This window comes from Salvelinus namaycush, chromosome 6 (genome assembly GCF_016432855.1).
Source record: "Salvelinus namaycush isolate Seneca chromosome 6, SaNama_1.0, whole genome shotgun sequence".
Classification (NCBI taxonomy): domain Eukaryota; kingdom Metazoa; phylum Chordata; class Actinopteri; order Salmoniformes; family Salmonidae; genus Salvelinus; species Salvelinus namaycush.
The window spans coordinates 52,260,836-52,405,014 of NC_052312.1; the positions used below are offsets into that span (position 1 = coordinate 52,260,836).

The following is a 144,179-nucleotide window of genomic DNA, read 5'->3' on the forward strand; positions in this document are numbered from 1 at the left end:
TTACTATTGTCATAGTCAAAGCAGAGGGACATTACTATTGTCATAGTCAAAGCAGAGGGACATTACTATTGTCATATTCAAAGCAGAGGGACATTACTGTCATAGTCAAAGCAGAGGGACATTACTGTCATAGTCAAAGCAGAGGGACATTACTGTCATAGTCAAAGCAGAGGGACATTACTGTCATAGTCAAAGCAGAGGGACATTACTATTGTCATAGTCAAAGCAGAGGGACATTACTATTGTCATAGTCAAAGCAGAGGGACATTACTATTGTCATAGTCAAAGCAGAGGGACATTACTATTGTCATAGTCAAAGCAGAGGGACATTACTATTGTCATAGTCAAAGCAGAGGGACATTACTGTCATAGTCAAAGCAGAGGGACATTACTATTGTCATAGTCAAAGCAGAGGGACATTACTATTGTCATATTCAAAGCAGAGGGACATTACTATTGTCATAGTCAAAGCAGAGGGACATTACTATTGTCATAGTCAAAGCAGAGGGACATTACTGTCATAGTCAAAGCAGAGGGACATTACTATTGTCATAGTCAAAGCAGAGGGACATTACTATTGTCATAGTCAAAGCAGAGGGACATTACTATTGTCATAGTCAAAGCAGAGGGACATTACTATTGTCATAGTCAAAGCAGAGGGACATTACTGTCATAGTCAAAGCAGAGGGACATTACTGTCATAGTCAAAGCGGAGGGACATTACTATTGTCATAGTCAAAGCGGAGGGACATTACTATTGTCATAGTCAAAGCAGAGGGACATTACTATTGTCATAGTCAAAGCAGAGGGACATTACTATTGTCATAGTCAAAGCAGAGGGACATTACTATTGTCATAGTCAAAGCAGAGGGACATTACTGTCATAGTCAAAGCAGAGGGACATTACTGTCATAGTCAAAGCAGAGGGACATTACTGTCATAGTCAAAGCAGAGGGACATTACTGTCATAGTCAAAGCAGAGGGACATTACTGTCATAGTCAAAGCAGAGGGACATTAGTGTCATAGTCAAAGCAGAGGGACATTACTGTCATAGTCAAAGCAGAGGGACATTAGTGTCATAGTCAAAGCAGAGGGACATTACTGTCATAGTCAAAGCAGAGGGACATTACTGTCATAGTCAAAGCAGAGGGACATTACTGTCATAGTCAAAGCAGAGGGACATTACTGTCATAGTCAAAGCAGAGGGACATTACTGTCATAGTCAAAGCAGAGGGACATTAGTGTCATAGTCAAAGCAGAGGGACATTAGTGTCATAGTCAAAGCAGAGGGACATTAGTGTCATAGTCAAAGCAGAGGGACATTAGTGTCATAGTCAAAGCAGAGGGACATTACTATTGTCATAGTCAAAGCAGAGGGACATTACTATTGTCATAGTCAAAGCAGAGGGACACTACTATTGCCATAGTCAAAGCAGAGGGACACTACTATTGCCATAGTCAAAGCAGAGGGACATTACTGTCATAGTCAAAGCAGAGGGACATTACTGTCATAGTCAAAGCAGAGGGACATTACTGTCATAGTCAAAGCAGAGGGACATTACTGTCATAGTCAAAGCAGAGGGACATTACTGTCATAGTCAAAGCAGAGGGACATTACTGTCATTCATTATTCAAATCGCTGTGGTGAGTATAACAACGCTCAGTAACATCATTTTTATTCACATTACAGAGACCAAGACCCCCCTTGTGAGCGAATAATTAAACAAATGTCCAGATCCATCTCTAGATCTCGGTACGAGGTTACGTAGAGAACAATATACAACAATACCTACAGTAGATGTCAAAAGTTTGGACACACCTACTCGTTTTTTTTCTACATTGTAGAATAATGGTGAAGACATATTTTATATTTGAGATTCTTCAAAGTAGCCACACCTTGCCTTGATGACAGCTTTGCACACTCTTGGCATTCTCTCAACCAGCTTCATGAGGTAGTCACCTGGATTGGAGGTGTGCTTTCTTTAAGGTTAATTTGTGGAATGTATTTCCTTCTTAATGCGTTTGAGCAAATCAGTTGTGTTGTGACATGGTAGGGTTGTTATACAGAATATAGCCCTATTTGGAAAATGACCAAGTCCATATTATAGCAAGGACAACTCAAATAAGCAAAGAGAAACGACAGTCCATCATTACTTTAAGACATGAAGGTCAGTCAATCCGGAAAATGTCAAGAACCTTGAAAGTGCAGTCGCAAAAAACATCAAGCGCTATGATGAAACTGTCTTTTATGAGGACCGCCAGAGGAAAGGATGACCCAGAGTTACCTCTGCTGCAGAGGATAAGATCATTAGAGTTACCAGCCTCAGAAACTGCAGGCCAAATAAATGCTTCACAGAGTTCAAGTAACAGACACATCTCAACTTCAACTGTTCAGAGGAGACTGTGTGAATCAGGTCTTCATGGTCGAATTGCTGCAAAGAAACCACTACTAAAGGACACCGATAAGAAGAAGACCCTTGATTGGCCAAGAAACATGAGCAATGGACATTAGACCGGTGGAAATCTCTCCTTTGGTCTGATGAGTCCAAATGTGAGATTTTTGGATCCAACCGCCGTGTCTTTGTGAGATGCAGAGTAGATGAACGGATGATCTCCTCATGTGTGGTTCCCACCGTGAAGCATGGAGGAGGAGGTAAGATGTTGTGGGGGTACTTTGCTGGTGTCTGATTTATTTACAATTCAAGGCACACTTAACCAGCATGGCTACCACAGCATTCTGCAGCGAAACGCCATCCCATCTGGTTTGCGCTTAGTGAGATTATCATTTGTTTTTCAACAGGACAATGACCCAACACACCTCCAGGCTGTGTAAGGGCTATTTGACCAAGAAATAGAGTGATAGAGTGCTGCATCAGATGACCTGGCCTCCACAATCACCTGACCTCAACCCAGTTGAGATGGTTTGGATTAGTTGGACCGCAGAGTTAAGGAAAAGCAGCCAAGAAATGCTGAGCATATTTGAGAACTCCTTCAAGACGGTTGGAAAAGCATTCCAGGTGAAGCTGGTTGAGAGAATGCCAAGAGTGTGCAAAGCTTTCATCAAGGAAAAGGGTGGCTGTTTTGAACAAGATAAAATCTAAAATATATTTTTATTTGTTTAACACTTGTTTGGTTACTACATGATTCCATATGTGTTATTTCATAGTTTTGATCTCTTCACTATTATTCTACAATGTAGAAAATAGTAAAAAATAAAAAATTACTTGAATGAGTAGGAATTCTAAAACGTTTGACCGGTAGTGTATATATATATATAATATTAGTATTTATTTAATACAGTCTAGCTAAAAGATAAGTGAAATTATGATAATTTTTGATCATGAAAATGTAAAAAACATAAGTTTGCCCCTCCCTTTTTTAAATTTGTTTCCATGGATCAGACGGCCAAGTGGACACAAGGCTGTTTTGGCTCATCTCATTTGCAAAGATAAATAACTTTACAGATATTTCTGACTGATAAACAATGACATACTGGTGGGTGGTAACATTAAAATAAAACCCAGCCTTGAAACCAAACGTAGGATGACAATAATCTGTATGTCATATCATAGGAAAAGACACCGTATTCACATGGATTTGCACGGAATGGACAGTTAGAATTTGTCACTGCAAGTCCATATATGTCACACTGCCTAAAAAGATGACTTATTGACATAAATCGTGGTGCAACATCATGGGTAAGTTGTGGCCGTTATCTTTCTGTTCAGAAAAAAGTGGATTTCTACTGGTGTGGGCATTTTTAAGGATTAGCTCACGAAAGCTTGAACATTGGAGATGTTGTCTCCAACATCATTGTGCCCCTCCTGAAGGTCTGAAAAATAAAGAAAAATAAGTCCCTATGGGACTCCCAAAATAAAGAAAAACCCTTGAATGAGTAGGGGTTCTAAAACGTTAACAGAGTAGCCCGCCTTGCCGCCGTTAGGACTAAACCAAGTCGTATAAAAACAGGGGAGGACTTCACTTTACCAGGTAACTAAATTACACACAATTAATACACAACATGAATAACCAACACTCAGGTACTGTGAGTATATCCAACATTATCGAAATACAATAACTACAATACAATACAAAACCCCTTTTAGTTTACATAACTAACACCAAAACAATTCAAATATTACTGTGTACATTGACGTTTTACACAGAACCTGACGAAGTCACGTTCCCTATAATCACTGCATCTAACTGGCGGCCCTCCGGTTAATATGCACAGTGGAGGTGAACCAGGAAGTGTATGTGTTTGTTTATGCAAGTACTTTGGCTGTAAACTTCCACAAAATAATAAATATGTCTGCGTGATTCTGTAACTGTGGTTAATCAATAGTTTGAGTAGGATGTAACAATGTTGACAAACTATGACTAACAAAGCTAGCATGGTTCATGTAAAATCTAGCAACGTTAACACAAGCAAACAGCATGGAGCAAGTTAACCCAGGAGATGAAGAGAGGGATGGAGTTGGTTAACCCAGGAGATGGAGAGAGGAATGGAGTTGGTTAACCCAGGAGATGGAGAGAGGAATGGAGTTGGTTAACCCAGGAGACGGAGAGAGGGATGGAGTTGGTTAACCCAGGAGATGGATGGAGTTGGTTAACCCAGGAGATGGAGAGAGGAATGGAGTTGGTTAACCCAGGAGATGGATGGAGTTGGTTAACCCAGGAGATGGAGAGAGGAATGGAGTTGGTTAACCCAGGAGACGGATGGAGTTGGTTAACCCAGGAGATGGAGAGAGGAATGGAGTTGGTTAACCCAGGAGACGGAGAGAGGAATGGAGTTGGTTAACCCAGGAGACGGAGAGAGGAATGGAGTTGGTTAACCCAGGAGATGAATGGAGTTGGTTAACCCAGGAGATGGAGAGAGGAATGGAGTTGGTTAACCCAGGAGATGGAGAGAGGAATGGAGTTGGTTAACCCAGGAGATGGAGAGAGAGGGATGGAGTTGGTTAACCCAGGAGATGGAGAGGGGAATGGAGTTGGTTAACCCAGGAGATGAATGGAGTTGGTTAACCCAGGAGATGGAGAGAGGGATGGAGTTGGTTAACCCAGGAGATGGATGGAGGGATGGAGTTGGTTAACCCAGGAGATGAATGGAGTTGGTTAACCCAGGAGATGGAGAGAGGGATGGAGTTGGTTAACCCAGGAGATGGAGAGAGGGATGGAGTTGGTTAACCCAGGAGAGGGATGGAGTTGGTTAACCCAGGAGATGGAGAGAGGAATGGAGTTGGTTAACCCAGGAGATGGAGAGAGGAATGGAGTTGGTTAACCCAGGAGATGGAGAGAGGAATGGAGTTGGTTAACCCAGGAGATGGAGAGAGGAATGGAGTTGGTTAACCCAGGAGATGGAGAGAGGAATGGAGTTGGTTAACCCAGGAGATGGAGAGAGGAATGGAGTTGGTTAACCCAGGAGATGGATGGAGTTGGTTAACCCAGGAGATGGAGAGGGGAATGGAGTTGGTTAACCCAGGAGATGGAGAGAGGAATGGAGTTGGTTAACCCAGGAGATGGAGAGGGGAATGGAGTTGGTTAACCCAGGAGATGGAGAGAGGAATGGAGTTGGTTAACCCAGGAGATGGAGAGAGTTGGTTAACCCAGGAGATGGAGAGGGGAATGGAGTTGGTTAACCCAGGAGATGGAGAGAGGAATGGAGTTGGTTAACCCAGGAGATGGAGAGGGTTGGTTAACCCAGGAGATGGATGGAGTTGGTTAACCCAGGAGATGGATGGAGTTGGTTAACCCAGGAGACGGATGGAGTTGGTTAACCCAGGAGATGGATGGAGTTGGTTAACCCAGGAGATGGAGAGAGGAATGGAGTTGGTTAACCCAGGAGACGGATGGAGTTGGTTAACCCAGGAGACGGATGGAGTTGGTTAACCCAGGAGACGGATGGAGTTGGTTAACCCAGGAGACGGAGAGAGTTGGTTAACCCAGGAGATGGAGAGAGTTGGTTAACCCAGGAGATGGAGAGAGTTGGTTAACCCAGGAGATGGAGAGAGTTGGTTAACCCAGGAGATGGAGAGAGTTGGTTAACCCAGGAGACGGATGGAGTTGGTTAACCCAGGAGATGGAGAGGGTTGGTTAACCCAGGAGATGGAGAGAGTTGGTTAACCCAGGAGATGGATGGAGTTGGTTAACCCAGGAGATGGAGAGAGTTGGTTAACCCAGGAGATGGAGAGGGTTGGTTAACCCAGGAGATGGAGAGGGTTGGTTAACCCAGGAGATGGAGAGGGTTGGTTAACCCAGGAGATGGAGAGAGTTGGTTAACCCAGGAGATGGATGGAGTTGGTTAACCCAGGAGAGGGATGGAGTTGGTTAACCCAGGAGAGGGATGGAGTTGGTTAACCCAGGAGATGGAGAGAGGAATGGAGTTGGTTAACCCAGGAGATGGATGGAGTTGGTTAACCCAGGAGATGGAGAGGGTTGGTTAACCCAGGAGACGGAGAGGGTTGGTTAACCCAGGAGACGGAGAGGGTTGGTTAACCCAGGAGACGGATGGAGTTGGTTAACCCAGGAGATGGAGAGGGTTGGTTAACCCAGGAGACGGAGAGGGTTGGTTAACCCAGGAGACGGATGGAGTTGGTTAACCCAGGAGACGGAGAGGGTTGGTTAACCCAGGAGACGGATGGAGTTGGTTAACCCAGGAGATGGAGAGATGGATGGAGTTGGTTAACCCAGGAGAGGGAGAGGGTTGGTTAACCCAGGAGAGGGAGAGGGTTGGTTAACCCAGGAGACGGATGGAGTTGGTTAACCCAGGAGATGGAGAGATGGATGGAGTTGGTTAACCCAGGAGAGGGAGAGGGTTGGTTAACCCAGGAGAGGGAGAGGGTTGGTTAACCCAGGAGACGGATGGAGTTGGTTAACCCAGGAGATGGAGAGATGGATGGAGTTGGTTAACCCAGGAGAGGGAGAGGGTTGGTTAACCCAGGAGAGGGAGAGGGTTGGTTAACCCAGGAGACGGATGGAGTTGGTTAACCCAAGAGACGGAGAGAGGGATGGAGTTGGTTAACCCAGGAGAGGGATGGAGTTGGTTAACCCAGGAGATGGAGAGATGGATGGAGTTGGTTAACCCAGGAGAGGGAGAGGGTTGGTTAACCCAGGAGAGGGAGAGGGTTGGTTAACCCAGGAGAGGGATGGAGTTGGTTAACCCAGGAGATGGAGAGATGGATGGAGTTGGTTAACCCAGGAGAGGGAGAGGGTTGGTTAACCCAGGAGAGGGAGAGGGTTGGTTAACCCAGGAGAGGGATGGAGTTGGTTAACCCAGGAGATGGAGAGATGGATGGAGTTGGTTAACCCAGGAGAGGGATGGAGTTGGTTAACCCAGGAGAGGGAGAGGGTTGGTTAACCCAGGAGAGGGATGGAGTTGGTTAACCCAGGAGACGGAGAGAGGGATGGAGTTGGTTAACCCAGGAGATGGAGAGGGTTGGTTAACCCAGGAGACGGAGAGGGTTGGTTAACCCAGGAGACGGAGAGAGGGATGGAGTTGGTTAACCCAGGAGATGGAGAGGGTTGGTTAACCCAGGAGAGGGAGAGGGTTGGTTAACCCAGGAGAGGGAGAGGGTTGGTTAACCCAGGAGATGGAGAGGGTTGGTTAACCCAGGAGAGGGAGAGGGTTGGTTAACCCAGGAGACGGAGAGGGTTGGTTAACCCAGGAGATGGAGAGAGTTGGTTAACCCAGGAGAGGGAGAGGGTTGGTTAACCCAGGAGAGGGAGAGGGTTGGTTAACCCAGGAGAGGGAGAGGGTTGGTTAACCCAGGAGATGGATGGAGTTGGTTAACCCAGGAGACGGAGAGGGTTGGTTAACCCAGGAGAGGGAGAGGGTTGGTTAACCCAGGAGAGGGAGAGGGTTGGTTAACCCAGGAGAGGGAGAGGGTTGGTTAACCCAGGAGACGGAGAGATGGATGGAGTTGGTTAACCCAGGAGAGGGAGAGGGTTGGTTAACCCAGGAGACGGATGGGGGGGAAATACAGTAAATCACCAACCGTGGCTTTGTACCTGTTCAAACAACAAGGTTAAATAACATGTAAATATCACATCATTTACCTGATGCATCTGTAGTACTGAAGTCATGGTGACTCAGTGGCACAATGAGAGTTCATCAGTGCAGCCAGAAGGCTCACTCTGTATCACTCTGACTGGTGTGTGCACCCTTAAATTATTATTATTATTACTGCTGTTGAACAAATGTCCAAGTTGTTTTGTCTTTGAGAGGTTAGGAGGGATGTTCATGTTAAATGGGAGTCTGCCCCTTTAAGAGCCCCTGAGACTGGGTTAAGGGAGAGTTGACTAGATAGAGACACTGCATTTGCAAACAAAGGACAGAATGTAAACTTGACATCTGACTTAAAACCAGAAGAACCAGTTTTAACTGACAACAAAAAAACTTTAACTGGGTCATAAGTTCTCACCAAGGATTTACTTACTGGTGAAATAGTTATTTAATATTATACTTGTGACCAATCAATGGGAGCGTCTGCTAAATGACTACATTGTAATGTAAATGTAGTGCCATGTATATGTATGTATGTTATGTATTTGTTGTGATGTTTCTTGTTAGCTCCCCAAGAAGAGTAGCTAATTAGGAATCCTAATTAATACTAAATCTGAAGCCTTATTTGACCTTATTTGGTCATATTTGACCTTATTTGACTACTTCCTTATTTGGATAGACACTACATGTACAACTGGTTAGGGTTGGTTGGTAAAGGACTCTATTTTCAGGTTACTTCTGGTTTGGGTGTGGGTTACCGTGGTGATGTGTGTATAAGTCCATGGAGGTACAGATCAAAGGGCTGAGGCTCCTCCTCCTCATTTGACTAGGCTTGCTGAAGAGTTCCACTGGTTTCATTGGAGAGATCTTCATTTGACTGGATATTGCTTCTAGTGTAGGATAAACTAAATATTTGCTGACACTATTGGAGGAACAATGCGTTTCAGTTCAAATGTAAAGCCGTTTGTTCTCCTTCTCATTGTTGGAATCTTCTTGCTTCTGGGGTATGTATGTTTCTATATTTCATGTAATTACTATGCATGTACTATGTGTGTATGTAAATGGTGTTATTTTGGAACAATTAAATCTGTACTAAATAAATTGAAGTTGAATTAAAGTGATGTTATAGTACTATTTCATGTCAACTAAGTGTACTAAGTAAAGTATACTGACCCACCTACAAGTGTTTGTAATACCCACCTTATCTACCCACCTTAAACTGTACTTGTCAGATTATATTTGAGTGTTCTCTATACACATTCAGTGTACTTGTAGTGACACTGAAAGATAATTGCAAATAGTAACGTCACTAGCATATCCCATGTACAATAAAGGTGCACTTTATTTAGCTTTGGTGTACTTTTTACATTTCACTCATTTAGCAGACACTCTTATCTAGAGAGACTTACAGTTATTACATTCATCTTCAGATAGCTAGGTGGGACAACTACATATCACAGTCAGTACATTCATCTTCAGATAGCTAGGTGAGACAACCACATATCATTGTAATAGTCAGTACATTCATCTTCAGATAGCTAGGTGGGACAACCACATATCACAGTCATAGTCAGTACATTCATCGTCAGATAGCTAGGTGGGACAACCTCATATCACAGTCAGTACATTCATCTTCAGATAGCTAGGTGGGACAACCACATATCATAGTCAGTACATTCATCTACAGATAGCTAGGTGGGACAACCACATATCATAGTCAGTATATTCATCTTCAGATAGCTAGGTGGGACAACCACATATCATAGTCAGTACATTAATCTTCAGATAGCGAGGTGAGACAACCACATATCATTGTAATAGTCAGTACATTCATCTTCAGATAGCTAGGTGGGACAACCACATATCACAGTCAGTACATTCATCTTCAGATAGCTAGGTGGGACAATCACATAGTCATAGTCAGTACATTCATCTTCAGATAGCTAGGTGGGACAACCTCACAGTCATAGTCAGTACATTCATCTTCAGATAGCTAGGTGGGACAACCACATATCATAGTCAGTACATTCATCTCCAGATAGCTAGGTGGGACAACCACATATCACAGTCATAGTCAGTACATTCATCTCCAGATAGCTAGGTGGGACAACCACATATCTCAGGCATAGAAAGTACATTGTTTCCTCAATAACGTAGCTGTTTGAAGAGGGAGGGTTTCAGATGTTTTCAGAAGATGGGCAGGGACTCTGTTGTCCTAGCTTCAGGGGGAAGATGGTTCCACCATTGGGGTGACAGGACAGAGAAGAGTTTGGACTGGGCTGAGAGGGAGGACCAAGAGACCTGAGGTGGTAGAATGGAGTACTTGTGTTGGAGTGTAGTGTTTGATCAGAGCCTGAAGGTAGGGAGGGGCAAGAGACCAGAGGTGGCAGAACGGAGTGCTCAGGTTGGGGTGTAGTGTTTGATCAGAGCCTGAAGGTAGGGAGGGGCAAGAGACCAGAGGTGGCAGAACGGAGTGCTCCGGTTGGGGTGTAGTGTTTGATCAGAGCCTGAAGGTAGGGAGGACCAAGAGACCAGAGGTGGCAGAACGGAGTGCTCAGGTTCGGGTGTAGTGTTTCATAGCCTGAAGGTAGGGAGGACCAAGAGACCAGAGGTGGCAGAACGGAGTGCTCCGGTTGGGGTGTAGTGTTTGAGCATTGCCTGAAGGTAGGGAGGACCAAGAGACCAGAGGTGGCAGAACGGAGTGCTCCGGTTGGGGTGTAGTGTTTGATCAGAGCCTGAAGGTAGGGAGGACCAAGAGACCAGAGGTGGCAGAACGGAGTGCTCAGGTTGGGGTTTAGTGTTTGAGCATTGCCTGAAGGTAGGGAGGACCAAGAGACCAGAGGTGGCAGAACGGAGTGCTCCGGTTGGGGTGTAGTGTTTGATCAGAGCCTGAGGGTAGGGAGGGGCATTTCCTCTTGCTGTTCCGTAGGTAAACACCACAGTCTTGTAGTGGAGCTTCAACTGGAAGCCAGTGGAATGTGTGGAGGAGCAGGGTGACATGAGAGAACTTGGGAAGGTTGGAAGCCAGTGGAGTGTGTGGAGGAGCAGGGTGACATGAGAGAACTTGGGAAGGTTGGAAGCCAGTGGAGTGTGTGGAGGAGCAGGGTGACATGAGAGAACTTGGGAAGGTTGGAAGCCAGTGGAGTGTGTGGAGGAGCAGGGTGACATGAGAGAACTTGGGAAGGTTGGAAGCCAGTGGAGTGTGTGGAGGAGCAGGGTGACATGAGAGAACTTGGAAAGGTTGGAAGCCAGTGGAGTGTGTGGAGGAGCGGGGTGACATGAGAGAACTTGGGAATGTTGAAAACCACGTGGGCTGCAGTGTTCTGGATTGCAAGGGGTTTGATGGCCCAAGCGGGGTGCCCAGCCAACAGCGAGTTACAGTAGTCCAGACGGGAGATGACAAGTGCCTGGATTAGGACCTGCGCCGCTTCCAGTGTGAGGGTCGTACTCTACGGGTGTTGTAGAGCAGGGCGGCCCAGACTTTAGTTACATACGATATACTTTTTCCACACTCTTCCTAATGCGGTGTACCCCTCCCCTCCTCCCCCCCCCCCCCCCCCCCCGCCAATATTAAATAAAATGTCACCCTATTGATTGTATTGTTTGCACTGCATGCTGTCAGCTAGCTTAGCATGGTCTGGGTTGTAGCTAGTGATTGCTAGCCTCAAGCAGGTGTCCAGGTGATCATCTGCTATTTTGACCTGATCTTCATGTCTGAAAGTGTTGACTCACAAAGCTAGTTAGATCCAAAATATGCTGTCAAATACATGGCAACTTTTCTCATGTTTGGATATTTCTCCTCCACGATAAGGTTCCAAAAGTGTTCCCCCTGATGGCCTCGATTTGATTTGGAGGTCGCTTTGCAGTGTCAAATTTTCACTCTCGACGGCTGATGTTTCCTAATGAAACAATTATGCAATTTTTTGTTGCAATTTCATCAACATCAACTTCCACACCAAACGGAAAGAACATAAATGTTGCCAGAGGTTCCAGGATCGCAAAGTCTTGAAAGCGTCAGTCAAAGTCTGTGATAATGTTGTTCACCTGTTCAATGTATCAACCACAGTCACAAATTGCAAGTGCTTTTCCCTGTCTTTCGAGCTCTGACATCATATATATTTTTTTAAATTCCTCAGTTCACATCGCTGCAATTGGGAGGGTGTGACACTGTGGCGTTGTCAACCATGATGGAGAGGTCTTTGAGAGTGCTATACCTCACCCTCGTCTAACTAGGACTCCCCTCCCCGAAGGCCCTACTTCCTGGGAGGAAGAGCTGCTCCGTCTTGCCAAGGTTGAGCTTGAGGTGGTGGGCCGACATCCAAGTTGAGATCAGATCCTCTCCAGGAAGTAGGGCCTTCGGGGAGGGGAGTCCTAGCTAGACGAGGGTGAGGTATAGTCTTTTGACCATACATACAGACATACATACAAACAGGTTATATTATGCATTTTTCACATCAATTAATCTGCTTTAAGTTGCATCATTTTTTGTTAGATAGAAGAAGAATTAACCTTTTTGTTGCACCATATCCCTGGATCTCATTGAATGTTTTGGCCGTTTGGGAACTTCGAATGTGGACCGTATGCGTCCGAAACAACCCCGCTTCAGGCTTGGGCAGTGGCTACGGTCAATTGGTAAGGAAGCCACTACAATCAAGTCAAAAGACTCCGTGAAGGATTACTATCGGAAGGAAAGCTCTGGGACGGACACACGCTGGATATTGTTCTATTTGTCACTGCATTCGGACCGCAAGGACAGCTCGCTTGGAAGGACTTGAAATCCTATAATTCGCCTGCCGTGTGTAACCACTGCGAATGAATGAGCAGCCTTGTTCTATGCAATCGTACGGAAGCGCAAATGTGCTTATAATTGTAACGTTTGATAAACTTGAGAATGGAATTCAAAACACAGCGCTGTGAAAACAATTAAGAAGTTTGAGTTTTGGAAACACTGAGATCCTTTGCACAATGTAGCCTAGTCAGATGTCTAATATTTGGCCTAATGTGGAAATGCAATGCATCAACACAACGAATGCAACTAAAGGATCTAAAGATACTGCGTGTTTAAACTTTATTAAAGGGGACAAAACTTAGAACGGGAAGAATTGTTTAAAACACATCTAAAATGCCAAACTTGCACATGTTCAATTCAAAATTGGGTCAATATGCTGAAATGGATGACTGTGTTTTAAAAGCATTAAAGGAGGTCTAAAGGGGCATTGCATTTAACAATCAAACCAACAACTGTGTCTTTGTAAATTGAGTGAACTAAAAGAGAATGATGGAGGATGAAATCCCAAATAAGACCCCACTGGAGAGGGCAGAGGAGCATCTAAATTCACTCTATGCAGCCCGGAGAGGCAAACTTGGAGAGTATACACACACAATCAATGAAATAATAGTCATTCTTGTTGATGGAGGAAATTTTGAAACTGTGAATGAGGGTCTTGAGGCATTTGATGTTGTTCTCAATGACTTTCAGAATGCTCAGGAATCTGTGCTAGAGCTGGTCACAGAGGAGGGACAGGAAAATGACTTTCAGAATGCTCAGGAATCAATGGAACGAATGCAACTAAAGGATCTGCGTGTTAAAGATACTGCGTGTTAAAACTTCATTAAAGGGGACAAAACTTAGAATGGGATGAAATGTTTAAAACGCATCTAAAATGCCAAACTTGCTCAATGACTATCAGAATGCTCATGAATCTGTACTAGAGCTGGTCACAGAGGAGGAAGAGGAAAATGACTTTCAGAATGCTCATGAATCTGTGCTAGAGCTGGTCACAGAGGAGGAACAGGAAAATGACTTTCAGAATGCTCATGAATCTGTACTAGAGCTGGTCACAGAGGAGGAACAGGAAAATGACTTTCAGAATGCTCATGAATCTGTACTAGAGCTGGTCACAGAGGAGAAACAGGAAAATGACTATCAGAATGCTCATGAATCTGTACTAGAGCTGGTCACAGAGGAGAAACAGGAAAATGACTTTCAGAATGCTCATGAATCTGTACTAGAGCTGGTCACAGAGGAGAAACAGGAAAATGACTTTCAGAATGCTCATGAATCTGTACTAGAGCTGGTCACAGAGGAGGAACAGGAAAATTACTTTCAGAATGCTCATGAATCTGTACTAGAGCTGGTCACAGAGGAGGAACAGGTACATTACTTTCAGAATGCTCATGAATCTGTACTAGAGCTGGTCACAGAGGAGGAACAGGTACATGACTTTCAGAATGCTCATGAATCTGTACTAGAGCTGGTCACAGAGGAGGAACAGGGAAATGACTTTCAGAATGCTCACTAATCTGTACTAGAGCTGGTCACAGAGGAGGACCAGGTACATGACTTTCCGAATGCTCATGAATCTGTACTAGAGCTGGTCACAGAGGAGGAACAGGGAAATTACTTTCAGAATGCTCATGAATCTGTACTAGAGCTGGTCACAGAGGAGGAACAGGAGAATGACTTTCAGAATGCTCATGAATCTGTACTAGAGCTGGTCACAGAGGAGGAACAGGAGAATGACTTTCAGAATGCTCATGAATCTGTACTAGAGCTGGTCACAGAGGAGGAACAGGGAAATGAGAGCATGAAATTCTGCTACGCACAATGGGGCAGGAGAGTCCTACCATGAGCTTTGAGATATCTGGATTAGAAATTGGCAACGTGGAAGGTGACACATTTCTTACATTACCAAGGGTCTACACCCAGAGTAACATCCCAGTGACAAGAGAGAAGGTAATGTAAGGATAGTGTAAGCAAACTTGTGCAGCCCATAATTTGTAACTCGACTCAACTACGCTGGATCATCATTTTCAGTAGCTAACTGCATTACTGCGTTGCCTAATTGTGTAGGGTATGAATTAGGCTTCAAAGACAAGCTGCAAATCTGATGTGGATGAAAAGCAGCATAAGCAGCACGTGTTGTGTAATAAATGAAATGTTTTCATGACAGACTTTAACTGATTCTCTCCTCTCTTCCGATAGGTATGTTCACTACAGCTTCTTCAATGAAAGGCTCAATGGGTAAGCCCAAGTTTCTGTTCATTTATTACACCTTAATGATGCTATACTGTGCTATGGATTTTCTGATTTGATTCATATTCACAGGGTTTGGTTTGAGGCTTCCAACAGAGATATCCCAGTTGATGAGGACCAGAGGAACACCAGGTTAGTTGATATAAACTGAGAAATTCTCACAACAAGTCATGATACTTGGTACTTCTAAACACTCTTTCCTATTTCCTTAATGTTTCCCGTTAAATAATTTACAGAGATGTACTGTACACAGTTACTAGTGGTTCTAATGGCCTATTATGGGATTACATTCAGTCATTCAACACCTTAATGCGCTCCTAAACACTATAGACCTGACAGGACAAGCTGAGAAACTAATATTTAGAACTTCACAGTCTAACCTATCATTTATCTCAAGGGTATTATTGGCTGTTGATAGATGGAGTCTAACATCTTCATGGCACCAATAAGGATGTGAACAAGTCATATTGTGATGTTGGTTCATCGTTGCTGTTACCCTACACTATTATTAAGAAGAGCATACGACAGTTCCTGGAGGATCAAAACCCTCTCGTAGACCTTCAACGTAGTAAACTTAACGGCCCGCTGATGGGCCATCAACAAGCTTCCCATTGTATTCAAACTGGTTCGGAGGAAAAATTAGATAAAACCAACTAATTATAGTCCCACTAAGAGCAAACCAACAACCTTCCGTTTTGGTTCCAACAAACCCAGACCCATCAGAAATACCTAACCCCAGACCCATCAGAAATACCCGACCCCATGACCCATCAGAAATACCCAACCCCATGACCCATCAGAAATACCCAACCCCATGACCCATCAGAAATACCCAACCCCATGACCCATCAGAAATACCCAACACCAGACCCATCAGAAATACCCGACCCCATGACCCATCAGAAATACCCGACCCCATGACCCATCAGAAATACCCAACCCCATGACCCATCAGAAATACCCAAGCCCATGACCCATCAGAAATACCCAACCCCATGACCCATCAGAAATACCCAACCCCATGACCCATCAGAAATACCCAAACCCATGACCCATCAGAAATACCCAAGCCCATGACCCATCAGAAATACCCAAGCCCATGACCCATCAGAAATACCCAAGCCCATGACCCATCAGAAATACCCAACCCCAAGACCCATCAGAAATACCCAACCCCAGACCCATCAGAAATACCCAACCCCATGACCCATCAGAAATACCCAACCCCATGACCCATCAGAAATACCCAACCCCAGACCCTTCAGAAATACCCAACCCCATGACCCATCAGAAATACCCGACCCCACGACCCGACTAGCAATGTAAATCAGTCTGATGTTGTCCCGATGGCATGCAAAGTGTCTGGGGGGCATTTTCTCTCAGATTGTTTGCTATAGTTGAATCAGGGTTTGATTATTTGTTACAATGTATTTTTTCCATTTGGTTGTTTTCACGTTGTCAAAAATTGTCAAACAAACTACAATACTTGAACAATACCATGTGTGTATCGGATGTCACACCGCTTGCTCAGTGAATACCAGTTCCTCCTAATTCGGCTCACACCGAGGCTGGAGCCTGTTGGACGTACTGCCAGATTCTCTAAAAGGACGTTGGAGGCGGCTTATGGTAGAGAAATTAACATTAAACTATCTGGCGGCAGCTCTTGTTGACATTGCTGCAGTCAGCATGTAAATTGCATGCTCCCTCAAAACTTGAGACCTCTGTGGTATTGTGTTGTGTGACAAAACTGCACATTTTAGGGTGGCCTTTTAGTGTCCCCAGCACAAGGTGCACCTGTGTAATGATCATGTTGTTTAATCAGCTTCTTGATATGCCACACCTGTCAAGTGGCTGGAATGTCTTGGCAAATGAGAAATGTTCACCAACAGGGATATAAATGCATTTGAAAGAAATACGCTTTTTGTGCGTATGGATCATTTCTGGGGGGAAAAAATCAGCTCTTGAAACATGGGACCAACACTTAACATGTTGCGTTTACACACTGAGTGTACAAAACATTAAGGACACCGTGTCTTTCCATCCATAACATAAACTGACAGGTGAATCCAGGTGAAAGCTATGATCCCTTATTGATGTCACTTGCTGAATCCACTTCAATCAATGTAAAAGAAGGAGAGGAGACGGGTTAAAGAAGGATTTTTAAGCCTTGAGACAATTGTACATGTATTGCATATGACAGCTTGATGAAAACCAGTCAATATTCAGGTCCCCAAGAAAGTAGATTCTCTGTTTACCGTCACGTATACTATCAAGCATTTCACACACATTGTCTAGATACTGACTGTTAGCACTTGGTGACCTATATAAATACCCCTAAAAGGCTTTAGATGAGGTAGGTAAACCTGCCACCTCTTCAATAACACTTGACATGAGATCTTATCTAAGCATTACAGGGAAATGACTCTGAATATATACAGCAACACCTCCCCCATAAGCATTCCTGTCTCTTCTGTAGATGTTATTTCCTTATTGCTACTGCTGTATCATTAAAGGAATTATCTTAGTGAGTCTCATAAATGGCTAATATACAGGATGTTATCTGATGTTGGCAAGTTATTGATTTAATAAATCTTATTTCTAAGGCTACATAAACAGTTCATTCAGGACGTATTCAGACCCTTTGACTTTTGACACATTTTATTACATTACAGCCTTATTCTAAAATGGAGTAAATGGTTTTCCCCCTCATCAATCTACACACAATACCCCATAATGACAAAGCAACAAAATGTTTTTTTTAGAAATTCAGTTGTCCTAATGGGGAATCAGTATACAGTTGTCCTAATGGGGAATCAGCATACAGTTGTCCTAATGGGGAATCAGTATACAGTTGTCCTAATGGGGAATCAGTATACAGTTGTCCTAATGGGGAATCAGCATACAGTTGTCCTAATGGGGAATCAGCATACATTTGTCCTAATGAGGAATCAGCATACAGTTGTCCTAATGGAGAATAAGCATACAGTTGTCCTAATGGGGAATCAGCATACAGTTGTCCTAATGGGGAATCAGTATACAGTTGTCCTAATGGGGAATCAGTATACAGTTGTCCTAATGGGGAATCAGTATACAGTTGTCCTAATGGGGAATCAGCATACAGTTGTCCTAATGAGGAATCAGCATACAGTTGTCCTAATGGGGAATCAGCATACAGTTGTCCTAATGAGGAATCAGTATACAGTTGTCCTAATGGGGAATCAGCATACAGTTGTCCTAATGGGGAATCAGCATACAGTTGTCCTAATGAGGAATCAGCATACAGTTGTCCTAATGGGGAATCAGCATACAGTTGTCCTAATGGAGAATAAGCATACAGTTGTCCTAATTGGGAATCAGCATACAGTTGTCCTAATGGGGAATCAGTATACAGTTGTCCTAATGGGGAATCAGCATACAGTTGTCCTAATGGGGAATCAGCATACAGTTGTCCTAATGGGGAATCAGTATACAGTTGTCCTAATGGGGAATCAGCATACAGTTGTCCTAATGGGGAATCAGCATACAGTTGTCCTAATGAGGAATCAGCATACAATTGTCCTAATGGGGAATCAGCATACAGTTGTCCTAATGGGGAATCAGCATACAGTTGTCCTAATGGGGAATCAGCATACAGTTGTCCTAATGGGGAATCAGCATTCAGTTGTCCTAATGGGGAATCAGCATACAGTTGTCCTAATGGGGAATCAGCATACAGTTGTCCTAATGGGGAATCAGCATACAGTTGTCCTAATGAGGAATCAGCATACAGTTGTCCTAATGGGGAATCAGCATACAGTTGTCCTAATGGGGAATCAGTATACAGTTGTCCTAATGGGGAATCAGTATACAGTTGTCCTAATGGGGAATCAGTATACAGTTGTCCTAATGGGGAATCAGCATACAGTTGTCCTAATGAGGAATCAGCATACAGTTGTCCTAATGGGGAATCAGCATACAGTTGTCCTAATGAGGAATCAGTATACAGTTGTCCTAATGGGGAATCAGCATACAGTTGTCCTAATGGGGAATCAGCATACAGTTGTCCTAATGAGGAATCAGCATACAGTTGTCCTAATGGGGAATCAGCATACAGTTGTCCTAATGGAGAATAAGCATACAGTTGTCCTAATGGGGAATCAGCATACAGTTGTCCTAATGGGGAATCAGTATAGAGTTGTCCTAATGGGGAATCAGCATACAGTTGTCCTAATGGGGAATCAGCATACAGTTGTCCTAATGGGGAATCAGCATACAGTTGTCCTAATGGGGAATCAGTATACAGTTGTCCTAATGGGGAATCAGCATACAGTTGTCCTAATGGGGAATCAGCATACAGTTGTCCTAATGAGGAATCAGCATACAATTGTCCTAATGGGGAATCAGCATACAGTTGTCCTAATGGGGAATCAGCATACAGTTGTCCTAATGGGGAATCAGCATACAGTTGTCCTAATGGGGAATCAGCATTCAGTTGTCCTAATGGGGAATCAGCATACAGTTGTCCTAATGGGGAATCAGCATACAGTTGTCCTAATGGGGAATCAGCATACAGTTGTCCTAATGGGGAATCAGCATACAGTTGTCCTAATGGGGAATCAGCATACAGTTGTCCTAATGGGGAATCAGCATTCAGTTGTCCTAATGGGTAATCAGCATTCAGTTGTCCTAATGGGGAATCAGCATACATTTGTCCTAATGGGGAATCAGCATACAGTTGTCCTAATGGGGAATCAGCATTCAGTTGTCCTAATGGGTAATCAGCATTCAGTTGTCCTAATGGGGAATCAGCATACATTTGTCCTAATGGGGAATCAGCATACAGTTGTCCTAATGGGGAATCAGCATTCAGTTGTCCTAATGGGTAATCAGCATTCTGTTGTCCTAATGGGGAATCAGCATACATTTGTCCTAATGGGGAATCAGCAGACAGTTGTCCTAATGGGGAATCAGCATACAGTTGTCCTAATGGGGAATCAGCATTCAGTTGTCCTAATGGAGAAAAAGCATACAGTTGTCCTAATGGGGAATCAGCATACAGTTGTCCTAATGGGGAATCAGTATACAGTTGTCCTAATGGGGAATCAGTATACAGTTGTCCTAATGGGGAATCAGTATACAGTTGTCCTAATGGGGAATCAGCATACAGTTGTCCTAATGAGGAATCAGCATACAGTTGTCCTAATGGGGAATCAGCATACAGTTGTCCTAATGAGGAATCAGTATACAGTTGTCCTAATGGGGAATCAGCATACAGTTGTCCTAATGGGGAATCAGCATACAGTTGTCCTAATGAGGAATCAGCATACAGTTGTCCTAATGGGGAATCAGCATACAGTTGTCCTAATGGAGAATAAGCATACAGTTGTCCTAATGGGGAATCAGCATACAGTTGTCCTAATGGGGAATCAGTATACAGTTGTCCTAATGGGGAATCAGCATACAGTTGTCCTAATGGGGAATCAGCATACAGTTGTCCTAATGGGGAATCAGCATACAGTTGTCCTAATGGGGAATCAGTATTAAGTTGTCCTAATGGGGAATCAGCATACAGTTGTCCTAATGGGGAATCAGCATATCGTTGTCCTAATGAGGAATCAGCATACAATTGTCCTAATGGGGAATCAGCATACAGTTGTCCTAATGGGGAATCAGCATACAGTTGTCCTAATGGGGAATCAGCATACAGTTGTCCTAATGGGGAATCAGCATACAGTTGTCCTAATGGGGAATCAGCATACAGTTGTCCTAATGGGGAATCAGCATACAGTTGTCCTAATGGGGAATCAGCATACAGTTGTCCTAATGGGGAATCAGCATACAGTTGTCCTAATGGGGAATCAGCATACAGTTGTCCTAATGGGGAATCAGCATACAGTTGTCCTAATGGGGAATCAGCATACAGTTGTCCTAATGGGGAATCAGCATACAGTTGTCCTAATGGGGAATCAGCATTCAGTTGTCCTAATGGGTAATCAGCATTCAGTTGTCCTAATGGGGAATCAGCATACATTTGTCCTAATGGGGAATCAGCATACAGTTGTCCTAATGGGGAATCAGCATTCAGTTGTCCTAATGGGTAATCAGCATTCAGTTGTCCTAATGGGGAATCAGCATACATTTGTCCTAATGGGGAATCAGCATACAGTTGTCCTAATGGGGAATCAGCATTCAGTTGTCCTAATGGGGAATCAGCATACAGTTGTCCTAATGGGGAATCAGCATACAGTTGTCCTAAATCAGCAGACAGTTGTCCTAATGGGGAATCAGCATACAGTTGTCCTAATGGGGAATCAGCATCCAGTTGTCCTAATGGGGAATCAGCAGGCAGTTGTCCTAATGGAGAATCAGCATACAGTTGTCCTAATGGGGAATCAGCATACAGTTGTCCTAATGAGGAATCAGCATACAGTTGTCCTAATGGGGAATCAGCATACAGTTGTCCTAATGGGGAATCAGCATACAGTTGTCCTAATGGGGAATCAGCATCCAGTTGTCCTAATGGGGAATCAGCAGGCAGTTGTCCTAATGGAGAATCAGCATACAGTTGTCCTAATGGGGAATCAGCATACTGTTGTCCTAATGGAGAATCAGCATACAGTTGTCCTAATGGGGAATCAGCATACAGTTGTCCTAATGAGGAATCAGCATACAGTTGTCCTAATGGAGAATCAGCATACAGTTATCCTAATGGGGAATCAGCATACAGTTGTCCTAATGGAGAATCAGTATACAGTTGTCCTAATGGGGAATCAGCATACAGTTGTCCTAATGGGGAATCAGCATACAGTTGTCCTAATGGGGAATCAGCAGACAGTTGTCCTAATGGGAAATCAGCATACAGTTGTCCTAATGGGGAATCAGCATACAGTTGTCCTAATGGGGAATCAGCATACAGTTGTCCTAATGGGGAATCAGCATACAGTTGTCCTAATGGGGAATCAGCATACAGTTGTCCTAATGGGGAATCAGCATTCAGTTGTCCTAATGGGTAATCAGCATTCAGTTGTCCTAATGGGGAATCAGCATACATTTGTCCTAATGGGGAATCAGCATACAGTTGTCCTAATGGGGAATCAGCATTCAGTTGTCCTAATGGGTAATCAGCATTCAGTTGTCCTAATGGGGAATCAGCATACATTTGTCCTAATGGGGAATCAGCATACAGTTGTCCTAATGGGGAATCAGCATTCAGTTGTCCTAATGGGTAATCAGCATTCAGTTGTCCTAATGGGGAATCAGCATACATTTGTCCTAATGGGGAATCAGCAGACAGTTGTCCTAATGGGGAATCAGCATACAGTTGTCCTAATGGGTAATCAGCATTCAGTTGTCCTAATGGGGAATCAGCATCCAGTTGTCCTAATGGGGAATCAGCAGGCAGTTGTCCTAATGGAGAATCAGCATACAGTTGTCCTAATGGGGAATCAGCATACAGTTGTCCTAATGATGAATCAGCATACAGTTGTCCTAATGGGGAATCAGCATACAGTTGTCCTAATGGGGAATCAGCATACAGTTGTCCTAATGGGGAATCAGCATCCAGTTGTCCTAATGGGGAATCAGCAGGCAGTTGTCCTAATGGAGAATCAGCATACAGTTGTCCTAATGGGGAATCAGCATACTGTTGTCCTAATGGAGAATCAGCATACAGTTGTCCTAATGGGGAATCAGCATACAGTTGTCCTAATGAGGAATCAGCATACAGTTGTCCTAATGGAGAATCAGCATACAGTTATCCTAATGGGGAATCAGCATACAGTTGTCCTAATGGAGAATCAGTATACAGTTGTCCTAATGGGGAATCAGCAGACAGTTGTCCTAATGGGGAATCAGCATACAGTTGTCCTAATGGGGAATCAGCATACAGTTGTCCTAATGGGGAATCAGTCCTAATGGGGAATCAGCATACAGTTGTCCTAATGGGGAATCAGTCCTAATGGGGAATCAGCATACAGTTGTCCTAATGGGGAATCAGTATACAGTTGTCCTAATGGGGAATCAGTCCTAATGGGGTATCAGCATACAGTTGTCCTAATGGGGAATCAGTATACAGTTGTCCTAATGGGGAATCAGTCCTAATGGGGAATCAGCATACAGTTGTCCTAATGGGGAATCAGCATACAGTTGTCCTAATGGGGAATCAGCATTCAGTTGTCCTAATGGGGAATCAGCATACAGTTGTCCTAATGGGGAATCAGCATACAGTTGTCCTAATGGGGAATCAGCATACAGTTGTCCTAATGAGGAATCAGCATACAGTTGTCCTAATGGAGAATAAGCATACAGTTGTCCTAATGGGGAATCAGCATACAGTTGTCCTAATGGGGAATCAGTATACAGTTGTCCTAATGGGGAATCAGTATACAGTTGTCCTAATGGGGAATCAGTATACAGTTGTCCTAATGGGGAATCAGCATACAGTTGTCCTAATGAGGAATCAGCATACAGTTGTCCTAATGGGGAATCAGCATACAGTTGTCCTAATGAGGAATCAGTATACAGTTGTCCTAATGGGGAATCAGCATACAGTTGTCCTAATGGGGAATCAGCATACAGTTGTCCTAATGAGGAATCAGCATACAGTTGTCCTAATGGAGAATAAGCATACATTTGTCCTAATGGGGAATCAGCATACAGTTGTCCTAATGGGGAATCAGTATACAGTTGTCCTAATGGGGAATCAGCATACAGTTGTCCTAATGGGGAATCAGTATACAGTTGTCCTAATGGGGAATCAGCATACAGTTGTCCTAATGGGGAATCAGCATACAGTTGTCCTAATGGGGAATCAGCATACAGTTGTCCTAATGGGGAATCAGTATACAGTTGTCCTAATGGGGAATCAGCATACAGTTGTCCTAATGGGGAATCAGCATACAGTTGTCCTAATGAGGAATCAGCATACAATTGTCCTAATGGGGAATCAGCATACAGTTGTCCTAATGGGGAATCAGCATACAGTTGTCCTAATGGGGAATCAGCATACAGTTGTCCTAATGGGGAATCAGCATTCAGTTGTCCTAATGGGGAATCAGCATACAGTTGTCCTAATGGGGAATCAGCATACAGTTGTCCTAATGGGGAATCAGCATACAGTTGTCCTAATGGGGAATCAGCATACAGTTGTCCTAATGGGGAATCAGCAGGCAGTTGTCCTAATGGAGAATCAGCATACAGTTGTCCTAATGGGGAATCAGCATACAGTTGTCCTAATGAGGAATCAGCATACAGTTGTCCTAATGGGGAATCAGCATACAGTTGTCCTAATGGGGAATCAGCATACAGTTGTCCTAATGGGGAATCAGCATCCAGTTGTCCTAATGGGGAATCAGCAGGCAGTTGTCCTAATGGAGAATCAGCATACAGTTGTCCTAATGGGGAATCAGCATACTGTTGTCCTAATGGAGAATCAGCATACAGTTGTCCTAATGGGGAATCAGCATACAGTTGTCCTAATGAGGAATCAGCATACAGTTGTCCTAATGGAGAATCAGCATACAGTTATCCTAATGGGGAATAAGCATACAGTTGTCCTAATGGAGAATCAGTATACAGTTGTCCTAATGGGGAATCAGCATACAGTTGTCCTAATGGGGAATCAGCATACAGTTGTCCTAATGGGGAATCAGCAGACAGTTGTCCTAATGGGAAATCAGCATACAGTTGTCCTAATGGGGAATCAGCATACAGTTGTCCTAATGGGGAATCAGCATACAGTTGTCCTAATGGGGAATCAGCATACAGTTGTCCTAATGGGGAATCAGCATTCAGTTGTCCTAATGGGTAATCAGCATTCAGTTGTCCTAATGGGGAATCAGCATACATTTGTCCTAATGGGGAATCAGCATACAGTTGTCCTAATGGGGAATCAGCATTCAGTTGTCCTAATGGGTAATCAGCATTCAGTTGTCCTAATGGGGAATCAGCATACATTTGTCCTAATGGGGAATCAGCATACAGTTGTCCTAATGGGGAATCAGCATTCAGTTGTCCTAATGGGTAATCAGCATTCAGTTGTCCTAATGGGGAATCAGCATACATTTGTCCTAATGGGGAATCAGCATACAGTTGTCCTAATGGGGAATCAGCATACAGTTGTCCTAATGGGTAATCAGCATTCAGTTGTCCTAATGGGGAATCAGCATCCAGTTGTCCTAATGGGGAATCAGCAGGCAGTTGTCCTAATGGAGAATCAGCATACAGTTGTCCTAATGGGGAATCAGCATACAGTTGTCCTAATGATGAATCAGCATACAGTTGTCCTAATGGGGAATCAGCATACAGTTGTCCTAATGGGGAATCAGCATACAGTTGTCCTAATGGGGAATCAGCATCCAGTTGTCCTAATGGGGAATCAGCAGGCAGTTGTCCTAATGGAGAATCAGCATACAGTTGTCCTAATGGGGAATCAGCATACTGTTGTCCTAATGGAGAATCAGCATACAGTTGTCCTAATGGGGAATCAGCATACAGTTGTCCTAATGAGGAATCAGCATACAGTTGTCCTAATGGAGAATCAGCATACAGTTATCCTAATGGGGAATCAGCATACAGTTGTCCTAATGGAGAATCAGTATACAGTTGTCCTAATGGGGAATCAGCATACAGTTGTCCTAATGGGGAATCAGCAGACAGTTGTCCTAATGGGGAATCAGCATACAGTTGTCCTAATGGGGAATCAGCATACAGTTGTCCTAATGGGGAATCAGCATACAGTTGTCCTAATGGGGAATCAGTCCTAATGGGGAATCAGCATACAGTTGTCCTAATGGGGAATCAGTCCTAATGGGGAATCAGCATACAGTTGTCCTAATGGGGAATCAGTATACAGTTGTCCTAATGGGGAATCAGTCCTAATGGGGAATCAGCATACAGTTGTCCTAATGGGGAATCAGTATACAGTTGTCCTAATGGGGAATCAGTCCTAATGGGGAATCAGCATACAGTTGTCCTAATGGGGAATCAGCATACAGTTGTCCTAATGGGGAATCAGCAGACAGTTGTCCTAATGGGGAATCAGCATACAGTTGTCCTAATGGGGAATCAGCATACAGTTGTCCTAATGGGGAATCAGCATACAGTTGTCCTAATGGGGAATCAGCATACAGTTGTCCTAATGGGGAATCAGCATACAGTTGTCCTAATGGGGAATCAGCATACAGTTGTCCTAATGGGGAATCAGCAGACAGTTGTCCTAATGGGGAATCAGCAGACAGTTGTCCTAATGGGGAATCAGCATACAGTTGTCCTAATGGGGAATCAGCATACAGTTGTCCTATTGGGGAATCAGCATACAGTTGTCCTAATGGGGAATCAGCAGACAGTTGTCCTAATGGGGAATCAACATACAGTTGTCCTAATGGGGAATCAGCATTCAGTTGTCCTAATGGGGAATCAGCATACAGTTGTCCTAATGGAGAATCAGTATACAGTTGTCCTAATGAAGAATAAGCATACAGTTGTCCTAATGGGGAATCAGCATACAGTTGTCCTAATGGGGAATCAGCATACAGTTGTCCTAATGAGGAATCAGCATACAGTTGTCCTAATGGGGAATCAGCATACAGTTGTCCTAATGGGGAATCAGCATACAGTTGTCCTAATGGGGAATCAGCATACAGTTGTCCTAATGGGGAATCCTAATGGTTAATCAGTATACAGTTGTCCTAATGGGGAATCAGCATACAGTTGTCCTAATGGGGAATCAGCATACAGTTGTCCTAATGGAGAATAAGCATACAGTTGTCCTAATGGGGAATCAGCATACAGTTGTCCTAATGGGGAATCAGCATACAGTTGTCCTAATGGGGAATCAGCATACAGTTGTCCTAATGGGGAATGAATAGGCAGTTGTCCTAATGGGGAATCAGCATACAGTTGTCCTAATGGGGAATCAGCATACAGTTGTCCTAATGGAGAATAAGCATACAGTTGTCCTAATGTGGAATCAGCAGACAGTTGTCCTAATGGGGAATCAGCATACAGTTGTCCTAATGGGGAATGAATAGGCAGTTGTCCTAATGGGGAATCAGCATACAGTTGTCCTAATGGGGAATCAGCATACAGTTGTCCTAATGGAGAATCAGCAGACAGTTGTCCTAATGGGGAATCAGTATACAGTTGTCCTAATGGGGAATCAGCATACAGTTGTCCTAATGGGGAATCAGCATACAGTTGTCCTAATGGGGAATCAGCATACAGTTGTCCTAATGGGGAATCAGCATACAGTTGTCCTAATGGGGAATCAGCATACAGTTGTCCTAATGGGGAATCAGCATACAGTTGTCCTAATGGGGAATCAGCATACAGTTGTCCTAATGGGGAATCAGCATACAGTTGTCCTAATGGGGAATCAGCATACAGTTGTCCTAATGGGGAATCAGTATACAGTTGTCCTAATGGGGAATCAGCATACAGTTGTCCTAATGGGGAATCAGCATACAGTTGTCCTAATGGGGAATCAGCATACAGTTGTCCTAATGGGGAATCAGTATACAGTTGTCCTAATGGGGAATCGGCATACAGTTGTCCTAATGGGGAATCAGCATACAGTTGTCCGGAGTTCACAAAGCCATGGAGGTGAACAGAAACAGAAAAAAAAGGAACAGTTGCAATGGATTGAATGGACCGAAAACCCCGGACTCCTCTTGCAAATCAAATCAAATCAAAGTTTATTTGTCACGTGCGCTGAATATAACAGGTGACCAGGGCCCATACAACTTTACAGTGAAATTCTTACTTACAGGCTCTAACCAACAGTGCAAAAAAGGTATTAGGTGAACAGCAGGTAAGAAAATAAATAAAAACAACAGTAAAAAGACAGTGAAAAATAACAGTAGAGAGGCTATATACAGTAGAGAGGCTATATACAGTAGAGAGGCTATATACAGTAGACAGGCTATATACAGTAGAGAGGCTATATACAGTAGACAGGCTATATACAGTAGAGAGGCTATATACAGTAGAGAAGCTATATACAGTAGAGAGGCTATATACAGTAGAGAGGCTATATACAGTAGACAGGCTATATACAGTAGACAGGCTATATACAGTAGAGAGGCTATATACAGTAGAGAGGCTATATACAGCAGAGAGGCTATATACAGTAGGGAGGCTATATACAGCAGAGAAACTATATACAGTAGAGAGGCTATATACAGTAGAGAGGCTATATACAGTAGAGAGGCTATATACAGTAGAGAGGCTCTATACAGTGGCGAGGCTATAAAAGTAGCGAGGCTACATACAGACACCGGTTAGTGAGGCTGATTGAGGTAGTATGTACATGTAGACATGGTTAAAGTGACTATGCATATATGATCAACAGAGAGTAGCAGTAGCGTAAAAGAGGTGTTGACGGGTGGTGGGTGGTGGGACACAATGCAGATAGACCGGTTAGACAATGTGCGGGGAAACTGGTTGGTCGGGCCAATTGTGGTAGTATGTACATGAATGTATAGTTAAAGTGACTATGCATATATGATAAACAGAGATTAGCAGCAGCGTAAAAAGAGGGTTTGGGGGGTGGCACACAATGCAAATAGTCTGTGTAGCCATTTGATTACCTGTTCAGGAGTCTTATGGCTTGGGGGTAAAAACTGTTGAGAAGCCTTTTTGTCCTAGACTTGGCACTCCGGTAGCGCTTGCCATGCGGTAGCAGAGAGAACAGTCTATGACTGGGGTGGCTGGGGTCTTTGACAATTTTTAGGGTCTTCCTCTGACATCGCCTTGTATAGAGGTTCTGGATGGCAGCCAGCTTAGCCTCAGAGATGTTCTGGGCCGTACGCACTACCCTCTGTAGTGCCTTGCGGTCGGAGACCGAGCAATTGCCGTACCAGGCAGGGATGCAACCAGTCAGGATGCTCTCGATGTTGCAGCTGTAGAACCTTTTGAGGATCCATCGGAAATACCCAACCCCATGACCCATCAGAAATACCCGACCCCATGACCCATCAGAAATACCCGACCCCATGACCCATCAGAAATACCCAACCCCATGACCCATCAGAAATATCCAACCCCATGACCCATCAGAAATACCCAACCCCATGACCCATCAGAAATACCCAACCCCCAGACCCATCAGAAATACACAACCCCAGACCCATCAGAAATACCCAACCCCAGACCCATCAGAAATTCCCAAGCCCATGACCTATCAGAAATACCCAACCCCATGACCCATCAGAAATACCCAACCCCATGACCCATCAGAAATACCCAACCCCAGACTCATCAGAAATATCCAACCCCATGACCCATCAGAAATACCCAACCCCAGACCCATCAGAAATACCCAACCCCATGACCCATCAGAAATACCCAACCCCATGACCCATCAGAAATACCCAACCCCCAGACCCATCAGTAATACCCAACCCCATGACCCGACTAGCAATGTAAATCAGTCTGATGTTGTCCCGATGGCAGGCAAAGGGTCTGGGGGGCATTTTCTCTCAGATTGTTTACTTTAGTTGAATCAAGGTTTGATTATTTGTTACAATGTAATTTTTCCGTTTGGTTGTTTTCTCATTGTAAAAAATTGTCAGACAAACGACAATACTTGAACAAAACCATGTGTGTATCGGATGTCACACCGCTTGCTCAGTGAGTACCAGCTCCTCCTAATTCGGCTCACACCGAGGCTGGAGCCTGTTGGACGTACTGCCAGATTCTCTAAAAGGACGTTGGAGGCGGCTTATGGTAGAGAAATTAACATTAAATTATCTGGCAGCAGCTCTGGTTGACATTCCTGCAGTCAGCATGTAAATTGTACACTCCCTCAAAACTTGAGACATCTGTGGTGTTGTGTGACAAAACTTCACATTTTAGGGTGGCCTTTTAGTGTCCCCAGCACAAGGTGCACCTGTGTAATGATCATGTTGTTTAATCAGCTTCTTGATATGCCACACCTGTCAGGTGGATGGAGTATATCTTGGCAAATGAGAAATGATCACCAACAGGGATATAAATGCATTTGAAATAAATAAGCTTTTTGTGAGTATGGATCATTTCTGGGGGGAAAAAATCAGCTCTTGAAACATGGGACCAACACTTAACATGTTGCATTTACACACTGAGTGTACAAAACATTAAGGACACCGTGTCTTTCCATCCATAACATAAACTGACAGGTGAATCCAGGTGGAACATATGATCCTTTATTGATGTCACTTGCTAAATCCACTTCAATCAATGTAGATGAAGGAGAGGAGACGGGTTAAAGAAGGATTTTTAAGCCTTGAGACAATTGTACATGTATTGCATATGACAGCTTGATGAAAACCAGTCAATATTCAGGTCCCCAAGAAAGTAGATTCTCTGTTTACCGTCACGTATACTATCAAGCATTTCACACACATTGTCTAGATACTGACTGTTAGCACTTGGTGACCTATATAAATACCCTTTAAAGGCTTTAGATGAGGCAGGTAAACCTGCCACCTCTTCAATAACACTTGACATGAGATCTTCTCTAAACATTACAGGGAAATGGCTCTGAATATATACAGCAACACCTCCCCCATAAGCATTCCTGTCTCTTCTGTAGCTTATAGCTACTGCTGTATCATTAAAGGAATTATCTTAGTGAGTCTCATAAATGGCTAACATACAGAATGTTATCTGATAAAAGTTATGCTGCCAGATAATTCACAGTTGTCCTAATGGGCAATCAGCAGGCAGTTGTCTGGACTTCCCAAAGCCATGGAGGTGAACAGACAACGAGTCATTGACACAGTTGCAATGTTATTCCCAACGGAACGAAAACATCGGACTCTTCTTTCTGGTGGCAAAACAAATTAAACTTCTGGATGTGTTTGGGATTCTCTACTTTATAATATATTTTCTCCCTCTGCTGCCGCTTCCCCCTCCTGTGTGTGTGTGAAGTTGGGAGAGTTAGCTAAGTGTTCAGGATTAATTTAGTTTTATAATTTTTTAGATACAATGTTATTACTATTATAATTATCAAAATGGCTGCTATTCTACTTGGAATGAGAAAAAAAAACTTGGAAGGAAAACATTTGGCAACGACAGTCTTTGATCTTGTCTCTGTAACATCATTTGTTGTTTAGCTCCAGGGAAAAGGCTTCCGATTCGCTATCCTCAGGTTATTCATAAAACCAATATGATATTTAAATAGGTTATTCATAAAACCAATATGATATATAAATTGGTTATTCATAAAATCAAACTTATATTTAAATTTGTTATTCATAAAACCAATATGATATTTCAACTGGTTATTCATAAAACTAATATGATATTTAAATTGGTTATTCATAAAACCAATATGATATTTCAATTGGTTATTCATAAAACCAATATGATATTTAAATTGGTTATTCATAAAACCAATATGATATATAAATTGGTTATTCATAAAACCAATATGATATTTAAATTGGTTATTCATAAAACCAATATGATATATAAATTGGTTATTCATAAAACCAATATGATATTTAAATTGGTTATTCATAAAACCAATATGATATATAAATTGGTTATTCATAAAACCAATATGATATTTAAATTGGTTATTCATAAAACCAATATGATATATAAATTGGTTATTCATAAAACCAATATGATATTTAAATTGGTTATTCATAAAACCAATATAATATATAAATTGGTTATTCATAAAACCAATATGATATTTAAATTGGTTATTCATAAAACCAATATAATATATAAATTGGTTATTCATAAAATCGATATGATATTTAAATTGGTTATTCATAAAACCAATATAATATATAAATTGGTTATTCATAAAATCGATATGGTATATAAATTGGTTATTCATAAAACCAATATAATATATAAATTGGTTATTCATAAAACCAATATGATATTTAAATTGGTTATTCATAAAATCGATATGGTATATAAATTGGTTATTCATAAAACCAATATGATATTTAAATTGGTTATTCATAAAACCAATATAATATATAAATTGGTTATTCATAAAACCAATATGATATATAAATTGGTTATTCATAAAACCAATATGATATATAAATTGGTTATTCATAAAACCAATATGATATTTAAATTGGTTATTCATAAAATCGATATGGTATTGATATCAGCTTGAAATAAATGTAGCTGACATCGATATAGAGTTTCCATATTGGTGCCCATCACTAATAATCAAATCAAATGTTATTGGTCACAAACACATATTTAGCAGATGGTATTGTGGGTGTAGTGAAATGCTTGTGTTCCTAGCTCCAACAGTACAGTAATATCTAACAATTCACAACAATACACAAATCTAAAAGTAAAAGAATGGAATTAACAAATATGTAATATTATAATTAGCATTGTTGGAGTGGCATTGATGAAAATACAGTAGAATAGAATACAGTATATACATATGAGACGAGTAAAGCAGAATGTTCCATTATTAAAGTGACCAGTTATTCCATGTATGTGTATATAGGGCAGCAGCCTCTAAGGTACAGGGTTGAGTAACCGGGTGGTAGCTGGCTAGTGATGGCTATTTAACAGTCTGATGGTCTATGTATATAGGGCAGCAGCCTCTAAGGTGCAGGGTTGAGTAACCGGGTGGTAGCTGGCTAGTGATGGCTATTTAACAGTCTGATGGTGTATGTATATAGGGCAGCAGCCTCTAAGGTGCAGGGTTGAGTAACCGGGTGGTAGCTGGCTAGTGATGGCTATTTAACAGTCTGATGGTGTATGTATATAGGGCAGCAGCCTCTAAGGTGCAGGGTTGAGTAACCGGGTGGTAGCTGGCTAGTGATGGCTATTTAACAGTCTGATGGTGTATGTATATAGGGCAGCAGCCTCTAAGGTACAGGGTTGAGTAACCGGGTGGTATCTGGCTAGTGATGGCTATTTAACAGTCTGATGGTCTATGTAGCTGGCATAGATAATAGTTACAATAGATACAGTATGTGTATTATGTATACTGTATAGCCATAGTTGTCATTAATCATTTTACTATGTCTTTCTATTCATACAGTCTGAGTCCATATTCAGGAGCAGAGTACAGAACATCGTCTCTCCAGAAAGGTGGGTATCTGTATTTTACTGTACCATCGTTCACTATTTTGGCTGGCTACCCAAACTCCATGCTCCTGTCCAAACTCCATGCTCCTGTCCAAACTCCATGCTCCTGGCCAAACTCCATGCTCCTGGCCAAACTCTACGCCACGCCCATGGACGTTAGTTTCTTCACCGGAATGCGTCTGAGTACGCCCGTGATGATTTCTCGAACAAAAACACATTTGAACTTTTTTAAATTAGTGGAATTTCCATGTCGTTTTTTCATCCACGTGGTTTAACACATAGATGTAAACATGAGGTTGGTGGAGAACTGATTTGGGGGGGGGTTGGTAATTAGGTAGGGGTGTGTCCTCCAGTGGCTGTGGGCTTTAGTTATGTAAATTAAGACTAAATTAGACAGATTTGATCTTATCACCGTAGATGTCTAATTACACATATGTAATGTTTATATTATTATTAAACCAGATGTTGTATAGATCATTGAAGATCTATTGCACGTATAAACATAATGATTTCCCCTGATGCTGCAGACATCAGTTTTGTAAAAATGGAAAATGTCTGATGAGCAACGATACATCACAAACACAATCCATTCTCATTGTGGTCAGTGAAGATTACAAAGAAAAAGCCATATCTCAGACTGGCCAATAAAAAGAAAAGATTAAGATGGGCAAAAGATCACAGACATTGGACAGAGGAACTCTGCCTAGAAGGCCAGCATCCTGGAGTCGCCTCTCCCGGAGTCTGGTCAATATGTTGTGAGGTTGCGTCAATTGTCGGATTCAAGTGATTTCGGGTTAATGAGAGACGAAATGATCAGAGACAGACTTGTGATTGGCTGTAAAGATGAACAGACTCAGATACAATTAAAAAAAGACGAACACTGTCCCTGAACAAGCAGAATCCGTCAATTATGCCACTCAGAACAAAGACAGAGACCATGTTCGATAGAAAACGGAAACTTAATTCATCAGAAAATAATCTAAGGCGGAGAAACACTAAAGAAGTGTCCATGTACTGTGGATCAACACACGCAAGAGCGAAATGTCCAGCATATGGGGTTATATGCGAATTCTGTGGGGGAAAAAATACAATTTTTTTTTTTATTTGGTGCAGGTTGTATTTGGTGCATGGTGTATTTGGTGCATGGTGTATTTGGTGCATGTTGTATTTGGTGCATGTTGTATTTGGTGCAGGTTGTATTTGGTGCAGGTTGTATTTGGTGCATGTTGTATTTGGTGCATGTTGTATTTGGTGCATGTTGTATTTGGTGCATGTTGTATTTGGTGCATGTTGTATTTGGTGCAGGTTGTATTTGGTGCATGTTGTATTTGGTGCAGGTTGTATTTGGTGCATGTTGTATTTGGTGCAGGTTGTATTTGGTGCATGTTGTATTTGGTGCAGGTTGTATTTGGTGCATGTGATAAATAAAATTTGATTTGATTTGACGCATATCCCACGGTAGTTATTGGGGTCAAATTTATCTCCACTTTTGTGGATTGGGGTGATCAGTCCTTCGTTCCAAATATTGGGGAAGAGGCCAGAGCTGATGATGATGTTAAAGAGTTTAAGGATTGCCAATTAGAATTTGTGATCTGTGGATTTTATCATTTCATTCAGGATACCATCAACACCAAAGGCCTTTTTGGGTTGGAGGGTTTGTATTTTGTCCTGTAGCCTGAAGTCCTTTTTTAATCCTAAAAAGTAATTTGTTTGGATGCAAATATGTTTTGCAACCAAGAGTAATACAGAGAGAGAGTGTGAGTGTGTTAGAGAGCAAGTGTGTGACCTTACATCAGGTTAGTGAGTGTCTGAGGGGTATGCTCCGTGTCTTCTGTCAGAGAAGGAGATGTGTTGTTGATGTGATTCTAGTCTGTCAGAACAGGAGATGTGTTGTTGATGTGATTCTAGTCTGTCAGAACAGGAGATGTGTTGTTGATGTGATTCTAGTCTGTCAGAACAGGAGATGTGTTGTTGATGTGATTCTAGTCTGTCAGAGCAGGAGATGTGTTGTTGATGTGATTCTAGTCTGTCGGAACAGGAGATGTGTTGTTGATGTGATTCTAGTCTGTCAGAGCAGGAGATGTGTTGTTGATGTGATTCTAGTCTGTCAGAACAGGAGATGTGTTGTTGATGTGATTCTAGTCTGTCAGAACAGGAGATGTGTTGTTGATGTGATTCTAGTCTGTCAGAGCAGGAGATGTGTTGTTGATGTGATTCTAGTCTGTCAGAACAGGAGATGTGTTGTTGATGTGATTCTAGTCTGTCAGAACAGGAGATGTGTTGTTGATGTGATTCTAGTCGGTCAGAACAGGAGATGTGTTGTTGATGTGATTCTAGTCGGTCAGAACAGGAGATGTGTTGTTAGAACTGGCAGGTTGTTGATGTGACTCCTCATATGACTGATAATGAGATTGGGCAGGGCTGAGGCCTTTAGGACACACGCCTGGTTGCTGTGCTGCAGTACCTTATCATTTCCTCATCTCTTCCCCTCACGTCATCTGAATTCACTCCTCCTCCTCCTCAACAGTGACTGTTCCAAGCCAGAAGCAGGTAGAAAAGAGCAGACGTTCTGAGCTATCCTACCAAGACCAAGCTACTGCTACTACTGTCACTGTGTTACTAGCCAGCTCAGGTACTCTCAGCATTCTCTGATTCACGTACAGGTAATGTACTACGTTACAGATGGAGCTGCTCTGTTATGTCATGTTATGTCATGTTATGTCATGTTAACTTATGTCACTTAACTTGTGTTATGTTTTTCATGTTATGTTACGCAATGTAATTTTAAATTAAGTTATGTTAAAGGGATAATGTACGATTCTAGCACAATGACTGGAAGTCTACAGGTACATTAGCAATGCTACCGTACCTGTAGACTTCCAGTCATTGTGCTAATGCTAGATAGCATTTGCTCGTGAAACAACCTTCCTTCATAATGCGCACAGAGACATTAAAATGGTATCCATGATCCCTTTAACACTATTAAAGGTTATTAAATGTGAAGTTAAGTTGTTATGTTATGTAATGTAATATCATTGTTTCCTCTGTAGATCGGTTGGCAGAATGTCTCTGCTGCTTTGTTGGGCAGTGATTGCTCTGCACCTCGCAACAGGTAAATATAAAACTTGAAACTTGAAATTAAACTGTTTGTGTGTGTGTGTGTGTGTGTGTGTGTGTGTGTGTGTGTGTGTGTGTGTGTGTGTGTGTGTGTGTGTGTGTGTGTGTGTGTGTGTGTGTGTGTGTGTGTGTGTGTGTGTGTGTGTGTGTGTGTGTGTAAATAGTTTAATTCAATGATGAAGAACACCCTCTGTGTTCTGTAATAAAATAAAAAAATATAATCTTTATTTAACTAGGCAGGACAGGTAACTCTTTATCCACAATATAGCCGGTGGTGTAAAGCCATAACACATACGTTTTTCCAGCATCAGACTTTGATTGATAATGTCAAAAGGCCACACTGAAGTCTAACAAAACAGCTCCCACAATCTTTTTATCATGAATTTCACTCAGCCAATCATCAACCATTTGTGAAGCGCCGTGCTTGTTGAATGTCCTTCCCTATAAGCGTGCTGAAAGTCTGTCGTCAATTTGTTTACTGTAAAATTGCATTGTATCTGCTCAAACACAACTCAAAATGCTATAAAGTATTTGAGATGCTACTTGATCCAGCTTAGTTTGCACTTTCGGGATTATTCCATTAATTGCTTCCAATGTACCAGGTAAACTAAGTCAAGCACAGCTCTTGAACAGTACATACTGTCGGTGTGTTGTTGTTCCAGGGCTGGATGCTGCCTCGGGGGTGGTGAACACTACAGAGGAGGAGGTGGAAGGGGTGGACTCCCAGTCACCATGCCCAGCCGGGTGGCATCAGAATGAGCATCGCTGCTTCTCCTTCTACCCCGTCTGGGCCACCTGGGCCACTGCAGAGGTAACACTTGTAATTGGGAGAGACAATTACTAATTACTAATACTATTTCACAACCATTGATACATCAAGACTAGCAAGCACACATTTACTTTAGGAAACTTCCATTTCTAGCTAGCACTGATCTTTGCTCCCTGAGGTACTGCCCGGGCTTTAGCTCAGCGGGCTAACACAGTGTTCTCTGGCTGTCCCTCCAGCTGTACTGCTCCCAGCACAGAGGGAACCTGGTGTCGGTTCACAGCCCGGGTCAACAGGTGTTTGTCCAGGATCTGGTCAGGAGACACACAGACCAGCCGGTCTGGATAGGAGGCTACGACGCAGCTCAGGTAAACTGGGTCAATAATTCATCAGTCAGTCAGTCTGTCAAATGTCTACAGGTTACAGAGGCAAAAGCTCAATGTACTTTCTGTGAAAAGGAGGGGATGTGGCTGTGGAGTGACGGCTCAGCTGTTGATGGTTTTTACTGGGAGGAGGAGAAGCCCAGTAACTCTGGACAGGGGGAGAACTGTATGGAGCTACACACTGGAGGTACACACACACACACACACACACACTCTGAGCACATTGAAATAACTGAAGTGTGATTTGTTGTTGCCTTGACAACAGGTGGTCAGGGCTGGAATGACGTGTCTTGTGGAGAGCTGAGGTTCTATGTGTGTTCTATGGAGACCAGGTAGCAGGCTAACACTGTCTTGTATCTGGACATGTTTATACAGAGAACATATTAACACTTAATTACATTCATGTATTTTTTTTCATTTTCTTTTAGATCTGGTTTAGCAGTAATGCCAAGTCAGAAGAAAGCACACGAGAGAGGTAGGAATGTCTTGGCCCATTGCCTCGGCTAGACAATAAGTTAATGTTGTTACAGGTGCAGCTCCTTGTTGAATGGGACTCTGACATTTAGAAGAAGACAGCTATCTGATCATTAATGACACTTGTGAACGCATTGCCCTTTCAAGCTTTAAAACGTGTTGACCGGTCTGGAATTTGTTTAAACTATTAAGCTTTTTGTCCTCCTAGAAAACCTCATCCTCTTTAATGGGATATCTTCAACATTCTAAATCTCCCTTTATTCAAATCTCCCATTTTAAAACTGACTTCCAACATTCTATTCATTCTAAACAATGTGACTTTGACACGAATCAGCTATCAGCTATTTCAACCACTTTCCCAGTAGCTTCGACAAAATCGCAGAGCATATTATCAGTCTACTCTGCTATTTAAATCTAAAATTAGAACAGAAATAACTTCTACCAATCAAACTATACAGCTGTTTCGGTAACTGCATCAACTAGTTTAATGTAGCTAACTTCCCACTGTTGAATTAACTGCCATAGAACTAGTTAATGTAGTTAACTTCCCACTGTTGAATTAACTACCATAGAACTAGTTTAATGTAGTTAACTTCCCACTGTTGAATTAACTACCATATAACTAGTTAATGTAGCTATCTTCCCACTGTTGAATTAACTACCATATAACTAGTTAATGTAGCTAACTTCCCACTGTTTAATTAACTACCATAGAACTAGTTTAATGTAGCTAACTTCCCACTTTTGAATTAACTACCATAGAACTAGTTTAATGTAGCTAACGTCCCACTGTTGAATTAACTGCCATAGAACTAGTTTAATGTAGCTAACTTCCCACTGTTGAATTAACTACCATATAACTAGTTTAATGTAGCTAACTTCCCACTGTTGAATTAACTACCATAGAACTAGTTTAATGTAGCTAACTTCCCACTGTTGAATTAACTACCATAGAACTAGTTAATGTAGCTAACTTCCCACTGTTGAATTAACTACCATAGAACTAGTTTAATGTAGCTAACTTCCCACTGTTGAATTAACTACCATAGAACTAGTTAATGTAGCTAACTTCCCACTGTTGAATTAACTACCATAGAACTAGTTTAATGTAGCTAACTTCCCACTGTTGAATTAACTACCATAGAACTAGTTAATGTAGCTAACTTCCCACTGTTGAATTAACTACAATAGAACTAGTTAATGTAGTTCACTTCCCACTGCTGAATTAACTACCATAGAACTAGTTTAATGTAGCTAACGTCCCACAAATGTTTTTATTACATTAGACTATATTTCACTACTTTGCTTTAAATGAAGCGTTTTAACATTTCTTCCACTGCCACAACAATACTTGTAGAGTTAAAGCACCGCCACAGTTTTCCTTCATGGAAAATTACCATCTAGTGACTTATTTTCTTACTCACATTGGTGCTATTTAAGTATGTGTGGAATTTTCAGAATTCTTAGTACAAAACTCCAAACTGGTACCAGTTGCAATGCAGCCAGTCGTCTATTCAAAACCTTTTTATAGAGCATCCATTTTGTTTGGAGATGTCTCTCACCACACAACCATTGATCCAAAATATATGTTTACAGTAAAATACAATGAGAACATTGATTTAATCACCGAAACATAATGAAATCTTCTCAATTTCGGGAGAAAAGGTTATTTATAATAAGGGTCACATGGATAAAATTGATCCTCTCTGAAATGAAAATGGATGGCCCTCCCTTCAGCAAAATGTATTTTCCCTGAACGCTTGAAAATAAAAAAAACAGTGGCAAGCTATTTCACCCCCTGGAGTCGATTGACGCACCGGTCCATCAATTGAAGTTACATTACAAAAAAAATCACATCAAACACTCTGGCTTTCTTATAGCATTCTGTTCATCAGCAGGCTGACCAGACTGTTCTAGATAGTAGATATAGTAGACTGTTCTAGATAGTAGATAGTAGACTGTTGTAGATAGTAGATAGTAGACTGTTCTAGATAGTAGATAGTAGACTGTTCTAGATAGTAGATAGTAGACTGTTGTAGATAGTAGATATAGTAGACTGTTGTAGATAGTAGATAGTAGACTGTTCTAGATAGTAGATAGTAGACTGTTCTAGATAGTAGATATAGTAGATATAGTAGACTGTTCTAGATAGTAGATAGTAGACTGTTGTAGATAGTAGATAGTAGACTGTTGTAGATAGTAGATAGTAGACTGTTCTAGATAGTAGATAGTAGACTGTTCTAGATAGTAGATAGTAGACTGTTCTAGATAGTAGATAGTAGACTGTTCTAGATAGTAGACTGTTGTAGATAGTAGATATAGTAGACTGTTGTAGATAGTAGATATAGTAGACTGTTGTAGATAGTAGATAGTAGACTGTTCTAGATAGTAGATAGTAGACTGTTGTAGATAGTAGATAGTAGACTGTTGTAGATAGTAGATATAGTAGACTGTTGTAGATAGTAGATAGTAGACTGTTGTAGATAGTAGATAGTAGACTGTTCTAGATAGTAGATAGTAGACTGTTGTAGATAGTAGATATAGTAGACTGTTGTAGATAGTAGATATAGTAGACTGTTGTAGATAGTAGATAGTAGACTGTTGTAGATAGTAGATAGTAGACTGTTCTAGATAGTAGATAGTAGACTGTTCTAGATAGTAGATAGTAGACTGTTCTAGATAGTAGATAGTAGACTGTTCTAGATAGTAGACTGTTGTAGATAGTAGATATAGTAGACTGTTGTAGATAGTAGATATAGTAGACTGTTGTAGATAGTAGATATAGTAGACTGTTGTAGATAGTAGATATAGTAGACTGTTGTAGATAGTAGATAGTAGATAGTAGACTGTTGTAGATAGTAGATAGTAGACTGTTGTAGATAGTAGATAGTAGACTGTTGTAGATAGTAGACTGTTGTAGATAGTAGATAGTAGACTGTTGTAGATAGTAGATATAGTAGACTGTTGTAGATAGTAGATAGTAGACTGTTCTAGATAGTAGACTGTTCTAGATAGTAGATATAGTAGACTGTTGTAGATAGTAGATATAGTAGACTGTTGTAGATAGTAGATAGTAGATAGTAGACTGTTGTAGATAGAAGATAGTAGACTGTTGTAGATAGTAGATATAGTAGACTGTTGTAGATAGTAGATATAGTAGACTGTTGTAGATAGTAGACTGTTCTAGATAGTAGACTGTTGTAGATAGTAGATATAGTAGACTGTTGTAGATAGTAGATAGTAGACTGTTGTAGATAGTAGATAGTAGACTGTTGTAGATAGTAGATATAGTAGATATAGTAGACTGTTGTAGATAGTAGATAGTAGATATAGTAGACTGTTCTAGATAGTAGATATAGTAGACTGTTGTAGATAGTAGATAGTAGATATAGTAGACTGTTCTAGATAGTAGATATAGTAGACTGTTGTAGATAGTAGATAGTAGACTGTTGTAGATAGTAGATATAGTAGACTGTTGTAGATAGTAGATAATAGACTGTTGTAGATAGTAGATAGTAGATATAGTAGACTGTTGTAGATAGTAGATACAGTAGACTGTTGTAGATAGTAGATAATAGACTGTTGTAGATAGTAGATAGTAGATATAGTAGACTGTTGTAGATAGTAGATATAGTAGACTGTTGTAGATAGTAGATAGTAGACTGTTGTAGATAGTAGATAGTAGACTGTTGTAGATAGTAGATAGTAGACTGTTGTAGATAGTAGATAGTAGACTGTTGTAGATAGTAGACTGTTGTAGATAGTAGATACAGTAGACTGTTGTAGATAGTAGATAATAGACTGTTGTAGATAGTAGATATAGTAGACTGTTGTAGATAGTAGATATAGTAGACTGTTGTAGATAGTAGATAGTAGACTGTTGTAGATAGTAGATAGTAGACTGTTGTAGATAGTAGATAGTAGACTGTTGTAGATAGTAGACTGTTGTAGATAGTAGATATAGTAGACTGTTGTAGATAGTAGATAGTAGACTGTTGTAGATAGTAGATAGTAGACTGTTGTAGATAGTAGATATAGTAGACTGTTGTAGATAGTAGACTGTTGTAGATAGTAGATAGTAGACTGTTGTAGATAGTAGATATAGTAGACTGTTGTAGATAGTAGATATAGTAGACTGTTGTAGATAGTAGATCGTAGACTGTTGCAGATAGTAGATAGTAGACTGTTGTAGATAGTAGACTGTTGTAGATAGTAGATATAGTAGACTGTTGTAGATAGTAGATAGTAGACTGTTGTAGATAGTAGATAGTAGACTGTTGTAGATAGTAGATATAGTAGACTGTTGTAGATAGTAGATAGTAGACTGTTGTAGATAGTAGATAGTAGATATAGTAGACTGTTGTAGATAGTAGATAGTAGATAGTAGACTGTTGTAGATAGTAGATATAGTAGACTGTTGTAGATAGTAGATAGTAGATATAGTAGACTGTTGTAGATAGTAGATAGTAGATATAGTAGACTGTTGTAGATAGTAGATAGTAGATATAGTAGACTGTTGTAGATAGTAGATAGTAGATATAGTAGACTGTTGTAGATAGTAGATAGTAGACTGTTGTAGATAGTAGTAGACTGTTGTAGATAGTAGATAGTAGATAGTAGATATAGTAGACTGTTGTAGATAGTAGATAGTAGATATAGTAGACTGTTGTAGATAGTAGATAGTAGACTGTTGTAGATAGTAGATAGTAGATATAGTAGACTGTTGTAGATAGTAGATAGTAGATATAGTAGACTGTTGTAGATAGTAGATAGTAGACTGTTGTAGATAGTAGATAGTAGATATAGTAGACTGTTGTAGATAGTAGATAGTAGATATAGTAGACTGTTGTAGATAGTAGATAGTAGACTGTTGTAGATAGTAGATAGTAGATATAGTAGACTGTTGTAGATAGTAGATAGTAGATATAGTAGACTGTTGTAGATAGTAGATAGTAGACTGTTGTAGATAGTAGATAGTAGATATAGTAGACTGTTGTAGATAGTAGATAGTAGATATAGTAGACTGTTGTAGATAGTAGATAGTAGACTGTTGTAGATAGTAGATAGTAGATATAGTAGACTGTTGTAGATAGTAGATAGTAGATATAGTAGACTGTTGTAGATAGTAGATAGTAGACTGTTGTAGATAGTAGATAGTAGACTGTTGTAGATAGTAGACTGTTGTAGATAGTAGATAGTAGATATAGTAGACTGTTGTAGATAGTAGATAGTAGACTGTTGTAGATAGTAGATAGTAGACTGTTGTAGATAGTAGATACAGTAGACTGTTGTAGATAGTAGATAGTAGATATAGTAGGCTGTTGTAGATAGTAGATAGTAGACTGTTGTAGATAGTAGATATAGTAGATATAGTAGACTGTTGTAGATAGTAGATATAGTAGACTGTTGTAGATAGTAGATAGTAGACTGTTGTAGATAGTAGATATAGTAGACTGTTGTAGATAGTAGATAGTAGACTGTTGTAGATAGTAGATATAGTAGACTGTTGTAGATAGTAGATAGTAGACTGTTGTAGATAGTAGATAGTAGACTGTTGTAGATAGTAGATAGTAGACTGTTGTAGATAGTAGATAGTAGACTGTTGTAGATAGTAGATAGTAGACTGTTGTAGATAGTAGATAGTAGACTGTTGTAGATAGTAGATAGTAGACTGTTGTAGATAGTAGATATAGTAGATATAGTAGACTGTTGTAGATAGTAGATAGTAGACTGTTGTAGATAGTAGATAGTAGACTGTTCTAGATAGTAGATAGTAGACTGTTCTAGATAGTAGATATAGTATATATAGTAGACTGTTGTAGATAGTAGACTGTTGTAGATAGTAGACTGTTGTAGATAGTAGACTGTTGTAGATAGTAGACTGTTGTAGATAGTAGATAGTAGACTGTTGTAGATAGTAGATATAGTAGATATAGTAGACTGTTGTAGATAGTAGATAGTAGACTGTTGTAGATAGTAGATATAGTAGACTGTTGTAGATAGTAGATAGTAGACTGTTGTAGATAGTAGATAGTAGACTGTTGTAGATAGTAGACTGTTGTAGATAGTAGATAGTAGACTGTTGTAGATAGTAGACTGTTGTAGATAGTAGATAGTAGACTGTTGTAGATAGTAGATAGTAGACTGTTCTAGATAGTAGATATAGTAGACTGTTGTAGATAGTAGATATAGTAGACTGTTGTAGATAGTAGATAGTAGACTGTTCTAGATAGTAGACTGTTGTAGATAGTAGACTGTTGTAGATAGTAGATAGTAGATAGTAGACTGTTCTAGATAGTGGTGAAGCCTGTTATTTAGAATGGAGGAATACAATTTACACACAGTGCTAATGGGACTAATCCCTCTATGGTTCAATGTGATTTTAGGGTCCTTTTTGGAGGATTTTGGGATAGGCTTGATTATGGATTTGTACTATACAGAAGGAATAATGACAATCTCAAAACAAGCCTGGAAGAGTTCAAATAGTATTTGGAAAAGTCTTTGGGAAATGAAGACATATTTCACAATAATTGATGCAAAAAAGAAATGTTGTCACGGTCGTCTTGAGGTGAATGAATGGACCAAGGCGCAGCGTGATATGAATACATCTTCTTTTATTTTACGACGAAGATGAACACGAAACGAAACACTTATACAAACTATACAAAACAACAAACAACCGTGAAGCTACAAACGAAAGTGCACACACAAGCTACTTACGTTCAACATAGACAATCTCCCACAATCACCTAAAGCCTATGGCTGCCTTAAATATGGCTCCCAATCAGAGACAATTAATGACATCTGTCTCTGATTGAGAACCAAACCAGGCAACCATAGACTTTCCTAGAACTCTCTCCTGAACACAACCCCATACACTATACAACACCCCCTAAACAATACACACACCCTAAACTAGACAAAACACACAAACTTCCCATGTCACACCCTGACCTAACTAAAATAATAAAGAAAACAAAGAATACTAAGGCCAGGGCGTGACATAACCCCCCCCTCAAGGTGCGAACTCCGGACGCACCAGCATAAAGTCTAGGGGAGGGTCTGGGTGGGCGTCTGTCCACGGTGGCGGCTCTGGCGCTGGTCGTGGTCCCCACCCCACCATAGTCACTACCCGCTTTCGTATCCTCCTCCAAATGGCCACCCTCCAAATTAACCCCACTGGATTAAGGGGCAGCACCGGACTAAGTGGCAGCACCGGACTAAGGGGCAGCACCGGACTAAGGGGCAGCACCGGACTAAGGGGCAGCACCAGGATAAGGGGCAGCACCAGGATAAGGGGCAGCACCAGGATAAGGGGCAGCACCAGGATAAGGGGCAGCTCCGGACTGAGGGACGGCAGCTCCGGACTGACTGGCTGACCCTGGCTGGCTGGCGGATCCTGGCTGGCTGGCTCTGGCGGATCCTGGCTGGATGACGGCTCTGGCTGGTCATGGCTGGATGACGGCTCTGGCTGGTCATGGCTGGATGACGGCTCTAGCTGGTCATGGCTCGCTGACGGCTCTGGCTGGTCATGGCTCGCTGACGGCTCTGGCTGGTCATGGCTCGCTGACGGCTCTGGCTGGTCATGGCTCGCTGACGGCTCTGGCTGGTCATGGCTCGCTGACGGCTCTGGCTGGTCATGGCTCGCTGACGGCTCTGGCTGGTCATGGCTCGCTGACGGCTCTGGCTGATCCGGTCTGGCGGAAGGCTCTGGCTGATCCGGTCTGGCGGAAGGCTCTGGCTGATCCGGTCTGGCGGAAGGCTCTGGCTGATCCTGTCTGGCGGAAGGCTCTAGCGGCTCCTGTCTGGCGGAAGGCTCTAGCGGCTCCTGTCTGGCGGACGGCTCTGTAGGCTCATGGCAGACGGGCGGCTTTGCAGGCTCATGGCAGACGGGCGGCTTTGAAGGCTCAATACAGACAGGCAGCTCATGCGGCACTTGGCAGACGGACAGTTCAGACGGCGTAGGGCAGACGGGCAGTTCAGGCGCCGTTGGGCAGACGTGCAGTTCAGGCGCCGTTGGGCAGACGGGCAGTTCAGGCGCCGTTGGGCAGACGGGCAGTTCAGGCCGGCTGAGACGCACTGTAGGCCTGGTGCGTGGTGCCGGAACTGGAGGTACCGGGCTAAGGACATGCACCTTCAGGCTAGTGCGGGGAACAACAACAGGGCACACTGGACTCTCAAGGCGTACTATAGGCCTGGTGCGTGGTACCGGCACTGGTGGTACCGGGCTGAGGGCACGCACATCAGGGCGAGTACGGGGAGAAGGAACAGTGCGTACAGGGCTCTGGAGACGCACAGGAGGCTTAGTGCGTGGTGCCGGAACTGGTGGTACTGGACTGGAGACACGCACCATAGGGAGAGTGCGTGGAGGAGGAACAGGGCTCTGGAGACGCACTGGAAGCCTGGTGCGTGGTGTAGGCACTGGTGGTACTGGCCTGGAGCGGGGAGGTGGCGCCGGAAATACCGGACCGTGCAGGCGTACTGGCTCCCTTGAGCATTGAGCCTGCCCAACCTTACCTGGTTGAATGCTCCCCGTCGCCCGACCAGTGCGGGGAGGTGGAATAACCCGCACCGGGCTATGTAGGCGAACCGGGGACACCATGCGTAAGGCTGGTGCCATGTAAACCGGCCCGAGGAGACGCACTGGTGGCCAGATATGTAGGGCCGGCTTCATGACATCCGGCTCAATACTCAATCTAGCCCTGCCAGTGCGGGGAGGTGGAATAACCCGCACCGGGCTATGCACACGTACAGGAGACACCGTGCGCTCTACTGCGTAACACGGTGTCTGCCCGTATTCCCGCTCTCCACGGTTAGCCTGGGAAGTGGGCGCAGGTCTCCTACCTGCCCTCGGCCCACTACCTCTTAGCCCCCCCCCAAGAAATTTTTGGGGTTTACTCACAGGCTTCTTTGCTAGTCGAGTACCCTCATAACTTCGGTTCCTCTCTCCGGTTGCCTCTGCTCTCCTAATCGCCTCCAACTGTTCCCATGGAAGGCGATCTCTTCCAGCTCGGATCTCCTCCCATGTGTAGCAACCCTTGCCGTCCAATACATCCTCCCATGTCCACGAGTCCTGGTTACTTTGCCGCTGTTGTTGGTTCCGCTCACGCTGCTTGATCCATGTGTGGTGGGAGATTCTGTCACGATCGTCTTGATAAGAGTGAATGGACCAAGGCGCAGCGTGATATGAATACATCTTCTTTTATTTTACGACGAAGATGAACACGAAACGAAACACTTATACAAACTATACAAAACAACAAACAACCGTGAAGCTACAAACGAAAGTGCACACACAAGCTACTTACGTTCAACATAGACAATCTCCCACAATCACCTAAAGCCTATGGCTGCCTTAAATATGGCTCCCAATCAGAGACAATTAATGACATCTGTCTCTGATTGAGAACCAAACCAGGCAACCATAGACTTTCCTAGAACTCTCTCCTGAACACAACCCCATACACTATACAACACCCCCTAAACAATACACACACCCTAAACTAGACAAAACACACAAACTTCCCATGTCACACCCTGACCTAACTAAAATAATAAAGAAAACAAAGAATACTAAGGCCAGGGCGTGACAAATGTATTGTTCCGATATCATTACAACATAGGTGTACTGTAATCAAACGAGACAAATTAAATGAATGAATGAAAGAAACAAGGTTTAGCAGGCACTAGTTAGCATCAAGCCTGTCTGGAGCAACTGGCCATAGGTTCTCATCCACATCACAGTAAATGTCCTCATTGTTCATGCACCTGGTGGAAAAACATTTTGGAATGGCAAATACAAGCCTGACATAGTTTTTCATTATTTTCTACATTGTAGAATAATAGTGAAGACATCAAAACGATGAAGTAACACACATGGAATCATGTAGTAACCAAAAAAGTATTAAACAAATCAAAAAATATATTTCAGATTTTAGATTCTTCAAAGTAGCCACCCTTTGCCTTGATGACAGCTTTGATCAGTCTTGGAATTCTCTTAACATGCTATACCTGGAATGCTTTTCCAACATTCTTGAAGGAGTTCACACATATGCTGAGCACTTGTTGGCTGCTTTTCCTTCAATCTGCGGTCCAACTCATCCCAAATCATCTCAATTGGGTTGAGGTTGGGTGATTGTGGAGGCCAGGTCATCTGATGCAGCACTCCATCACTCTCTTTCTTGGTCAAATAGCCCCTGCACAGCCTGGAATTGTGTTGGGTCATTATAGTCCCACTAAGTGCAAACCAGGGATGGCGTATCGCTGCAGAATGATGTCGTAGCCATGCTGGTTGAGTGTGCCTTGAATTCAAAATAAATCCCTGACAGTGTCACCAGCAAAGCACCCCCACACCATCACACCTCCTACTCCATGCTTCACGGTGGGAACCACACATGCGGAGATCATACATTCACAAAAAAATCTCAAATTTGGACTCATCAGAACAAAGGACAGATTTTCACCGGTCTAATGTCCATTGCTCGTGTTTCTTGGCCCAAGCAAGTCTCTTCTTATTGGTGTCCTTTAGTACTTGTTTCTTTGCAGCAATTCGACCATGGAGGCCTGATTCACACAGTCTCCTCTGAACAGTTGATGTTACTTGAACTCTGTGAAACATTTATTTGGGCTGCAATTTCTGAGAATGGTAACTCTAATGAACTTATCTTCTGCAGCCGAGGTAACTCTGGGTCTTCCTTTCCTGTGGCGGTCCTCATGAGAGACAGTTTCATCATAGCGCTTGATGGTTTTTGCGACTGCACTTGAAGAAACTTTCAAAGTTCTTGAAATGTTCCACATTGACTGACCTTCATGTCTGAAAGTTATGACTGACTGTCGTTTCTCTTTGCTTATTTGAGCTGTTCTTGTCATAATATGGACTTGGTCTTTTACCAAATAGGGCTATCTTCTGTATACCACCCCTACCTTGTCACAACACAACTGATTGGCTCAAACGCATTAAGAAGGAAAGAAATTCCACAAATTAACTTTTAACAAGGCACACCTGTTAATTGAAATGTATTCCCGGTGACTACCTCATGAAGCTGAATGCCAAGAGTGTGAAAAACTGTCATCGAGACAAAGGGTGGCTTCTTTGAAGAATCTCAAATATATTTTGATTTGTTTAACACTTTTTTTGGTTACTACATGATTCAATATGTGTTATTTCTTAGTTTTGATGTCTTCACTATTGTCATGACGTTGGGTTGGGGGTAGGTTTACGACAGTCATAAATACCTCTTTCCCCCTTTTTCTCTCTCCCCACTATAACTGATGTGACATAAGGAAACCCATGGGTTAACATAGAGATTCTGGGTAACATCAGAAGTTGGGGGAAATGAACTATATTCTGGTAATCCAACCAACTGTACATATGCGGTGGTACTTAAGGTATATTATGTCAGTTCGGTTGCCCTCTGACACATTCTCATCAATGATAGAATGACATAAACGCTACTGTGAAAAGTCTAAACGTCAGAGGTATCGGATTCACATGGAATTGTTGTTTAATTCAAATGTTTGAATATGACATTGTTTGTGAAGAGGTGAAATGTAATTTTACCTTCCAAATGAGAGATCTGTGTTTTCATAAATTTGGCTTCTGCTCAACCAGGGGCCCGCCCCTGTGAAGAGACCTGGGTAATAGACTTTTCAGACACACCCCTCTCCCTCCACTATAAAAGCCACGAACCAGAAAATAACTTTCTGTTCCGGGTACTCTAGGATGACGATCCAGGGTCAGAATGGTTCAGATAATCACTATAGATGAAGCCAACATCAGCATGGACTTTGATTGTGAATGGTATGAACTTTGAACTCGTATTCACTACAGAAGTGATATCTCCTAGCCTTGGAGTTAGCAACAGCTAAACGCAGGTTCGGAAGGACAGTCCAAGTACCCCGTCTAATACCCACAACGTGTTCCTGTGACTACCAGAGACTTCTTCAAAGGACAGAGGACTCGGGTTGGCGACACAGGCCATCTACCACCAACCTACTGAAGCGCAGCTCAGAGTAAATATTCATTGCATTTTCCTCTTCAAATGGCGGTAATTTAGAATGCATAAGATAAGATTTACGATAGCACAGCTCGCCTATGCTCAAGTCTCCCGCGCTTTCACTAGGACCCCCCCCCCCTTTCCTTTGTGTAACAAGCTGTCATATCGATTCTGCCCGCTAGGGACGTTTTTCTGTATGACGTAATTTGTGATCAAGTTATGATTTAATTGTGTATATGTGTTTCTGTGTGATTAGTTAGGTATTTAGTAAATAAATAATTAAACCCAATTTTGTATTGCTGATTCAACTTGTTAGCTAGGATTCTTGCAGATAATCAAGGACTTACAACTTTCAGATGAGACTGAATATAATGACGATTAATGTGACGGCTATTTAGTAAAATATTACAATCTTTAAGAGTTTATTCGAAAGATAACAGCTCTATAAATATTATTTCGTGGTGTCCCTCTCTAGTTAATTAATATTTACATGATTAGTTCAATCAGGTAATATTAATTACGGAGAAATCATTTTATAGAATAGCATGTCATAGCAATCAATCTGGCATAGTCAAAGACACGACACTATTATTATACAATGTATAAAAGAGTAAAAATAAATAAAAACCCTGGAATGAGTAGTTGTGTCTAAACGTTTGACTGGTACTGTAGTTCTGGATTGATGTCAGTGCATGTCTCATCCATGGCCTGGGGGACGGCGGTATGCTCACGGGGATGGCCATCTTACATCTCCCACCTGTATTGGAATCATTACATCTATTTATGTATTGTAGTGTCTTGTGTGGCTTAATTGGTATGAGCATGGCACTAGCAACACAAGAGTTGTGGGTTTTGTTTCACACTGGGGTCACATACCATAACTTTGGATTAAAGCCCCTGCTACATAATTGTCATACATTAGAGTGATAGTAAAATGTATTTTATCAAATGAGAAGAGAATCATATCTAAAGTAAAGTGAGGGTTGCATTGTGAAAAGCATTTACTTTATATGAACATGTATTGAAATGTGAAACATGTATTTCTAGATGAATCACTGATTAAGTTTGGTGAAAAAGTGACTATACGATTTTGTGTTGTAATAGTCAATAGAAAATGTGCTCAGTGTTGAAACAACTGTTTTTTTGATGATCTGTTTTGGGTTTTGTACAAAGCGTTGCTAAAATGTACCACATAGTTGTGAACACTGCACCAAAGCGATATTTTTTTAAAATCTTTCTCCCTCCCTCCCTCCCTCCCTCCCTCCCTCCCTCCCACCCTCCCTCCCTCCTCCAGAGCTGGTTGAAGAGGTGAGTATTTATGACGTCCTGTGGGAGACTGGTAAGAGAGTAGCAGATGAGATCCTCTACTCAGCCTTCCTCAGAGGGATGTATTCCAGACGTCTGCCTGGCCACTGCTACGCTGACTTCTGCCACCAGGAGGTGCTATACCTGGACAGAGTCATCACCATGCTGCAGGTGAAAAGAAAATACATTAAATAAAACGAATACCGTAAAGTTTTACTAACTATGACTGTGATACGTGGTTGTCGTGCCTAGCTATCTTGAGATAAGTTGCTCTGTATAACAGTGTAAATGTGTGTGTGAAACAGGTGCTGATCAGAACAGTACAGGGTCCTCCAGACATCATGCTGTTTCTCCAGAGAACACATCAACGCTACCAGGAGTCTCTGAAGGAGGCTCAGAACCAAACTCCACCACACCTGGTAAGAAGCTCTTATAACAATCATCTTTAATATATAATTAAAGAGAATATTTCTTAATATACAATTTAAGATAATATATCTAATTATACAATTTAAGAAAATATATCTTAATATACAATTTAAGATAACATCTCTTAATATACAGTATTTTATGCAGTAGCTAAAGCGTAATAATAGCCACACCATATCAAACCTTTACAAACGTTTCTTAACTTTATAATCAAAAGTAAAACAAGCCATTGTTTATAGGGAAAACACAAGCAGAAGAGCGAATATAAACCAGGGGAAAAACACACTTCCCTCCCCTGTGCCCAATAAAATACCATATACAACTCTCCCCAAAGCAAAAAGAAGTCTGACAACCCTGCCCTATTTTGGACCCCCCCTCCCAACCAGTACATTTAGATCTGTCCCGTAGACGATAGAAAAAGTAGGTGTTCTACGAATTTGTAGTCTCACTCAACCTTCCCACTTTTCCCACTGCTTTTCATAAACAGTTTCTGTAGCCAAGTTTCCCTGTTTTCCTCAGAGAAAATGGCTCGATTCTACTGTACAAAAGACATGACCCATAACGCCGGAGCTACGTTTGTTTTCCTTTTAACACTAGTTGGCCGCATTTTACGTTCATAAAGCATATCGCGGGCCGTTCTAAAACTAGGCTACTTGTGGATCGGACCCGTTTGTCAGGACCCGGTGTGAGAAACAGTCACTAATAGTCGGCAGAACCCAGAAGATGAGGCAGACACAGCAGTACTAGAGATGGTGGTTTAATAAAAGAAAAAGATCTTCAGGCAAAGAATATAAATCCACAACGTCCAAAATAAAGCCAAGAGGAAAAAATGGATATCCTCCAAAATACAAAGAAACTCCACAAAGTGGTAAGAACAGCAGGGAAAAAAACAAACCTCAAAAGACTAATCAAAAATAAACAAGAACAAAACCAGAGAACCTCTGGAAAATCCAACAAGAGAAATATATGTTCACAGCAAGGCTGGGGCTGGGGCTGGGTGCTAACATACAAACACTGAGCAAAGAACTGAGGAACACACAGGGTTTAAATACCAACAAGGAAATGACACACAGGTGCAAATAATAATTAGAACAAGGAAAAAACAAAAGGTTCAAAAAGGTGCAATGGGGGCATCTAGTGACCAAAACCTGAACAATCCTGGCCAAAACCTGACACGTTAACCATTTGTTTAGGCTACACCTTGTCCAGTCACGTTACCTCATTAGCTAGCTATTAACAACATGGGGGTGCGTTCAGCAGGATCGAGAATAAACATGCCTCTCTGACGGTTGGAAAAGGAATAACAGCGGTAATATTCATAGAATTTCTAGAATTCATAGAATTTCTGCAACGTTCCAGAACGTTTTTCAACTGAACGTGACCCTGGTAAATTTACCAGCAGCCTATATTGTTGTCTTAGGTCTCTGTTTATGTACTGTCATGTTGTCTCTCTTGTCGTGATGTGTATATACTGTATATATATATATATTTATTTATTTATTATTATTTATTTTTTTATCCCACACCCCGTCCCTGCTGGAGGCCTTTTGCCTTTTGGTAGGCCGTCATTGTAAGTAAGAATTTGTTCTTAACTGACTTGCCTAGTTAAATAGACGTTAAATAAAAAAATTTATTATGCAGACATTTGGTTGCACAGAACAAAAGAAAAGGGATAGCAATGTATTGACTCAATTCCTCACCACTACACCATATCTGACTGGGTAAATAACTTCATTTTGAGTTAATGTGGACCCAGTGACTCAGACTTGAGAACTTGGACCAGGACTTCAGCCAAAGGGACTGGTGAATCGGACTCAGACTCGAGGTTTAGTGACTGGGCAAAACAGTCATTAGCTCCTGTTCAACTTTGGGATCTCTCTCTCTCTCTGTCTCTGTCTCTCTCTCTCTCTCTCTCTCTCTCTCTCTCTCTCTCTCTCTCTCTCTCTCTCTCTCTCTCTCTCTCTCTCTATATCGCTCTCTCTCTCTCTCTCTCTCTCTCTCTCTCTCTCTCTCTCTCTCTCTCTCTCTCTCTCTCTCTCTCTCTCTCTCTCTCTCTCTCTCTCTCTCTCTCTCTCTCTCTCTCTCTCTCTCTCTCTCTCTCTCTCTCTCTCTCTCGCTCTCTGTCTGTCTCTCTCTCTCTCGTGTGTCTGTTTGTTTTCCATGTAATGTGTAAATTCTATGTATGCTGAATTAGGAATTTACAAATAATTCTTATATATACCTTCTGCTGTTGGGAAGAGAATAGGATGTTATGGAGAAACATCTGTTGGTAGAACAAGGCTATGTATGTTTGTGCACATGGAAGTCAGTAATGTATGTTTACTGTAGGTTAATGAGGCACAACAAATGTGATGTGATTTAAAAGGGCATTTAGTTGACTAAAAGGGGACACCTTTTTTTAATTTGACTTAATTACATTTTATTCAAAATGACTAAGACTAGACTAAATCTAAGAAAAGAGTGCCAAAATGAACACAGGTAGAGTCCTGGTTATATAGGATGAGCCTTAACACAGGTAGAGTCCTGGTTATATAGGATGAGCCTGAACACAGGTAAAGTCCTGGTTATATAGGATGAGCCTGAACACAGGTAGAGTCCTGGTTATATAGGATGAGCCTGAACACAGGTAGAGTCCTGGTTATATGGGATGAGCCTGAACACAGGTAGCGTCCTGGTTATATGGGATGAGCCTGAACACAGGTAGAGTCCTGGTTATATAGGATGAGCCTTAACACAGGTAGAGTCCTGGTTATATAGGATGAGCCTGAACACAGGTAAAGTCCTGGTTATATAGGATGAGCCTGAACACAGGTAGAGTCCTGGTTATATAGGATGAGCCTGAACACAGGTAGAGTCCTGGTTATATAGGATGAGCCTGAACACAGGTAGAGTACTGGTTATATAGGATGAGCCTGAACACAGGTAGAGTCCTGGTTATATAGGATGAGCCTGAACACAGGTAGAGTCCTGTTTATATAGGATGAGCCTGAACACAGGTAGAGTCCTGGTTATATAGGATGAGCCTGAACACAGGTAGCGTCCTGGTTATATGGGATGAGCCTGAACACAGGTAGAGTCCTGGTTATATAGGATGAGCCTGAACACAGGTAGAGTCCTGGTTATATGGGATGAGCCTGAACACAGGTAGCGTCCTGGTTATATGGGATGAGCCTGAACACAGGTAGAGTCCTGGTTATATAGGACGAGCCTGAACACAGGTAGAATCCTGGTTATATAGGATGAGCCTGAACACAGGTAGCGTCCTGGTTATATAGGATGAGCCTGAACACAGGTAGAGTACCGGTTATATAGGATGAGCCTGTACACAGGTAGAGTCCTGGTTATATAGGATGAGCCTAAACACAGGTAGAGTCCTGGTTATATAGGATGAGCCTGAACACAGGTAGGGTCCTGGTTATATAGGATGAGCCTGAACACAGGTAGGGTCCTGGTTATATAGGATGAGCCTGAACACAGGTAGAGTCCTGGTTATATAGGATGAGCCTGAACACAGGTAGAGTACTGGTTATATAGGATGAGCCTGAACACAGGTAGAGTCCTGGTTATATAGGATGAGCCTGAACACAGGTAGAGTCATGGTTATATAGGATGATTCTGAACACAGGTAGAGTCCTGGTTATATAGGATGAGCCTGAACACAGGTAGAGTCCTGGTTATATAGGACAAGCCTGAACACAGGTAGAGTCCTGGTTATATAGGATGAGCCTGAACACAGGTAGAGTCCTGGTTATATAGGATGAGTCTTGACTGGAATACAGTCTATACAGAGCATTCAGAAAGTAATCAGACCCCTTGACTTTTTCCACATTTTGTTACGTTACAGCCTTATTCTAAAATTGATTTGAATATTTCTGGGCCCCTCATCAATATTAACATAATATCCCATAATGAACCACACACCACACCTGGTAACAAGCTCTGTCTCAGATCCATCAGAACAGAATAAATATCTTATTTACATAAGTGTTCAGACCCTTTCCTCAGTACTTTGATGAAGCACAATTTGCAGTGATTCCAGCCTCGAGGCTTCTTGGGTATGACGCTACAAGCTTGGCACACCTTTAATTGGAGAGTTTCTCCCATTCTTCTCTGCAGATCCTCTCTAGCTCTGTCCCAGAGCCATCAGAACAGAGCCACACACCACCATAACTGTTAACACGCTCTCTCCTCCCAACAGAACCTCCCCATCTCAGCAGGCCACAGACTAAAACACCTGTCTCTCCTCTGAAACCTAATACATGTCTCCTCCTCTTTGTTAATACCAAGATGGCGCCGACGGAGAAGAGCGACATCTTACAAGTTGCAACCCAACTTTGTAGTCACTTTACCTTGCCTTCATGTACATATCAACCTCAAATACTGTATTATTATCTATCCTGATGCCTAGTCACTTTACCCTGCCTTTATGTACATATCTACCTCAAATACCTTATTATTATCTATCCTGACGTCTAGTCACTTTACCCTGTCTTTATGTTCATATCTACCTCAAATACCTTATTATTATCTATCCTGATGCCTAGTCACTTTACCCTGCCTTCATGTACATATCTACCTCAAATACCTTATTATTATCTATCCTGATGCCTAGTCACTAGTCCTCCTGCCTACAGAACCGGTCCTCCATCCAGCCCTCGGCAGCCGTGCGTCAGTACCTCCAGAGCTTCCATGACATTGTGAATGAGGAGCCCATCTACTGGTTGGTGTCTCTGCTGCCCAGAGCCCTGCTCAGACCTTACCTGGCACAGAACCTGCCCCTGGTTGAGAGGACCAGACCAGGCCCCAGCCCCTGCCTCTACCCCTGGCTAAGCCTCTTCCCCTGCCCCTGTTACCAGTGGGGGGGAGAGGACATGAAATCAGACCAGAGGAACCAGAAGGACAAGTCAGGGACATATTCCAGGTATCTTGAGGTTTATAGCCTATGGAGGTTTATAGTGTCTCAAGTCCACATTGTTGTGTTTAATCTTGTCAAGTGTGGTGATATTGTGGAGTGACTCTTTTCTAACCTGTCTCTCTCTCCAGGCATCTACTGGAGAAGTACCAGGATGTGATGGATGTCTATAAGGCTGTCAACATCTTCAGAGTCCAGATGATCAATGAGAAGGCTCTCTTCACCTCCAGGTGCAGTTAGGTCTACAGTTAGCCTGACTTAGGTCTACAGTTAGCCTGACTTAGGTCTACAGTTACCCTGGTCCTGCTATCTAATTATACAGTTAGCCTGGTCCTGCTATCTAATTATACAGTTAGCCTGGTCCTGCTATCTAATTCTACAGTTAGCCTGGTCCTGCTATCTAATTATACAGTTACTCTGGTCCTGCTATCTAATTATACAGTTAGCCTGGTCCTGCTATCTAATTATACAGTTAGCCTGGTCCTGCTATATAATTCTACAGTTACTCTGGTCCTGCTATCTAATTCTACAGTTAGCCTGGTCCTGCTATCTAATTCTACAGTTAGCCTGGTCCTGCTATCTAATTCTACAGTTACTCTGGTCCTGCTATCTAATTCTACAGTTACTCTGGTCCTGCTATCTAATTCTACAGTTAGCCAGGTCCTGCTATCTAATTCTACAGTTAGCCAGGTCCTGCTATCTAATTCTACAGTTAGCCTGGTCCTGCTATCTAATTCTACAGTTAGCCTGGTCCTGCTATCTAATTCTACAGTTAGCCTGGTCCTGCTATCTAATTCTACAGTTAGACTGGTCCTGTTATCTAATTCTACAGTTAGCCTGGTCCTGCTATCTAATTCTACAGTTAGCCTGGTCCTGCTATCTAATTCTACAGTTACTCTGGTCCTGCAAACTAAGTTTACTGTTAGCCTGGTCCTGCTAACTAAGTCTACAGTTAGTTAGGTCCTGCTAAACAAGTCTTGCCAGGTCTCCCTCGCAAAACAGGCCCTCAACCCTACGGATCTCCATAGCCTGGGTAACAGTCTATTTTGTGATAACATTCTACTCCTTGTCAACATAATTTGGCATATGACATGGAGTACAGGAAGTGGAATCCCAACTAGCAAATTTGGTTAGTTGAAAGTTGTGGGAACGTACATTTTTGGTTTACCATTGGTTCTGGGAAAACATAGCCTGTTCTGGGAACCTTAAGTTTAAGGTAGCAGGGAGGTTTCTGAGAACGTCTTACTATGCTTCCAGGGAGGTTCTGAGAACGTCTTACTATGCTTCCAGGGAGGTTCTGAGAACGTCTTACTATGGCTCCAGGGAGGTTCTGAGAACGTCTTACTATGGTTCCAGGGAGGTTCTGAGAACGTCTTACTATGGCTCCAGGGAGGTTCTGAGAACATCTTACTATAGCTCCAGGGAGGTTCTGAGAACGTCTTACTATGGCTCCAGGGAGGTTCTGAGAACGTCTTACTATGGTTCCAGGGAGGTTCTGAGAACATCTAACTATGGCTCCAGGGAGGTTCTGAGAATGTTTTACTATGGTTCCAGGGAGGTTCTAAGAACGTCTTACTATGGTTCCAGGGAGGTTCTAAGAACATCTAACTATGGTTCCAGGGAGGTTCTGAGAACATCTAACTATGGCTCCAGGGAGGTTCTAAGAACGTCTAACTATGCTTCCAGGGAGGTTCTGAGAACGTCTTACTATGGTTCCAGGGAGGTTCTGAGAACATCTAACTATGGCTCCAGGGAGGTTCTAAGAACGTCTTACTATGCTTCCAGGGAGGTTCTGAGAACATCTTACTATGGTTCCATGGAGGTTCTGAGAACATCTAACTATGGCTCCAGGGAGGTTCTGAGAACGTCTTACTATGGTTCCAGGGAGGTTCTGAGAACGTCTTACTATAGCTCCAGGGAGGTTCCCTGAAAGTTTTCCTGGGAGGTTTTATTAACGCTGAGAGAAACGGAATTATTGGTTATTTGGAGTTTTTTTTTTACTTTCTTAAAACGTTCACTGAATGTTTCAATAATTATTTTATTGAAAGTGTTAGTTTTTTTTGGCTTACCTCTTGGCAATAGGGGGTGCTATTTGCACTTTGTAATAATTTCGTTCCCAAATTAAACTGCCTCGTACTCAATTCTTGCTGGTACAATATGCATATTATTATTACTATTGGATAGAAAACACTCTCTAGTTTCTAAAACCGTTTGAATTATGTCTGTGAGTGAAACAGAACTCGAGTTAGAGCATTTTTCCTATGAGGATGTGAGAGTGCAGAAATCTTCTTGCTGTTCTGAGATCTGTTTATAAATCTGCCTGTCTTCTATTGGTTGAGATGCACTGCATACGTCTTCCCCTGGGTGTCAGCGAATAGTGAGAGTTGAAATGGGGTTGCTAGGCAGAACTGGGAGGTTATAAAACACCTCGGAACAAAGTGTCCGGCCATTTTTCACTTCGCTCTGACGCAGGGAGGACATTTGGCTGTTTCTCTAGAACGCTCCGGTTATAGGCCTTAGATATTTCCGGTCATGTTTTTATTCGTTATAGGTGTTAAAGACATCATAAGGTAGTTAATTTAAACCGACTTATAGCAGTTTATATCAGTTTATTGCGATTTTCTGGTATTACTGTGTCACGCGCTACCACGAGTTGGACACCTCTCCGGTACATAGCTAGCGTTTAGCTGCTAAATCTACAGGAGAAGAGGACATCTTTCAACCAAAAGACGATTGTTCTGGAGAAAGGACACCTTGCCCAAGATTCTGATGGAAGCTCGTCAAATAGTAAGAAGTCTTTATGCTGTTAATTCGTATTTATGTTGAGAAATGTTAAAGAATAATTCCGCCATGAATTTCAAGGCGGTCTCGCTTTAGCGCACGCTGTATTGCGCAGTAACGTTAATTTTAAAAATCTAACACAGCGATTGCATTAAGAACTAATTTATCTTTCATTTGCTGTCCAATCTGTATTTTTTAGTCAAGTTTATGATTACTTATCGATTAGAATAGGTGCCTTTCCCAAGATTTCTCCTGACATTTTCTTTGCAGCTTGGCTACTTTTCTCATTGTATAACCACGATTTGTGCCGCTAAATATGCACATTTTCGAACAAACTCTATATGCATTGTGTAATATGATGTTATAGGACTGTCATCTGAAGAATTCTGAGCAGGTCAGTGAAAAAATTAATATCTTTTGCTGGGTTATACGTTATCGCTATTTTTGGCTTGAATCAATGCTGTTGTGTTTCTGGCTATTGTGGTAAGCTAATATAATGCTATATTGTGTTTTCGCTGTAAAACACTTAAAAAATCTGAAATATTGGCTGGATTCACAAGATCTGTGTCTTTCATTTGCTGTACGCTGTGTATTTTTAAGAAATGTTTTATGATGAGTAATTAGGTAATACACGTTGCTCTCTGTAGTTATTCTAGTCGCTTTGGTGAGAGTTGTGATGGTGGCTGCAATGGTAAACTATGATTTATACCTGAAATATGCACATTTTTCTAACAAAACATATGCTATACAATAAATATGTTATCAGACTGTCATCTGATGAAGTTGTTTCTTGGTTAGTGGCTATTTATATCTTTATTTGGTCGAATTTGTGATAGCTACTGATGGAGTAAAAAACTGGTGGAGTAAAAAAAGTGGTGTCTTTTGCTAACGTGGTTAGCTAATAGATTTACATATTGTGTCTTCCCTGTAAAACATTTTAAAAATCAGAAATGATGGCTGGATTCACAAGATGTGTATCTTTCATCTGGTGTCTTGGACTTGTGATTTAATGATATTTAGATGCTAGTATTTACTTGTGACGCTATGCTAGGCTATGCTAGTCAGCTTTTTTACTGATGGGGGTGCTCCCGGATCCGGGTTTGGGAGGAATTAGAGGTTAACTCTGATCTCTGTATTAATGTTTAATGTCTCTGTGATGTTCATCTCTGTATTAATGTTTAATGTCTCTGTGATGTTCATCTCTGTATTAATGTTTAATGTCTCTGTGATGTTCATCTCTGTATTAATGTCTCTGTGATGTTCATCTCTGTATTAATGCTAAATGTCTCTGTGATATTCATCTCTGTATTAATGTTTAATGTCTCTGTGATCATCTCTGTATTAATGTTTAATGTCTCTGTGATGTCCATCTCTGTATTACTATCTGGCAGCATATTATAACTGAGGTCATATGTAATGTTGTCTCCGGCTGCAGCGTCCTAATACTTTAAACCAGGTGATCTCTGTATTAATGTTTAATGTGTAATGTCTCTGTGATGTTCATCTCTGTATTAATGTTTAATGTCTCTGTGATGTTCATCTCTGTATTAATGGTTCATGTCTCTGTGATATTCATCTCTGTATTAATGTTTAATGTCTCTGTGATGTTCATCTCTGTATTAATGTTTCATGTCTCTGTGATGTTCATCTCTGTATTAATGTTTAATGTCTCTGTGATGTTCATCTCTGTATTAATGTCTCTGTGATATTCATCTCTGTATTAATGTGAAATGTCTCTGTGATGTTCATCTCTGTATTAATGTCTCTGTGATGTTCATCTCTGTACTAATGTTTAATGTCTCTGTGATGTTCATCTCTGTATTAATGTTTCATGTCTCTGTGATATTCATCTCTGTATTAATGTTTAATGTCTCTGTGCTGTTCATCTCTGTATTAATGTTTAATGTCTCTGTGCTGTTCATCTCTGTATTAATGTTTAATGTCTGTGATATTCATCTCTGTATTAATGTTTAATGTCTCTGTGATGTTCATCTCTGTATTAATGTTTAATGTCTGCGATGTTCATCTCTGTATTAATGTTTAATGTCTCTGTGATGTTCATCTCTGTATTAATGTTTAATGTCTCTGTGATGTTCATCTCTGTATTAATGTTTAATGTCTCTGTGATGTCCATCTCTGTATTAATGTTTAATGTCTCTGTGATATTCATCTCTGTATTAATGTTTAATGTCTCTGTGATGTTCATCTCTGTATTAATGTTTAATGTCTCTGTGATGTTCATCTCTGTATTAATGTTTCATGTCTCTGTGATGTTCATCTCTGTATTAATGTTTAATGTCTCTGTGATGTTCATCTCTGTATTAATGTTTAATGTCTCTGTGATGTCCATCTCTGTATTAATGTTTCATGTCTCTGTGATATTCATCTCTGTATTAATGTTTCATGTCTCTGTGATGTTCATCTCTGTATTAATGTTTCATGTCTCTGTGATGTTCATCTCTGTATTAATGTTTAATGCCTCTGTGATGTTCATCTCTGTATTAATGTTTAATGTCTCTGTGATATTAATCTCTGTATTAATGTTTAATGTCTCTGTGATGTTCATCTCTGTATTAATGTTTCATGTCTCTGTGATGTTCATCTCTGTATTAATGTTTCATGTCTCTGTGATATTCATCTCTGTATTAATGTTTAATGTCTCTGTGATGTTCATCTCTGTATTAATGTTTCATGTCTCTGTGATGTTCATCTCTGTATTAATGTTTAATGTCTCTGTGATGTTCATCTCTGTATTAATGTTTAATGTCTCTGTGATGTTCATCTCTGTATTAATGTCTCTGTGATATTCATCTCTGTATTAATGTGAAATGTCTCTGTGATGTTCATCTCTGTATTAATGTTTCTGTGATGTTCATCTCTGTACTAATGTTTAATGTCTCTGTGATGTTCATCTCTGTATTAATGTTTCATGTCTCTGTGTTATTCATCTCTGTATTAATGTTTAATGTCTCTGTGCTGTTCATCTCTGTATTAATGTTTAATGTCTATGATGTTCATCTCTGTATTAATGTTTAATGTCTCTGTGATATTCATCTCTGTATTAATGTTTAATGTCTCTGTGATGTTCATCTCTGTATTAATGTTTCATGTCTCTGTGATGTTCATCTCTGTATTAATGTTTAATGTCTCTGTGATATTCATCTCTGTATTAATGGTTAATGTCTCTGTGATATTCATCTCTGTATTAATGGTTAATGTCTCTGTGATGTTCATCTCTGTATTAATGTTTAATGTCTCTGTGCTGTTCATCTCTGTACTAATGTTTAATGTCTCTGTGATGTTCATCTCTGTATTAATGTTTAATGTCTCTGTGATATTCATCTCTGTATTAATGGTTAATGTCTCTGTGATGTTCATCTCTGTATTACTATCTGGCAGCATATTATAACTGAGGTCATATGTAATGTTGTCTCCGGCTGCAGCGTCCTAATACTTTTAATATCAAATAAATTCTATAAATCAATGAATATCTGATGTAGTCTAATCCGCCTGCGTAATATTATCCTAGTTGGTTTCCCACTGGTGACGAGGAGGAAGTGGAGGATCAACCCAGCATGTGGTCTGTGGAGTCTGGACCTGACGTTAGGGTGAGTGATGTATTTATTTATGACATGTTTATCTTGTATTGAAATCAGTCGAGAATTGTGCACATTTAAAAAATATATATTTCACCTTTATTTAACCTGGTAGGCTAGCTGAGAACAAGTTCTCATTTACAACTGCGACCTGGCCAAGACAAAGCAAAGCAGTTCGACACATACAACACACAGAGTTACACATGGAATAAACAAACATACAGTCAATAATGCAATAGAATAAATCTATATACAGTGTGTGCAAATGAGGTAAGATAAGGGAGGTAAGGCAATAAATAGGCCATGGTGGCGAAGTAATTACAATATAGCAATTAAACACTGGAATGATGGATGTGCAGTAGATGAATGTGCAAGTAGAGATCCTTGGGTGCAAAGGAGCAAGATAAATAAATAAATACAGTATGGGGATGAGGTAGTTGGATGGGCTATTTACAGGTGGGCTATGTACAGGTGCAGTGATCTGGGATGATTGATAATGTGACTGTTTTTCTTTATAACAATTACATGTATTCTCTAACACACTGCCCCCCCCCCGCCCCCCTCCCAAAACAGTTATTCTTTGCAAAACCCCCAATTTAGACCAGCCCACTGGGCTTAAAGATGGACCGGCCCATCTGCCCCCAAACTGTCCTATGACCAGTCAGTTTCTGGTTTATAGTGACTCTTTTGGGACAGCTATGTCAGGAGAGTCTTACAGATAAGATGTGTTATCGTTCATTGGTCTTGTTTGTCCCTTAAATCTGGTTGTTTCTGTCGCCCCTCTCTAGGTGAAGCTGTAGCAGTGCAGCTGTAGAATACAGGGAGCTGTGTGTGTTGGCTTTCACACTGGGCAGGACTGTTCCTCTTGTCAGACATATTCCAATATTCCACTTTTATGTTTGAAACTTCCCCCCAACAACTACTGTTTAAACTGTTTTAATGCAATAACACAATGAATGTACACATCTAATAATTGTCAACAAAGGATCTACAATTAAATTTAAAAAACTGCAGAAAAATAAGCAGAAAATCAATGATTCTAGAGTGAATACAGCAGCTCATGCCTGCATTCCATACCAGGTCGGCGTCTGTGAGTCATTGTTGGTAGAACATGAGCCCTGAACTCGCTCCAATGATTTATTCTTGGTAGCGCAATCGCGAACTCCAAACGTGTGTGTGTGAGCGTGTGTGGTGTGTGTGGTGTGTGTGTGTGTGTGTGTGTGTGTGTGTGTGTGTGTGTGTGTGTGTGTGTGTGTGTGTGTGTGGTGTGTGTGGTGTGTGTGGTGTGTGTGTGTGTGTGTGTGTGTGTGGTGTGTGTGGTGTGTGTGTGTGTGTGTGTGTGTGTGTGTGTGTGTGTGTGTGTGTGTGTGTGTGTGTGTGTGTGTGTGTGTGTGTTATATGTGTGTGTGTGTGTGTGTGTGTGTGTGTGTGTGTGTGTTGTGTGTGTTATATGTGTGTGTGTGTGTGTGTGTGTGTGTGTGTGTGTGTGTGTGTGTGTGTGTGTGTGTGTGTGTGTTGTGTGTGTTATATGTGTGTGTGTGTGTGTGTGTGTGTGTGTGTGTGTGTGTGTGTGTGTGTGTGTGTGTGTGTGTGTGTGTGTGTGTGTGTGTGTGTGTGTGTGTGTGAGCGTGCGTAAGCATGTAAGGTTTATGTTTGAATTTGTGTGTGTGGCTATACCAGTGTCTTCTTACCTTAGCGCTGCTCTGCTCCTGTATTATTGAATGGTAAATGGACAGTTCTCTCTGTTCCCCTCTCTCCAAGACTGGTGATAGTTTTGATATAAACAAATATACAGTTGAAGTCGGAAGTTTACATACACTTAGTTTGAAGTCATTAAAACTCGTTTTTCAACCACTCCACAAATTTCTTGTCAGCAAACTATAGTTTTGGCTAGTCGGTTAGAACATCTACTTCGTGTACGACACAAGTCATTTTTCCAACAATTGTTTACAAACAGATTATTTAATTTATAACTCACTGTATCACTTTAAACAGCTTGAAAAATCCAGAAAATTATGTCATTGCTTTAGAAGCTTCTAAAAGGCTAATTGACATCATTTGAGTCAAATGGAGGTGAACCTGTGGATGTATTTCAAGGACTACCTTCAAATGCAGTGCCTCTTTTCTTGACATCATGGGAAAATCAAAATAAATCAGCCAAGACCTCAGAAAAACAATTGTAGACCTCCCCAATCTGGTTCATCCTTGGGAGCAATTTCCAAACGCCTGAAGTTACCACGTTCAACTGTACAAACAATAGTATGCAAGTATAAACACCATGGGACGACGCAGCCGCCATACCACTCAGGAAGGAGAAGCGTTCTGTCTCCTAGAGATGAATGTACTTTGGTGCGAAAAGTGCAAATCAATCCCAGAACAACAGCAAAGGACCTTGTGAAGATGCGAGAGGAAACAGGTACAAAAGTATCTAAATCGACAATAAAACGAGTCCTATATCGACATAACCTGAAAGGCTGCTCAGCAAGGAAGAAGCCACTGCTCCAAAACCGCCATAAGAAAGCCAGAATACGGTTTGCAACTGCACATGGGGACAAAGATCGTACTTTTTGATGAAACAAAAATAGAACTGTTTGTGTGTGTGTGTGTGTGTGTGTGTGTGTGTGTGTGTGTGTGTGTGTGTGTGTGTGTGTGTGTGTGTGTGTGTGTGTGTGTGTGTGTGTGAGCGTTCATAAGCATGTAAGGTTTATGTTTGAATTTGTGTGTGTGGCTATACCAGTGTCTTCTTACCTTAGCGCTGCTCTGCTCCTGTATTACTGAGTGATAGACAGTTCTCTCTGTTCCCTCTCTCCCTCTCTCTCTCCAGGACAGGTGATAGTTGGATATAATTATTCTTTATTTTTAAATAATTTTAGTAAAAACATGTTAATGAATTCATTACACTCGTTCAGTGTTCATTACACCTGTTCAGTGTTCATTACACCTGTTCAGTGTTCATTACACCTGTTCAGTGTTCATTACACTTGTTCAGTGTTCATTACACCTGTTCAGTGTTCATTACACCTGTTCAGTGTTCATTACACCTGTTCAGTGTGCATTACACCAGTTCAGTGTTCATTACACCTGTTCAGTGTTCATTACAGCCGTTCAGTGTTCATTACACCCGTTCAGTGTTCATTACACCCGTTCAGTGTTCATTACACCCGTTCAGTGTTCATTACACCCGTTCAGTGTTCATTACACCTGTTCAGTGTTCATTACACCCGTTCAGTGTGAATTTACAGGTGATATTAATGCTATAACTTGGAGACTCTGTCTAGTCTCCCTCCAGAGACAGGGGGGGCCAACCCCCGAGCACGGGGCCAATCCAGCCAGTTCCCTTCCCCAGGGATATGGGGGGAGGGGCCGGAGAGGGCTGAGGCTGACCCAGGGAGGGGGGCCCGACCCCCGGAGAGAGGTGCCTACCTCTGCTCACGGCCACCAGGGGGCACCAGTACATCCAACCAGGTCCATGCTCCAGGGAGATGAGGGGAGAGGGCTGAGGTCAAACAAGTGAGGGGGGGCCGTCCCCCAGAGAAGGGGACCAACCCCCGCCCACATCCACCAGGGGGTGCCAAAACAACCAGGTAGCAGGGAGGTTCTAACTATGATCTATGAGAATCTTCATCAACGTCACATTTAGTGATTTTTTAAAGCATTTATGCACATAAAGCACATTAAGGCGTCATAATTGATAAAGGTCATGTAAAATGTATTTGACCTTAATTTATTATTTATTTATAAATGACTGATATTATCTCATAGAAGCAAATGTATAAGATCTCCTAAGCCCGTCTTAATCTATGCCCTGAGAAATCTATTCAGTTCCTCCACATTGAAATGAATGGCGGCCAACTTGAAAATGGGTTGCTGTGACTGATTTTACACTGAATCCATGACGACTCTATGAAACTTTTCCAATGGGTCTCCTTGTTCTGTGGGAAGTTTGTTGTAGTTATCATCTATGGTACGATGTGATAATAAAGCACATCCCAATGCTGCCCATTCTGTCTCATCAATATACCCCACAATGCCTATCGGTATTTAAAAAAAAAAAATGTTTACCTTTATTTAACTTGGCAAGTCAGATAACAAATTCTTATTTACAATGACAGAGATGCCATTAACGTTCCAATTATTTTATACATTATTTCATACCTCAAGTTAATAACATATCAATTGCCTTATTTTGCAAAGATTGTTCCCTGATAATACAAAATTACATTGCATATTCTCAATCCTGTTTGTTCAAATTACCAATGCCAGTGATAACCACATTTAGCTACCTCCTACAAGTGGTTGTCATACCAAAACATAACCCACAGACATGGACCTTAATGAAAATTGTCATTAGACTTTGCCACACCAAAGTGGGACAATGTGTGAAATGTGTCCCTCTGGGCCGTGGACTGATTTGGGATCCATACTGTGTCCTCAATCATTGTCCATATTTGGCTCTTATTGTGTTATTATGCTATTTTTATTGTGTTAATTCATAATGTATATATATATGTTTTACTGTGAGCAATAAAATCAGATTCTGCTGTCATTGATATCAGAAAAGGGTCAAACTGACTGACTGACTGATGCTACACAGACTCTCTGTGATGACAAACAAATGTCATTCTAGAGCGCAATGCCACAAATACAGTTGATCTTTTTTAATTTCTATACATCAACAATCTATACAATTTTGATGTCCATGTGAAAACAAATCCCTTCCATCGTTTATTCACTATTTTATAGAAACAATATGTTCCTCCAGCCTTCGTCTTGAACAGTGATTTCCTACTCATTGTAATGACACTATACATCCACAGGATGGGGGTGTTTTGACTAAAGTACCTACTTTTCCAAAACCCCATCTGTTTGATCGTTAGATTCATGTATTAATAGTCACTTCTCTTTTCCAAGACACAAAGCACGGATGAAAATATTGTTTCTACAAAGAATTAATAAACTGTTAAGGAAGCTGCAGTGGAGGAAGAACCTGGGTCATTCCAAAGGCAATTTATTCTGGAACAGAGTAATAAATCAAACCAAGCTTTATTTAAATAGCACATTTCAGACAAGGAATGCAACACAATGCACTTCTTAGGAAAAAACTATGAAAATAAACACGGAAATATGTACTACTCTAGAATCATAAGAGGATAAAAAACAACAAAAGAATAAACATTTTATAACTAAAAGAGTTAAAAAGCATCCTAAGGTAAATGCACACCTGTTCAGTGTTCATGTACAGGTGATTAGAACGCTTGTTATGGGCATTTTTACACCTGTTCATTACACCTGTTCAGCCTGTTGGGTAAGGAATGGCATTTTTGGAGTTGTTTTAGGATTATTGCCAAAAACAATTTATTTGGTAGCTAATGTCACATTTTGTGATTTTTTAAAATAATTTATGTATCGAAAAAAAGCACATAGAGGTTCCATAATTCATAAAGGTATTTTCTTATTTTAATTAGCTATCCATCCTTTTTCCTTGTCTGAAGTATCAAGCACTGTTACGGTTTTCTTCCGTTGGTGAAGGAGAGGACCAAAATGCAGCGCGGCTAGTGTTCAACATGTCTAATAAACAAAGAGACGATAACGTGAACACTATACAAAATACAAAATACAAAATAACAATCGTGAAAACCGAGACAGTCCGATCTGGTGCAGAACACAAAGACAGGAAACAACCACCCACAAACCCCAACACAAAACAAGCCACCTAAATATGATTCCCAATCAGGGACAACACAAAACACCTGCCTCTGATTGAGAACCATATTAGGCCAAACATAGAAACAGACACACTAGACACACAACATAGAATGCCCACCCAGCTCACGTCCTGACCAACACTAAAACAAGTAAAACACACAAGAACTATGGTCAGAACGTGACAAGCACTAAGTCCATGAACAATGATTACACTTCCCATCCACAGATGAGAAAAGTACCTACTTTTCCAAAACCCCATTTGTTTGACAAATAAATTAAAGCAATAATAGTCACTATACTTTCCAAACCACAAAAGCTGAATTAAAATGTTTTCTAAAAAGGAATTTATAAACTGTTAAGGAGGCAGCTTGAGGAAGGACCAGGGTGCAACATTTGAGAGAAATAAGCTTTTTGTGCGCATTGTAAATGTCAGCCATCGCAGAATTTGTATATTATTTTATTGTATGAATAATACAATTGAACATAGCAGAATAAAATAGAAAGGATATTTTCTCCCAACGATTTCACATTGCGGCTATTCTAAGCGGTTAACTGACTAGCCTGGTTAAATAAAGGTTATATAACATGCAAATAGCACTTAATTTACCTGACGCATCTGTAGTACTGAAGTCATGATGACTCAGTGGCAAAATGGGAGTTCATCAGTGCAGCCAGAAGGCTCACTCTGTATCACTCTGACTGGTGTGTGCACCCTTAAATTATTATTATTATTATTACTGCTGTTGAACAAATGTCCAAGTTGTTTTGTCTTTGAGAAGTTAGGAGGGATGTTCATGTTAAATGGGTGTCTGCCCCTTTAAGGACCCCTGAGACTGGGTTAAGGGAGAGCTGACTAGATAGAGAAACTGCATTTGCAAACAAAGGACAGAATGTAAACTTGACATCTGACGTAAAACCAGAAGAACCAGTTTTAACTGACAACTAAAAACCTTTACTGGGTCATAAGTTCTCACCAAGGATTTACTTACTGGTGAAAGACACTACCGTTCAAAAGTTTGATGTCACTTAGAAATGTCCTTGTTTTTGAAAGAAAAACACATTTTTCGTCCATTAAAAGAACATCAAATTGATCAGAAATACAATGTAGACACTGTTAATGTTGTAAATGACTATTGTAGCTGGAAACGGCAGATTTTGTATGGAATATTTACATTGGCGTACAGAGGCCCATTATCAGCAACCATCACACCTGTTTTCCAATGGCACGTTGTGTTAGCTAATCCAAGTTTATCATTTTAAAAGGCTAATTGATCATTAGAAAACCCTTTTGTAATTATATTAGCACAGCTGAAAACTGTTGTGCTGATTTAAAGAAGCAATACATCTGTCCTTCTTTAGACTAGCATCAGCATTTGTGGGTTCGATTACATGCTCAAAATGGCCAGAAACAAAGAACTTTCTTCTGAAACTCGTCAGTCTATTCTTGTTCTGAGAAATGAAAGCTATTAAATGCGAGAAATTGGCAAGAAACAGAAGTTCTCGTACAACGCTGTGTACTACTCCCTTCACAGAACAGCTCAATCTGGCTCTAACCAGAATAGAAAGAGGATTGGGAGGCCCCGGTGCACAACTGAGCAAGAGGACAAGTACATTAGAGTGTCTAGTTTGAGAAACAGCTTCAAGTCCTCAACTGGCAGCTTCATTAAATAGTATCCGCAAAACACCAGTCTCAACGTCAACAGTGAAGAGGCGACTCCGGGATGCTGGCATTCTAGGCAGAGTTGCAAAGAAAAAGCCATATCACAGACTGGCCAATAAAAATAAAAGATTAAGATGGGCAAAAGAACACAGACACTGGACAGAGGAACTCTGCCTAGAAGGCCAGTATCCCGGAGTCGCCTCTTCACTGTTGACGTTGAGACTCATTTTAAATGTTAAATGGGTGTGGGCCCCTTTAAGAGCACATGAGTCTGGGTTAAGGGAGAGCTGACCAGACAGAGAACCTGCATTTGCAGTTAAAGGACAGAAAATGTACATGTACAACTGGTTAGGGTTGGTTGGTAAAGGACTGTATTTTCAGGTTACTTCTGGTTTGGGTTACCATGGTGATGTGTGTATAAGTCCATGGAGGGACAGATCAAAGGGCTGAGGCTCCTCCTCCTCATTTGACTAGGCTTGCTGAAGAAATCCACTAGTTTCATTGGAGAGATCTTCATTTGATTGGAAATTGCTTCTAGTGTAGGATAAACTAAATATTTGCTGACACTATTGGAGGAACAATGTGTTTCACTTCTCATTGTTGGAATCTTTTTGCTTCTGGGGTATGTATTTTTCTATATTTTATGTAATTACTATGCTTGTACTATGTGTGGATGTAAATGGTGTTATTTTGGAATAACTAAATCTGTACTAAATAAATTGAAGTTGAATTAAAACCTCTCTGGGATATGTGGGACGCTAACGTCCCACTTGGCCAAAAGCCAGAGAGAATGCAGAGCGCCAAATTCAAATAAATTACTATAAAAATCTAACTTTCATTAAATCACACATGAAAGATACCCAATTAAAGCTACACTTGTTGTGAATCCAGCCAACATGTCAGAATCCAAATAGGCTTTACGACGAAAGCACACCAAACGATTATGTTAGGTCAGAGCCAAGTCACAGAAAAACACAGCCATTTTTCCAGCCGAAGAGAGGAGTAACAAATAGCAGAAATAGAGATAAAATGAATTACTAACCTTTGATGATCTTCATCAGATGACACTCATAGGACTTCATGTTACACAATACATGTATGTTTTGTTCGGTATAGTTCATATTTATATCCAAAAATCTGAGTTTAGGTGGGACGCTACTGTCTCACTTGGCCAAAAGCCAGAAAAAATGCAGAGCGCCAAATTCTAATAAATTACTATCAAAATCTTAACTTTCATTAAATCACACATGAAAGATACCAAATTAAAGCTACACTGGTTGTGAATCCAGCCAACATGTCAGAATTCAAATAGGCTTTTCGGCGAAGGCAAACAATGCTATTATCTGAGGATAGCAACAGAGTAAACAAAGCGAGAGAAGCATATTTCAACCCTGCAGGCGCGACACAAAACGCAGAAATAAAAATATAATTAATGCCTTACCTTTGACGAGCTTCTGTTGTTGGCACTCCAATATGTCCCATAAACATCACAAATGGTCCTTTTGTTCGATTAATTCCGTCGATATATATCCAAAATGTCCATTTATTTGGCGTGTTTGATCCAGAAAAACACCGGTTCCAACTTGCGAAACGGGACTACAAAATATCTCAAAAGTTACCTGTAAACTTTGCCAAAACATTTCAAACTACTTTTGTAATACAACTTTATGTATTTTTCAACGTCAATAATCGATCAAATTGAAGACGGGATGATCTGTGTTCAATACAGGATTAAAACAAACTGTAGCTAGCTTTCTGGTCTAACAGGACACTTCCAGTGACCCTAGTTCAAGATGGCCGTACTTCTTCATTACACAAAGGAAAAAACCTCAACCACTTTCTAAAGACTGTTGGCATCCAATGGAAGCGGTAGGAACTGCAAGAAGGTAAATTAGAAATCTGGATTCCCAATGAAAACCCATTGAAAAGAGAGTGACCTCAACAAAAAAGAAATCTGAATGGTTTGTCCTCGGGGTTTTGCCTGCTAAATCAGTTCTGTTATACTCACAGACATGATTCAAACGGTTTTAGAAACTTCTGAGTGTTTTCTATCCAAATCCAAAAAAATAATATGCATATCTTATCTTCTGGGGATGAGTAGCTGGCAGTTGAATTTGGGTATGCTTTTCATCCAAACGTGAAAATGCTGCCCCCTATCCTAGAGAAGTTATTAAAGTGATGTAATAGTACTATTTCATGTCAACTAAGAGTACTAAGTAAAGTATACTGACCCACCTAAAAGTGTTTGTAATACCCACCTTATCTACCCACCTTAAACTGTACTTGTAAAATTTTATTTGAGTGTTCTCTATACACATTCGGTGTACTTGTAGTGGCACTGAAAGACAATTGCAAATAATAATGTCACTAGCTTATCCCATGTACACTAAAGGTGCACTTTATCTAGCTTTGGTGTACTTTTTCAGTATACTTTTCATTTTTATATTTTTTATATAGTTTGCATGTATTTAATGTTACTTAAATGGTGTTGCTTTGGGACAACTACATTTAAAGTTGAATTCAGGTGGTGTTTTAGTACTATTTCATGTCAACTAAGTGTACTTTGCAGTGCTAATTTGTCCCATCTTTAATTATACTGACCCACCTAAAAGTGTACTTGCAATACCCACCTCATAGAGGATATGAACCAGAAAAACAACTTCACTGGTTGAGATCATCCTGTGGCATCAATGTTAGTCAAACATAGATTTGTCCTTATGTTAGGTCCTGATCTGGTTATGCCATATGACTGTGGGCTACACTAGTTCATTTAGCAGACAAGACTTGCTTAGAATCCCTTGGCATTATTGTATATTATTTTATTGTATGAATAATACAATTGAACATAGCAGAATAAAATAGAAAGGATATTTTCTCCCAACGATTTCACATTGCGGCTATTCTAAGCGGTTAACAAAGAAACAGGTCATCCGATATGCTTCATTTAGAGATATTTATGTAACTTTAGCTGTGATACAAACGTTGGGCTATATGTTTTGATTTGTAATACATTCTAAGGCTGCATGATGCCACTCTAATGATGATTTGAATACAGTCACATGAAAGGCATGAGCTGTGCTCAGCAGGCTGCACACACTTCATCAGTCTCTCAATCACAATTTGACAAGCACTTGATAATATTTTCACCCGGCCTCGGATTTCCCGGCGGCATCGCCTTTGTGTGGCCATAACGCCCCCTAAAAAATCCATGCCTTTTCAAATCAAGCATTTCAATAGATTTTTCATCACTTCCACACTAACATTATGGAATTCAAAAGTACAATGGTTGTTTTCATAATTTGGTCAGATAAAAAAACAATAATTGTATATTTGAATTCCATAAAGTTAGTGTGGAAGAGATTAAAAAGTATTGTTATCTACCAACAATGACAAGCCACCAGGGTCTGACAACATGGATGGAATATTACTGAGGATAATAGCAGACGACATTGCCACTACTACTTGCCATATCTTATGTAGTTGTGTAGTGTCAGCATTTGTTGCTGGCATGCAGTGGAGTAAATTACTTAAGTAAAAATCCTTTACAGTACTATTTAAGTCTTTTTTTTTTGTTTCTGTACTTTACTTTACTATTTATAATTTTGACAACTTTTACTTTGACTTCACTACTTCCTATTGGAAATATTGTACTTTTTACTCCATACAGTTTCCCTGACAACCAAAAGTATTTGTTACATTTTGAATGCTTAGCAGGGCAGGAAAAGTGTCAAATTCACTGACTTATCAAGAGAACATTCCTGGTCATCCCTACTGCCTCTGATCTGGCAGACTCACTGAACAGAGAACATTCCTGGTCATCCCTACTGCCTCTGATCTGGCAGACTCACTGAACACACATGCTTCATTTGTGAATTATGTCTGAGATTTGGAGTGTGCCCATGGCTATCCGTAAATTAAAAAGAACAAGAAAATGGTGCCATCTGCTTTGCTTAATATAAGGAATTTGAAAATATTTTACTTATCATTTGACACTTAAGTATATTTGTAACGGCAGTCTAGCTCTTCCTCCTCCTCGGACGAGGAGAGGCGAGAAGGATCGGAGGACCAATGTGCAGCGTGGTAAGTTTCCATGATTTAATATACACTAAAACAAGACACTATACAAAATAACAAACAAACTAACCGTCACAGTCCCGTGTGGCACAAACACTGACACAGGAAACAGACAAACTAGACACACAACATAGAATGCCCACCCAGCTCACGTCCTGACCAACACTAAAACAAGCAAAACACATAAGCACTATGGTCAGGACGTGACAGTACCCCCCTCCTGAGGTGCGGACTCCGAACGCACCCCTAAAACTCAAGGGGAGGGTCTGGGTGGGCATCTGTCCGCGGTGGCGGCTCCGGCGCAGGACGAGGCTGCCACTCCACCATTGTCTTTGTCCCCCTCCTTAGCGTCCTTTGAGTGGCGACCCTCGCCCCTGACCTTGGCCTAGGAATCCTCACCAAGGTCCCCACTACATTGAGGAGACAGCTCAGGACAGAGAGGTAGCTCAGGACAGAGAGGTAGCTCAGGACAGAGGGCTAGCTCAGGACAGAGGGGCAGCTCCGGACTGAAGGGCAGCTCCGGACAGAGAGGCAGCTCTGGACTGAAGGGCAGCTCCGGACTAATGGCAGCTCATGACTGGAGGGCAGCTCATGACTGGAGGGCAGCTCATGACTGGAAGGCAGCTCATGACTGGAGGGCAGCTCATGACTGGAAGGCAGCTCATGACTGGAGGGCAGCTCATGACTGGCTGGCGGCTCTGGCAGCTCCTGACTGGCGGGCGGCTCTGGCAGCTCCTGACTGGCGGGCGGCTCTGGCAGCTCCCGACTGGCGGGCGGCTCTGGCAGCTCCTGACTGACGGACGGCTCTAACGGCTCGGGACAGACGGGCGGCTCTGACGGCTCGGGACAGACGGGCGGCTCTGACGGCTCGGGACAGACGGGCGGCTCAGACGGCGCTGGGCAGACGGATGGCTCAGATGGCGCTGGGCAGACGGATAGCTCAGACGGCGCTGGGCAGGCAGGCAGCTCAGACGGCGCTGGGCAGGCAGGCAGCTCAGACGGCGCTGGGCAGGCAGGCAGCTCAGACGGCGCTGGGCAGGCAGGCAGCTCAGACGGCGTTGGGCAGGCAGGCAGCTCAGACGGGGCTGGGCAGACGGCCGACTCTGACCTGCTGAGGCGCACAGTAGGCCTGGTGCGTGGTGCCGGAACTGGTGGTACCGGACTGGAGACACGCACCTCAAGGCTAGTGCGGGGAGCAGGAACAGGGCACACTGGACTCTCGAAGCGCACTATAGGCCTGTTGCGTGGTTCCGGCACTGGTGGTACCGGACTGGAGACACGCACCTCAGGGCGAGTGCGGGGAGAAGGAACAGTGCGTACAGGGCTCTGGAGACGCACAGGAGGCTTGGTGCGTGGTGTTGGAACTGGAGGTACTGGGCTGGAGACACGCACCATAGGGAGAGTGCGTGGAGGAGGAACAGAGTTCTGGAGACGCACAGGAAGCCTGGTGCGTGGTGTAGGCACTGGTGGTACTGGGCTGGGGCGGGAAGGTGGCGCCGGATATACCGGACCGTGCAGGCGTACTGGCTCCCTTGAGCACCGAGCCTGCCCAACCTTACCTGGTTGAATGCTCCCCGTAGCCCGACCAGTGCGGGGAGGTGGAATAACCCGCACTGGGCTGTGTTGGCGAACCGGGGACACCATGCGTAAGGCTGGTGCCATGTATGCCGGCCCGAGGAGACGCACTGGAGACCAGACGCGTTGAGCCGGCTTCATGGCACCTGGCTCAATGCTCAATCTAGCCCGGCCGATACGTGGAGCTGGAATGTACCGCACTGGGCTAAGCACACGTACAGGAGACACAGTGCGCTCTTCCGCATAACACGGTGTCTGCCCGTACTCCCGCTCTCCACGGTAAACCTGGGAAGTGGGCACAGGTTTCCTACCTGACTTCGCCACACTACCCTTTAGCCACCCCCAAGAAATTTTTGGGATTTCTTCTCGGGCTTCCAGCCACGCTTCCGTGCTGCCTCCTCATACCACCGCTCCTGGGCTTTAGCTGCCTCCATCTCTTCACGAGAGCGGCGATATTCTCCAATGTGAGCCCAGTGTCCTTTTCCCTCCAGAATTTCCCCCCATGTCCAGGAGTCCTGTGTAGTGGGCCGCTGCTGCTGCTGCTGCCCGTACTCACGCTGCTTGGTCCGAGTTTGGTGGGTGGTTCTGTAACGGCAGTCTAGCTCTTCCTCCTCCTCGGACGAGGAGAGGCGAGAAGGATCGGAGGACCAATGTGCAGCGTGGTAAGTTTCCATGATTTAATATACACTAAAACAAGACACTATACAAAATAACAAACAAACTAACCGTCACAGTCCCGTGTGGCACAAACACTGACACAGGAAACAGACAAACTAGACACACAACATAGAATGCCCACCCAGCTCACGTCCTAACCAACACTAAAACAAGCAAAACACATAAGCACTATGGTCAGGACGTGACAATATTTGAGCAATTATATTTACTTTTGATACTTAAGTATACTTAAAACCAAAAACTTTTACACTTTTACTCAAATACTATTTTACTAGGTGACTCACTTATTACTAGAGACATTTTCTATTAAGGTATCTTTACTTTTACTCAAGTATGACATTTGGGTACTTTTTCCACCCCTGCTGGCATGTCATGCGTACGTTTGCTAATCTTGCCAATGAAAAAATCATGAAAGTAGTTGGCAATATCTGTGGGTTTTGTGATGAATGAGCCATCTGATTCAATGATTGATGGAGCTGAGTTTGCCTTTTTGCCCAAAATGTCATTTAAGATGCTCCAAAGCTTTTTACTGTCATTCTTTATATTATAAATGTTTGTATAGTTTCCATCTTCTTTTTATTTAATTTAGTCACATAATTTCTCAATATCCAGACTGATTTGCCATACCATTTGTCAATTCCTTATCAATACAAGTGCATTAACAGTTTTTACAGTCATTTTCTTAATGGGTGCATGCTTATTAGTAACTGGAATAAGCAATGTCATAATTGTGTCAAGTGCAGTGTCTGGTTGTTCCTCATTACACACCACAGAGTAGCAAATATTATTTACATCATCAACATAACAATCACTACAAAACTTCAAGTATGACCTCTTCCACACTATATTAGGCCCAGTCTTTGGAGCTTTCGTTTTCCTAGATATGGCTACTATAATGTGATCACTACATCCTATGGATTTGGATACTTGTATTAAAACACATTTCTGCAGCATTAGAAAAGATGTGATCAATACATGTTGATGATTTCATTCCTGTGCTGTTTGTAGCTACCCTGGTAGGTTGACTGGTTTTCAAGATTTAAGCATTTTCTTGAGTGGGCAGCTTGATGAAAGCCAGTCAATATTGAAATCACCCAGATAAATATACTTCTCTGTTGATATCACATACATTATGAAGAATTTCACAGATATTATCCAGATACTGACTGTTAGCACTTGGTAGTCTATAGCAGCTTCCCACCAGAATGGGCTTTAGGTGAGGCAGATGAACCTGTAGCCATATTACTTCAACAGTATTTAACATGAGATCCTCTCTAATCTTTACAGGATTGTGGTTCTGAATATAGTCTGCAACACCTCCACCATTGGCATTTCTGTATTTTCTGTAGATGTTATAACCATGTATGTAACATCCATATGGCAGAGGCAGACACATTCATAACTAGAGTGCAGAGGCCTGCCCGCAGTCCCATGATAGATGTAACCCTATCTGTGCAAAAACTCACCATTCGTTCCCATGGAATCAGTTTTTCATCAATATAGCCACACAGCACACTGAACATCCTCTGCAGTTTCATGCTCGGGAGTGAGACAGAACAATATGTCCTCATGAATAGTATTCCCCGACACGTAGTGAACAATAGACAATGCATGGACATCTCGTTCCTCACAGCTAACATCCATTTGAAGAGCATAAGGTGGGGAGTTTGAGTGGTTCAGTCAGAGTTTCCTCTTGATTGCTAGCTATAGCATCAATTCTTAGTTTCACAGTGTTATCTGACAACGGTATTGATGTGAGTTTCTGTTCCTTTCTACACATTGTTTTCACCATATCAATTGCGGCAGGTAATATCAGTCTCTGTAATAGTGTGTGGTTTCATAGCTTAGTGGGCTGAAATGTTTTCGTGACAGACTTGAACTGATTCTCTCCTCTCTCCCCAAAGGTATGTGGTCTTCAACCACTTCAGTGAAAGGCAAAACAGGTAAGATCAAGTTTCTGTTAACTTCTTATGGGCAGGTGGGACGGTAAAGATTAACTTCTTGTTAATCCAGCCTCCGTGTCAGATTACAGAAAGGCTTTACGGCGAAAGCAAACCATGCAATTATCTGAGGACAGCGCCCCGCATACAAACACATGAAAAACATATTTCAACCAGGCAGGTGCGACACGAAAGTCAGAAATAGCAATATAAAAAATGCCTTACCTTTGATGATCTTCTGTTGGCACTCCAAAAGGTCCCAGATACATCACAAATGGTCCTTTTGTTCGATAATGTCCTTCTTTATATCCATAAAAACTCAGTTTAGCTGGCGCGCTTCAGTCAATAATCCACCCAGTTTCCCTCCATCAAAATGCATACAAAATGAATCCCAAACGTTACTAATAAACTTTTCCAAACAAGTCAAACGACGTTTATAATCAAACCTTAGGTACCCCAATACGTAAATAAATGCTACAATTTAACCTGCCTAGCTTTGGGGTTCCGCTAGCGGAACCCCCCCCACATTCCACTGAAAAGGCAGCGCGCGAAATTCAAAAAATATTTTTTTGAAATATTTAACTTTCACACATTAATAAGTCTAATACAGCAAATGAAAGATAAACATATTGTGAATCCAGCCAACATGTCCGATTTTTTAAATGTTTTACTGCGAAAACCCCACGTATATTTATGTTAGCTCAATACAAAAAAGCACAGACATTTCTTTCACAGCACAGGTAGCTTGCACAAAACCCCCAAATAGAGATAGAATTAGTCACTAACCAAGAAACAACTTCATCAGATGACAGTCTTATAACATGTTATACAATAAATCTATGTTTTGTTCGAAAAATTTGCATATTTCAGGTATAAATCATAGTTTTACATTGCAGCTACAATCACAAATAGCACCGAAGCAGCAAGAATAACTACAGAGAGCAACGTGAAATACCTAAATACTCATCATAAAACATTTATGAAAAATACATGGTGTACAGCAAATGAAAGATAAACATCTTGTGAATCCAGCCAATATTTCAGATTTTTTAAGTGTTTTACAGCGAAAACACAATATAGCATTATATTAGCGTACCACAATAGCCAACCACACAACCGCATTCATTCACCGCAAAGGTAGCGATCGCAAAAAACCAGCAAAAGATATAATATTATTCACTAACCTTGACAAACTTCATCAGATGATACAGATGATAACATCATGTTACACAATACATATATGTTTTGTTCGAAAATGTGCATATTTAGCGGTACAAATCGTGGTTTTACAATGTGAATACGTAGCCAAACTGCACAAAATTATCCGGATATATTTCTGACACTCACCTAATCTAATAAAAGAACTCATCATAAACTTTACCAAAAAATACATGTTGTACAGCAAATGAAAGATACACTAGTTCTTAATGCAATCGCCGTGTTAGAATTCTAAAAATAACTTTAGTACGACATACAGCTTACTTTATAACGAGACAGCGCCTGCAATGAGGGCGGAAAATAGTACTAAACATTTTCCACATAAAATACGAAATAACATCATAAATAACATCATAAATGGTTCCTTCTTTTGCTGAGCTTCCATCAGAATGTTGTACAAGGAGTCCTTTGTCCAGAATAATCGTTGTTTGGTGTTAGAATGTCCTCTTCTCCTGTCGAATTAGCAACCAAAGCTAGCCAAGTGGCGCGAAGTTGTCCATCTTCACCAAACACCAAATAAAATCAAAGCCGGAGATATTAGCCGTCTATACCGAAAGCTTTTCAGAAGGCAATCCAGGGTTCCTTCCCGCGCCTTGCTGAACAAAGGAAATTTGGGGTCACGTCATTCCAAGAGCTCTTGTTCGACCTCAGATCAAGCTAGACACCCCATTCCACCGCTCACTGCCTGTTGACATCTAGTGGAAGGCGTATGAAGTGCATGCATATCCATAGATTTCAAGCAAATGAATAGGAAGGCCCTGGAACAGAGCCTCGATTTCAGATTTTTCACTTCCTGACAGGATGTTTGCTGCAAAAAGAGTTCTATTTACTCACAGATATAATTCAAACGGTTTTAGAAACTTGAGAGTGTTTTCTATCCAATAGTAATAATAATATGCATATTGTACGATCTAGAATAGAGTACGAGGCCGTTTAAATTGGGCACGATTTTTTCTCCGGCTTTGATTTTATTTGAAAAATGTGACAATATCATCGTAAAGTATGTTTTTTCAATATAGTTTTATTAGATTATTGAAATTTTTTCGGGACGTTAGGCATGTTGCTTTGTCTGCGTTTGTTCACGAAGGAGAGCTTCGCGCCACTTTGCTAGCTTTCCGTGCTAATTGACTGGAGAAGAGGACATTCTAAAACCAAACAACGATTGTTCCCGACAAAGGACCCCTTGTACAACATTCTGATGGAAGATCATCAAAAGTAGGACCCATTTTATGATGCTATTTCATATATCTGTCGAACATGTGTACTATTAGTTTGCGCCCAGATTTTGGGCACTCTCTCGCTATAACTAAGCTGGATGTCGTAATGAAGTTATTTTTAGAATTCTAACACGGCGATTGCATTAAGAACTAGTGTATCTATCATTTCCTATACAACATGTATTTTTTAGTAACGTTTATGAATAGTTATTTGGTCAGAATAGTTGAGTGTCATAAAAATATCCGGACATTCTGGGAAAAAGATGCTACGTTAGCACAATGTATAACCACTGATTTCAGCTCTAAATATGCACATTTTCGAACAAAACATAAGTGTATGTATAACCTGATGTTATAGGACTGTCATCTGATGAAGCTTATCAAGGTTAGTCAAAAATTATATATCTTTTGCTGGATTGTTACGATCGCTAACTTTTGCTGCTGGTAAATGGCTTGTGTTTCTGGCTATTGTGGTAAGCTAATATAATGCTATATTGTGTTTTCGCTGTAAAACACTTAAGAAATCGGAAATATTGGCTGGATTCACAAGATGCTTGTCTTTCATTTGCTGTACACCATGTACTTTTCAGAAATGTTTTATGATGAGTATTTAGGTATTTGACGTTGGTGTCTGTAATTACTCTGGCTGCTTCGGTGCTATTTGTGACGGTAGCTGTGATGGTAGCTGCAATGTAAAACTGATTTATACCTCAAAGATGCACATTTTTCGAACAAAACATAGATTTATTGTATAACATGTTATAAGACTGTCATCTGATGAAGTTGTTTCTTGGTTAGTTTGGTTGGTTCTTGGTTAGTTAGGTTGGTTTTGTGCATGCTACCTGTGCTGTGAAAAATGTCTGTCCTTTTTTGTATTTGGTGGTGAGCTAACATAAATATACGTGGTGTTTTCGCTGTAAAACATTTTAAAAATCGGACATGTTGGCTGGATTCACAAGATGTTTATCTTTCATTTGCTGTATTGGACTTGTTAATGTGTGAAAGTTAAATATTTCTAAAAAATATATTTTGAATTTCGCGCCCTGCACTTGAAGTGGCTGTTGTCATATTGTGCCCGGCTTCGGGCTTGCAGCCCAAAGAAGTTAATCAGCTTCTTGATATGACACACCTGTCAGGTGGATGGATTATCTTGGCAAAGGAGAAATGCTCACCAACAGGGATGTAAACAAATTTGTGCACAACATTTGAGAGAAATAACATTTCAGAGATGTTTTATTTCAGCTCATGAAACATGGGACAATGGTCATGGCCAGGAGGTTATAAAACCAACATGTCTTGTTATTCTCATTGTGTATGGGAGTAGGCTGTCCATGTTATAGGAGGTTATAAACCAGTAGGCTATCCAGGTTATAGAAGGTTATAAACCAGTAGGCTATCCATGTATAGGAGGTTATAAACCAGTAGACTATCCATGTATAGGAGGTTATAAACCAGTAGGCTATCCATGTTATAGGAGGTTATAAACCAGTAGGCTATCCATGTTATAGGAGGTTATAAACCAGTAGACTATCCATGTTATAGGAGGTTATAAACCAGTAGACTATCCATATTATAGGAGGTTATAAACCAGTAGACTATCCATGTTATAGGAGGTTATAAACCAGTAGACTATCCATGTTATAGGAGGTTATAAACCAGTAGACTATCCATGTTATAGGAGGTTATAAACCAGTAGGCTATCCATGTTATAGGAGGTTATAAACCAGTAGACTATCCATGTTATAGGAGGTTATAAACCAGTAGACTATCCATGTTATAGGAGGTTATAAACCAGTAGACTATCCATGTTATAGGAGGTTATAAACCAGTAGACTATCCATGTTATTGGAGGTTATAAACCAGTAGACTATCCATATTATAGGAGGTTATAAACCAGTAGGCTATCCATGTTATAGGAGGTTATAAACCAGTAGGCTATCCATATTATTGGAGGTTATAAACCAGTAGGCTATCCATATTATTGGAGGTTATAAACCAGTAGGCTATCCATGTTATAGGAGGTTATAAACCAATAGACTATCCATGTTATAGGAGGTTATAAACCAGTAGACTATCCATGTTATAGGAGGTTAAAAACCAGTAGGCTATCCATGTTATAGGAGGTTATAAACCAGTAGGCTATCCATGTTATAGGAGGTTATAAACCAGTAGACTATCCAGGTTATAGGAGGTTATAAACCAGTAGACAATCCATGTTATAGGAGGTTATAAACCAATAGGCTATCCATGTTATAGGAGGTTATAAACCAGTAGACTATCCATGTTATAGGAGGTTATAAACCAGTAGGCTATCCATGTTATAGGAGGTTATAAACCAGTAGACTATCCATGTTATAGGAGGTTATAAACCAGTAGGCTATCCATGTTATAGGAGGTTATAAACCAGTAGACTATCCATGTTATAGGAGGTTATAAACCAGTAGACTATCCATGTTATAGGAGGTTATAAACCAATAGACTATCCATGTTATAGGAGGTTATAAACCAGTAGACTATCCATGTTATAGGAGGTTATAAACCAGTAGACTATCCATGTTATAGGAGGTTATAAACCAGTAGACTATCCATGTTATAGGAGGTTATAAACCAGTAGACTATCCATGTTATAGGAGGTTATAAACCAGTAGACTATCCATGTTATAGGAGGTTATAAACCAATAGACTATCCATGTTATAGGAGGTTATAAACCAGTAGGCTATCCATGTATAGGAGGTTATAAACCAGTAGGCTATCCATGTTATAGGAGGTTATAAACCAATAGACTATCCATGTTATAGGAGGTTATAAACCAGTAGACTATCCATGTTATAGGAGGTTATAAACCAGTAGACTATCCATGTTATAGGAGGTTATAAACCAGTAGGCTATCCATGTTATAGGAGGTTATAAACCAATAGACTATCCATGTTATAGGAGGTTATAAACCAGTAGGCTATCCATGTTATAGGAGGTTATAAACCAGTAGGCTATCCATGTTATAGGAGGTTATAAACCAATAGACTATCCATGTTATAGGAGGTTATAAACCAGTAGACTATCCATGTTATAGGAGGTTAAAAACCAGTAGGCTATCCATGTTATAGGAGGTTATAAACCAGTAGGCTATCCATGTTATAGGAGGTTATAAACCAGTAGACTATCCAGGTTATAGGAGGTTATAAACCAGTAGACTATCCATGTTATAGGAGGTTATAAACCAATAGGCTATCCATGTTATAGGAGGTTATAAACCAGTAGACTATCCATGTTATAGGAGGTTATAAACCAGTAGGCTATCCATGTTATAGGAGGTTATAAACCAGTAGACTATCCATGTTATAGGAGGTTATAAACCAGTAGGCTATCCATGTTATAGGAGGTTATAAACCAGTAGGCTATCCATGTTATAGGAGGTTATAAACCAGTAGACTATCCATGTTATAGGAGGTTATAAACCAGTAGGCTATCCATGTTATAGGAGGTTATAAACCAGTAGGCTATCCATATTATAGGAGGTTATAAACCAGTAGGCTATCCATATTATAGGAGGTTATAAACCAGTAGGCTATCCATGTTATAGGAGGTTATAAACCAATAGACTATCCATGTTATAGGAGGTTATAAACCAATAGACTATCCATGTTATAGAAGGTTATAAACCAGTAGGCTATCCATGTTATTGGAGGTTATAAACCAGTAGGCTATCCATGTTATAGGAGGTTATAAACCAGTAGACTATCCATGTTATAGGAGGTTATAAACCAGTAGACTATCCATGTTATAGGAGGTTATAAACCAGTAGGCTATCCATGTATAGGAGGTTATAAACCAATAGACTATCCATGTTATAGGAGGTTAATAACCAGTAGGCTATCCATGTATAGGAGGTTATAAACCAGTAGGCTATCCATGTTATAGGAGGTTATAAACCAGTAGACTATCCATGTTATAGGAGGTTATAAACCAATAGACTATCCATGTTATAGGAGGTTATAAACCAGTAGACTATCCATGTTATAGGAGGTTATAAACCAGTAGACTATCCATGTTATAGGAGGTTATAAACCAATAGACTATCCATGTTATAGGAGGTTATAAACCAGTAGACTATCCATGTTATAGGAGGTTATAAACCAGTAGACTATCCATGTTATAGGAGGTTATAAACCAGTAGACTATCCATGTTATAGGAGGTTATAAACCAGTAGACTATCCATGTTATAGGAGGTTATAAACCAATAGACTATCCATGTTATAGGAGGTTATAAACCAGTAGGCTATCCATGTTATAGGAGGTTATAAACCAGTAGGCTATCCATGTATAGGAGGTTATAAACCAGTAGGCTATCCATGTTATAGGAGGTTATAAACCAATAGACTATCCATGTTATAGGAGGTTATAAACCAGTAGACTATCCATGTTATAGGAGGTTATAAACCAGTAGACTATCCATGTTATAGGAGGTTATAAACCAGTAGGCTATCCATGTTATAGGAGGTTATAAACCAATAGACTATCCATGTTATAGGAGGTTATAAACCAGTAGGCTATCCATGTTATAGGAGGTTATAAACCAGTAGGCTATCCATGTTATAGGAGGTTATAAACCAATAGACTATCCATGTTATAGGAGGTTATAAACCAGTAGACTATCCATGTTATAGGAGGTTATAAACCAGTAGACTATCCATGTTATAGGAGGTTATAAACCAGTAGGATATCCATGTTATAGGAGGTTATAAACCAGTAGGCTATCCATGTTATTGGAGGTTATAAACCAGTAGGCTATCCATGTTATAGGAGGTTATAAACCAGTAGACTATCCATGTTATAGGAGGTTATAAACCAGTAGACTATCCATGGTATAGGAGGTTATAAACCAGTAGGCTATCCATGTATAGGAGGTTATAAACCAATAGACTATCCATGTTATAGGAGGTTATAAACCAGTAGGCTATCCATGTATAGGAGGTTATAAACCAGTAGGCTATCCATGTTATAGGAGGTTATAAACCAGTAGACTATCCATGTTATAGGAGGTTATAAACCAGTAGGCTATCCATGTTATAGGAGGTTATAAACCAGTAGACTATCCATGTTATAGGAGGTTATAAACCAATAGACTATCCATGTTATAGGAGGTTATGAACCAGTAGACTATCCATGTTATAGGAGGTTATAAACCAGTAGACTATCCATGTTATAGGAGGTTATAAACCAATAGACTATCCATGTTATAGGAGGTTATAAACCAGTAGACTATCCATGTTATAGGAGGTTATAAACCAGTAGACTATCCATGTTATAGGAGGTTATAAACCAGTAGACTATCCATGTTATAGGAGGTTATAAACCAGTAGACTATCCATGTTATAGGAGGTTATAAACCAATAGACTATCCATGTTATAGGAGGTTATAAACCAGTAGGCTATCCATGTTATAGGAGGTTATAAACCAGTAGGCTATCCATGTATAGGAGGTTATAAACCAGTAGGCTATCCATGTTATAGGAGGTTATAAACCAATAGACTATCCATGTTATAGGAGGTTATAAACCAGTAGACTATCCATGTTATAGGAGGTTATAAACCAGTAGACTATCCATGTTATAGGAGGTTATAAACCAGTAGGCTATCCATGTTATAAGAGGTTATAAACCAATAGACTATCCATGTTATAGGAGGTTATAAACCAGTAGGCTATCCATGTTATAGGAGGTTATAAACCAGTAGGCTATCCATGTTATAGGAGGTTATAAACCAATAGACTATCCATGTTATAGGAGGTTATAAACCAGTAGACTATCCATGTTATAGGAGGTTATAAACCAGTAAACTATCCATGTTATAGGAGGTTATAAACCAGTAGGCTATCCATGTTATAGGAGGTTATAAACCAATAGACTATCCAGGTTATAGGAGGTTATAAACCAGTAGGCTATCCATGTTATAGGAGGTTATAAACCAGTAGGCTATCCATGTTATAGGAGGTTATAAACCAGTAGGCTATCCATGTTATAGGAGGTTATAAACCAATAGACTATCCATGTTATAGGAGGTTATAAACCAGTAGACTATCCATGTTATAGGAGGTTATAAACCAGTAGACTATCCATGTTATAGGAGGTTATAAACCAGTAGGCTATCCATGTATAGGAGGTTATAAACCAGTAGACTATCCATGTTATAGGAGGTTATAAACCAGTAGACTATCCATGTTATAGGAGGTTATAAACCAGTAGGCTATCCATGTATAGGAGGTTATAAACCAGTAGGCTATCCATGTTATAGGAGGTTATAAACCAGTAGACTATCCATGTTATAGGAGGTTATAAACCAGTAGACTATCCATGTTATAGGAGGTTATAAACCAGTAGGCTATCCATGTTATAGGAGGTTATAAACCAATAGACTATCCATGTTATAGGAGGTTATAAACCAGTAGGCTATCCATGTTATAGGAGGTTATAAACCAGTAGGCTATCCATGTTATAGGAGGTTATAAACCAGTAGGCTATCCATGTTATAGGAGGTTATAAACCAGTAGGCTATCCATGTTATAGGAGGTTATAAACCAGTAGACTATCCAGGTTATAGGAGGTTATAAACCAGTAGACTATCCATGTTATAGGAGGTTATAAACCAATAGGCTATCCATGTTATAGGAGGTTATAAACCAGTAGACTATCCATGTTATAGGAGGTTATAAACCAGTAGGCTATCCATGTTATAGGAGGTTATAAACCAGTAGACTATCCATGTTATAGGAGGTTATAAACCAGTAGGCTATCCATGTTATAGGAGGTTATAAACCAGTAGGCTATCCATGTTATAGGAGGTTATAAACCAGTAGACTATCCATGTTATAGGAGGTTATAAACCAGTAGGCTATCCATGTTATAGGAGGTTATAAACCAGTAGGCTATCCATATTATAGGAGGTTATAAACCAGTAGGCTATCCATATTATAGGAGGTTATAAACCAGTAGGCTATCCATGTTATAGGAGGTTATAAACCAATAGACTATCCATGTTATAGGAGGTTATAAACCAATAGACTATCCATGTTATAGGAGGTTATAAACCAGTAGGCTATCCATGTTATTGGAGGTTATAAACCAGTAGGCTATCCATGTTATAGGAGGTTATAAACCAGTAGACTATCCATGTTATAGGAGGTTATAAACCAGTAGACTATCCATGTTATAGGAGGTTATAAACCAGTAGGCTATCCATGTATAGGAGGTTATAAACCAATAGACTATCCATGTTATAGGAGGTTATAAACCAGTAGGCTATCCATGTATAGGAGGTTATAAACCAGTAGGCTATCCATGTTATAGGAGGTTATAAACCAGTAGACTATCCATGTTATAGGAGGTTATAAACCAATAGACTATCCATGTTATAGGAGGTTATAAACCAGTAGACTATCCATGTTATAGGAGGTTATAAACCAGTAGACTATCCATGTTATAGGAGGTTATAAACCAATAGACTATCCATGTTATAGGAGGTTATAAACCAGTAGACTATCCATGTTATAGGAGGTTATAAACCAGTAGACTATCCATGTTATAGGAGGTTATAAACCAGTAGACTATCCATGTTATAGGAGGTTATAAACCAGTAGACTATCCATGTTATAGGAGGTTATAAACCAATAGACTATCCATGTTATAGGAGGTTATAAACCAGTAGGCTATCCATGTTATAGGAGGTTATAAACCAGTAGGCTATCCATGTATAGGAGGTTATAAACCAGTAGGCTATCCATGTTATAGGAGGTTATAAACCAATAGACTATCCATGTTATAGGAGGTTATAAACCAGTAGACTATCCATGTTATAGGAGGTTATAAACCAGTAGACTATCCATGTTATAGGAGGTTATAAACCAGTAGGCTATCCATGTTATAGGAGGTTATAAACCAATAGACTATCCATGTTATAGGAGGTTATAAACCAGTAGGCTATCCATGTTATAGGAGGTTATAAACCAGTAGGCTATCCATGTTATAGGAGGTTATAAACCAATAGACTATCCATGTTATAGGAGGTTATAAACCAGTAGACTATCCATGTTATAGGAGGTTATAAACCAGTAGACTATCCATGTTATAGGAGGTTATAAACCAGTAGGATATCCATGTTATAGGAGGTTATAAACCAGTAGGCTATCCATGTTATTGGAGGTTATAAACCAGTAGGCTATCCATGTTATAGGAGGTTATAAACCAGTAGACTATCCATGTTATAGGAGGTTATAAACCAGTAGACTATCCATGGTATAGGAGGTTATAAACCAGTAGGCTATCCATGTATAGGAGGTTATAAACCAATAGACTATCCATGTTATAGGAGGTTATAAACCAGTAGGCTATCCATGTATAGGAGGTTATAAACCAGTAGGCTATCCATGTTATAGGAGGTTATAAACCAGTAGACTATCCATGTTATAGGAGGTTATAAACCAGTAGGCTATCCATGTTATAGGAGGTTATAAACCAGTAGACTATCCATGTTATAGGAGGTTATAAACCAATAGACTATCCATGTTATAGGAGGTTATAAACCAGTAGACTATCCATGTTATAGGAGGTTATAAACCAGTAGACTATCCATGTTATAGGAGGTTATAAACCAATAGACTATCCATGTTATAGGAGGTTATAAACCAGTAGACTATCCATGTTATAGGAGGTTATAAACCAGTAGACTATCCATGTTATAGGAGGTTATAAACCAGTAGACTATCCATGTTATAGGAGGTTATAAACCAGTAGACTATCCATGTTATAGGAGGTTATAAACCAATAGACTATCCATGTTATAGGAGGTTATAAACCAGTAGGCTATCCATGTTATAGGAGGTTATAAACCAGTAGGCTATCCATGTATAGGAGGTTATAAACCAGTAGGCTATCCATGTTATAGGAGGTTATAAACCAATAGACTATCCATGTTATAGGAGGTTATAAACCAGTAGACTATCCATGTTATAGGAGGTTATAAACCAGTAGACTATCCATGTTATAGGAGGTTATAAACCAGTAGGCTATCCATGTTATAAGAGGTTATAAACCAATAGACTATCCATGTTATAGGAGGTTATAAACCAGTAGGCTATCCATGTTATAGGAGGTTATAAACCAGTAGGCTATCCATGTTATAGGAGGTTATAAACCAATAGACTATCCATGTTATAGGAGGTTATAAACCAGTAGACTATCCATGTTATAGGAGGTTATAAACCAGTAAACTATCCATGTTATAGGAGGTTATAAACCAGTAGGCTATCCATGTTATAGGAGGTTATAAACCAATAGACTATCCAGGTTATAGGAGGTTATAAACCAGTAGGCTATCCATGTTATAGGAGGTTATAAACCAGTAGGCTATCCATGTTATAGGAGGTTATAAACCAGTAGGCTATCCATGTTATAGGAGGTTATAAACCAATAGACTATCCATGTTATAGGAGGTTATAAACCAGTAGACTATCCATGTTATAGGAGGTTATAAACCAGTAGACTATCCATGTTATAGGAGGTTATAAACCAGTAGGCTATCCATGTATAGGAGGTTATAAACCAGTAGACTATCCATGTTATAGGAGGTTATAAACCAGTAGACTATCCATGTTATAGGAGGTTATAAACCAATAGACTATCCATGTTATAGGAGGTTATAAACCAGTAGGCTATCCATGTTATAGGAGGTTATAAACCAGTAGGCTATCCATGTTATAGGAGGTTATAAACCAGTAGGCTATCCATGTATAGGAGGTTATAAACCAGTAGGCTATCCATGTTATAGGAGGTTATAAACCAGTAGACTATCCATGTTATAGGAGGTTATAAACCAGTAGACTATCCATGTTATAGGAGGTTATAAACCAGTAGACTATCCATGTTATAGGAGGTTATAAACCAGTAGACTATCCATGTTATAGGAGGTTATAAACCAGTAGACTATCCATGTTATAGGAGGTTATAAACCAGTAGACTATCCATGTTATAGGAGGTTAAAAACCAGTAGACTATCCATGTTATAGGAGGTTAAAAACCAACATGTATTGGTTTTCTCATTGTGCATGTGAGAAGGCTATACATGAACTATCCATGAACTATCCATAAACTATCCAGGAACAATTATGTTTGTTAAAAAAAGTTATGCCGGCCTCCCGGGTGGTGCAGTGGTCAAGGGCACTGCATCGCAGCGCTAGCTGTTCCACCAGAGATTGTTTGTTCGCGCTCATCGCAGCCGGCCGCGACCGGGAGGTCCGTTGGGTGACGCACAATTGGCCTAGCGTCGTCCGGGTTAGGGAGGGTTTGACCGGTAGGGATATCCTTGTCTCATCGCGCTCCAGCGACTCCTGCGGCGGGCCGGGGGCACTGCGCGCTAACCAAGGTCGCCAGGTGCACGGTGTTTCCTCCGACACATTGGTGCGGCTGGCTTCCGGGTTGGAGGCGCGCTGTGTTAAGAAGCAGTACGGCTGGTTGGGTTGTGCTTCGGAGGACGCATGGCTTTCGACCTTCATCTCTCCCCAGCCCGTACGGGAGTTGTAGCGATGAGACAAGATAGTAACTACTAACAATTGGATACCACGAGATTGGGGAGAAAAAGGGGATAAAATTCACAAAAAAAAAAAAATTATAATAATAATAATAATTATGCCAACAGAAAGTTCCCAGTTGGTCCAATGGGAAATCAGCATGCAGTTGTCTGGACTTCACAAAGCCTTGGAAGTGAACAGACAACGAGTCATTGACACATTTGCAATGTTATTCCTAATGGATTGGCTGAGTTGAAGAAAACATCAGACTCTTCTTCCTGGTGGCAAAACCAATGAAACTTCTGGACGTGTTTGGGATTCTCTACTTTATAATATATTCTCTCCCTCTGCTGCCGCTTCCCCATCCTGTGTGTGTGTGAAGTTGGGCGAGTTAGCTAAGTGTTTAGTATGAATTTAGTTTTTTATAAGTATTAGATTCAATGTTATTACTATTATAATTCTCATAAAGGCTACTATTCTACTTGGAAATTTAAAACAACTTGGAATAAAACATTAAACATTTGGCCACGACAAATCAGCTTGCGTGTCTCACAGCATCTGTAACATCTATGGTTTTTAGCTCTATGGAAGAGGCATCCGATTCGCGAGCACACCCTCAGGTTATTCATAAAATCAATATGATATTGATTTCAGTTTGAAAAAATGCAACTGACATCGCTATAGAGTTTCCATGTCGGTGCCCCTCACTAATAGTTACAATAGATTCAGTATGTGTATTATGTATACTGTACAGCCATAGTTGTCATTAATCATTGTATTACGTCTTTCTATTCATACAGTCTGAGTAAGCCCATATTCAGGAGCAGAGTACAGAACATCATCTCTCCAGAAAGGTGGGTATCTGTATTTTACTGTACCATCATTCACCATTTGACTGGCTGTCCAAACTCCATGCTCCTGGCCAAACTCTACGCCATGCCCATGGACGTTCGTTTCTTCACCGCAATGAATCTGTCTCTGAGTACATCAGCAACAATTTCTAGAACAAAATAATTAGTGGAATTTCAATGTAGTTTTTAATCCATGTCGTTTCACCCATGGATGTAAACATGAGGTTTGTGGAGAACTTATTTGGGGGGGGGTTGGTAATTAGGTAGGGGTGTGTCCTCCAGTGGCTGTGGGATTTAGTTATGTTAATTAACCTGTCTGGCTCTGGCGTTCCGCCAGCGGAACTCCTCCCACATTCCACTGAAAAGGCAGAGCGCGAAATTCAAAAGATATTTTTTAGAAATATTTAACTTTCACACATTAACAAGTCCAATACAGCAAATGAAAGATACACATCTTGTGAATCCAGTCAACATGTCCGATTTTTAAAATGTTTTACAGCGAAAACACCACATATATTTATGTTAGCTCACCACCAAATACAAAAAAGGACAGACATTTTTCACAGCACAGGTATCATGCACAAAGCCAACCTAACTAACCAAGAACCAACCAAACTAACCAACAAACAACTTCATCAGATGACAGTCTTATAACATGTTATTCAATAAATCTGTTTTGTTCGAAAAATTTGCATATTTCAGGTATAAATCATAGTTTACATTGCAGCTACAATCAGAAATTGCACCGAAAGCAGCCAGAATAATTACAGACACCAACGTCAAATACCTAAATACTCATCATAAAACATTTCTGAAAAATACATAGTGTACAGCAAATGAAAGACAAGCATCTTGTGAATCCAACCAATATTTCCGATTTCTTAAGTGTTTTACAGCGAAAACACAATATAGCGTTATATTAGCTTACCACAATAGCCAGAAACACAAGCCATTCCCCAGTAGCAAAAGTTAGCGATCGTAACAAACCAGCAAAAGATATATAATTTTTGACTAACCTTGATAAGCTTCATCAGATGACAGTCCTATAACATCAGGTTATACATACACTTATGTTTTGTTCGAAAATGTGCATATTTAGAGCTGAAATCAGTGGTTATACATTGTGCTAACGTAGCATCTTTTTCCCACAACGTCCGGATATTTTTCTGACACTTTTTCTGACACACATATTCTGACCAAATAACTATTCATAAACATAACTAAAAAATACATGTTGTATAGGAAATGATAGATACACTAGTTCTTAATGCAATCGCCGTGTTAGAATTCTAAAAATAACTTCATTACGACATCCAGCTTAGATATAGCGAGAGAGTACCCAAAAGCTGGGCGCAAACGACTAGCACAACATGTTCGACAGATATATGAAATAGCATCATAAAATGGGTCCTACTTTTGCTGATCTTTCATCAGAATGTTGTACAAGGGGTCCTTTGTCGGGAACAATCGTTGTTTGGATTTAGAACGACCTTTTTCCCTCTCGATTTAGCAAGCACACTTGCCAAGTGGCGCGAATCTCTCCATCGTCAACAAACTCAGAGAACGGAACACGGCAAAACTCCCGAAAAAATTTCAATAATCTGATTAAACTATATTGAAAAAACATACTTTACGATGATATTGTCACATGTATCAAATAAAATCAAAGCCGGAGATATTAGTCGTCCATAACGACAGCTTATCAGAAGGCAAATCCAGGTCCCTTGACGCGCTCTCCAGAAAACAGGAAACTGGTGACACGTCATACAAAGAGCATTTATTCGAGCCCAGATCAAGTTACACACTCCATTTCTTCTCTCACTGCTTGTCGACATCCAGTGGAAGACGTATGAAGTGCATCTAAACGAATAAATATCAAGGACTTTAATAGGCAGGCCCTAGAAGAGAGCATCGATTTCAGATTTTCCACTTCCTGTCAGGAAGTTTGCTGCAAAAGGAGTTCTGTTTTACTCACAGATATAATTCAAATGGTTTTAGAAACTAAAGAGTGTTTTCTATCCAATAGTAATAATAATATGCATATTGTACGAGCAAGAATTGAGTACGAGGCCGTTTGAAATGGGCACCTTTTATCCGGCTACTCAATACTGCCCCTGCAGCCCAAACAGGTTAAACAGGTTAACATTCACGGAAGGATTACCACGACGTGTACTCGGAGCTTGCGCTGACCAGCTAGCAAGTATCGTCACTGACAGTTTCAACCTCTCTCTTCAACCTCTCTCTCTGTAATATCCAGATGTCTCAAGCAGACCACCATACCCTAGAACGCCAAGTTATCCTGTCTGTCGTTCTGCCCCTGAGCAAGGCAGTTCCCCAGGTGCCGATGATGTGGATGTTGATTAAGGCAGCCCCCGCACCGCTCTGATTCAGAGGGGTTGGGTTACATGCGGAAGACACATTTCAGTTGAATGCATTCAGTTGTACCACCAACCAACTTTCCTACTAAATGACTATTGCACCGTAGCACTCACATTTGTATCCATGAAATCGTTTGAAAGTCTGATCATGGCTCATATCAACACCATCATCCCAGACACGCTGGACCCACTCAAATTCGCATACCACCCCAACAGATCCACAGATGACGCAATCTCTTTTGCACTCCACACTGCCCTTTCCCTCCTGGACAAAGGAACACCTATGTGAGAATGCTGTTCAATGACTACAGCTCAGTGTTTAACACCATAGTGCCCTCCAAGCTCGTCACTAAGCTAAGGACCCTGGGAATAAACACCTCCCTCTGCAATCGAATACTGGACTTCCTGAAGGGCCGCCCCTAGGTTGTGAGGTTTGGCAAAAACAAATCCACATGCTGACCTTCAACACGAGAGCCCCTCAGGGGTGTGTGCTTAGCCCTCTCCTGTACTCCCTGTTCACCCAGTACTGCGTGGCTGCACTCCAACACCATCATTAAGTTTGCCAATGACACGGCGGTGATCACCGACGACGATGAGACAGCTAAGAGACCTGGCAGTGTGGTGCCAGGATAAAAACCTCTCCCTCAACATCAGCAAGACACAGGAAGTGATCGTAGATGACAGGAAACTGAGGGTCAAGATGAACTGGCTGAGAGGGGAGTGGAGCCAGGGCCTGCAGTGGGGGGGTAGTGGAAGAGGACTGGGGCCTTTGTGGAGGTTGAACCTTCAGTAGAGGCAGCATTAGAGACAGCAGTGGGGGGGACTCCTCATCTTCTCTGTGGGGAATAACATAAATGAATATAAAGAGATCAATATTGCTGTAAGATCATTACAGTTGACACATTTTACTGCATTACTGTAACGTAAAATAAATACACCAAAAAATAACACTTTGTTACAAATTCCCTGCTGGTGACATTTAGCACATCATCTAACAGCCCTCTCTCAGAGACAAACTGTGTAAATGTCATAACTTCTTCAGTAGGCTCCCTTCCCATACTGAACGTAGCAGGTCAAGGGCATTGTAAACTGGCCCTTCACAAGTGGCCCGTTGAGAGAGAGCAGCAGCAAGATGAACTCTGTCCACATCTCTGATTAGGACTGCTGATCTAGGATCAGTTTTCCATCATAATGAAGAAGATTATTGGGACAATGTCTGGACAGTGCCTCACACAGAGGTGTGAAAAACACACACACACACACACGCACGCGCACACACACGTACGCACACGCGCGCACACACACACGTACGCACACGCACACACACACACACACACACTGCTAACAATGGGACACAGAGACAAAGGAGCCACAAGAGGGATCGCTTCCCAGTTGAAAACTACTTAAAAATATTGCACCAACAGGACACAGTTACATAGACCTAAACCAGTACGTAAGCTATACATACAGTCCAAAACAAAGTAGACCACAACTACCACAACATGACATTAATGTCCAAAAGAGACAATACATTTTTTTATTTTAATAAAGAAATACTGGACAAATAAATGAGTCAAATTAATGAACTTGTCAAATGAAAATATTTGAATGTAGCTTTAACACATGACTAGATACGGCTATCAGAAATGATTGAAAATGTCATGATAATGTAAAAAAAACACATAATAAATGTAATATTAACACTCAAAATCATGAGTATATACATCAGAACTCAATGTGAGAATCTGAACATATACCTTTGCCTGGCCACAGCTTCTTCTGCAACGAGGTAACTGGACTGTTTCACATAGTACTTTGTCAGGTTGAAAGTGTGCTGTTCAACAGAGTACTTTGTCAGGTTGAAAGTGTGCTGTTCAACAGAGTACTTTGTCAGGTTGAAAGTGTGCTGTTCAACAGAGTACTTTGTCAGGTTGAAAGTGTGCTGTTCAACAGAGTACTTTGTCAGGTTGAAAGTGTGCTGTTCAACAGAGTACTTTGTCAGGTTGAAAGTGTGCTGTTCAACAGAGTACTTTGTCAGGTTGAAAGTGTGCTGTTCAACAGAGTACTTTGTCAGGTTGAAAGTGTGCTGTTCAACAGAGTACTTTGTCAGGTTGAAAGTGTGCTGTTCAACAGAGTACTTTGTCAGGTTGAAAGTGTGCTGTTCAACAGAGTACTTTGTCAGGTTGAAAGTGTGCTGTTCAACAGAGTACTTTGTCAGGTTGAAAGTGTGCTGTTCAACAGAGTACTTTGTCAGGTTGAAAGTGTGCTGTTCAACATAGTACTTTGTCAGGTTGAAAGTGTGCTGTTCAACAGAGTACTTTGTCAGGTTGAAAGTGTGCTGTTCAACAGAGTACTTTGTCAGGTTGAAAGTGTGCTGTTCAACAGAGTACTTTGTCAGGTTGAAAGTGTGCTGTTCAACATAGTACTTTGTCAGGTTGAAAGTGTGCTGTTCAACATAGTACTTTGTCAGGTTGAAAGTGTGCTGTTCAACAGAGTACTTTGTCAGGTTGAAAGTGTGCTGTTCAACAGAGTACTTTGTCAGGTTGAAAGTGTGCTGTTCAACATAGTACTTTGTCAGGTTGAAAGTGTGCTGTTCAACAGAGTACTTTGTCAGGTTGAAGTGTGCTGTTCAACAGAGTACTTTGTCAGGTTGAAAGTGTGCTGTTCAACAGAGTACTTTGTCAGGTTGAAAGTGTGCTGTTCAACAGAGTACTTTGTCAGGTTGAAAGTGTGCTGTTCAACAGAGTACTTTGTCAGGTTGAAAGTGTGCTGTTCAACAGAGTACTTTGTCAGGTTGAAAGTGTGCTGTTCAACAGAGTACTTTGTCAGGTTGAAAGTGTGCTGTTCAACAGAGTACTTTGTCAGGTTGAAAGTGTGCTGTTCAACAGAGTACTTTGTCAGGTTGAAAGTGTGCTGTTCAACAGAGTACTTTGTCAGGTTGAAAGTGTGCTGTTCAACATAGTACTTTGTCAGGTTGAAAGTGTGCTGTTCAACAGAGTACTTTGTCAGGTTGAAAGTGTGCTGTTCAACATAGTACTTTGTCAGGTTGAAAGTGTGCTGTTCAACAGAGTACTTTGTCAGGTTGAAAGTGTGCTGTTCAACAGAGTACTTTGTCAGGTTGAAAGTGTGCTGTTCAACAGAGTACTTTGTCAGGTTGAAAGTGTGCTGTTCAACATAGTACTTTGTCAGGTTGAAAGTGTGCTGTTCAACAGAGTACTTTGTCAGGTTGAAAGTGTGCTGTTCAACAGAGTACTTTGTCAGGTTGAAAGTGTGCTGTTCAACATAGTACTTTGTCAGGTTGAAAGTGTGCTGTTCAACAGAGTACTTTGTCAGGTTGAAAGTGTGCTGTTCAACAGAGTACTTTGTCAGGTTGAAAGTGTGCTGTTCAACAGAGTACTTTGTCAGGTTGAAAGTGTGCTGTTCAACAGAGTACTTTGTCAGGTTGAAAGTGTGCTGTTCAACAGAGTACTTTGTCAGGTTGAAAGTGTGCTGTTCAACAGAGTACTTTGTCAGGTTGAAAGTGTGCTGTTCAACAGAGTACTTTGTCAGGTTGAAAGTGTGCTGTTCAACAGAGTACTTTGTCAGGTTGAAAGTGTGCTGTTCAACATAGTACTTTGTCAGGTTGAAAGTGTGCTGTTCAACAGAGTACTTTGTCAGGTTGAAAGTGTGCTGTTCAACATAGTACTTTGTCAGGTTGAAAGTGTGCTGTTCAACATAGTACTTTGTCAGGTTGAAAGTGTGCTGTTCAACAGAGTACTTTGTCAGGTTGAAAGTGTGCTGTTCAACAGAGTACTTTGTCAGGTTGAAAGTGTGCTGTTCAACATAGTACTTTGTCAGGTTGAAAGTGTGCTGTTCAACAGAGTACTTTGTCAGGTTGAAAGTGTGCTGTTCAACAGAGTACTTTGTCAGGTTGAAAGTGTGCTGTTCAACAGAGTACTTTGTCAGGTTGAAAGTGTGCTGTTCAACAGAGTACTTTGTCAGGTTGAAAGTGTGCTGTTCAACATAGTACTTTGTCAGGTTGAAAGTGTGCTGTTCAACAGAGTACTTTGTCAGGTTGAAAGTGTGCTGTTCAACAGAGTACTTTGTCAGGTTGAAAGTGTGCTGTTCAACAGAGTACTTTGTCAGGTTGAAAGTGTGCTGTTCAACAGAGTACTTTGTCAGGTTGAAAGTGTGCTGTTCAACATAGTACTTTGTCAGGTTGAAAGTGTGCTGTTCAACAGAGTACTTTGTCAGGTTGAAAGTGTGCTGTTCAACAGAGTACTTTGTCAGGTTGAAAGTGTGCTGTTCAACAGAGTACTTTGTCAGGTTGAAAGTGTGCTGTTCAACAGAGTACTTTGTCAGGTTGAAAGTGTGCTGTTCAACAGAGTACTTTGTCAGGTTGAAAGTGTGCTGTTCAACAGAGTACTTTGTCAGGTTGAAAGTGTGCTGTTCAACAGAGTACTTTGTCAGGTTGAAAGTGTGCTGTTCAACAGAGTACTTTGTCAGGTTGAAAGTGTGCTGTTCAACAGAGTACTTTGTCAGGTTGAAAGTGTGCTGTTCAACAGAGTACTTTGTCAGGTTGAAAGTGTGCTGTTCAACAGAGTACTTTGTCAGGTTGAAAGTGTGCTGTTCAACAGAGTACTTTGTCAGGTTGAAAGTGTGCTGTTCAACATAGTACTTTGTCAGGTTGAAAGTGTGCTGTTTCACATAGTACTTTGTCAGGTTGAAAGTGTGCTGTTCAACAGTTGACCAGTTCTACCAGTTGAGTTTCATTCTGCAGGTATTTCCCCTCTGTAAATATCCTCACTGTCGAACAGCTTTACTCCAGAGTTTTATGTGTTGACTTTGTGTCTGTATTCTGTTTGTACATTGTCTATTGCTACCAACACCTATTCATTAAGTTACATTACAGGTAAGGCCTATGTGCAAATGTACCTGTCATATAAAGTGATTCTGATGCCAGTATTTATGTGTTTCCTGATGTGGAAGAGCCTGGGGGGTCATTGTTCAGTTCCTCTTTTTCAACAATGGTTATTAGATTTTTACTTTGGTTGCCATTTACTTCAAATTCCTTTTTCATGTTACACTTCTTCAATCTTGGAAAGATACACACATTTCGTGGTGGCAGGTAGCCTAGTGGTTAGAGCGTTGGGCCAGTAACCGAAAATGTTGCTAGATCAAATCCCTGAGCTGACAATGTAAAGTTTAGTCAATCTGCCCCTGAACAAGGCAGTTAACCCACTGTTCCTAGGCCGTTTTTGTAAATAAGAATTTGTTCTTAACTGATTTGCCTAGTAAAATAAAGGTTAAATAAAAAAATAAAAAAATAATCTTACGTGACATCAGCGCAAACGGCCGTGTGACGGCCGTTTGCGCTGATCTGTCTATTCTGTCGAGATACATAATCAAACTGTTGAGTTACATAGAGTACCAGTTTGGACACACCTAATCATTCTAGGATTTTTCTTTATTTTTTACTAGACATCACAACTATGAAATAACAGATATGGAATCAGTTAAGAACAAATTCTTATTTACAAGGACAGCCTACTGTAACGGCTGTCGTCCTCTTCTTCCTCTGAAGAGGTGTAGCAAGGATCGGACCGATACGCAGCGTGGTAGGTGTCCATGTTTTAATAGGGAAAACTGAACATGAACACAAATACAAAAACAATAAACGTGAACAAACCGAAACAGTCCCGTGTGGCACAAACACCGACACAGGAAACAATCACCCACAAAATACCCAAAGAACATGGCTGCCTAAATATGGTTCCCAATCAGAGACAACGATAAACACCTGCCTCTAATTGAGAACCAATCTAGGCAACCATAGACTTACATAAACACATATAATGAACACAACCCCATAAATCTACAACAAACCCCTAGACAGTACAAACACCCTAGACGAGACAAAAACATACAAACCACCCTCGTCACACCCTGACCTAACCAAAATAATAAAAAGAACAAAGATAACTAAGGCCAGGGCGTGACTCCTACTCCTTCCTCCCCGTCGGGGGAATTGAACCCCGGTCTCCTGTCCGCACAACACAGGGATTCTTTAGCTAAATAGCCCAGTACTGTTCTGCCGACCGTCACGTTGTACAGCGCCATATTTTCCATTCCATCCTAACAGAGAAACCCAGAGGGTTTTTTCATTTTTTCGTGGAATAGAAAACACCGTAATATCAATCAAATGAATTACCAGTCAAAAGTTACCAACCCCAAATCAGTCTTCCAGAAAATGTCATTGTTTAATCATCAACTGATTATAGAAGACGTTGCACACGCCGTAGTGAAACCAAAACCAAACATATCAGGTGGTTGTTTTCAAAGTTTAGGACGTCATTGAACACGTTTTCACAATAAAGCGATACAAGCATCGGCACACTGCTTCAAAATCAACTCGGAGCTCCGGTATCAAACGTAACATCACTACCTGACATTTCATAATTTAACATTGTTTAAAAAAAACTATCACCCACACACCCACACTCAAGAATCTTAACATAATTAAATCCCACAGCCACTGGAGAACACACCCCTACCTAATTACCAACCCCCCCAAATCAGTTCTCCACAAACCTCATGTTTATATCAATGGGTGAAACCATGTGGATTAAAAAACTACATGGAAATTATACAAATTGTATTTATTACCCCAACAGAACCACGCTTACACATGTTTTTAAAAGCAAGATTGACTACTATCCTATTATTCCATTTTTTATGAATTATTATCCAAAAACAGATTTGAAAAGGTTCTCCACAGCCCAAAAAAGGTTTCCCCCACAGTGAAAAGGTTTTAAAACCTTTTTGGTACTAGCACCTTTTTTTGAGAGAGCAATAACAACATCAGCCCATATCTACATTAACTAATGAATTACGTTTTGTTCTCCCAGGCTATTGTACAAGCAGCCCAGTGTCTTGGTGGGGTGAGTAGTGTTGTTATCTTATGTTAGTTATATCTCATTGTTATCTTTCACATCAGCGTGTAGCCTAGTATACCACACGTCTTTTCATGGACCTTAAATTGCAAAACTATTGAGATAATAATCAGTACAACACGGTCAGGCTTGATCTGTATATCTGTAAACATTGAGGTAATAATCAGTACAATACAGTCAGGCTTGATCTGTATATCTGTAAACATTGAGGTAATAATCAGTATAATACAGTCAGGCTTGATCTGTATATCTGTAAACATTGAGGTAATAATCAGTACAATACAGTCAGGCTTGATCTGTATATCTGTAAACATTGAGGTAATAATCAGTACAATACAGTCCGGCTTGATCTGTATATCTGTAAACATTGAGGTAATAATCAGTACAATACAGTCAGGCTTGATCTGTATATCTGTAAACATTGAGGTAATAATCAGTACAATACAGTCCGGCTTGATCTGTATATCTGTAAACATTGAGGTAATAATCAGTACAACACAGTCAGGCTTGATCTGTATATCTGTAAACATTGAGGTAATAATCAGTACAATACAGTCCGGCTTGATCTGTATATCTGTAAACATTGAGGTAATAATCAGTACAACACAGTCAGGCTTGATCTGTATATCTGTAAACATTGAGGTAATAATCAGTACAACACAGTCAGGCTTGATCTGTATATCTGTAAACATTGAGGTAATAATCAGTACAATACAGTCAGGCTTGATCTGTATATCTGTAAACATTGAGGTAATAATCAGTACAACACAGTCAGGCTTGATCTGTATATCTGTAAACATTGAGGTAATAATCAGTACAACACAGTCAGGCTTGATCTGTATATCTGTAAACATTGAGGTAATAATCAGTACAACACAGTCAGGCTTGATCTGTATATCTGTAAACATTGAGGTAATAATCAGTACAATACAGTCAGGCTTGATCTGTATATCTGTAAACATTGAGGTAATAATCAGTACAATACAGTCAGGCTTGATCTGTATATCTGTAAACATTGAGGTAATAATCAGTACAACACAGTCAGGCTTGATCTGTATATCTGTAAACATTGAGGTAATAATCAGTACAATACAGTCAGGCTTTATCTGTATATCTGTAAACATTGAGGTAGTAATCAGTACAATACAGTCAGGCTTGATCTGTATATCTGTAAACATTGAGGTAATAATCAGTACAACACAGTCAGGCTTGATCTGTATATCTGTAAACATTGAGGTAATAATCAGTACAATACAGTCAGGCTTGATCTGTATATCTGTAAACATTGAGGTAATAATCAGTACAACACGGTCAGGCTTGATCTGTATATCTGTAAACATTGAGGTAATAATCAGTACAATACAGTCAGGCTTGATCTGTATATCTGTAAACATTGAGGTAATAATCAGTACAACACAGTCAGGCTTGATCTGTATATCTGTAAACATTGAGGTAATAATCAGTACAACACAGTCAGGCTTGATCTTGTTTTGTTTCTTTAGTCGTACTGATGTGGTGGCAGTCACCCCATGGTCAGCACCCATCATCTGGGAAGGAACCTTTGACCCTGACCTCATCGACATAATCTACAAGTCCATGAACCTCACCATAGCAACCACAGTGTTTGCCGTTGGAAAGTGAGTAGCCTACAACTTTTCCCAAATGTTCAAAAGGGAAGTTAAACTATCAATATTTTTACAACATTGAAACTACACTGAGTGTACAAAACAGTATGAACACCTGCTTTCTCCATAACAGACTGACCAGGTGAATCCAGGTGAAAGCTATGATCCCTTATTGATGTCACTTGTTAAATCCACTTCCATCAGTTGTAGACAAAGGGAAGGAGACAGGTTTAAAGAAGGATTGTTAGACCTCGACACATTTAAGACATGGATTGTGTATGTGTGCCATTCCGATGGTGAATGGGCAAGACAAAAAAAAACACTCTGTGTATGAGGACATAACCAGCTATGGGAAGCATTGGAGTCAACATGGGCCAGCATCCCTGTGGAACACTTTAGGTGAAGCAACTCAATATTAAGGTGTTGTTCATGTTTTGTACACTCAGTGTATAAGGACATAACTAGCTCATGTCACACGGCAGGTAATACAATATCATGGCTTGGCTAAGATTTGAATAACTGTACTGCTTTGTATATTTTCTGGTAGACTGTAATTTCTGGTCAAAAACTGTTGAGAATGTTCTATACAGTCCTATGAGAATGACCATACAGTTACAGAGGGTTGCTGGCATCAGAATCTCAGGTGCCTGATACCGCCGTTGTGCCCTCGAGCAAGGCACCTTAAACCCTTATGTTATGTACAGGTAAATGACAAAATAATGGAAAACACTAGTAAATGAGGGATACAAAGTATATTGAATGCAGGTGCTTCCACACAGGTGTGGATTCTGAGTTAATGAAGCAATTAGCATCCCATTATGCTAACGGTCATGTATAAAAATGCTGGGCATTTTTGCTACCACAGCTCTGCCCCCAGAACAACAATGCCCCCATCCACAGGGCTCAAGTGGTCACTATATGGTTTGATGAGCATGAAAACGATGTAAACCATATGACATGGCCATCTCAGTCACCAGATCTCAATCCAAATGAAGGGGTGCCTGAGATAGTGTTTTCTACCACCATCAACAAAACTCCAAATTATGAAGAATGGTGTTGCATCCCTCCGATAGAGTTTCAGACACTTGTAGAATCTTTGCCGAGGTGCATTAGAGCTGTTCTGGTGGCTCGTGGTGGCCCAACACTCTGTTCAGACACTTGTAGAATCTTTGCCGATGTGCATTAGAGCTGTTCTGGTGGCTCGTGGTGGCCCAACACTCTGTTCAGACACTTGTAGAATCTTTGCCGAGGTGCATTAGAGCTGTTCTGGTGGCTCGTGGTGGCCCAACACTCTGTTCAGACACTTGTAGAATCTTTGCCGAGGTGCATTAGAGCTGTTCTGGTGGCTCGTGGTGGCCCAACACTCTGTTCAGACACTTGTAGAATCTTTGCCGAGGTGCATTAGAGCTGTTCTGGTGGCTCGTGGTGGCCCAACACTCTGTTCAGACACTTGTAGAATCTTTGCCGAGGTGCATTAGAGCTGTTCTGGTGGCTCGTGGTGGCCCAACACTCTGTTCAGACACTTGTAGAATCTTTGCCGAGGTGCATATGAGCTGTTCTGGTGGCTCGTGGTGGCCCAACACTGTTCAGACACTTGTAGAATCTTTGCCGAGGTGCATTAGAGCTGTTCTGGAGGCTCGTGGTGGCCCAACACTCTGTTCAGACACTTTAACAAATTAGCAAAATCATCCTCGATAACACTTGTGGCTGCAGCCGCTGCACACTACAACAAGGGGAGGGTTTGGCCCTCCCCTAACCCGGACGGTGCTGAGCCAATTGTGCGCTACCCTATGTGGCTCCTGGTTAAGGCAGATAAAAAATGTAACCCCAGGCAATACGACCACTAAGACCACTTCGCCACTTAGAACCAAACCCTTTTCAATACGAACTGAAGAGATTTAATCAGAATATAATTAAAAATTATAGAAGAGATTCAATAAAAATGTTAATGAATATAGAATATTGTATTTTTAATAAAGGTGTAGAAGGCCCTTAACAGGATGGGTGTCCCCCACCACGGGACGGTTGAGCTAACGTGCGCTAATGTGATTAGCATGACGTTGTAAGTAACAGGAACATTTCCCAGGACATAGACATGCCTTATATGGGCATAACGCTTAAATTCTTGTTAATCTAACTACACTGTCCAATTTACAGAAGCTATTACAGTAGTTTGAGGAGAGTGCACAACAATAACAAAAATGTATCACGGCAACTGGTTTGATACATTGACCTCTGAAGGTAAATAATGTACTTACAGTCAGTAATCTGGCTCTGATTTGTCATCCTGAAGGTCCCAGAGATAAAAATGTAGCATAGTTTTGTTTGATAAAATCAATTTTTATATTCAAAAGTAGGAACTGGGTTCTACAGTTTAACCCCACTGCTGTCTCTGGCTCCCCACCCATCCCACCCGCCCACCTAGATGTGTGGTTCGTGTATTTTATTTTCTGTAGGGAAGCTAATTATCCATCATTTATGACATTACAGGGTGTGTGTAAACTAAACATTTTTATTACATTATCATTTTTGTATGTTCTCTACAGTTATGTACTTGAACATGTATCAATTTAACAATTTGGCACATTTGGGCAGATTTTATACAATCAATCAATCAATCAAATGTATTTATAAAGCCCTTCTTACATCAGCTGATGTCACAAAGTGCTGTACAGAAACCCAGCCTAAAACCCCAAACAGCGAGCAATGCAGGTGTAGAAACACGGTGGCTAGGAAAAACTCCCTAGAAAGGCCAGAACCTAGGAAGAAACCTAGAGAGGAACCAGGCTATGTGGGGTGGCCAGTCCTCTTCTTGTTGTGCCGGGTGGAGATTATAACAGAACATGGCCAAGATGTTCACATGTTCATAAATGACCAGCAAGGTCAAATAATAGTAAAGTGAACAGGTCAGGGTTCCATAGCCGCAGGCAGAACAGTTGAAACTGGAGCAGCAGCACGGCCAGGTGGACTGGGGACAACAAGGAGTCATCAAGGAGTCCTAGGGCTCAGGTCCTCTGAGAGAGAGAGAGAGAAAGAAAGAAAGAAAGAAAGAAAGAATTAGAGAGAGCATACTTAAATTCACACAGGACACCAGATAAGACAGGAGAAATACTCCAGATATAACAGACTGACCTTAGCCCCCCGACACATAAGCTATTGCAGCGTAAATACTGGAGGCTGAGACAGGAGGGGTCGGAAGACACTGTGGCTTGGTGCGATGATACCCCCGGACAGGGCCAAACAGGCAGGATATAACCCCACCCACTTTGCCAAAACACAGCCCCCACACCACTAGAGTGATAGCTTTAACCACCAACTTACTATCCTGAGACAAGGCCGAGTATAGCCCACGAAGATCTCCCCCACTGCACGAACCCAAGAGGTGGGATCCAACCCGGACAAGAAGATCACGTCAGTGACTCAACCCACTCAAGTGACGCACCCCTCCTAGGGACGGCATGGAAGAGCACCAGTAAGCCAGTGACTCAGCCCCTGTAATAGGGTTTGAGGCAGAGAATCCCAGTGGAGAGAGGGGAACCGGCCAGCCAGAGACAGCAAGGCGGTTCGTTGCTCCAGTGCCTTTCCGTTCACCTCCACACTCCTGGGCCAGACTACACTCAATCAAGACTTAAAGGTCGAGACCGAGTCTGCGTCTCTCACATGGGTAGGCAGACCAATCCATAAAAATGGAGCTCTATAGGAGAAAGCCCTGCCTCCAGCTGTTTGCTTAGAAATTCTAGGGACAATAAGGAGGCCTGCGTCTTGTGACCGTAGCGTATGTGTAGGTATGTACGGCAGGACAATATTGGAAAGATAGGTAGGAGCAAGCCCATGTAATGCTTTGTAGGTTAGCAGTAAAACCTTGTAATCAGCCGTTGTCTTAACAGGAAGCCAGTGTAGAGAGGCTAGCATTGGAGTAATGGATCACATTTTTTTGGTTCTAGTCAATATTCTAGCGTCCGTATTTAGCACTAACTGAAGTTTATTTAGTGCTTTATCTGGGTAGCCGGAAAGGAGAGCGTTGCAGTAGTCTAACCTAGAAGTGACAAAAGCATGGATACATTTTTCTGCATCATTTTTGGACAGAGAGTTTCTGATTTTTGAAATGTTACCTAGATGGAAAAAAGCTGTCCTTGAAACAGTCTTGATATGTTCGTCAAAAGAGAGATCAGGGTCCAGAGTAATACCAAGGTCCTTCACAGTTTTATTTGAGACGACTCTACAAACATCAAGATTAATTGTCAGAATCAACAGACAATCTCTTTGTTTCTTGGGACCTAGAACTAGCATCTCTGTTTTGTCCGAGTTTAAAAGTAGAACATTTGCCGCCATCCACTTCATAATGTCTGAAACACAGGTTTCCAGTGAGGGCAATTTTGGGTCTTCACCATGTTTCATCGAAATGTACAGCTGTGTGTCGTCCGCATAGCAGAGAAAGTTAACATTATGTTTCCGAATGACATCACCAAGAGGTAAAATACTTAGTGAAAACAATAGTGGTCCTAAAACGGAGCCTTCAGGAACACGGAAATGTACAGTTGATTTGTCAGAAGACAAACCATCTACAGAGACAAACTGATATCTTCCAGACAGATATGATCTGAACCAGGTCAGATCTTGTCCGTGTAGACCAATTTGGGTTTCAAATCTCTCCAAAAGAATGCGGTGATCGATGGTATCAAAAGCAGCACTAAGGTCTAGGAGCATGAGGACAGATGCTGAGCCTCGGTCTGACGCCATTAAAAGGTCATTTACCACCTTCACAAGTGCAGTCTCAGTGCTATGATGGGGTCTAAAACCAGAGTGAAGCATTTCATATACATTGTTTGTCTTCAGGAAGGCAGTGAGTTGCTGCGCAACAGCTTTTTCCATTTTTGGGGGGAGGAATTCGAGATTCGATATAGGTCGATAGTTTTTTATATTTTCTGGGTGAAGGTTTGGCTTTCTCAAGAGAGGCTTTATTACTGTCAGTTTTAATGAGTTTAGTACACATCCGGTGGATAGAGACCCGTTAATTATGTTCAACATAGGAGGGCCAAGCACATGAAGCAGCTCTTTCAGTGTTTAGTTGGAATAGGGTCCAGTATGCAGCAAGGAGGTTTAGAGGCCATGATTATTTTCATCAATGTGTCAAGACATATAGCATTAAAAAACTTCAGTGTCTCCCTTGATCCTAGGTCCTGGCAGTGTTGTGCAGACTCAGGACAACTGAGCTTTGGAGGAATACGCAGATTTAAAGAGGAGTCCGTAATTTGCTTTCTAATGATCATGATCTTTTCCTCAAAGAAGTTCATGAATTTAACACTGCTGAAGTGGAAGCCATCCTCTCTTGGGGAATTATTATTTTTAGTAAACTTACATACATTTCGGATTGTTCTTATTTTCCCCAATTAAGAAAATAGGATGATCGAGCAGCACTGAGGGCTCTTCGATACTGCACGGTACTGTCTTTCCAAGCTAGTCGGAAGACTTCCAGTTCGGTGTAGCGCCATGTCCGTTCCAATTTTCTGGAAGCTTGCTTCAGAGCTCGGGTATTTTACAACATTTTGAACAGTAATGCAATGGTTCATTGGATCAGTCTAAAACTTTGCAAATGTTTTATATTTAAATTGTTTATTTATTTAACCTTTATTTAGGTAGGCAAGTCAGTTAACCTGTCTGGCTCCGGGGTTCCGCTAGCGGAACTCCTCCCACATTCCACTGAAAAGGCAGAGCGCGAAATTCAAAAAATATTTTTGAGAAATATTTAACTTTCACACATTAACAAGTCCAATACAGCAAATGAAAGATACACATCTTGTGAATCCAGCCAACATGTCCGATTTTTAAAATGTTTTACAGCGAACACACCACGTATATTTATGTTAGCTCACCACCAAATACAAAAAAGGACAGACATTTTTCACAGCACAGGTAGCATGCACAAAACCAACATAACTAACCAAGATCCAACCAAACTAACCAAGAAACAACTTCATCAGATGACAGTCCTATAACATGTTACACAATAAATCAATGTTTTGTTCGAAAAATGTGCATATTTGAGGTATAAATTAGTTTTACATTGCAGCTACCATCAAAAATAGCACCGAAGCAGCCAGAGTAATTATAGAGACCAACGTGAAATACCTAAATACTCGTCATAAAACATTTCTGAAAAATCGATGGTGTACAGCAAATTAAAGACAAACATCTTGTGAATCCAGCCAATATTTCCGATTTTTTAAGTGTTTTACAGCGAAAACACAATATAGCATTATATTAGCTTACTACAATAGCCTACCACACTACCGCATTCATTCATCAAGGCACGTTAGCGATAGCAATAGGCACGTTAGCGATAGCGAATAAACCAGCAAAAGATATATAATTTTTGACTAACCTTGATATGCTTCCACAGATGACAGTCCTATAACATCAGGTTATACATACACTTATGTTTTGTTCGAAAATGTGCATATTTAGAGCTGAAATCAGTGGTTATACATTGTGCTAACGTAGCATCTTTTTCCCAGAATGTGCGGATATTTTTCTAAAACTCACCTATTCTGACCAAATAACTATTCATAAACATGACTAAAAAATACATGTTGTATAGGAAATGATAGATACACTAGTTCTTAATGCAATCGCCGTGTTAGAATTCTAAAAATAACTTCATTACGACATCCAGCTTATGTTATAGCGAGAGTGTGCCCAAAATCTGGGCGTTAACTACTAGTACACATGTTCGACAGATATATGAAATAGCATCATTACATTTACATTTTACATTTAAGTCATTTAGCAGACGTTCTTATCCAGAGCGACTTACAAGTTGGTGCATTCACCTTATGATGTCCAGTGGAACAACCACTTTACAATAGTGCATCTAACTCTAAGGGGGGGGGGGGGGGGGGGTTAGAAGGATTACTTTATCCTATCCTAGGTATTCCTTAAAGAGGTGGGGTTTCAGGTGTCTCCGGAAGGTGGTGATTGATTCCGCTGACCTGGCGTCGTGGGGGAGTTTGTTCCACCATTGGGGTGCCAGAGCAGCGAACAGTTTTGACTGGGCTGAGCGGGAGCTGTACTTCCTCAGAGGTAGGGAGGCGAGCAGGCCAGAGGTGGATGAACGCAGTGCCCTTGTTTGGGTGTAGGGCCTGATCAGAGCCTGAAGGTACGGAGGTGCCGTTCCCCTCACAGCTCCGTAGGCAAGCACCATGGTCTTGTAGCAGATGCGAGTATCAACTGGAAGCCAGTGGAGAGAGCGGAGGAGCGGGGTGGCGTGAGAGAACTTGGGAAGGTTGAACACCAGACGGGCTGCGGCGTTCTGGATGAGTTGTAGGGGTTTAATCGCACAGGCAGGGAGCCCAGCCAACAGCGAGTTGCAGTAATCCAGACGGGAGATGACAAGTGCCTGGATTAGGACCTGCGCCGCTTCCTGTGTGAGGCAGGGTCGTACTCTGCGAATGTTGTAGAGCATGAACCTACAGGAACGGGTCACCGCCTTGATGTTGGTTGAGAACGACAGGGTGTTGTCCAGGATCACGCCAAGGTTCTTAGCGCTCTGGGAGGAGGACACAGTGGAGTTGTCAACCGTGATGGCAAGATCATGGAACGGGCAGTCCTTCCCCGGGAGGAAGAGCAGCTCCGTCTTGCCAAGGTTCAGCTTGAGGTGGTGATCCGTCATCCACACTGATATGTCTGCCAGACATGCAGAGATGCGATTCGCCACCTGGTTATCAGAAGGGGGAAAGGAGAAGATTAATTGTGTGTCGTCTGCATAGCAATGATAGGAGAGACCATGTGAGGTTATGACAGAGCCAAGTGACTTGGTGTATAGCGAGAATAGGAGAGGGCCTAGAACAGAGCCCTGGGGGACACCAGTGGTGAGAGCACGTGGTGCGGAGACAGATTCTCGCCACGCCACCTGGTAGGAGCGACCTGTCAGGTAGGACGCAATCCAAGCGTGGGCGGCGCCGGAGATGCCCAACTCGGAGAGGGTGGAGAGGAGGATCTGATGGTTCACAGTATCAAAGGCAGCCGATAGGTCTAGAAGGATGAGAGCAGAGGAGAGAGAGTTAGCTTTAGCAGTGCGGAGCGCCTCCGTGACACAGAGAAGAGCAGTCTCAGTTGAATGACTAGTCTTGAAACCTGACTGATTTGGATCAAGAAGGTCATTCTGAGAGAGATAGCAGGAGAGCTGGCCAAGGACGGCACGTTCAAGAGTTTTGGAGAGAAAAGAAAGAAGGGATACTGGTCTGTAGTTGTTGACATCAGAGGGATCGAGTGTAGGTTTTTTCAGAAGGGGTGCAACTCTCGCTCTCTTGAAGGCGGAAGGGACGTAGCCAGCGGTCAAGGATGAGTTGATGAGCGAGGTGAGGTAAGGGAGAAGGTCTCCGGAAATGGTCTGGAGAAGAGAGGAGGGGATAGGGTCAAGCGGGCAGGTTGTTGGGCGGCCGGCCGTCACAAGACGCGAGATTTCATCTTGAGAGAGAGGGGAGAAAGAGGTCAAAGCACAGGGTAGGGCAGTGTGAGCAGAACCAGCGGTGTCGTTTGACTTAGCAAACGAGGATCGGATGTCGTCGACCTTCTTTTCGAAATGGTTGACGAAGTCATCCGCAGAGAGGGAGGAGGGGGGGGGAGGGGGAGGAGGATTCAGGAGGGAGGAGAAGGTGGCAAAGAGCTTCCTAGGGTTAGAGGCAGATGCTTGGAATTTAGAGTGGTAGAAAGTGGCTTTAGCAGCAGAGACAGAAGAGGAGAATGTAGAGAGGAGGGAGTGAAAGGATGCCAGGTCCGCAGGGAGGCGAGTTTTCCTCCATTTCCGCTCGGCTGCCCGGAGCCCTGTTCATCATAAAGGAGCCCATCATAAAATGGGTCCTACTTTTGATGATCTTCCATCAGAATGTTGTACAAGGGGTCCTTTGTCCAGAACAATCGTTGTTTGGATTTAGAATGTCCTCTTCTCCAGTCAATTAGCACGGAAAGCTAGCAAAGTGGCGCGAAGCTCTCCTTCCTGAACATACGCAGACAAAGCAACACGCCTAACGTCCCGAAAAAATTTCAATAATCTAATAAAACTATATTGAAAAAACATACTTTACGATGATATTGTCACATGTATCAAATAAAATCAAAGCCGGAGACATTAGTCGTCTATAACGACAGCTTTACAGAAGGCAATACCAGGTCACTTCTCGCGCGTTCCAGAAAACAGGAAATTGGGGTCACGTCATGCCAAGAGCTTTTATTGGACCTCAGATGATGTTATACACTCCATTTCTTCTCTCACTGCCTGTTGACATCTAGTGGAAGGCGTATGAAGTGCATGTATACTAATAAATATCAAGGACATTTATAGACAGGCCCTAGAACAGAGCATCGATTTCAGATTTTCCACTTCCTGTCAGGAAGTTTGCTGCAAAATGAGTTCTGTTTTACTCACAGATATAATTCAAACGGTTTTAGAAACTAGAGAGTGTTTTCTATCCAATAGTAATAATAATATGCATATTGTACGAGCAAGAATAGAGTACGAGGCCGTTTAAATTGGGCACGATTTTCCCCCAAAGTGAAAATAGCGCCCTCTGTCCTCAACAGGTTAAGAACAAATTCTTATTTACAATGACGGTCTACACTGGCCAAACCCGAACAATGCTGGGCCAATTGTGCGCCGCCCTGTGGGACTCCCAATCGCGGCCGGTTGTGATACAGCCTTAATTCGAACCAGGGTGTCTCCTGGCATCCGCCAAACCCAGATTCGTCCGTCGGACTGCCAGATGGTAAACTGTGATTCATCACTACAGAGAACACTATTTTTATGCGCTACGCGCTTCAGCACTCAGCGATCCCGTCCTGTGAGCTTGAAAGTCACTGTAATTACATGTAATGATCTGGGCATAGTGGGTGCGGAGTCAGAAGCAGGAGGCAGAAAGTTCAGGATAGCGTTTATTACGCACAGGGAAAAAATAGCGCTCGCCAAGAATACCGGGCGCATAATAACAAATGCCCAACACAATACGTACTGCCACACAGTAACACAGTGGGAAAAATAGTTAAGCACAAAGAGCAGGCGGGCCTACCGCCTTAAATAGCCCAACTAATCAACCTCAACAAGGAACAGGTAAACAGACAAAACAAACAGAAAAGGGAAAAGGGATCGGTGACAGCTAGTAGACAGGTGGTGACGACGACCGCAGAGTGCCACCCGAACAGGGAGAGGAGCCACCTTTGGTAGGAGTCGTGACAGTTACTGAACTCTTCAGTAAGGCCATTCCACTGCCAATGTTCTCCTATTGAGATTGCATGGCTGTTTGTTCGATTTTATACACCTGTCAGCAACGGGTGTGGCTGAAATAGCCGAAAACACTAGTTTGAAGTGGTGTCCACATACTTTTGTATATATAGTGTAGCTCAGTATTTGTATACATTTTGTTTAATCTTTTTTGCTCATCTTTATCAATGGTGCCAATAGTTTCTTGGTCTTGACTGTAGTCAATATTCCAAAAGAACTATAGCTGTAAAAACATTAAAAAAATAAAAAATAAACTCTAATCTGTCTTTAATTCCCTACTTCCAAATTGAGAAAACAGTAGACCAATAGCTTATCTTATTGGCACCAGCAGAGAGCATCTGTCATGTCTAATCCTGCTCCTCCCCTCCAGCGTTCGACTTCGCCCAAATACATTACGAGCACCTGTTAATTATTATGATTCACACCTGGACTCTGTTATCTTCCTCACTACCCCCCTTTTACCTGATCCTCCCTTACGTTTGTTCCTCAGTCGGTATTGTTCTTGTGTTCATGCTTTTTCGCCACTGTGATATCTCGTTTCTTTTTTATTGTTTTATTAAACGTTTCACCTGCACCTGCTTCTCGACACACAGCGTCTCCGTTACAGCAACGGTCATATACCCGATGAAAGTGCATATTTACAGACTATCTTTGAGTGACAGGAATATTTCAAAATGTAGATAAACTCTCTCAGTAAGATTTAGACCAGACCAGACACAACATGTAGATAACACCTCAATAAGATTTAGACCAGACCAGACCAGACCAGACACAACATGTAGATAACACCTCAATAAGATTTAGACCAGACCAGACACAACATGTAGATATCATCTCAATAAGATTTAGACCAGACCAGACACAACATGTAGATAACACCTCAATAAGATTTAGACCAGACCAGACACAACATGTGGATAACATCTCAATAACGGACGGTTGAGCCAATGCAGGCTAATGTGATTAGCATGAGGTTGAAGTAACAACAAAAAAGGACATAGACATATCTGATATGGGCAAAAAGTTTAAATTATTGTTAATCTAACTGTCCAATTTACAGTAGCTATTACAGTGAAAGAATACCATGCTATTGTTTGAGGAGAGTGCACAATTATGAACTTGACAATTTATTAATAAACAAATTAGGCCCATTTGGGCAGTCTTAATACAACTATTTGAACAGAAATGCAATGGTTCATTGGATCAGTCTAAAACTTTGCACATACACTGCTGCCATCTAGTGGCCAAAATCAAAATTGCACCTGGGCTGAAATAATGCTTTACGGCCTTTCTCTTGCATTTCAAAGATAATGGTATAAAAGATACAAAAAATAAAACGGATGTTTATCTTTTACCAGATCTAATGAGTTATATTATCCTATATTAATTTCACATTTCCACAAACTTCAAAGTGTTTCCTTTGAAAGGGTATCAAGAATATGCATATCCCTGCTTCAGGTCCTGAGCTACAGGCAGTTAGATTTGTGTATGTCATTTTAAGTGAACATTTAAAAAAAGAGTCGTTAGAGGTCGCTGTTATGCCTGAATTGAACCCAAAACCATTGAGGAAGTCTGCAGTGTTGAGAGCAGTTGTATTGAACCAAATTGCTATTTCAAAACAAGCTCTAAACCATGCCAGCCCGCTCTTGATTTCTATTCAATTCGACGTCTGAACGTCTCTTACGTCTCTTAACTCCGGACCACCGACAGTTGTCCTTGTTGTTTCCTGATGCAGGACTCTACTGCCAGAGAACAGAGACTCTCAGACTGAAAACACCTCCATTAATTTACAAGAAAGACAGTCAATTTGTGCCACAGTTTAGACTACTGATAGATCAGCATTCTAACACCCCCCTTGTGTTAGTATGGTGCAATGACTGAATGACACCATCTACCACTAACGGTCGCTGCATAACTTTTAAAGGAAGAACAACTGTAGGTCATAAAAGCTCATGATTCTGTCCCACTAAAAAGGATGCAGTCGGGAGGGTTTCTGGCATCAGAATCTCAGGTGCCACCGACTGCCGTTGTGTCCTTGGGCGAGGAACTTAATCACTGTTCTCTTTTGTGTGTCTTAAATTCTGACAGATACGTCCTCTTTCTCCGAGATTTCCTGGAGACAGCAGAGAAGCACTTCATGGTCGACTTCAACGTGCGCTACTATGTTTTCACAGATCGTCCCGACGATGTTCCATCAGTCAACATGTCCCAGGGGAGACATTTGAGTGTGATCCAGGTCCCGGGTTCAAACCGCTGGCAGGAGATATCAGCCCGGAGGATGGAGATCATCCAGACAGCCATCGAACGTCAGATCAGCAGGGAGGCCGACTACATCTTCTGTCTGGACGTGGACAGCAAGTTCCACGCTCGCTGGGGGGCCGAGTCTCTGGGCAGGCTGGTTGCTGTGATTCACCCATGGTTTTACCAGGAGACCCGTGACCACTTCACATACGAACGTCGTCCAGCCTCGACAGCCTACATCCCCATGGATGAGGGAGACTACTACTATGCCGGGGCCGGGTTCGGAGGATTCGTGGAGGATGTGTACACACTAACAAAGGTATGTCGTAACCAGCTTGAAGAGGACGCGAGGAATTCCATCGAGGCTGCCTGGCAGGAGGAGAGTCACCTCAACAGGTACCTGCTTTACAACAAGCCCAGCAAGCTGTTGTCTCCAGAGTACCAGTGGGACGACAAGAAGACCAACACCAACGAGGTCAAAGTCATTCGCTTCTCTACTGTCATTAAAAACTATGCTGAAATTCGTCCCAATGTATAGGACTAGGAATTGGATATTCGACCGGCAGAAGAAAAACTTAATTGGTTATGGTTAATGTTAGGTTAAGTTCAGGTATAGCTTCACTGAGGTTTGGGTTAAGGTTAGGGAAAGGCATAAAATGTCACATTGGGTATACAGCTGTCCGGTGCCATTCATTTTCTGTTGGTGAAATATATACACTGACATAAAACACATTTTAAATGTACTGTATATCAGTCACTGCTGTAGTTTGGGGATCATAACTTTCTTCACTTAGAGGAAAATATAATTGTTTCATCCTGTATTCTGTAGCCTATCTACTGTGTATGTTGATTACTGGGAACAATCTCAATAAATATTATGTTTAAAAAAATATTACGATTATGTGTATTTTTCTTGAAATAAATATTTAACCACTTTCAGAATGTTTGTGTTATTTCACTACTTGTTATATTTTCTAAAGTCTAACTAAAAACAACATCTACTCTGTGACAATGATATGCTGTGTATGAGTAACAAACCAGTGGTTTAGTTGAGAGATGGAGAAATAGGGAATATTGCACCGGTTCCATCTATTGATGTGTAGATCAGACAAGACCCAGTGGTGGACTGAATTTCCATGAAGAATAACATTGGCAGAAGGTCAACGTGGAGCTGGCATTCCTGTCCAGAAACAACCTCTGACCACTAGACATGTACTGTAAACAGCACGAAAACAACATTGGCAGAAGGTCAACGTGGAGCTGGCATCCCTGTCCAGAAACAACCTCTGACCACTAGACATATACTGTAAACAGCACGAAAACAAACATGAAAACAAACATGAAAACAAACATGAAAACAAAGAAAAATACCCCTTTAAATAAGGTATTATGGAGGATTCACTTCCTTGTGTAAAAGCATCCTGCCAATGTCAAGGCAAAAGGGGAAATCCTTCAATTCAAGTTGTACCATCTAATCAATATTATGTAAGGGATAATCAATGTTATGTAAGGGATAATCAATGTTACGTAAGGGATAATCAATGTTATGTAAGGGATAATCAATGTTATGTAAGAGATAATCAATGTTATGTAAGGGATAATCAATGTTATGTAAGAGATAATCAATATTTTGTAAGGGATAATCAATGTTATGTAAGGGATAATCAATGTTATGTAAGAGATAATCAATGTTATGTAAGAGATAATCAATGGTATTTAAGAGATAATCAATGTTATGTAAGAGATAATCAATATTATGTAAGGGATAATCAATATTATGTAAGGGATAATCAATGTTATGTAAGGGATAATCAATATTATGTAAGGGATAATCAATGTTATGTAAGGGATAATCAATGAGGGGCCATGGGTTCAATGGAAAATAATGAACGACATGGAAGGTGTGTTCCATGACCCACTAGGGGATTAGATTTGACCATTTCAAAACACAATACAACCACAGATGTATCAAATCCATTTAAAATGAATGAAGATGACAAGTTAAAATTGAAAATAAATGAAAACGAAATATATACACCAGGTTATAATATGAAAACAAATAGTTTCATTAATACAACACTGAACAAAAAATATCAACTCAACACGCAATTTAAAATATTTTACTGAGTTACAGTACATATCAGGGAATCAGTCAATGTAAATAAATTCATCAGGCACTAATCTATGGATTCAACATGACTTGAAGTACAGATATGCATCTGTTGGTCAAAGAAAACTTTAAAAAAGGTAGAGGGGCGTCGACCAGACAACTAGTCAGTATCTGGTGTGACCATCGTTTTCCTCACACATCTCCTAGAGTTGATCAGGCTGTTGATTGTGTCCTGCGGATTTATTTGTATTTTTTTTATTCGTATTTTATTTCATCTTTATTTAACCAGGTAGGCCAGTTGAGAACAAGTTCTCATTTACAACTGTGACCTGGCCAAGATAAAGCAAAGCAGTGTGACACAAACAACACAGAGTTACACATGGAATAAACAAACATACAGTCAATAACACTACCTAGTGGTTAGAGCGTTGGACTAGTAAGCGTTGGACTAGTAACTGAAAGGTTGCAAGTTCAAATCCCCGAGCTGACAAGGTACAAATCTGTCATTCTGCCCCTGAACAGGCAGTTAACCCACTGTTCCTAGGCCGTCATTGAAAATAAGAGTTTGTTCTTAACTGACTTGCCTAGTTAAATAAAGGTTAAATAAATAAAATATATAAAAAAAATAACACAATAGAAATACAGTGTGTGCAAATGAAGTAAGATTAGGGAGGTAAGGCAATAAATAGGCCATAGTGGTGAAATAATTACAATTTAGCAATTTGCTGTTGGTGCTCTGGAGATAAGTGACATGTCTGGTGATTATGCAGGCCATGAAAGAACTGGGACATTTACAGCTTCCAGGAGTTGTGTACAGATCCTAGCGACATGGGGCTGTGCATTATCATGCTGTAACATGAGGTGATGGAGGAGGATGAATGGCACGACAATGGGCCTCAGGATCTCGTCACGGTATCTCTGTGCATTCAAATTACCATCGATAAAATGAAATTGTGCTTGTTGTCTATAGTTTATGCCTGTCCATACCATAATCCCACCACCACCATGAGGAACTCTGTTCATGCCATTGGCCATCAAAGGTGAGCATTTGCCCACTGAAGTCGGTTACAACGCCGAACTGCAGTCAGGTCAAGATACCGGCGAGGTCGACGAGCACGCAGATGAGCTCCCCTGAGACGGTTCTGACAGCTTAAGCACACATTCTTTGGTTGTGCAAACCCACAGTTTCATCAGGTATCCGGGTGGCTGGTCTCAGATCATCCAGCATGTGAAGAAGCCGGAAGTGGAGCTCCTGGGCAGGTGTGGTCATACATGGTCTACGGTTGTGAGGCCGGTTGGATGTACTGCCAAATTCTCTAAAATGACATTGGAGGTGGCTTAAGGTTGAGAAATGAACATGTAATTATCTGGCTACAGCACTGTTGGACATTCCTGCAGTCAACATGACAATTGCTGTCAAGTGGATGGATTATCTTGTCAAAGGAGAAATGCTCACTAACAGGGATGGAAACAAATTTGTTCACAACATGTTGAGAGAAATAAGCTTTTTGTGTGTATGGAACATTTCTGGGATCTTTGACTTTACATGTTGTGTTTCTATTATTGTTCAGTATATTATACTTTCTCTTAGCCTGTTCTGTTTAAAACATTTAGTACAATTTGTTAAGGACTTAAAACTAACTAGCGTAGGGATGAATTTGGTTTGGTACACAACTCCATTCCTCTGCACCAGTGTTAAGGAAATAGCTTTTTCCAGCCAGGCTCCTATAGCGCAGCGGTCTGATATGGGCAACTCTGGTGTGATGGCTACGAGAGTCTGTAATGAAATTAAAATTACCAGACAGGTAACTGAATGTCGTGTACTACTTTAAAACACCATGAACAGATTGATCTGCACCAACCAGAGATCAAATGGAAGCCAGTTCAGTTTCCTGAAAGGATTATGATCAGATGGTTCTGGGTCGTTGCTGAGTCACTATTTCACCTGTTTAGCCTGTTTTCCATTGTCACTCTAAGCAGTGTGTTCCAGTTTGTGGAATTTAAACATCATTTCCAATGGTATTCAAACAATGGTGTAATCCATCTTATTTGGTTCCAGACCGCAATGAAGTGGAGGGTAAATGCACTTAAAAGCCGTTTATCCACTTTTCATAATTTTGCCTGTGTGTTTCCTCACCTTTTGTAGAAACATTTAGTTAAAGTAGAGGGAGCTTTACTTTAGTCATTGTGAATGGCGATCAGCCTTTCCCCACTATTTTAACTGGTTTCAGACTATCCTAAGAACACATGTTGTTTTGGTTTCTAATTTGTTGGTTTCTCAGTATCTTGGCAGAGAACACACTGTTGGTCTAACATGGTATTTACGATTGATGCTCTAGGCCAGAACTCACTCTAGGACAGGTACTCTGTCTGATTCGCTTTTTCTTGGATACTAGCAAATAAAAAGTGTAATTCAATATGATTATTAATTATAATTTTAAGGACTGTTGTCAGAAAAGGGAACATACAAAAGTCAACGCACATAGTCACTAACTGCTATCTCTGTGAATGCCTTTTATGTAAGCAGTGTCTCAGAGGGTTGGCTACTGTGGCAGTGAAAATGCTCAACATAGATCTTTTTAATGCGGACCTCTATTTTGAGAACTCATTATGAATGATGTTGACTAAATGTGTTGTGAAGATTGTTATGAATGATACTGCAGCTAGCCAATTAGGTTAGATTGTTATGAATGATACTGCAGCTAGCCAATTAGGTTAGATTGTTATGAATGATACTGCAGCTAGCCAATTAGGTTAGATTGTTATGAATGATACTGCAGCTAGCCAATTAGGTTAGATTGTTATGAATGATACTGCAGCTAGCCAATTAGGTTAGATTGTTATGAATGATACTGCAGCTAGCCAATTAGGTTAGATTGTTATGAATGATACTGCAGCTAGCCAATTAGGTTAGATTGTTATGAATGATACTGCAGCTAGCCAATTAGGTTAGATTGTTATGAATGATACTGCAGCTAGCCAATTAGGTTAGATTATTATGAATGATACTGCAGCTAGCCAATTAGGTTAGATTGTTATGAATGATACTGCAGCTAGCCAATTAGGTTAGATTGTTATGAATGATACTGCAGCTAGCCAATTAGGTTAGATTGTTATGAATGATACTGCAGCTAGCCAATTAGGTTAGATTGTTATGAATGATACTGCAGCTAGCCAATTAGGTTAGATTGTTATGAATGATACTGCAGCTAGCCAATTAGGTTAGATTGTTATGAATGATACTGCAGCTAGCCAATTAGGTTAGATTGTTATGAATGATACTGCAGCTAGCCAATTAGGTAATTAGCTAGCCAATTAGGTAATTAGCTAGCCAATTAGGTAACGTGAACAAAGTGTAAACAAACGGTTAACAGCCTCGACGCGCGAGTCGTTTTAAAACGGCCTTTGACGTGGTTTATGAATGTAAAATGCGGTCCTGGCAGTCCACTTTTGTAAGATAAAAAATGTTGCTCCTGCAATATGGGGAAGTTCTTTTGACCAGGTTGGGCGAGAAGCAAGCACTTTTAACTGTAGCAAATGGCGCAAACCATTTCCACTGTCAGTCTGAGCAGTGTGTGCTCCTGTTATTCAAACATGGTTTCTGTTTTCCTCTCCCATAATCCCCATGTATGTTTTGGTAAATATGTACAGTACAAGTCAAAAGTTTGGACACAACTTCTCGTTCAAGGGTTTTTCTTAATATTTACTGTTTTCTACATTGTAGAATAATAGTGAAGGCATCAAAACTATGAAATAACTCATATGGCATCGTGTAGTAAAAAAAAGTGTTAAACAAATCAAAATATATTTGTGATTTTGGATTCTTCAAAGTAGCCACCCTTTGTCTTGATGACAGATTTACATACTCTTGGGATTCTCTCAACCAGCTTCACCTGGAATGATTTTCCAACAGTCTTGGGTTCCCACATATACTGAGCTCTTGTTGGCTGCTTTTCCTTCACTCTGCGGTCCAACTCATCCCAAACCATCTCAATTGGGTTGAGGTTGGGTGATTGCGGAGACCAGGTCATCTGATGCAGCACTTCATTACTCTCATTCTTGGTCAAATAGTCCTTACACAGCCTGGAGGTGTGTCGAGTCATTGTCCTGTTGAAAACAAATTATAGTCCCACTAAAAGCAAACCAGATGGGATGGTGTATTGCTGCAGAATGCTGTGGTAGCCATGCTGGTCAAGTGTATCTTAAATTCTAAATAAATCACTAGCAGTGTCACAGCAAAGCACCATCACACCACCTCCTTCACGGTGGGAACCACACATGCGGATGTCATTCATTCACCTACTCTGCGTCTCACAAAGACACAGCGGTTGGAACCAAAAATCTCAAATTTGGACTCAGAACAAAGGACAGATTTCCACCGGTCTTATGTCCATTGCTCGTGTTTCTTGGCACAAGCAAGTCTCTTCTTATTGGTGTCCTTTAGTAGTGATTGCTTTGTAGCAATTTGACCATGAAGGCCTGATTCATGCAGTCTCCTCTGAACACTTGATGTTGAGATGTGTCTGTTACTTGAAATCTGTGAAGCATTTATTTGGGCTGCAATATCTGAGGCTGGTAACTCTAATGAACTTATCTTCTGCAGCAGAGGTAACTCTGGGTCTTCCTTTCCTGTGGCAGTCCTCATGAGAGCCAGTTTCATCATAGTGCATGATGGTTTTTGCGACTGCATTTGAAGAAACTTTCAAAGTTCTTGAAATTTTCCGTATTGACTGACATTCATGTCTTAAAGTAATGATGGACTGTTGTTTCTCTTTGAGCTGTTCTTGCCATAATATGGACTTGGTCTTTTACCAAGTAGGGCTATCTTCTGTACACCAAACCTACCTGTGACAATATGAGGTTGGACCCAGGAGCAGAAAAGAGACCAGACGAGGAATCAGTGGTTAAGGATAAACTAAAATACTTTACTGAGAAATGGTAACAGAAGGATCACAGTAACACTGGGAAAACAACAAACAATAGGGCAACTCACTCAGGAGACAAACACACACAGCAAATAAATCAAGCTACTGCAAAAGGAAACAGAACACATACCTTTCTTAAAGAGAAATCATAATTATTGATAGAAACCACCTGAGTGTTGTTATTGTCTCTAGGACGGTCTCTGCCACCCTCTGGTGACAGGTGGAACCATAACAGTACCCCCCCTTTCCAGAAATGGCTCCTGTCGCGGAGCCAGGGTGACCACCACGTAGTTGGTTGAAGTCCCGAATCCCAGATCCAGGATGCACCTGTGTAACGATCACGCTGTTTAATCAGCTTCTTGATATGCCACACCTATCAAGTGGCTGGAATATCTTGGCAAATGAGAAATGTTCACCAACAGGGATGTAAATACATTTGAAAGAAATACGCTTTTTGTGCGTATGGATCATTTCTGGGGGAAAAAATTTGGCTCTTGAAACATGGGACCAACACTTAACATGTTGCATTTACACACTGAGTCTACAAAACATTAAGGACACCGTGTCTTTCCATGACATACTGACAGGTGAATCCAGGTGAAAGCTATGATCCCTTATTGATGTCACTTACTAAATCCACTTCAATCAATGTAGATGAAGGAGAGGAGACGGGTTAAAGAAGGATTTTTAAGCCTTGAGACAATTGTACATGTATTGCATATGACAGCTTGATGAAAACCAGTCAATATTCAGGTCCCCAAGAAAGTAGTCTATGTTTACTGTCACATATACTCATTCTACAATTCTACCCCCTCATCAATCTACACACAATACCCCTGACAAAGCAAAAAAATGATTTATAGAAATTTGGAAAAAAGTTAGGCTGCCAGAAAATGCACAGTTGTCTGGACTTCACAAAGCCATGGAAGTGAACAGAAAATGAAAAATGCACACAGTAGCAATGTTATTCCCAACTGATTATCTGTTTTGCCGAAAACATCGGACTCCTCTTCCTGGTGGCAAAACAAATGAACCTACTGCACGTTTGGGATTCTCTACTTAACAATATTTTTCTCCCTCTGCTGCCGCTTTCCTCTACTGTGTGTGTGTGAAGTTGGGAGAGTTAGCTAAGTGTTCAGGATTAATTTAGTTTTATAATTTTTTAGATACAATGTTTTTACTATTATAATTATCAAAATGGCTGCTATTCTATTTGAAATTAAAAAATAACTTGTAAGGAAAACATTTGTCAACGACAGTCTGTCACACCCTGGCCTTAGTATTCTTTGTTTTCTTTATTATTTTAGTTAGGTCAGGGTGTGACATGGGGAATGTATGTGTTTTTTGTAGTGTCTAGGGTGGTTGTAAGGTTTAGGGGGTTTATTAGAGTAGTTGGGTTTATGTTTAGTATAGAAGTCTAGCTGTGTCTATGGTTGCCTGAATGGTTCTCAATCAGAGACAGATGTCATTAATTGTCTCTGATTGGGAGCCATATTTAAGGCAGCCATAGGCACTAGGTTTTTGTGGGTAATTGTCTGTGTCTATGTGTAGTGTTTGTGTCAGCACTATTGGTAGATATAGCTTCACGGTCGTCAGTTTGTTAGTTTGTGTCTAGTGTTTGTTTCGTGTGGTTATTCCTGTCTTCTAAATAAAAGAAGATGTATTTTGCACACGCCGCGCCTTGGTCCTCTCTCTCTCCCAAAGACGATAGTGACAGAATTACCCACCAAAATCGGACCAAGCGGCGTGTCAAGCGGCAACAGGACCCACCTACACAGGATTTCTGGACATGGGAGGACGAATTGGATGGTAAGGGACCTTGGGCTCAACCAGGAGAATATCGCCGCCCCAAAGCTGAGCTGGAGGCAGCGAAAGCAGAGAGGCGGCGATATGAGGAGGCAGCACGGAAGCAAGGCTGGAAGCCCGTGAGTAATACCCAAAATTTTCTTGGGGGGGGGGCTAAGAGGTAGTGGGCCGAGGGCAGGTAGGAGACCTGCGCCCACTTCCCAGGCTAACCGTGGAGAGCGGGAGTACGGGCAGACACCGTGTTACGCAGTAGAGCGCACGGTGTCTCCTGTACGTGTTCATAGCCCGGTGCGGGTTATTCCACCTCCCCGCACTGGCAGGGCTAGATTGGGCATTGAGCCAGGTGTCATGAAGCCGGCTCAACGCGTCTGGTCTCCAGTGCGTCTCCTCGGGCCGGCATACATGGCACCAGCCTTACGCATGGTGTCCCCGGTTCGCCTACATAGCCCAGTGCGGGTTATTCCACCTCCCCGCACTGGTCGGGCGACGGGGAGCATTCAACCAGGTAAGGTTGGGCAGGCTCGGTGCTCAAGGGAGCCAGTACGCCTGCACGGTCCGGTATTTCCGGCGCCACCTCCCCGCCCCAGCCCATTACCACCAGTGCCTACACCACGCACCAAGCCTCCTGTGTGTCCCCAGAGTCCTGTGCGTCCTGTTGCTGCTCCCCGCACTAGCCTAAAGGTGCGTGTCCTTAGCCCGGTACCTCCAGTTCCGGCGCCACGCACCAGGCCTATAGTGCGTCTCAGCCGGCCAGAGTCTGCCGTCTGCCAAGCGGCGCCTGAACTGCCCGTCTGCCCAACGCCGTCTGAACTGTCCGTCTGCCAAGCGCCGCATGAACTGCCCGTCTGGACTGAGCCTTCAAAGCCGCCCGTCTGCCATGAGCCTTTAGAGCCGTCCGCCAGACAGGAGCCGCTAGAGCCTTCCGCCAGACAGGATCAGCCAGAGCTTTCCGCCAGACAGGATCAGCCAGAGCCATCCGTCTGCCAAGCGCCATCTGAGCCATCCGTCTACCAAGCGCCATCTGAGCCATCCGTCTACCCAGCGCCATCTGAGCCATCCGTCTACCCAGCGCCATCTGAGCCATCCGTCTACCCAGCGCCATCTGAGCCATCCGTCTACCCAGCGCCATCTGAGCCATCCGTCTACCCAGCGCCATCTGAGCCATCCGTCTACCCAGCGCCATCTGAGCCATCCGTCTGCACAGAGCCATTAGAGCCGCCCGTCTGTCCCGAGCCGTCAGAGCTGTTAGTCAGTCAGGAGCCGCTAGAGCCATTCGTCAGTCAGGATCTGCCAGAGCCGCCAACCAGACAGGATCTGCCAGAGCCGCCAACCAGACAGGATCTGCCAGAGCCGCCAACCAGACAGGATCTGCCAGAGCCGCCAACCAGACATGACCAGCCAGAGCCGCCAACCAGACATGACCAGCCAGAGCCGTCAGCCAGCCATGACCAGCCAGAGCCGTCAGCCAGCCATGACCAGCCAGAGCCGTCAGCCAGCCATGACCAGCCAGAGCCGTCAGCCAGCCATGACCAGCCAGAGCCGTCAGCCAGCCATGACCAGCCAGAGCCGTCAGCCAGCCATGACCAGCCAGAGCCGTCAGCCAGCCATGACCAGCCAGAGCCGTCAGCCAGCCATGACCAGCCAGAGCCGTCAGCCAGCCAGGATCCGCCAGAGCCGCCAGCCAGCCAGGATCCGCCAGAGCCGCCAGCCAGCCAGGATCCGCCAGAGCCAGCCAGCCAGGATCCGCCAGAGCCAGCCAGCCAGGATCCGCCAGAGCCAGCCAGCCAGGATCCGCCAGAGCCAGCCAGCCAGGATCCGCCCCTCAGTCCGGAGCTGCCGTCCTTCAGTCCGGAGCTGCCCCTTGTCCCGGGGCTGCCCCTTGTCCCGGGGCTGCCCCTTGTCCCGGGGCTGCCCCTTGTCCCGGTGCTGCCCCTTGTCCCGGTGCTGCCCCTTGTCCCGGTGCTGCCCCTTGTCCTGCTGAGGCCTATTATTTTAGGTAGGGGTATTTGGAGGGTGTCCATTTGGAGGAGGCTACCAAAGCGGGTATGGACAATGGTGGAGTGGGGGCCACGTCCCGCATCCGAGCCGCCGCCATGATGGGGCCCACCCCGGACCCTCCCCTTTCTATGTCAGTTTGTGCGGTCGGAGTCCGCACCTTTGGGGGGGGGGGGGTACTGTCACACCCTGGCCTTAGTATTCTTTGTTTTCTTTATTATTTTAGTTAGGTCAGGGTGTGACATGGGGAATGTATGTGTTTTTTGTAGTGTCTAGGGTGGTTGTAAGGTTTAGGGGGTTTATTAGAGTAGTTGGGTTTATGTTTAGTATAGAAGTCTAGCTGTGTCTATGGTTGCCTGAATGGTTCTCAATCAGAGACAGATGTCATTAATTGTCTCTGATTGGGAGCCATATTTAAGGCAGCCATAGGCACTAGGTTTTTGTGGGTAATTGTCTGTGTCTATGTGTAGTGTTTGTGTCAGCACTATTGGTAGATATAGCTTCACGGTCGTCAGTTTGTTAGTTTGTGTCTAGTGTTTGTTTCGTGTGGTTTTTCCTGTCTTCTAAATAAAAGAAGATGTATTTTGCACACGCCGCGCCTTGGTCCTCTCTCTCTCCCAAAGACGATCGTGACACAGTCTTTGATCTTGTCTCTGTAACATCATTTGTTGTTTAGCTCCAGGGAAAAGGCTTCCGATTCACTAGCACAGCCTCAGGTTATTCATAAAACCAATATGATATTTAAATAGGTTATTCATAAAACCAATATGATATTTCAATTGGTTATTCATAAAACCAATATGATATATAAATTGGTTATTCATAAAACCAATATGATATTTAAATTGGTTATTCATAAAACCAATATGATATTTAAATTGGTTATTCATAAAACCAATATGATATTTAAATTGGTTATTCATAAAACCAATATGATATATAAATTAGTTATTCATAAAACCAATATGATATTTAAATTGGTTATTCATAAAACCAATATGATATATAAATTGGTTATTCATAAAACCAATATGATATTTAAATTGGTTATTCATAAAACCAATATAATATATAAATTGGTTATTCATAAAACCAATATGATATTTAAATTGGTTATTCATAAAACCAATATAATATTTAAATTGGTTATTCATAAAACCAATATGATATATAAATTGGTTATTCATAAAACCAATATGATATTTAAATTGGTTATTCATAAAACCAATATAATATATAAATTGGTTATTCATAAAACCAATATGATATTTAAATTGGTTATTCATAAAACCAATATAATATATAAATTGGTTATTCATAAAACCAATATGATATTGATATCAGCTTGAAAAAAATGTAGCTGACATCGATATAGAGTTTCCATATCGGTGCCCATCACTAATAATCAAATCAAATGTTATTGGTCACATACACATATTTAGCAGATGGTATTGTGGGTGTAGTGAAATGCTTGTGTTCCTAGCTCCAACAGTACAGTAATATCTAACAATTCACAACAATACACAAATCTAAAAGTAAAAGAATGGAATTAACAAATATGTAATATTATAATTAGCATTGTTGGAGTGGCATTGATGAAAATACAGTAGAATAGAATACAGTATATACATATGAGACGAGTAAAGCAGAATGTGAACATTATTAAAGTTACTAATGTTCCATTATTAAAGTGACCAGTTATTCCATGTATGTGTATATAGGGCAGCAGCCTCTAAGGTACAGGGTTGAGTAACCGGGTGGTAGCTGGCTAGTGATGGCTATTTAACAGTCTGATGGTCTATGTATATAGGGCAGCAGCCTCTAAGGTACAGGGTTGAGTAACCGGGTGGTAGCTGGCTAGTGATGGCTATTTAACAGTCTGATGGTGTATGTATATAGGGCAGCAGCCTCTAAGGTGCAGGGTTGAGTAACCGGGTGGTAGCTGGCTAGTGATGGCTATTTAACAGTCTGATGGTCTATGTATATAGGGCAGCAGCCTCTAAGGTGCAGGGTTGAGTAACCGGGTGGTAGCTGGCTAGTGATGGCTATTTAACAGTCTGATGGTGTATGTATATAGGGCAGCAGCCTCTAAGGTGCAGGGTTGAGTAACCGGGTGGTAGCTGGCTAGTGATGGCTATTTAACAGTCTGATGGTGTATGTATATAGGGCAGCAGCCTCTAAGGTGCAGGGTTGAGTAACCGGGTGGTAGCTGGCTAGTGATGGCTATTTAACAGTCTGATGGTGTATGTATATAGGGCAGCAGCCTCTAAGGTACAGGGTTGAGTAACCGGGTGGTATCTGGCTAGTGATGGCTATTTAACAGTCTGATGGTCTATGTAGCTGGCATAGATAATAGTTACAATAGATACAGTATGTGTATTATGTATACTGTATAGCCATAGTTGTCATTAATCATTTTACTATGTCTTTCTATTCATACAGTCTGAGTAAGCCCATATTCAGGAGCAGAGTACAGAACATCATCTCTCCAGAAAGGTGGGTATCTGTATTTTACTGTACCATCGTTCACTATTTTGGCTGGCTACCCAAACTCCATGCTCCTGGCCAAACTCTACGCCATGCCCATGGACGTTCGTTTCTTCACTGCAATGAATCTGGCTCTGATTACATCAGCAACAATTTCTCTAACAGAAACACATTTGAACTTTTTTAAATTAGTGGAATTTCCATGTCGTTTTTTTTATCCACGTGGTTTAACCCATGGATGTAAACATGAGGTTTGTGGAGAACTGATTTGGGGGGGGGGGGGGGGGTAATTAGGTAGGGGTGTGTCCTCCAGTGGCTGTGGGCTTTAGTTATGTAAATTAAGACTAAATTAGACAGATTTGATCTTATCACCGTAGATGTCTAATTACACATATGTAATGTTTATATTATTATTAAACCAGATGTTGTATAGATCATTGAAGATCTATTGCACGTATAAACATAATGATTTCCCCTGATGCTGCAGACATCAGTTTTGTAAAAATGGAAAATGTCTGATGAGCAACGATACATCACAAACACAATCCATTCTCATTGTGGTCAGTGAAGATTACAAAGAAAAAGCCATATCTCAGACTGGCCAATAAAAAGAAAAGATTAAGATGGGCAAAAGATCACAGACATTGGACAGAGGAACTCTGCCTAGAAGGCCAGCATCCTGGAGTCGCCTCTCCCGGAGTCTGGTCAATATGTTGTGAGGTTGCGTCAATTGTCGGATTCAAGTGATTTCGGGTTAATGAGAGACGAAATGATCAGAGACAGACTTGTGATTGGCTGTAAAGATGAACAGACTCAGATACAATTAAAAAAAGACGAACACTGTCCCTGAACAAGCAGAATCCGTCAATTATGCCACTCAGAACAAAGACAGAGACCATGTTCGATAGAAAACGGAAACTTAATTCATCAGAAAATAATCTAAGGCGGAGAAACACTAAAGAAGTGTCCATGTACTGTGGATCAACACACGCAAGAGCGAAATGTCCAGCATATGGGGTTATATGCGAATTCTGTGGGGGAAAAAATACAATTTTGCTAAAGTGTGCAGGCAAAGACAAAGTAAGCCTGTCAATCTGCTAGAGCAGGATACACGCAGTGATCACAACGATGAGGAAGAAGAGGACATGGCTATACATGACAGACGTTAATTCTGTTCAAAGTGGCAAAGATACATGGTTTACAAACTTAAAGCTGACCCCACTGACATGTGATAACTGTGATTATGATACAAGCAGCACTATCAAATGCCAGTTAGACAGTGGTTCAACTGTCAATATACTCAGCTACAGAGACTTTATGCAAGTAATGCAGCAAGGAGATACAAAGCAAGCAAGGCAAGCCCAGGCTAATTGGTTATTACACCAGTAGGGGGAGTGTGAACTACAAGCCAACCATGATGGGGTAAACATATGTGCTAAAGTTCCAAGTGGGGAAAACCTTCCAGAAGCCTCTCCTTTCAGCAGAAACGTGTGGAAAAAGCTCAAGTTGCCACAGCTCAATCACCGACATGTCATTCATCACGTCAGCACTAAAGAAAAACAAAAAGGTCCCGTCAGACTCGAACACCCCAGAGGCAATACTGAAAGAGTTTGAGGATGTTTTTGAAGGGATGGGGGCTCTGCCAGGTGAGCTTCACCTGGTGGTGGGTGAGCCTGTTAGACCAGTTCAACAGCTTCTCTGCCTATTCCCCATTCTATTCCCCAGGAACAGAATGTTAACAAACCTACTAAGTGGATAAGCAACATGGTTGTGGTGGGAAATTCCTGGCAAAATAAGAGTCTGCCTTGATCCAAGTGCCCTGAACAAAGCCTTATGTAGAGATACTGCCAAGCCTGGCAAGAGCACAAATATTTTCGGTTATGGATGCAAAACAATGGGTACTGGCAGGTAAATTTAGACGAAAATAGTAGTTACCTCACCACATTTAGGATCCCCAATGGTAGATACCGGTGGACAAGGTTACCTTTTGGAGTGAAGCCAGCTGCAGAGGAATATCAGCGATGATGCACTTCAGGGACTGCCAGGAATAAGCGCCACACCTGATGACATCACGCCTGTGGTGCAACAACGGAGGAAGCGGTGGCAGGACCATGACCACAACCTGACTCCGCTCTTACAAAGAGCAAAGGGAGATGAATCTAAAGCCGGGTAAAGATTAAAGTTAAGCTCAGGCTCACAAGGCTACTCTGTACCAGTACTCCCTGTAAAAAGCCTCCACATTGACTCTGTACCGGTACCCCCTGTATATAGACTCCACATTGACTCTGTACCGGTACCCCCTGTATATAGTCTCCACATTGACTCTGTACCGGTACCCCCTGTATATGGCCTCCACATTGACTCTGTACCAGTACCCCCTGTATATAGCCTCCACATTGACTCTGTACTGTAACACCCTGTATATAGCCTCCACATTGACTCTGTACCGGTACCCCCTGTATATAGCCTCCACATTGACTCTGTACCGGTACCCCCTGTATATAGCCTCCACATTGACTCTGTACCGGTACTCCCTGTATATAGCCTCCACATTGACTCTGTACCGGTACCCCCTGTATATAGCCTCCACATTGACTCTGTACCGGTACCCCCTGTATATAGCCTCCACATTGACTCTGTACTGTAACACACTGTATATAGTCTCCACATTGACTCTGTACCGTAACACCCTGTATATAGCCTCCACATTGACTCTGTACTGTAACACCCTGTATATAGTCTCCACATTGACTCTGTACCGGTACACCCTGTATATAGTCTCCACATTGACTCTGTACTGGTACACCCTGTATATAGCCTCCACATTGACTCTGTACTGGTACACCCTGTATATAGCCTCCACATTGACTCTGTACCGGTACACCCTGTATATAGTCTCCACATTGACTCTGTACTGGTACACCCTGTATATAGCCTCCACATTGACTCTGTACTGGTACACCCTGTATATAGCCTCCACATTGACTCTGTACTGTAACACCCTGTATATAGCCTCCACATTGACTCTGTACCGGTACACCCCTGTATATAGTCTCCACATTGACTCTGTACCGGTACCCCCTGTATATAGCCTCCACATTGACTCTGTACCGGTACCCCCTGTATATAGCCTCCACATTGACTCTGTACTGTAACACACTGTATAAAGCCTCCACATTGACTCTGTACCGTAACACCCTGTATATAGCCTCCACTTTGACTCTGTACCGTAACACCCTGTATATAGCCTCCACATTGACTCTGTACTGTAACACCCTGTATATAGTCTCCACATTGACTCTGTACCGGTACCCCCCTGTATATAGTCTCCACACTGACTCTGTACCGGTACCCCCTGTATATAGTCTCCACATTGACTCTGTACCGGTACCCCCTGTATATAGCCTCCACATTGACTCTGTACTGTAACACACTGTATATAGCCTCCACATTGACTCTGTACCGTAACACCCTGTATATAGCCTCCACATTGACTCTGTACCGTAACACCCTGTATATAGCCTCCACATTGACTCTGTACTGTAACACCCTGTATATAGTCTCCACATTGACTCTGTACCGGTACCCCCTGTATATAGCCTCCACATTGACTCTGTACCGTAACACCCTGTATATAGCCTCCACATTGACTCTGTACCGTAACACCCTGTATATAGCCTCCACATTGACTCTGTACTGTAACACCCTGTATATAGTCTCCACATTGACTCTGTACCGTAACACCCTGTATATAGTCTCCACATTGACTCTGTACCGGTACCCCCTGTATATAGCCTCCACATTGACTCTGTACCGGTACACCCTGTATATAACCTCCAAATTGACTCTGTACCGTAACACCCTGTATATAGCCTCCACATTGACTCTGTACCGGTACCCCCTGTATATAGCCTCCACATTGACTCTGTACCGGTACCCCCTGTATATAGCCTCCACATTGACTCTGTACCGGTACACCCTGTATATAGCCTCCACATTGACTCTGTACCGTAACACCCTGTATATAGCCTCCACATTGACTCTGTACCGGTACACCCTGTATATAGCCTCCACATTGACTCTGTACCGGTACCCCCTGTATATAGCCTCCACATTGACTCTGTACCGGTACCCCCTGTATATAGTCTCCACATTGACTCTGTACCGGTACCCCCTGTATATAGCCTCCACACTGACTCTGTACCGTAACACCCTGTATATAGCCTCCACATTGACTCTGTACCGTAACACCTGTATATAGCCTCCACATTGACTCTGTACCGGTACCCCCTGTATATAGTCTCCACATTGACTCTGTACCGGTACCCCCTGTATATAGCCTCCACACTGACTCTGTACCGTAACACCCTGTATATAGCCTCCACATTGACTCTGTACCGTAACACCTGTATATAGCCTCCACATTGACTCTGTACCGGTACCCCCTGTATATAGTCTCCACATTGACTCTGTACCGGTACCCCCTGTATATAGTCTCCACATTGACTCTGTACCGGTACCCCCTGTATATAGCCTCCACATTGACTCTGTACCGTAACACCCTGTATATAGCCTCCACATTGACTCTGTACCGGTACCCCCTGTATATAGCCTCCACATTGACTCTGTACCGGTACCCCCTGTATATGGCCTCCACATTGACTCTGTACCGGTACACCCTGTATATAGCCTCCACATTGACTCTGTACCGTAACACCCTGTATATAGCCTCCACATTGACTCTGTACCGGTACCCCCTGTATATAGCCTCCACATTGACTCTGTACCGTAACACCCTGTATATAGCCTCCACATTGACTCTGTACCAGTACCCCCTGTATATAGCCTCCACATTGACTCTGTACCGTAACACCCTGTATATAGCCTCCACATTGACTCTGTACCGGTACCCCCTGTATATAGCCTCCACATTGACTCTGTACCGGTACCCCCTGTATATGGCCTCCACATTGACTCTGTACCGGTACACCCTGTATATAGCCTCCACATTGACTCTGTACCGGTACCCCCTGTATATGGCCTCCACATTGACTCTGTACCAGTACCCCCTGTATATAGCCTCCACATTGACTCTGTACCGGTACCCCCTGTATATAGCCTCCACATTGACTCTGTACCGGTACCCCCTGTATATGGCCTCCACATTGACTCTGTACCAGTACCCCCTGTATATAGCCTCCACATTGACTCTGTACCGGTACCCCCTGTATATAGCCTCCACATTGACTCTGTACCGGTACCCCCTGTATATAGCCTCCACATTGACTCTGTACCGGTACCCCCTGTATATAACCTCCACATTGACTCTGTACCGTAACACCCTGTATATAGCCTCCACATTGACTCTGTACCGGTACCCCCTGTATATAGTCTCCACATTGACTCTGTACCGGTACCCCCTGTATATAGCCTCCACATTGACTCTGTACCGTAACCCCCTGTATATAGCCTCCACATTGACTCTGTACTGGTACCCCCTGTATATAGCCTCCACATTGACTCTGTACTGGTACCCCCTGTATATAGCCTCCACATTGACTCTGTACCGTAACCCCCTGTATATAGCCTCCACATTGACTCTGTACCGGTACCCCCTGTATATAGCCTCCACATTGACTCTGTACCGTAACCCCCTGTATATAGCCTCCACATTGACTCTGTACCGTAACCCCCTGTATATAGCCTCCACATTGACTCTGTACTGGTACCCCCTGTATATAGCCTCCACATTGACTCTGTACCGGTACCCCCTGTATATAGCCTCCACATTGACTCTGTACCGGTACCCCCTGTATATAGCCTCCACATTGACTCTGTACCAGTACCCCCCTGTATATGGCCTCCACATTGACTCTGTACCAGTACCCCCTGTATATAGCCTCCACATTGACTCTGTACTGGTACCCCCTGTATATAGTCTCCACATTGACTCTGTACCGGTACCCCCTGTATATATCCTCCACATTGACTCTGTACCAGTACCCCCTGTATATAGTCTCCACATTGACTCTGTACTGGTACCCCCTGTATATATCCTCCACATTGACTCTGTACCAGTACCCCCTGTATATAGCCTCCTATTGTTATTTACTGCTGCTCTTTAATTATTTGTTTTTCTTATCTCTTACTTTTTTTTGAATTTTCTTAAAACTGCGTTTTTGTTTAAGGACTTGTACGTAAGCACTTCACTGTAATGTTGTAATTGGTGCATGGTGTATTTGGTGCAGGTTGTATTTGGTGCATGGTGTATTTGGTGCATGTTGTATTTGGTGCATGGTGTATTTGGTGCATGGTGTATTTGGTGCATGGTGTATTTGGTGCATGTTGTATTTGGTGCATGTTGTATTTGGTGCATGGTGTATTTGGTGCATGGTGTATTTGGTGCATGGTGTATTTGGTGCATGGTGTATTTGGTGCATGGTGTATTTGGTGCATGGTGTATTTGGTGCATGGTGTATTTGGTGCATGGTGTATTTGGTGCATGTTGTATTTGGTGCATGGTGTATTTGGTGCATGGTGTATTTGGTGCATGGTGTATTTGGTGCATGGTGTATTTGGTGCATGGTGTATTTGGTGCAGGTTGTATTTGGTGCATGGTGTATTTGGTGCATGGTGTATTTGGTGCATGTTGTATTTGGTGCATGGTGTATTTGGTGCATGGTGTATTTGGTGCAGGTTGTATTTGGTGCAGGTTGTATTTGGTGCATGTTGTATTTGGTGCATGTTGTATTTGGTGCATGTTGTATTTGGTGCATGTTGTAATTGGTGCATGTTGTAATTGGTGCATGTTGTATTTGGTGCAGGTTGTATTTGGTGCATGTTGTATTTGGTGCAGGTTGTATTTGGTGCATGTTGTATTTGGTGCAGGTTGTATTTGGTGCATGTGATAAATAAAATTTGATTTGATTTGACGCATATCCCACGGTAGTTATTGGGGTCAAATTTATCTCCACTTTTGTGGATTGGGGTGATCAGTCCTTCGTTCCAAATATTGGGGAAGAGGCCAGAGCTGATGATGATGTTAAAGAGTTTAAGGATTGCCAATTAGAATTTGTGATCTGTGGATTTTATCATTTCATTCAGGATACCATCAACACCAAAGGCCTTTTTGGGTTGGAGGGTTTGTATTTTGTCCTGTAGCCTGAAGTCCTTTTTTAATCCTAAAAAGTAATTTGTTTGGATGCAAATATGTTTTGCAACCAAGAGTAATACAGAGAGAGAGTGTGAGTGTGTTAGAGAGCAAGTGTGTGACCTTACATCAGGTAAGTGAGTGTCTGAGGGGTATGCTCCGTGTCTTCTGTCAGAGAAGGAGATGTGTTGTTGATGTGATTCTAGTCTGTCAGAGCAGGAGATGTGTTGTTGATGTGACTCTAGTCTGTCAGAACAGGAGATGTGTTGTTGATGTGACTCTAGTCTGTCAGAACAGGAGATGTGTTGTTGATGTGATTCTAGTCTGTCAGAACAGGAGATGTGTTGTTGATGTGATTCTAGTCTGTCAGAGCAGGAGATGTGTTGTTGATGTGATTCTAGTCTGTCAGAGCAGGAGATGTGTTGTTTGAACTAGCAGGTTGTTGATGTGACTCTAGTCTGTCAGAGCAGGAGATGTGTTGTTGATGTGATTCTAGTCTGTCAGAACAGGAGATGTGTTGTTGATGTGACTCTAGTCTGTCAGAACAGGAGATGTGTTGTTGATGTGATTCTAGTCTGTCAGAGCAGGAGATGTGTTGTTGATGTGATTCTAGTCTGTCAGAACAGGAGATGTGTTGTTGATGTGATTCTAGTCTGTCAGAACAGGAGATGTGTTGTTGATGTGATTCTAGTCTGTCAGAGCAGGAGATGTGTTGTTGATGTGATTCTAGTCTGTCAGAACAGGAGATGTGTTGTTGATGTGATTCTAGTCTGTCAGAGCAGGAGATGTGTTGTTGATGTGACTCTAGTCTGTCAGAGCAGGAGATGTGTTGTTGATGTGATTCTAGTCTGTCAGAGCAGGAGATGTGTTGTTGATGTGATTCTAGTCTGTCAGAGCAGGAGATGTGTTGTTGATGTGATTCTAGTCTGTCAGAGCAGGAGATGTGTTGTTGATGTGACTCTAGTCTGTCAGAACAGGAGATGTGTTGTTGATGTGATTCTAGTCTGTCAGAGCAGGAGATGTGTTGTTGATGTGATTCTAGTCTGTCAGAACAGGAGATGTGTTGTTGATGTGATTCTAGTCTGTCAGAACAGGAGATGTGTTGTTGATGTGATTCTAGTCTGTCAGAACAGGAGATGTGTTGTTGATGTGATTCTAGTCTGTCAGAACAGGAGATGTGTTGTTGATGTGATTCTAGTCTGTCAGAGCAGGAGATGTGTTGTTGATGTGATTCTAGTCTGTCAGAACAGGAGATGTGTTGTTGATGTGATTCTAGTCTGTCAGAGCAGGAGATGTGTTGTTGATGTGATTCTAGTCTGTCAGAACAGGAGATGTGTTGTTGATGTGATTCTAGTCTGTCAGAACAGGAGATGTGTTGTTGATGTGATTCTAGTCTGTCAGAACAGGAGATGTGTTGTTGATGTGATTCTAGTCTGTCAGAACAGGAGATGTGTTGTTGATGTGATTCTAGTCTGTCAGAACAGGAGATGTGTTGTTGATGTGATTCTAGTCTGTCAGAGCAGGAGATGTGTTGTTGATGTGATTCTAGTCTGTCAGAACAGGAGATGTGTTGTTGATGTGATTCTAGTCTGTCAGAACAGGAGATGTGTTGTTGATGTGATTCTAGTCTGTCAGAGCAGGAGATGTGTTGTTGATGTGATTCTAGTCTGTCAGAACAGGAGATGTGTTGTTGATGTGATTCTAGTCTGTCAGAACAGGAGATGTGTTGTTGATGTGATTCTAGTCTGTCAGAACAGGAGATGTGTTGTTGATGTGGTTCTAGTCTGTCAGAACAGGAGATGTGTTGTTGATGTGATTCTAGTCTGTCAGAACAGGAGATGTGTTGTTGATGTGATTCTAGTCTGTCAGAACAGGAGATGTGTTGTTGATGTGATTCTAGTCTGTCAGAACAGGAGATGTGTTGTTGATGTGATTCTCGTCTGTCAGAACAGGAGATGTGTTGTTGATGTGATTCTCGTCTGTCAGAACAGGAGATGTGTTGTTAGAACTAGCAGGTTGTTGATGTGATTCTCATCTGACTGATAATGAGAGTGGGCAGGGCTGAGGCCTTTAGGACACACCCACTAGTGTAGAGCGGAGGACATACCTGGTTGCTGTTCTGCAGTACCTTATGCTTTCCTCATCTCTTCCCCTCACTGCATCTGAATTCACTCCTCCTCCTCCTCAACAGTGACTATTCCAAGCCAGAAGCAGGTAGAAAAGAGCAGACGTTCTGAGCTATCCTACCAAGACCAAGCTACTACTACTGTCACTGTGTTACTAGCTAGCTCAGGTACTCTCAACATTCTCTGATTCATGTACAGGTAATGTACTACGTTACAGACGGAGCTGCTCTGTTATGTTATGTTATGTCATGTTATGTCATGTTAACTTATGTCACTTTAAAGTTAACTTGTGTTATGATTTGTCATGTTATGTTACGCGATGTCATTTTAAATTAAGTTATGTTAAAGGGATAACGATTCTAGCACAATCACTAGAAGTCCACAGGTACATTAGCAATGCCAGCGTACCTGGAGACTTCCAGTCATTGTGCTAATGCTAGATGGCATTTGCTCGTGAAACAACCACTACCTTCCTTTATAATGCGCACAGAGACATTAAAATGGTATCCATGATCCCTTTAACACTATTAAAGGTTATTAAATGTGAAGTTCCGTTGTTATGTAATGTAATATCATTGTTTCCTCTGTAGATCGGTTGGCAGAATGTCTCTGCTGCTTTGTTGGGCAGTGATGGCTCTGCACCTCGCAACAGGTAAATATAAAACTTGAAACTTGAAATTAAACTGTGTGTGTGTGTGTGTGTGTGTGTGTGTGTGTGTGTGTGTGTGTGTGTGTGTGTGTGTGTGTGTGTGTGTGTAAATAGTTTAATTCAATGATAAAGAACACCCTCTGTGTTCTGTAATAAAATAAAGTAATCTTAATGGCAGGACAGGTAACTCTTTATCCACAATATAGCAGGTGGTGTAAAGCCATAACACATACGTTTTTCCAGCATCAGACTACGATTGATAATGTCAAAAGGCCACACTGAAGTCTAACAAAACAGCTCCCACAATCTTTTTATCATGAATTTCACTCAGCCAATCATCAACCATTTGTGAAGCGCCGTGCTTGTTGAATGTCCTTCCCTATAAGCGTACTGAAAGTCTGTCGTCAATTTGTTTACTGTAAAATTGCATTATATCTGCTCAAACACAACTCTAGATGCTATAAAGTATTTGAGGTGCTACTTGATCTAGCTTAGTTTGCACTTTCGGGATTATTCCATGAATTGCTTCCAATGTACCAGGTAAACTAAGTCAAGCACAGCTCTTGAACAGTACATACTGTCGGTGTGTTGTTGTTCCAGGGCTGGATGCTGCCTCGGGGGTGGTGAACACTACAGAGGAGGAGGTGGAAGGGGTGGACTCCCAGTCACCATGCCCAGCCGGGTGGCATCAGAATGAGCATCGCTGCTTCTCCTTCTACCCCGTCTGGGCCACCTGGGCCACTGCAGAGGTAACACTTGTAATTGGGAGAGACTAATTTCTAATTACTACTACTATTTCACAACCATTGATACTGCAAGACTAGCAAGCACACATTTACTTCAGGAAATGTCAATTTCTAGCTAGCATTGATCTTTGCTCCCTGAGGTACTGGGCTTTAGCTCAGCGGGCTAACAGTGTTCTCTGGCTGTCCCTACAGCTGTACTGCTCCCAGCACAGAGGGAACCTGGTGTCGGTTCACAGCCCTGGTCAACAGGTGTTTGTCCAGGATCTGGTGAGGAGACACACAGACCAGCCGGTCTGGATAGGAGGCTACGACGCAGCTCAGGTAAACTGGGTCAATAATTCATCAGTCAGTCAGTCTGTCAATCAATCTGTCAAATGTCTACAGGTTACAGAGGCTTTAAAAACAATGAAGTGGTTTCAATCCATTAATCAATGTGTTTCTGTGAAAAGGAGGGGATGTGGCTGTGGAGTGACGGCTCAGCTGTTGATGGTTTTTACTGGGAGGAGGAGGAGCCCAGTAACTCTGGACAGGGGGAGAACTGTATGGAGCTACACACTAGAGGTACACACACACACACACACACACACACACACACACACACACACACACACACACACACACACACACACACACACACACACACACACACACACACACACACACACACACACACATTCACTCACTCTGAGCACATTGAAATAACTGAAGTGTGATTTGTTGTTGCCTTGACAACAGGTGGTCGGGGCTGGAATGACGTGTCCTGTGGAGAGCTGAGGTTCTATGTGTGTTCTATGGAGACCAGGTAGCAGGCTAACACTGTCTTGTATCTGGACATGTTTATACAGAGACCATATTAACACTTAATTACATTCATGTATTTTTTTTCCATTTTCTTTTAGATCTGGTTTAGCAGTAATGCCAAGTCAGAATCAAACACACGAGAGAGGTAGGAATGTCTTGGCCCATTGCCTAGGCTGGACAATAAGTTAATGTTGTTACAGGTGCAGCTCCTTGTTGAATGGGACTCTGATATTTAGAAGAAGACAGCTGTCTGATGATGGTGGCACTTGCGAACGCTATGCCATTTCAAAATTTAAAACATGTTGACCGGTCTGGAATTAAGCTTTTTGTCCTCCTAGAAAACCTCATCCTCTTTAATATGGATTCTCCCCTTTTTTTCAATTTCGCCTGCAATGACATACAAATCTAACTGCCTGTAGCTCAGGCCCAAAAGCAATGTCCAACTCATCCCAAATCATCTCAATTGGGTTGAGGTTGGGTGATTGTGGAGGCCAGGTCATCTGATGCAGCACTCCATCACTCTCTTTCTTGGTCAAATAGCCCTTACACAGCCTGGAGGTGTGTTGGGTCATTATAGTCCCACTAAGTGCAAACCAGGGATGGCGTATCGCTGCAGAATGATGTGGTAGTATATGCTGGTTGAGTGTGCCTTGAATTCAAAATAAATCACTGACAGTGTCACCAGCAAAGCACCCCCACACCATCACACCACCTCCTCCATGCTTCACGGTGGGAACCACACATGCAGAGATCATCCATTCACCTGCTCTGCGTCTCACAAAGACACGGCGGTTGGAACCAAAAATCTCATATTTGGACTCATCAGACCAAAGGACAGATTTCCAAAGGTCTATTGTCCATTGCTTGTGTTTCCAAGCAAATCTCTTCTTATTGGTGTCCTTTAGTAGTGGTTTCTTTGCAGCAATTCGACCATGAAGGCCTGATTCACGCAGTCTCCTCTGATCAGTTGATGTGTCTGTTACTTGAACTCTGTGAAACATTTATTTGGGCTTATTTGGCTCAAATGCATTAAGAAGGAAAGAAATTCCACAAATGTGACTAGCATTCCCGGTGACTACCTCATGAAGCTGAATGTCGTTTCTCTTTGCTTATTTGAGCTGTTCTTGCCATAATATGGACTTGGTCTTTTACCAAATAGGGCTATCTTCTGTATACCACCCCTACCTTGTCACAACACAACTGATTGGCTCAAACGCATTAAGAAGGAAAGAAATTCCACAAATGAACTTTTAACAAGGCACACCTGTTAATTGAAATGCATTCCCGGTGACTACCTCATGAAGCTGAATGCCAAGAGTGTGAAAAACTGTCATCGAGACAAAGGGTGGCTTCTTTGAAGAATCTCAAATATAAAATATATTTTGATTTGTTTAACACTTTTTTGGTTACTACATGAGTCAATATGCGTTATTTCTTAGTTTTGATGTCTTCACTATTATTATACAATGTATAAAAGAGTAAAAAATTAAGAAAAACCCTGGAATGAGTAGGTATGTCTAAACTTTTGACTAGTACTGTAGTTCTGGATTGATGTCAATGCATGTCTCATCCTTGGCCTGGGGGACGGCGGTATGCTCACGGGGATGGCCATCTTACATCTTCCACCTGTATTGGAATCATTACATGTATTTTACAGTATTTTATTGTATTTATGTATTGTAGTGTCTTGTGTGGCTCAATTAGTATGAGCATGGCACTAGCAACACCAGAGTTGTGGGTTTGATTCCCATTGAGGTCACATATGAAAATGCATAGACTCACTGCTGTCACTTTGGATTAACCTGTCTAGCCCCAGGGTTCCGCTAGCGGAACTCCTCCCACATTCCACTGAAAAGGCAAAATTCAAAAAATATTTTTGAGAAATATTTAACTTTCACACATTAACAAGTCCAATACAGCAAATGAAAGATAAACATCTTGTGAATCCAGTCAACATGTCCGATTTTTTAAATGTTTTACAGCGAAAACACCACGTATATTTATGTTAGCTCACCACCAAATACAAAAAAGCACAGACATTTTTCACAGCACAGGTAGCATGCACAAAACCAACCAAACTAACCAAGAACCAACCAAACTAACCAAGAAACAACTTCATCAGATGACAGTCTTATAACATTTTACACAATAAATCTATGTTTTGTTCGAAAAATGTGCATATTTGAGGTATAAATCAGTTTTACATTGCAGCTACCATCACAGCTACCATCAAAAATAGCACCGAAGCAGCCAGAGTAATTATAGAGACCAACGTGAAATACCTAAATACTCATCATAAAACATTTCTGAAAAATACATGGTGTACAGCAAATTAAAGACAAACATCTTGTGAATCCAGCCAATATTTCCGATTTTTTAAGTGTTTTACAGCGAAAACACAATATAGCATTATATTAGCTTACTACAATAGCCTACCACACAACCGCATTCATTCATTCAAGGCACGTTAGCGATAGCAATAGGCACGTTAGCGATAGCGAATAAACCAGCAAAATATATTAATTTTCACTAACCTTCATAAACTTCATCAGATGACAGTCCTATAACATCATATTACACAATACATATATGGTTTGTTCGAAAATATGCATATTTAGAGCTGAAATCCGTGGTTATACATTCTGAAAACTTAGCAGCTTTTTCCCAGAATGTCCGGATATTTTTCTGACACTCACCTATTCTGACCAAATAACTATTCATAAACTTTACTAAAAAATACATGTTGTATAGGAAATGATAGATACACTAGTTCTTAATGTAATCGCCGTGTTAGAATTCTAAAAAGAACTTCATTACGACATGCAGCTTACGTTATTGCGAGAGAGCGCCCAAAATCTGGGCGCAAACTAAAAGTAAACATGTTCGACAGATATATGAAATAACATCATAAATGGGTCCTACTTTTGATGATCTTCCATCAGAATGTTGTACAAGTGGTCCTTTGTCCAGAACAATCGTTGTTTGGTTTTAGAATGGCATTTTTCCCTCTCGAATGAGCAAGCAAAACTAGCCAAGTGGCGCTAAGCTCTCCTTCGTCACCAAACGCAAAGAACGCAACACGCCTAAACCCCCGAAAAAAATTCAATAATCGAATAAAACTATATTGAAAAAACATACTTTACGATGATATTTTCACATTTATCAAATAAAATCAAAGCCGGAGATATAAGACGTCTATAACGAATGCTTTTCAGAAGCCAATACTGGTGACCTTTATGCGCTTCCTGAACAAAGGAATTCTGGGGTCATGTCATTCCAAGCTCTATCTTATGACCATAGAAATACCTAGAAACCCCATTTCACCTCTCACAGCCTATTGACATCTAGTGGAAGGCGTATGAAGTGCATGTATACTAATAGATATCAAGCACATTTATAGGCAGGCCCTGGAAGAGAGCCTCGAATTCAGATTTTTCACTTTCTGACAGGAAGTTTGCTGAAAAATGAGTTCTGTTTTACTCACAGATATAATTCAAACGGTTTTAGAAACTTGAGAGTGTTTTCTATCCAATAGTAATAATAATATGCATATTGTACGAGCAAGAATAGAGTACGAGGCCGTTTAAATTGGGCACGATTTTTCCCCAAAGTGAAA

The 144,179-nt window shown here is 41.6% G+C and overlaps 1 protein-coding gene across 1 annotated transcript; it reads left to right on the forward strand.

The window, feature by feature from the left end:
• The first annotated feature begins 8,912 nt into the window (after window positions 1–8,912).
• LOC120049430 (globoside alpha-1,3-N-acetylgalactosaminyltransferase 1-like) lies at window positions 8,913–116,352 on the forward strand. Its single transcript, XM_038995698.1, has 6 exons — window positions 8,913–9,007; window positions 14,989–15,027; window positions 15,136–15,171; window positions 101,585–101,617; window positions 103,132–103,266; window positions 115,616–116,352. The coding sequence occupies exons 1-6, from the start codon at window positions 8,940–8,942 to the stop codon at window positions 116,304–116,306; spliced, it is 1,002 nt and encodes a 333-aa protein (XP_038851626.1). The 5' UTR covers window positions 8,913–8,939; the 3' UTR covers window positions 116,307–116,352.
• Window positions 116,353–144,179: the final 27,827 nt, after the last annotated feature.

Bases quoted from the DNA above. Each gene is read 5' to 3' on its own strand.
- LOC120049430 (XM_038995698.1), top strand. From the start codon at position 8,940: ATGCGTTTCAGTTCAAATGTAAAGCCGTTTGTTCTCCTTCTCATTGTT. The intron at 9,008-14,988 runs GTATGTATGTTT...CTCTTCCGATAG, and splicing joins GGAATCTTCTTGCTTCTGGG to GTATGTTCACTACAGCTTCT. The intron at 101,618-103,131 runs GTGAGTAGTGTT...TTGTTTCTTTAG, and splicing joins CAGCCCAGTGTCTTGGTGGG to TCGTACTGATGTGGTGGCAG.